The sequence below is a fragment of the Lytechinus variegatus genome, chromosome 10 (assembly GCF_018143015.1).
Source record: "Lytechinus variegatus isolate NC3 chromosome 10, Lvar_3.0, whole genome shotgun sequence".
Classification (NCBI taxonomy): domain Eukaryota; kingdom Metazoa; phylum Echinodermata; class Echinoidea; order Temnopleuroida; family Toxopneustidae; genus Lytechinus; species Lytechinus variegatus.
This window is the reverse complement of record NC_054749.1, coordinates 25,043,625-25,187,803: the sequence shown is the minus strand read 5'-3', so window position 1 is coordinate 25,187,803 and position 144,179 is coordinate 25,043,625. Positions and strand designations below refer to the sequence as shown.

Here is a 144,179-nt window from a genome sequence, read left to right as displayed (position 1 = left end):
TAAATCAAAATGTCATAAAATATTGATATATCATAATATATATGATTTAATGGGTGTGTTCAAGAGTCTTCAATAAAATATACAATTTACAATGAAATTGACCAATCGCTAGTCTCAAAAAGGCACGCACAACATTCTTGATTTTGATTTATTGTTTTATTTTTTGTAATTTTTTTCATCAGCATACTCTCCGTCCTATAGTAAAACAATGTATATGGTATAAGGGCACCTTTCCAGAACATTGTGGCAGACTTCTCTCTCTTTTTATTCTTCTCGCATGCCACTCGGATGCAATAAACAACGTTATGCTCCAGCGTATTAGCAAGATGCCATTAGAGGTTCTGGATAACTAGTCTCCGCATTTTAGCCACTGTTCCCTGTTTACTTATGTCGTTAATGTATATTTTCATACTGACTTCGGTGGACCCATGATTAATCGTGAACTGGTGTTAATTGGTTATAAAACAGAAAAGAAGAAAGAGAAACAATTATCAATGAAAATCATTGAAAAGATATAAAATGTATTTTTTTAAATGTTTTAAGTTTAATTTTTAACATCACTTGCAAGTGCTCTTTCAAAAGAATGGTTTGGGATCTCTGTGAAAAAAGAGTGTGCACTAACGATTTATTAAAAATATAGGTCTCCGCACACATGAAATATATATTGTCAGATATAGCTGTATATTGCAGTTAATGTATTTTCATGCTTTACCTAAAACGCATTGAATGCAAGGATGGACTACTCTTGAAAATATTGATTGAATAAACTCTGTATTCAGTGACGCTATTATTTTTGCATCATTATCCGAAGTACAAATTAGTAGATATAAGTAAATAAGAGACTTTGTGCATAAGAAGTTATCTATTGCAAACCCTTTATTGAATTATTTAACTCTCTCTGTTTTTTCGAAATCTCCCTGGCCCACATTCATCATTATTTTTTGAGGTCCACAACACAGAATCTTCGAGGAAACATTTAATCATAAAAATATGACACAACTTCAAAACACCATCGTCATCATCATCTTCACCATCTCCACCACCATCACCAGCACCACCATACCACCATCATTATCATCATCATTATCATCATCATCATCGTCGTACATCATCATCACCATCATCATCATCATCATCATCATCAACCACCACCACCACCATCATCACTACCACCACCACCACCACCACCATCACCACCACCAGTATCATCATCATCCCCGCCAACATCTCATGATCGTGTGAGTCTCCTCTCTTAGACTGTGTTTGCAGTGAAGCAATCACCATAACTGCGCCTTCTTCGAGTCCAGAAGGAACTATTAGCCAGACTTTACAGTAACTGCATGACGATGAACTTCAGTAAATGGGCAGTCATGTGGGTAGAGGCGTACCTAGGAATCGGAATCACCCGGGGGCATGCCGGTCATATTCCCTTACACATGAAAAAAAATGGTGATCTCAACTTTCTAATGCAGTAGCATGCGCCTAGACAAAATACAAACAATCGGTATACCAATCACCGGGACCGATCATCGGATAGCAAATCCTCATCAGGGAGTTGGGGTCACAAACTGGAAGGGGGAATGACCCCAGTCAACAGTTTTATTCTCACTCTTTTCCTTTTTAAGTTCCGATCGTCACTCAAAGCTAGAATACATGCCACCATCTCTCCTCAAATGAAGAACTATGCATTCTCCGGCTAGAATCAAGTGCAAGCAGTTGCTGTATTAATGTCACCGTTTATTTGTATCATTTTACCGCCGTCAATAAAACGTATTTTGGAGATGAGTCATGGCTAGACCCTACTGCAATCAAGATATCAGGAGTTAATTGGATTGACAAATCAAGCGAAGTGGTAATGTTTCATTGCTCAATTTTGATACATCTAATTGTATTTCAAGTCATTAAGAGTCATGACTTACTTCTCCACGTTCATGATCAATTGAAACAAGAGGTATTATGAGAAGTGAAAGTTTCTTTTTAGTATCACGCATATTGAAATCATGCATTTAAATTGCCCTTATGATTACATATTTCGATAAAATTTGTTTTTAATTAATCTTACTATAAAGGAGTTAATGCGAATATGCTTCCACATTATCTGTCTATATATGCTTTCAGAGATGGAAGAAGTATGGGTACAATGCAAGGTAAACATGAATTTAAGCTAATATGTTTATCGATTAATGATATTCGATTAATTAGAACTTAAATCTGCCCTCCAAATCTCTCAAATTTGTCTGTCAATATAGTATGAGCAAGGTAAAGCATCGGGTCGACAGCTGTCCCATTTACACTCATCGGGTTTTGAAGCTGGACAAACATGTATTTTCATCAGAGCATACCATGGACTAAGGCGGTCACACAGCTGTTCATCTTTAATATTCTTTTCATCATATCAGTTGATATGTGGCAAGGTAAATTTATATTTTGTTCTATCATCGGATACACTATATATGCACACCTCGACAGGGTCGTTCACTCTAAAAATTCGAATGTTAAACCAACAGTTGAAAGGTTGGAGGAGTGACAACCTTTTGTAAATGTTACATCCAACCTTGTATAAAGCTGAATCCAACATTTTAAGTGTTGGGTAGAACCATTTAAAGTGGTAAATGCAACATTTAGAAAATGTTATCACTCCTCCAACCTTTCAAATGTTAAGTTAATATTTCTTGTTTTTAGAGTGTTGTACCTCCCCCTTTCCCTCTGTTTATAATGTTCATACTACTACTACTACTACTACTACTACTACTACTACTACTACTACTACTACTACTACTACTACTACTACTACTACTACTACTACTACTACTACTACTACTACTACTACTACTACTACTACTACTAGTACTACTACTACTACTACTACTACTACTACTACTACTACTACTACTACTACTACTACTACTACTACTGCTACTGCTACTACTAGTACTACTACTTCTACTACTACTACTACTACTACTACTACTACTACTACTACTACTACTACTACTACTACTACTACTACTACTACTACTAATAGTAATATTAATAGTAATGATAATGATAATAATAATAATCATAATGATAACAATGATGATGATGAAATAATAATAATAATAGTGAAAATAGTTACAATAACAATAATAATAACTATAATAACAAAAATAATGATAATAATAACAATGAAAAAAATGATAATCGGACGCTCGAGCATTCAGTGAATTTCTGCATACCGGTACCCATTAACTGCCATTTGGTGGAGAGTGACAAACTAGAGATAAACGCCTCAAAGGACGCTAGTGCTGAGATGGGGCTCGAACCCCATCTGACCTGTGGTTCAATTTCATAGCAGTCCCGTTTCCCATGATGTAAGGAGTTCATTAAAAACTCCCTTTGATATATACATGTATTTTGATACCTCAAGGGCACTGGTCCCTGTTCATGCACCCTTTTTCATATTTTTTTTAATCAGGTTTATTCAAATTCGGCGCCCCTTGCTTTAGCACCTCATTATGACAAATGAGGTTCAGCAATATACGGTGTAAAACAGTGGTATCTATAAATTACAGCACCGGTGTATACAGAGGATGACACCAAACATTTTGCACCGGTGCCAAAATCCATTGGTGCTATATTACATATTTTATTTATTGTTTGTCACCGAATTGCTCTGAGGTTCGGATTCCATTGTGTATACATGTATTTTAACACCTAACGGCGTCGCTCTATCAGAACGCGGAATATTGTTGAACTGAACACCATAGCTCTTAAGGTATATACACTGAAAGCATCCCTTAAGTTATACTGTCCTTAATATAATTTATTATTGGATAGAGCTTGTGAATGAAGATGATTAATGCATCAATGTACTTTTATATTTGTACATGCAGCTCAACATTATCATGACGATAGGCAGATTTTTAACCTAGACAACTGAACCACATACAACCCGGCAGCGAACCCTCATTGTCATTACAGTCATTATTATTCTAAAAAAGTGATATATTATCGAAGGACTAACATAACATATCGGAAGTGTAGTTAAGTGGTTAATGCACAATTGTTGTCTGAATCGTTTTCCGTTCATTTATTTTTAGGACCTTTCAAATAATATTATTTTCGTTCGCAGCAGTGTTTCAAAAGTCAATTATGTCAATGTCGCATTTTTTTTGCGGTTTTTTTATTATGCGGTATTGAAATATCTTATCGCGTGCTTTGAAAACTGTATCGCGGATTAACATACATATGCATGCATTCATGAAGTATCATGTTTCTTCTGCATGTTAAGAATCGTATAGATAAACAAATTGCTGATACAATATGTAATTAGAAAGGTTGCGTATTTGGTAGATATTACATCAAATAATGAAAAAGAAAAACGGTTCACACGAAATAAGTTATCTTTATTTCATCCTTTATTTTGCGGTTCTTCTGACATGTTTATCAGTATCGTGTCTCCAACAGAATCTGAATGTTTACTTTCAAATTTAAACTGAGAACCATATTCATGACGAGACTGGTGCAGTTACGAACCGACTCATCCGAATACGTTCCCATCCACACACCCACAGCATATATACACAAGCACATGTCTAATAACACATCATCGCATAACGGAAATGTCATTCATACAAATTTCAAAGAAGACAAACCAAATTTTAGAAAGTGACAGCGTATGCAGGACCTGAGTTTTATAGGCCTACAAGCTATCAAAATTGAACGTAAAAGAGAGCCTTTAAACGATAAAAGCATGCCTCTATCATGTAGAGTTTAGCTCCAAAAGACGCCAAACTCCATTATGTAAAAATGGACTGATAACATATATTTTAGCCAGGCATCCTTTGGAAATTGATACCAGCTGATACGTTTTATGCTATTCATATTTTTCTTTCAAAATTGAGTTAAATATGATTTTAAAAGACAGGCATTGGTGACGATGATGCACTAGCTGATATCAATAACACATTTTCATTAAAAAGATGGATTTAACGCCTTTTGGAATTAGGGTCTTCATATGTCATCAGTTTGGAACAGATGATGTTGGTATGTTCTCTGGTCTTAATACCTCCCATTAGGAGTTCATCAAGTTCATGGCTTCTTGACTTTGAACATTCTAAGTCCTTTAACGAACTGAGACTGCTTCTTATGTTAGCCTCAGGTGTATCCGGTATCAACTCCCTCTCTCCCTATCTCTTCCTTTCCATCTCTCCATCTTTACCCCATATCCCTCTCCCTCCCCTTCTCCCTCCCTCCATCTATCCATCTATCTATCTATCTATCTATCCAGCTATCTATCTATTCATCTATCTATATTTCTTTCTATCTATCTATCTATCTATCTATCTATCCATCCATCCATCCATCCATCCATCTATCTATCTATCTATCCAGCTATCTATCTATTCAGCTATCTATCTATTCATCTATCTATATTTCTATATATCTATCTATCTATCCATCTATCTGTCTATCTATCTATCCAGCTATCTATCTATTCATCTATCTATATTTCTATCTATCTATCTATCTATCTATTTATCTTTCTGTATTTCTATCTATCTATCTATCTATCTATTTATCCATCTATCTATCTATCCAGCTATCTATCTATTCATCTATCTATATTTCTATCTATCTATCTCTCTATCTATCTATTCATCTTTCTGTATTTCTATCTATCTATCTATCTATCTATCTATCTATCTATCTATCTATCTATCCAGCTATCTATCTATTAATCTATCTATATTTCTATCTATCTATCTATCTATCTAATATATATATCTCTCTCTATCACACTCTCTCAATACATATCCGCTTAGCTCCGTCTGAACATGCTAAACGTTCATCTCTGTCTCCCTCTTCCTGTTGTCTTTCTCAGTATATGACTTTCATAATTTTCATTGTCAAAGATAGGCTTGGATTATTATTCATCCATGGTCATATGCAGCATTGGGAGAGGGGGCAGTTTTCCTTGAAATTTACTTCTTTTAGCACAATCAACATTTCCTTCCCTTAATTTTCCTGTGCAATTTCATCCAATCCCCTTCCCCAGTTCCCGTCTATATATACTAAGATTCGAAACATCTTATTAGAGATTCATTTATCATAGATAGAAAACACTAAATGGTTTATTTGTATCAAGAAATGATTTATGATATCAAGAGTCGATTTCTTGATATTAAGAAATAGGATTAAACGACAAAACGGCGCTGGCTGAACAAAACGTCCATCAACATCACTATACAGTACATTCAAAGTTACGAGACATTTATTCAGAACAACCAGCGAGCAAGATAATGGCCCCATTATCTACCTTGTCCATTTATATTGAAAACTGCCTGACGTTATGATTCATATAGACTTAACTTAGGTTAAGCGGAATTTAATGGGATATAAAACTTGCAGATAAATGTTTATCACTGGGTGTGTTATACCCAGTTCACATCACAGTGTGCTATTATACTACGATTAACATCAGGGAAATCATGTGTGTCGAAAACGTAAAATATCAATCATAAAAAAATCCACTAATTTGATTCCTACTCCTTAAAATTGGTTAATATTCCCTTTATGTTACCGTTAATTTAACAGTCAACGAATCGATTTATCTGTTTATCAATATATTGTACTTTTTTTTTATAGATCACACAAGTTGTGGGTACCAACGAGCCCCTCTCAAACCGGAACCTTTGATTGTAGGAGGACAGCTTGCCCAACATGGCGAATGGCCATGGATAGCGTCGTTACTAGAAAATGATAACCCGCTTTGTGGAGCGACATTGATCACACCCGATTGGCTTCTCACTGCCGCACATTGCATGTAAGTTATTGGCGTTGTCCCAGAGGTGCTTCCGTTACCAGGGTAATTATTGCTTGACTGAAGAATGGCGTGGTGATTCTTATGGTCCGTGGGATGATCAAGGATGTCAGGATACAGATATAGGGTGGTTTAAATGACGGTAATACTGCAGTATGTTATTATGAGGAGACCATCGACGGGCATGATGATTACGATGTTGATGATGATGATGGTCCTTATCTTTATTTCATTATCTATTTTGTATAGATATATAGTTGTTTGTGTTATACTTTTTTTCGTCTTGAGTGGTCCACACTTTACAAGCCTTGCTTTTCAGTGGACCACTCCGTTTTTTCCAACATTTTTGATATATTATCTTCTGTATCAGGTGCATATTCTTTAGATTTGGTTTATTTGAATGTTTATCATTTGTATTTGCTGATTTTATATTTTATTTATTGTAATTATTGCTTCTTAATTTTCTTGGAAAAATTGAATAAATGAATGAATGAATGAATGGTGGTGGTGGTGGGGATGATGATGGTGATAATGGTGAATCGATGATGCTTATGATGATGGAGGAGGTGGTTATGGAGATGATGATGATGATGCCGGGGATGATAATGATGATGATGACGATTTTCTTTTATAAAGATGAAATGATGATAGTGATGTGAGGGACTATTGATGGTTATGATAATGGTGGTGGTGGTGATAATGATGGAGGTGGTGGTGGTGGTGATGATGATGATGATGATAATGATCATGATGAAGGTGGTGATCGTCACGATGGTTATGATTTATGATGAAGACGATGATGGTGATAATGATGATGAACTCATAATGCGTATGATGATGGTGGAGATGATGATGATGATGATTTTTTTTGTAATGATGAAGATGATGATATTGATGATGATGATAGTGATGATGATTGACTATTGATGGTGATGATAATGGTGGTGGTGGTGGCGGTGATGATGATGACGATAGTGATGATGGTTTGTTGATCATGATGATTGTCAAGATGAAGTTGATGGTGGTGTTGACAATATCGATGATAATTTACGTTGTATAAAACCGCCCTTTCACACGGTACAAAATCGTAATTTGAATGATGATTCCAGTGAAAAATAAGGCTATAATGACGTATATTTAGCAAGTGTGAAACCAAACAAGAACATAATTCGAATCACAAATGCTAATCACAGTCACGATTGCAATAGCAATCATCATTACGATGATGATTCAAGATTCACATGTGAAAAGGCCCTTAGTTATGGATGGCTGTCCCAGGGGTGCTTTCATGACCAGGGTAACTATTGCTTGACTGAAGAATGGCGTGGTGATTCTTATGGTCCGTGGGATGATCAAGGATGTCAGGATACAGATAAAAGATGGTTTAAATGACGGTGACACTCACTGCAGTGTGTAATTATGAGGTGACTATATCGATGGGCATGATAATGACGATGGTGATAATGACAGTGCCCCGATTGTGGTGATGATGATAATGATAGTCACTTCAATGATGATGACCACAATAAAGGTGATGATATAGTATTGATGATGAAGTCAATTTTTGTGATAAAGGTGATGGTCACGTGCTAAGTTAATAAGACATTGACGTTTTAATCGACATTTTATTCATACGATCCAATTAAGATAAACTTTTTGATCCACGTTATGATAATTAAAAAAAGATTCACGACTTTCTTAAAGAGCACAGGCTGGACACAAGCTATACGGAGATTTTGATTTCAGTGACTTAATGTGCCTTACCCTTTTACCATTTCGGTCTTTATCCTAGCCCCTCTCATTCTATCTCACCGAGGTCTCGTTTTATTATTTCTGATAATCTTACTCAAAACTTTTGTAGTATTCATTTACCAATCTTTCTTTCTCTGTCCACTTCCTTAGCAAAACCACTCTATTTGGATTTCCGTTCTGGAAGTATTTTTGCGATCTTAGCCAGTTAATTGCGATGGACTAGCTTATCACAACTTTAATTTTAATATCTCTCTCCGTCATTACCAAATGTTAGACTCTAACAGCGGGTTACACTTAAGCAGTTTAACTGCGATGCATTATTCGGCGTCCATGATTTCGTTACATTACCGCGAATTTAGGCCTTAACGAAAACTCGATCCCTGTATACACAACCGTCTCCAACCATGCTCAACGCACACACGCGCATCACCCACACACCCACACACACAAACACACGAATACAAATATGGATAAGAATTATTTCCATTATCATTCAGATTGCCGACCACGATGTTTATGATGTAGATTTGTCGTTCGATTTGGCAGTTTGTGTAGAGTAATTATAACGTTTTGAGCTCTATTGGTCAGTTCTTAAGGATACGTTGGATTGGAAATTCGATATATCCTTGTGACTGTCAAATAGTTAATTAGAGCATAAAAATGATCGCTTCTCACTTCATACTCCTTGCTAAAATTATCAATCACTTCTCTTTTTATGACACCACTGAGGGAGGGTAGTAAGCGAGTGGGCTCAATATAAAATGCAAATCTAATTTTGAAATAGATTTTGACATATTTACTGAAATGAAAATTAATAAAATAGCGTACACTTGTACCTTTAATTTTCTCCTTTTTCGGGGGATGGAGGCGGTTGTAGTCACTTGATCCCAGTAATGTATACACAAGTGGATATATCAAGCTGTCCTAACACGATTACTGATTTAGTTTATCATATAATCTTTGCACAGTCAGATTCTGAATGACGGATCCGTGTACTCTATATTGATGGGTACAACTGACATCATTGACGTCGATGTCGACACCTATCAACAGGAGTACGCCGATGAGGTCTACATCCATCCCAACTATCATCAAGACCACACGGACTGGGACATCGCTCTCATTCATCTTCGTCGTCCTATAAATCTCACCGACTTTGTCACGACCGCGTGTTTGCCTACCAGGGATATGAGAGGCGAATTCTTTCCAGGGCAAGCTGTCACCATGTCGGGATGGGGGACTCTTTTTCAAGGAGGTTCGTATTTGGACATAGATTTCCTAAACTTTTTCGAAAGCTGGACAGGAAATGATCAAAGTCCATCGCAAATTTATTATATTCAATATCTTGTCAGCATTATTTTGTTTCATCTTCCGTCTTTCAACATCTTGTTAACGTTATTCTATATTTCTCCCTCTTTGACCTTGTTGAACAGTCACCCCTGAAAAGAAAGCGAATCAGTAGAACACTTTGAGTTGGACGAGTTTAAACATTGATACATCTGTTGCCATGTAAATATCACCTTCGTTTTCATCTCCCCTCGCTTTTTCACATACTCCTCTGTTCCGTCTTTTCTTTCTCCTTTATCACACCTACACACACACCCTAACACACACACGCACACACACACACACACACACACACAAACTGATTAAAGACGAAAACAAATGCAAATTGAGTTACTTTATATAGTAACACTCACCTGACACATTCCACTTTTTTCTTTTAAATACAGGACGATTAACTCAAAAACTTCGAGAAGTGACTGTACCTCTTGTAAATCATACATTGTGTCAAGAGGAATACTACCCCTTTAACATCACTGATAATATGATTTGTACTGGCCCAAAAGAAGGGGGCAAGGATTCGTGCCAGGTAAAGTAGGATCTTTTAAAACTTTCATTATTGAGATGTCGAGCTGTGAAAGGTAATTTTCATATTCATGTTTTTTAAATATTAGGAATATTCATCATGATTTAGTTGTGTATCGTTGTGTTCTTTGGACGGCATGGTATGCCACTTAGATTCTACGTAAGTTGAGTCACTTATAAACTGGACTCCAAGGCATGATCCAAATCATTAGTCACATTATTTCTAGTATTTAAACATGACGAGCATTATTTTTTTCAGAAACTATGACCTCATTTTATGCAGAAAAAAAAATACACGAAAACGCAAAAGTCATAGATCCTTGAAGGTTTGGCCTCTGTTTCTGTACATTTTCCAATCTAAATTCATAATAATTGTTCACAGACACTCCCAGGTGTTAAAATGTATTTCGAGCTTCTGTCGCTTTATGGTGTTTAATCAGCTGGGTCTTTGTATATTTCCATGAATCTATATTGCTCATAATGATTGTAAACAATATCATACTTCACGTAGTATTTGTTTCCTTATATAACTTTGTACCCTCAGGGGGACAGTGGAGGACCGACGGTAACCAAAGTAGGTGATCAATGGTGGCTGATAGGGGTAATAATCGGTGGTGTAGGGTGTGCGGTACCAGGCTTTAGGGGTGTGTCCTCAGATACCATCGCCTATCAAGACTGGATTAACCCTATCTTCGAAGGAGGGGTCCCATCCAGAAGTAAGCTATGACTTAATGGACAGATCATTCCAACCCAAAAAAAATCGATTTAAAGAAAAATCTAAGAAGCATAACACCGGAAATTTTCATCCTAATCGGATGCAAAATAAGTTATGACATTATAACATTTCTCTTTATTTCACAAAATAGTTAGATGCACATCCTGATCGGTATGCAAATGAAGAGACTGATGGCGTCATCCACTCATTATTTATTTTGTATTTTGTTATATGAAATATGAAGTATTTTAATTTCACCCCATTTTCAAGTGAAACGACAAATTCCTAATTTCTGAACTTGTAGATTTCATTGTTTAATACTGTATATGGTTCCGTCAAGTTGGTAATTATTGTCAAATCTGTAAAAAATATGAAACAATGTATAATTCAAACAATAAAAAAACAAAAGAAATAGTAAGGGACATCATCGACTGCCTCATTTGCATGTCACTCAATTGTGCATATCACTGTTTGAAAATAAAACTTGACTTAAAATGTCATATCTTCCATATTTTACATCCGATTTTGATGAAATTTCCAGCGTTATGCTAGTAGGATTTTTCTCTATTTTTTCAAATCAACATTTTCTGGGGTGGACTTGACTTTTAACATAAACTGATAAAAAAAGAAAAAAATGAACTCCCCCATTTTAGAAATACTATGATTTTTTGGCAAAACATATTTTAATAAATAATAGGGAATGTTGCTACATTCATTGAATAAATCATTTATGAAGATACGATTGATCACCAACGCTCTGCTGCTACCACATAATTTATGAAACGCAGAAGAGGATTTTTTAGGGGGAATTAACTTCTTGGTTATATCTGTATTCACCAACACATTAGTTTTCTTTTTAAAATCCTTGTTAATTGTTCATGGGCACATCGTTTTACAACATCATTTCATGATAATACTAATACTACTAATAGTAATGCCATATTTTACTCAGGATAGCCACTTCAGTTAAAAAATTGTTATCCCAGCGGGCTCTTTAGCGCACGGTACATGCTTCGTCTAAGAAAGTGATGCGTAAAGCTATTGTAGAAGTGCATTCTTGATGGTTCATGTCACCATAAAAAAGCGGAAGAAACGCGATTAATGTTCCGTACACAGATCGAGAGTAGAGGTGTTAATGATGAATATATACAAAGAGTCTGTTTGAGATTACACTTTATCCTACTCGCATCAAAAGTCAATACAGTGGTATCCGAAACGCTGATTATACCCCTTTTCCGATTTATAATTTCATAAACTTCCACAAGATACCTAATTTTTGATCCAGATTTTTTTAAATATAAATTTCATGTGATTTTTAAATGAAAGAAAATGTATTCAAATTTTGATAGGCTAAGATCGTTCATTGAAGACCGAAGCCTATCAATACAATATTTTATTACTATACTATTCCTTATCTACATAAGATAATTACAGGAGATACATTTACATTATGCATCTTGGTGACTTACGATGTATCTACAAGAATTTAATAGCATTAAATGAACTTTGAAAATTAAAATGTTATACGAGTTCAACTAGAAAATTTCTTATCCATTCAATATAGCCATTCATGGGGGCAAAACGACATAATGGGGGCGTGATTTTCTTGTTAATTGAATGATATATATGCGTAGTAAAAATTTACCCGATCCAGACACCCCACTCTTTCTAAATATTCTTCTTTCTGCACCTTCCTTCCTCTTTTCCCTTTTTTCTGTATTCGATGTTCCACTATATACATGATATATTTACAAACTTACACTCGGGACGGTCGTCCTTGCCCTTATCCCCTGTAGTGCAAAATATTCAGTAATAACCCTTCATTAAACGCACAACATATCACGTGCAATATGAATCTATTAAACATTTCCACTTTCTTTTCTCCCACCCGATTTGCCAAGAGACGATGACGTGTGAGTCATATGACTTCACTTGCCAGGGAGGATGGTGTATTCCATACTTTGCCAAGTGTGACGGGTTTCCCGACTGCAGACTGGAAACAGATGAAGTTTTCTGTGGCAAGTTTTGATCACTTGATCAAGTTATAGGCAGGCCTAAAAATTTGATTTATATTTTGAAAGAATAAATGCAATTATTTAACTGTCGATATCTGCCCATTTTTTAAAATGTATTTCATAATACAAAATTATATTAATTCATATTCTATGTATCAAGTATGAAGAAAAAAAGATTGGCAACTGATTCAATGTAAAAGATAACGATAGCTGAACTTATTTTGTCACAATACTATCGTATCATACACTTAAAAAAAGTTGTAATCGGACTTTGATGAAATTTTCAGTGTTTCGCAGAGTGAATTTATAATGATTTATTTATTTCGATATAATTATTTTCACCGTGGAGTACCACTTTAATGTATTTATGTATTTTTGATAACTTTTCATATTTTCATAAAGCACACCAAGAACAAATCTTTATTTAGCAGAGATATTAGTTATTTATTGATTATATAATTACATACTTATTTCCTTATATTATTTCTAAATCAAATAGATGGTGTCTTGAAACTTTTCGACCCCTTCTTCTACCGTCGTGTGGCTGATAAGAGGTCAGCGATGATCATCACAAACGTCCAGGATATTCACGAGTGTGCTAGGATGTGCCTGGATGCCGCCTTCCTATGCGGCATCTTCGAATATTACAAAGCAGGAACGATCACAGATGTAAAGAATGAAACCAAACCGATCTATGATTGCCTGATCACTGGACCAAGTATGCAGATGGTTCCCCTGCAGAGCTCCGAGTCAAAGCGGATCAATTTCCACCAATTTGTCCGAAGAATTGATATCGCAGGTATCTCCTTTTTATTTTTATTTGAGAAAGGTTGAAAAACATTTATGTCTATCTTTGTGAATTTTTCCGGACCATATTATATACCATGAATAGCAACTCACAACGCAAAGATTCACGTTCTCAACACTTGAGAAAGGAGACCAACGAGCAAGGCACTATTGGGAGTTTAATGACTCGTGAACGTACTTATTCTATGAATATGTTCCAGATTCTAGCTCGTATAAGGCGTACTCATTTATCAGTGTTCGTGAGAGTACTTGGGTTTTTGGATTCGTCTTTGAAAAGTCGGCTTGATGGCTTTGTAGCTCATGGGCCATGTTCACTCTAATAATTTGCTCGTGTGCTCATTGAGTTGTATCTCATGGGTTGTATCGCATGACTCGTAGGATTAATTCTACAACTCGTGGTCTGTATGACACAATCGTATTTATGCATTGCCATAATTATGAAGTCAGCTCAAACGTGAATTGCATGTCTAATTTGTCCGAAACAAGAAGTGATGAAAGCAAATGTTCAGTTCTCTTATTAAGTAAAAGAGAACGATTTCTCTTGATTGCTGGGGTAACTGCCTTGTCACGTAGCAAATCGTAAGATAGCGACATATTAGTTCAGGGTCTATAAGCATGCATATGATATACGAAGAAAGTGCTGAAGGCAAACGGACAAATCTTTCATAAAATTACAGTTTATTGTCTGGAAATGTATATAATTCAGAAACACATGTGAAGACACACGCGTTGACTTTACATTTACTTTCTGGTTTCTCTTCGTCACAGGTGGACAAAATGCCGTTTTCACGTCGGCCACGGAAGTCATCTTGTCCCCTTCGTACCTGCCTATCACCCCCTTCAACCTCTCCTTCTTCTCCTCCTCACCCCTCTCCTGGACAATATATCTCTCTGAACTAAACTACAACACCCTAATCTTCAAGATGCTAGCAGTGAAGGGCCACATCGACTGCGGTGGGTGCTCCTCCTTCTCCCTCCTCTCCGTCAATGGTGGAGGAAACGTCACAGCAACTGCTGGCAAGGTTGGTATCGCTAAATGTCTTGATGAGTTCGTCGTCGGAGAGATCTTCTACGTCGATTCATCCGAAGCATTCATCACCTACTTCGCAACGGATCTGGTATACACTGGATTCATGTTGGAATATAAAGCGAGTAAGCATATCTTGTACATGTATACGTAAGTTTAGAGAGTCGATAATTCCAATAAAGTTTTGGTAAGAGTCAACGATAGTAAGTAATTTGGAAGCTATGACCAACAACGTGAACATCATTCTCCGATGAATCACGATTCGGTTTAAAAAAAAACAAAAACAACAGCAACACGGGCATGACGGGTAATAATGATTTCTGCGAAGACAGGTAGCAAACAAAAAACTGAAAACATGAAAAACCATTTTCTTCATCATGAAATTTAAGTGGATGATACAACTTTTGAAGGAAAGAAAACGAATATAACTGAGGAAGTATTATCAACCCCAAAAATGTATTTTTAAGGGATTGAATGATCAAGATATAGATTAAAGGGTAAAGGAATTTTTTTACAAAGTTTTTCGAATCTATGACCATAAGTAGATAATCTACCCGGACCTAGAGTCACGAAGGCTGTTATGGTATTTTATTCAATGGAACCTGTATTCGACCAACATTAACTTATAAGATGTTTAATTGACGGCGAGCACCGCTTCTGTGATAAATATTCTTTAACAGACGACTTTTCAGAAACTCACACATTTGTAACGAGTCCCTGAACTGTTACGCTTGTTGTTTCAGAATGGTTGTGTAATCAGAGCTTCATCACGTCTCCTGGATCTATCAGCTCACCACGATTCTACTCAATCAGACAAGCATACCCGCCCAATGTCCGATGTCATTACACCATCACTGCACCCCCGGACCACGTCATCTCTCTTCACATCAACTCCTACCAAATCGAACCAGACCGTGAAGAGGGGGCGTGTGACTTTGACAGTCTCAGTATCTTCGATGGGAACTCCACTCTGGCGCCAAGGGTTGAATATCTCTGCGGGTTTAGCCAAGCTCCTGTGATGGTTCTATCAAACTCCAGCTCGCTCTATCTACTCTTCAGTTCTGACCAGTCCGGCGAATATACGGGTTTCGCAGCTTCCTTTTTATTCATAGATCAAAATCTAGAAGATTTACAACATGAAGACCTGAACAAACCTGCCGACGTAACAGGTAAGAGTTTAATCTATCTTATAAGTAGAAACGCATCCAATAAATCCCAGGACCTCCATCGGGGTTGAAAACGATGGATTTCATGGAATATGTATAATCTGCCTGGAGTTAGCCTTACAAATATATTGCAGTTGTGTCAAGTAGGCAAGGCGATGAACCTTAATCATTTACACTTAATTGATTCCATCAATGAGTTTCGGGAGCTGGAGACATGCTGTAAATGTATAGAACTATAAAATAACTTATATTTTGTTTTCATTTAACAGGTTTTGAAAGCTTCCAGGAATTTATAAATGACATGTATGAAACATCTCCAAATTCCAAACCGACAACGACTTCCCGGTCAACACATTCTGAAGCGATTATGCCTTCCAGACAAGTGACTGCCTATGGTAACGAAGTGATATCCTCAACCAAGATGACAACGTATTCCAAAGGAACTACAACCCTTTCTAATGGACAGGAAACCCCACATAATGGAATTCCAACGTCTTCTCAAGGAATGATAACCTATACTACAAAACCTATTACATCTTATGAAGATATGAAAACAGTTTTACCGGGTCTGTCACATCTTCAGTCTACGGCAGTGGACCTCGAATATATTTTTAAAGTAACCCTGGTCGTCATTTTACTGGTCTTCATTTTGCTCGCTATAGCTCTTGCAGTGTTGTACTGCCGAATCAAACGTGAGAATGAGGAATTGAAAAAGCACTTACATATTCACCGAAATGGACATATTGTGAGTCTTTAAACATTTTATTTGATCAAAGAACATGGATTTTATATTCATTTTGCATGAACATGCATTTAAAAAAATGATCACAGATTTGAAAGGATTTTGAAAGGATTGGATGAGGCATGTGGTCAGATTAACCAAGAGAAGACAGTGATTCCTTGATGCAACTGGAAATGAGATGTAATTTTCGTGTATAGAGCATTCAAAATACTATATGTTCATCAGAATTGGAAGCGCATTGTTTGAAATTGAAACGATTATTTCTTTGCCAGACAAATTCATGCCATAAAAGATAAAATGGCTATAGAGAAGATACGACGATAATGACGACGATAATGATTAATTTGATGATGATGGAGGTGGTGGCAATGATTGATAATGGGCGAATGATTATGTCATGGAATATAAGACTCTGAGGGCAAAATTCAGGTTCGTGTTTATTTTCTATTCACTTCAGGAACCAAAAGAGAAGAGTGTAAAGAATGAAATACAAGAGTGATTGTACATAATTATAATGATACAATTAGCAGCTATCATGCATCAATATTTCATCTACCTTTTGGGGGCAAACGTTACTAACAAACATTTGAAATCCTTTTGAACACAATTTGTTGCTTGAAAATAAATGATCAATTATCAAAATCATTCCAATATTCATACATGTATATGGCGTGTATTCATGACCCATGTATTATACTGTACAAATTTCATATTTATCATATCTGGAATATGGTATCCATGGAGGTCCTGACTATAATGTGTTATAGTTACACTGAAGTGCTTTAAAACAAAAGAAAACGGAAGAAAGAAAGGAGACTGTGTGTACTCGGATTTGCCTCGGACATTCATACATTGGATTATAAAAAGTGTTTTAATAGGAAGAACGTATGAACAGTATTGTAAATATGATAACTATTGACATTTAACAGAACTATATAATTATGTAAGACATTGTAAAGGTAGTATTTATTGCCAATACTTTTTGTATAGACTTTTCGTATGAGAATTCAAATAAAGTTGATGAATATAATCATAATTGCCTACTTGGTTTGTCTGATTAAGAATGCAAAAAGAAGCCGAATTTTTTTTCGCAACTGAAGTTCAGACCGTTCATACTGGCAGCAGTGTAATAAAATATAATCTCTTCCATCCGTCGACACAGAATAAAACAATGAGATAGGTCAGCTGTTAAATCATTGGATGTTCCGTCAAGGAATTTTGATTTTTTTTATCAAACTTGTACCTGTTATAATAACTGGCAAATAAGATCAATCAATTATTCAATCAATCAATTTAACGTTGATTTTCACTTTAATAATATCTATTCAATGAATATTTTTTTAACAACTGAATCAACATCTAATACGCCGAGAAGTGCAACTACCCCAGACTGAATTGAATTGAACATTGCAATGCATAAATGATAAACTGTATTATTATTATTGCTACAACATTTACGATATTAGATTCCGTTACGCTGATTTATAATTGTTAATCAATCTTAAACCATTGTAATGCAAAATCTAATGTGACTGACAATAATTTAAACATAGTGTTTAATAATAGACCTATATTGAAAAGTAATACAGTTACAAAACAAATGTTTACCTTTTTAAAAACTACCTTTCGAGTTCGACCTATGTGAATTCATTCTTTCCTACAATCATATGAGGTAGAACTACATTTTATCATGTTTATTGTTATGTACAGAATATAGAATAACATGAATAATATCAGTGCTTATATAATATCCAGGACCCCGTCTTACAAAGAGTCACTAATTATCAATTATGCAAATTACATTTACTATTCGTAATTATCAAAGACAATGATTACAACATTATAAAAGTTTTGCTTTTTTTAGTGGACCTCCTATATTCCATACACATTCTGCAATTCTTTTTATAGAAACTTTGCTCTGATTTTCTATTATGTATTTACTATATGTACAATTTTAAAAACAAAATTACAACTATGGAAAACAAGCGACGCCAACATTAATAGAATAAATATATCAGTTTTTTTTAATGAATACGATATATACTCGCATCATTACCTTGGCAAATCAGTTTTACCATTTGTATTTTAACAAGTGGAATGCCTCTGGCCGTCTCACCTGCATCACGCGGTTCAATATAGCAGCAGTGCTGACTTTGAAAACTACTCTAACTCGCACAAGATGTTCAGTGATACATGGTTACTCTTATGTCCACTTTTTATGAACTAGACCAATAAACATACAGAGATATGATGGTTATTCAACAAAAAACCCAACATGGCCAAAGTTCATTGACCTTACATGACCTTTGACCTTGATCATGTGACCTGGAACTCGCGCAGGATGTTCAGTGATACTTGATTACTCTTATGTCTAAGTTTCATGAATCAGATCCATAAACTTTCAAAGTTATGATGGTAATTTAACAGATACCCCCAATTCGGCCAAAGTTCATTGACCCTAAATGACCTTTGACCTTGGTCATGTGACATAAAAATCATGCAGGATGTTCAGTGATACTTGATTAACCTTATGTCCAAGTTTCATGAACTAGGTCCATACATTTTCTAAGTTATGATGACATTTCAAAAACTTAACCTCATGTTAAGATTTGATGTTGATTCCTCCAACATGGTCTAAGTTCATTGACCCTAAATGACCTTTGATCTTGGTCATGTGACATGAAACTCTAATAGGATATTTAGCAATACTTGATTAACCTTATGGCCAAGTTTTATGAACTAGGTCCATATACTTTCTAAGTTATGATGTCATTTCAAATACTTAACCTCAGGTTAAGATTTGATGTTGACGCCGCCGCCGCCGTCGGAAAAGCGGCGCCTATAGTCTCACTCTGCTATGCAGGTGAGACAAAAAGGGACATCGTTTACATTTCCGAAAATAGTTATATTCAGGATCGTGTTGATGAATTTCCATAGTTGGGATTTATCAGATCATTCAGAGCTCTTCGTAAGACAGGTCCTAGACTCCACCAAGAATAAAATGCAATAGATAGCATCTGGTCTCCGTAACACAAAGGTTTGCGATAAATTGCAAATATGAAAGAAGCGCACTGATTGGTTCCTGGTCAGAATTTTAAACCAAATGCGCGTGTAACGTTTATATCGATTGGTCAGTTCATTTAGCGATTGATCGCTAATCTTTGTGTGACGGAGCCCTGGGTTCCACATTAGTCCCGACCGAATAGGATCTTTTCCAGACCAGCAGCCGGTACTTCCATCAAGAGAGAAAGGATTAGAGCAGCGAGGTAAGAAAACACCACACTTCCAACAAAGTAGAAGCTCTGGAAAGAAAAGATTGATACAATCATTATCTGACTTAATGAGTTCCCATCTGCCCACTGAATAGATAAAATATTGTTCCGTAATAGTAAGTTGTCGTTCAATCATTCCACATGGAAATATTTGAATTTGATCAAGTTTTTTTTTAATAAAACCTTCTAATAATAATAATAATGATAATAATAATAGGCATTTATATAGCGCCATCTTTCTAGAAATATTCTATTCCGAGGCGCGTTGTTATTATTACTTTATTCAATATTATTTTATTCAAAAACATTTCAAACACAGATTTTCAAGATGGTCCTTATTTAGTAGCAGCTTCTATACTCAATTGTTTTTTTTTTCTCAAATGCACAAGATTCGATAAAAGTGGCATCATTTTTGTGTGATATATGCAGTATCAAATGTTTATTATGTTGAAATCTCGGTTGAATAGAAATGCATGATAGTTTTCATAGTAATTTGCACACTGTAAATCATTCGCACCATTTAATTATCAGGTCATAAACATGTTAACACAATGAAGTCACAGTATAAATCATGAACCTACTGTCGGTCCATGGTATAAATCCAATGTCACACTTTGAGTATTGACTGTTCACGGCTCACCAACACTTAGCCTAAATAACGGTTTACATTTTTATCGCCAGAAATCCACCTCCACTCTTCCATGTGGCGCTATAAAAGAACACACACACTCCAAACCCTCACACATCTTACGCCACGGTGCACTGCCCATACACCCATATACACACCCTCACTCACACATCTTACACCGTGATGCGCCGCCCATACACCCACATACACACCCTCACTTACACATCTTACACCACGGTGCGCCGACCATACACCCACAAACACAACCTCACCACTCACAAATCTTACGCCACGGTGCGCCGCCCATACACCCACAAACACACCCTCATTTATCTTACGCTGCGGTGCGCCACCCATACACCCACAAACACACCCCGCTGCGGTGCGCCGCCCATACACCCACATACACACCCTCACTCACACATCTTACACCACGGTGCGCCGCCCATACACCCACATACACACCCTCACTCACAAATCTTACGCCACGGTGCGCCGCCCATACACCCACAAACACACCCTCAATTATCTTACGCTGCGGTGCGCCACCCATACACCCACAAACACACCCTCAATTATCTTACGCTGCGGTGCGCCACCCATACACCCACAAACACACCCTCATACATCTTACGCTGCGGTGCGCCGCCCATACACCCACATACACACCCTCACACATCGTAGGCCGCGGTGCGCCGCCCATACACCCACACATACACCGCGGTGTGGCGCTCATACACCCACACATCTTAGGTCGCGTCGTGAAGCCCAACGCATCCACCTCCATGTCCTTGGTTGCACACACCCTCACAAGTTCATCTCTCTCCCTCTTTCCTTCCCCTCATTTCTCTCCCCCTCTCTCTATCTATAATGACTACTCACGAAGGAAATAATTCCGAAGTGGAAAAGAGCCTTGCCGCTCATGAGAGCGTTGTAGATGACCAGAGGGTGTATGAGATAGGTACAGTAGGTCAGCCGTCCCATTGGAATCCAGAAGTTCCAGCTGAGGAAAGAGTTGATTATACCTAGAAAAGAGAGTAATATACAGGCCCTTGAAATATGGGAGATATTTTTCACCATAACTGAATAATGAAACACACCAAGCAAACATATATTAAACATAAAACGAAATTTATGACTACCGAATATGTTTTGCGTCCTATGACTGTAAGCACAACTTGCGTCACGGCTTCAGTTATGTCTTACGCAAAATAGCGAATAATTATTATACAGCAATAACCAAATATCTGCAGTATACACATGAATCGTTGATTATCTGATAACTGATTTTACATAATTCAAAAGTGAACAAAAGAAGCATCGATTTCTTGGACCTTATAATGGAAGAGGACATGAGAATATCTTATTACTTGGACCTCTAGATCATAAAGAAAAAATATACATGATACTGGAATCATTGATTTCTAAAATGTCTTAGTCTTTAAAGAAAGTTTTATTGTGTCATCAGCCAATTGGGTCAGATTCCTTTATTATGCATGTGTATTAACAAAAACATACATCATAACGATCATTTGGGAACCTTTAATACGATCATTCTAATGTAATTATCTATTTTCCATAAATACTTATTTTTCTCTCTCTTGTGGACAGTGCAAATTTGATTGGATTTGGAATACCGTCCGATTTATATCTTGTTATGAATTGATTTCACGTACAGTGCTTGTTTGAAAATGTTAATTCGTTAGATTTGTATCATCATTTCCGTACTGGGGTGCAAGAAATGATTTTCTAATGAACAACTTCAACCGCGTATCAATGACCTTTAACCTCTCAGATATGACAAGTATACTTTTTTAATGATCCTGAACACTTCAAAGCTGTGAGCACCGGGATTAGAACACTAGCTGACCCGGGGGTGATAATTATATGAGCGCCTTGAGCATCAAGTAAGTGGCTATGTGCGCTATACATACAGGTTGTATACCTTAATTTATTTTTATATATATAATCATTGTAATTAATATTACTATTATTGTCATATTATTATTATTAACATTATCATCATCATCATCATCATCATTATTATTGTTATTAATAATTACCTCCATATCCCTTGATACATGAGAAGCATACCCAAGCGATGGCGATGGACCAAGCAAACCTAGAAAGTCCCTCCCACAGAACCGCTTCGAACTGTTCCATTTTATCCGGCTTCATGCGGGCACCGTACAGGGAGTAGACGCACGTCATACCAAGGATAAATGCAGCCGACCATCCAATCAAAACAAACCACTTTAGTAAAAATAAATTGGGTAAAAACGATTGTATGTATGATCTATCATGGGTATCACATTATCAATAATATTAACGATGTTCACTTTAATACTTGCAGATATTTCTCTTGATCAAGTCAAACGAATGATGAAACAACTACGTACATTTCATTTGTATTTTGTTACTCGGATCTATTTTATATCATATAATTATGTAATATGTTACTCGGACAAAAAATATTATATTGGATTCATGTGTTGAATGAATTCAATAAATATCAACTTTAAAAAATATATCTTGAGGATTTTTTTTTCAATTATGTTGTTTAAGAATGACAAGTTAACTGGCCCAAATTCCAGTCATTTTTATCGAACATTATAGGGAATAGCATTAGGGGAACGAGTGATTTTCACAAAGTAATGAAAACATTTAAAGAAAAAATACCCTGTACGAAGAATAAACGTAAATTCTGATCATGTCGATAGAAATCATCATCTGTTTCAAATTCTGTCTGTCCCAAGCTATACAACACTCATATCAATAATTTATAATATTTCACCAAAGAATGACTAAATAATTTAACTAGTCGACTAAAACCACTCTTGAAATTGTTAATATGATATGTACATGGATATATATATATATATATATATATATAAATAAATCCGCAATAATTCTGCATATTATATCTTAACGTAACAATGCGATTAAAAGTTGTTAAAGAAGCACCCTTCACACATTCCGTCGTTCTTGAAATTGTGTATAACTTCACAAATACATTTACCACCATCCCCAAGAGGCGGACCCCTCCCACCTTAACTCCTTCCTCAAGACCCTGTACATGCTGTATGGAGGAATCCGTGTAGCATAGATTAACATAGGCTTACCCAAGGAATCTTGATCTTTCTATCGACCGTTCTGAAGAGGAGATATCCCACAAACATACCCACTAGGTAAGAGTGGATCCTTGTGTATGGTTTGGTGTATGTGATATCAAGATTTTCACCACCAAGACGATCATTAAATTCACTGAAAATAAACAAAATCAAGTCTGTCAGACAAAGCCATGAATTTTCTTTTGCTAAATACATCACATGAAGTTTCTAGTTATTTTAATGTATTATGGAACATGAACGAATGTCGCTTCTAATGCCTCAAATAGCATCCTGAATATAGTGAGCGACTTTTCAAGATCTTAATTTTTTGTTTGGTCCTTATACTTGTGTAAAAATTGACCTAACACCGCAACACCAAAAGGTCAACACTGAACTTGAACTCAGTTGTTGCACGGGCGCAATTTCAGCGTAATGCGCGCCGATTTTCCTAGATAGCAATACGCCAATGTTAGAATTGGAATCTATGAGCGTATACAAAATAAAGGATATTCTATTAAGGGAACTGAAATTTTGATCGTCGTTGAAAATAGCTCCAACCACTGGAATGATTTTTTTTTCGATTCTTCGGCTCCCCGTAATGGTAATAAGTTTTGAAGTTTACAACAAACGTCAGTGCAACTAGACTGCCAAGTGAATTGGGCTAGCGAAAGTGCTTACACTCAGTGAATCAGGATTTTGAACAGAGAATTTTAATAACGGAATCCTACTGCTCTAGTAAAGCGAAAGTTGATTGAGAGATGTTTTACGATAATTTGGGGAAATCCAAGTAAATTGTGTGTTAAATTGTGAGAAGAATACTTACGGTCCGACAGGGTTAACTCCATAATACCAGCTGATCCCGATAGCTGAGGCAATCGATATTGTTGTCAAGCCAAAGACGAGTCCGATACCAAACTGTTTCTTCCTAAAATTAAGAGTCAAGAGTAATCAGATAAAAATTAATAGTGTTTCATATCCTATATATTTCCCATTTTATTGATATGTTTATCATATATCTATTTACATTTATTCCTTCGCATTTAAATGCGAAAGTTAACTGTTTAATATATAAGCAGAGTCGGGAAGGGGGTTGGCGTATATGATGTGCCAATCTCTTCTCCGTTTATAAAGAATGTCCTTTGTTTTTATGATTCCATAATGATCAAGATATTTGTTAAGACTACAAATACAATTCCATGTTTTTCTGATCCCGTTTTCCTAATTCTAATTCGACTTTTAACAATGTCGTTAAATATGGCAAACAGCCTAATTCTTAGTTTTCACCAAAACTATTGAGAGCTCTGTAATCTATCAAAGTGTGTGTTCAAAATGATGTAACAAGAAACATCAAATTAATATGAAAGAAATTTGTCAATTTTGGCTACTTATTGTTTTAGAAATATATAAGAAGTTGAAATTCATCAAATAATCTCTGTAAAAAAATAGCACATTCCACATGGAAATGTTTCATAAAATTAACCCCAAGTAATTTTTTAGCCATTGCACTCGATACCTACCTCTATATTTTGGCGATCTTAATCAATCATATAGTCCACAAAAGCAGAAATATATACACACGTTTGAGATATTAACACAATCATTTGCCCACCATTATTAAACAAGTGGAATGCCTCTGGCCGTCTCACCTGCATCACGCGGTTCAATATAGCAGCAGTGCTGACTTTGAATACTACTCTAACTCGCACAAGATGTTCAGTGATACATGGTTACTCTTATGTCCACTTTTTATGAACTAGACCAATAAACTTACAGAGATATGATGGTTATTCACCAAAAAACCCCAACATGGCCAAAGTTCATTGACCTTACATGACCTTTGACCATGATCATGTGACGTGAAACTCAAACAGGATATTCAGTGATACTTGATTACTCTTATGTACAAGTTTCATGAATCAGATCCATAAACTTTCAAAGTTATGATGGTAATTCAACAGATACACCCAATTCGGCCAAAGTTCATTGACCTTTGACCTTGGTCATGTGACCTGAAATGTGCACAGGATGTTCAGTGATACTTGATTACTCTAATGTCCAAGTTTAATGAACTAGCCCAATAAACTTCCAAAGTTATGATGGTAATTCAACAGATACCCCCGATTCGGCCAAAGTTCATTGACCCTAATGACCTTTGACCTTAATCATGAGACCTGAAACTTGCACAAAATTTTCAGTGATGCTTGATTACTATTATGTCCAAGTTTCATGAATCAGATCCATAAATTTTCAAAGTTATGATGGGAATTCAACAGATATCTCCAATTCGGCCAAAGTTCATTGACCCTAAATGACCTTTGACCTTGGTCATGTGACGTGAAACTCATGCAGGATGTTCAGTGATACTTGATTAACCTTATGTCCAAGTTTCATGAACTAGGTCCATATATTTTCTAAGTTATGATGACATTTCAAAAACTTAACCACAGGTTAAGATTTCGATGTTGATTCCTCCAACATGGTCTAAGTTCATTGACCCTAAATGACCTTTGACCTTGGTCATGTGACATGAAACTCTAATAGGATGTTCAGTAATACTTGATTAACCTTATGGCCAAGTTTCATGAACTAGGTCCATATACTTTCTAAGTTATGATGTCATTTCAAAAACTTAACCTCAGGTTAAGATTTGATGTTGACGCCGCCGCCGCCGCCGCCGTCGCCGCCGCCGCCGCCGCCGTCGGAAAAGCGGCGCCTATAGTCTCACTTTGCTTCGCAGGTGAGACAATGATGGGCAGGTCATTTTACACGAATATAATTCGAATCTTTGAAAAAATATTAGATTTTCAGCGTGTTTTCTTTTTTAGGGCTTTGAATTGAATGCTTCAGAGTGTATTTACATATTTACCTGTAAAGTAATGTGATGATGAGAGGACTTATTAAATAGAACTGCATATCACAAGCCAAATACCAGGCCCAACCCATACACTGGACAAAATAGAATGGAATAAGAGAAAGCACAAAGTAAACATTATTAGATCCCTTATGACAGTTATCATCATCGTCTTAAAAACAAATATGATCATAATTCTTATTTTCATTGCCATTACTTTTCATCATCATAATCATCATCATCATCATCATCATCATCACACCATCTTCGTTGAGATCAAATATTTAGCATTTTAATATCATTGTCTTCATAAGTGTCACCATCCTCATCATCATCATCATTATCATCACCAACACCATCATCAAGAGTCATGACTTAACCATTGCTAAGAATTAAAGAGATGAAAAAAGGGAATAATTACATTGCAACGATTCAAACTTCAAAGTTTCTCTTACCGATGCGTTATTATTACCGGGGAATGGGTAGAGATTATTGATGTAAAGCGGATATGTCCACCACTCCCGCTTGCACCAATGCCTGACATATCCATAGAAGATCTCGAACATAGCACCCTGGCCGGCTAGATGTTTTCCCAGTGAGATCCAGAGGGCCATCGCCCCGAGCAGGGCAGGGGTGAGGCGCCAGTATCGATGGAAATAAAACATGAGCCAGTTCATCTGCCCATTCGATTTCCTGAGCTTCAATAGGGTAGTGTATGTAACCAGCAGTCCTCTAAATAAAATCCGAAAATGATAAATTGACAGAGTTCATAAATATTGAAACATATATCCCATTCATCGAGGAAGCAGTTATTGCTACTGAATTTTATTAATAATAAAAATAGAAAACATGTCGGTCTATCAAAAACAGGATATGATTTAAACATTCACATGATTCAGATGCATTATTGGAGTAATATAGTACTAACCATAAACAGTAGTTGACGTTTGAATACAACTAACTAGAAACCGTGTTTACACACGACTCGGTTCGAATGTTAAATCCTCAAGAAAGGTCGAACCATGGATCTAGTAGGATCCATGGTCGAACCACTACATAACACTTCCCTGGTCGAACGCTGCGAAGAGGGCAACTACTGTGATCGCGTTTATACTGAAACAAAAAATGCGAGTTTGACACCGCCCGCGGATCACGAAAGGAAATAGAATAGACGTATACGGATATGCACAGTACAAAAAATAGTACGTTGTGTAAGCCTGTCACTCTAACAACAAGTTGTTTAAACTTTTTTTTGATTGTTTAAAGTTTTAAACAACTGCAACTTTTAAGCAACTTGTTTAAAATGTTTAAACAGTTGTTTAAAAAGTTTAAACAGTAGTTGTTAGAGTGACGGGCTTAAACAACGTGCTTAAAATTTTAAGCAGCGTTTTTACAATGTACCGTGTTTGACCTAGGTCATGGCTTTCTGTTACGGTCTGCAGGCACAGACCCCGATTGAAACTTGATCAACTGTGTGTCTCCACGCAAAGACTAGCACATACAAAATTTGCTGAGGGCCTTCAGTACACAAGGAATAAATAGGCTTCACATTCAGACTCTTAACTCGGAGTGAAGGATTTGCACAGCAGACTAGCTTTCTGATTACACTCGAAAAAATAGGCGAGTCTGACTCGGCTCGCGGGTTGAACCCTTCTGACTCGGCTCGCGGGTTGAACCCTTCTAATTTGGTGGATCCATATAAAGCCGTGTTCGACTCACGGCTCGCAGATCGCACTGATCGCGTTTACACAGCATAAAATTGCCGTGTTGAACCCCCGAGCCGAGTCACTGTGTAAACACGGTAGTGTATAGAATGAACAAAAAATCAAGTGTGGCCATTTCGCAAAAGAATTCATGTTTCCAACGTCGTTGTAGCTGAAATATCAATGCATATCTAGGAATCTCGTCATATATATGTCATATATCTCTTAATAGTGTTTCTGAAATAGCAATCGAATTATATAGGTCATGTATTTGATGATTATATTCTATGATCCTAAATTAAAAAATATCCAGAATTCAAGTTTCTCGTGCATTTCTGACTCACCCAAGAACAAAGAAGGTATCTACTGCAAACGTTCCGTAATGTATGGCCATTCTAGGAAACTTGGTCGATGTGCTAAGTATGGTATAATAGTTATCTGCAATTGAAATAAAAAGTATCATGAAAATAATCAAAACCCTTTGATATTTGCCATATAAAGAAAAAATACGTTTGTATAAAATCGCGAGTGAATATATTATAGAAATGTCAGCTGCACACGGGACATAGGCTTTTTTTTCTAAAAATCCTCGCTATATCAACATGATCAAGCCCGTATATTCTATAAGAGAATACTACATGTATGATCCATATTTTGTGGCATTGTGATCCATGCAGGGGCGGCGCAAGGGGGGGCGGCATTTGGTAGGGGGTCATGGCGACCACAGTTCTGACTTTTCCAGTTGTAAGAAAGAGATGGAAAATGGAAAAAAAGGTTAATCGTGTAATTCTATATTCTACCACTGCTATTCAACTGTATGACACCTTGCACTTCCTATCAAAACATAATTGGTCTCCCCTTTGACGGTAGCCATTCTTACCCGATTGCTAAGTAGCCAAACAATCAGAGGACCAAAAGGCTTAAGGTCAATCCCTTCCGAGGGACCTGGTTAGTTATGGTTATAAAAACATCAAATATGAATGGGTGATTCAAAGGTTTACCTAATTTCTTTGAGCCATAGAGGAAGAGGTTACAATGTAGTAGGATGATCCAGAACATGCTGATGACACGCAATCCATTAAGAACGCCTAGATTAGATCGAGACGGTTTGGCGCTCAGTATGAGTCGGAGATTGGTAGCAGCTGAATAAGACATCAATACTCCATCTAATAGGCCTATACCTGCAGGATCAGGATGTGAAATTTAAAAAGAGGTGAAGATATATTATAAAGGGAGCTGCGAAAACCGTACGTATATAGCAAGATTCTGAAGAACACTGATTTGCCGATTCTGAGGGTGGTCTGTCATAAAGCTGTTCACAAGTTACTCTTGACTGCTTGACTTTACGGACACCTTGTAACGATGGGATGGTTGAAAAGGCATACGAACCAGCAATCGTATATAGCCCCACCTCTAGTCCTCAACTACTCATATCTGGCCAGGTTGAATATCCATAATGCAACACCCTGAGCGGTGTAGTCCTGTAATATAGGCCTACTTGAATAACAACGCTCTGCTTCACAACTCAATACATTAGTATCACAATGATTATCACCAAGTGGCGAAACATGTACTCCCGGCATGTAACCTACCTCGCACAAACATTTTGCTTATTTCTCCACACAAATACAATTACAGGCTATTTTTAATTTTCTGTATAACAATTCTTGTATCATAAGGTGTGTTTTAAGACTATTTTATAAGATAAGTCAATAACAGATCACACAAGTGTTGATCGTTACGCTCCCCGTTTTAAAGGAAAGGAAACGTCAGCACTGACAAGTCAGGGGCCGCGGAACAGGGGTTGGGGGCTAGTGGGCTTCTACATCAAGAAGAGTAGAAAGTGACTTACCGGCTTTCTTTTCTGTCTCCTGCTCAGTCGATTCTCCACGTGGTTCATGTGATTGCTGAAGTGATGTCATCGCCATACTTTGGATAACAGTGCCTTCTGAAGCTGCAGGTATACTTGGATAAGCTTCTTTGGGAGGAATCTCACTTTCCAAGTCCTGAAAACATCGGTAATCATATAATGTATATAAAACTCATTAGCACGGCGCGGCGCCAAAACATTAAGGATTTTTCGCTTCAATGATGCAACACTGTAAAAACTGTGGTATTAAAACTGACACCAATTGGTGTTAATAGGGGACCACATCCTGAGGTGTTAAAATTACACCCTAAAAATTGAACATAACGCCAAAGAGTGTAAATGTAACAGGTGTTGTAATAACACCTATTTGTGTAAAACTAACACCACCAATTTAACACCGGTGTAAAATAAGTGGTGTGGTCCTCTATGTACACCGGTCAACACCACAGTTTTTGCTGTGAAGGTGGATTCAAGAACATAGAAAATGTATTGTCAAATGCCCTTCATGACAAACAACAACCAAGAAGTCTTTGTGGAAAATTTGTGAATCACAACAACAGTTTTGTCCTGGACTCTGGAAAAACGACATTATTTGTAATTTTCGGCAGCTCCGAAACTTAGGACGAAACTGGTGTCCCTGTTCACAAATTTCCGACAAAGACCTCACAAAAAAATTAATGCCATACTTCTTTTGTTATTGGTTGCAATTTAAACAATGCTATCTATTTATTCGAAGTTTAATGATGGTGCGATCTTGTTTTTGCATTAACTTTATTCATTTGAATAAAATGTATTTTAGTGATTTATATTTCGCCCAAAATGACTTAAATGGAAAGAAAAAACAAATGGAACGCCTTAAGCAGTCTTGTCTGCATTACGCGTTTCGATATAGCATCAGTGCTGACTTTGAAAACAGCTATTAAATAATTATTCACAAAAGAAAACACTCATATGATAATAAAATACCATGTTCATTGACCAACATGACCTTTGACCATGTGACCAAAGACATGTGTAAAACAATCAGTATTATTTTATTGCCCTTGTGTCTATGTTTCATGAACTGCATGTTTAGATCCATAAACTTTCTAAGTAATGAAGCTAATTCAACAAATACCCCACTGAAAACGGTCATGTGATCAGAAACAAGCACAAGATACATGGTTACTTTTATGTCCCAAGTTTCATGAACTAGATCTATAAACTTTAAAGTTATGATGACAATTCCACCGATACCCCCAACATTATCAAAGTCCGTTGACCCTAAATGACCTTTGATCTACATAATGTGACCTGAAACTCGCATAGGATGTTTAAGGATACACTATCCCCTTATGTCTAAGTTTAATGAACTAGGTTCATAAAAGTTATGACTTTTCAAAAGCTTAACCTTGGTTAAGATTTCGATATTGATTCCCCCAACATGGTCTAAGTTCATTGGCCCTAAATGACTTTTGACCTTGGTCATGTGACCTGAAGTTTACATGATTATTAAACATTATGTCTAAGTTTAACTTTCTAAGTTATAATGACATTTCAAAAACTTAACCTTGGTTAAGCTTTCAATGTTGACGACGCCGCCGTTGCCGTCGGAAAAGCGGCGCCTATAGTCTCGCTCTGCTATGCAGGCGACACACACACAAAACAAATGAAATGAGCACAAACCGAACTCTGACTCTAACCATTGCCTATCACACGGTCCGAACATCGATCACCTTCAGATTATAATATATGTATGTCCATTTATTTTTTGTTGAAGGAGAAATATATTCATGTGATAGGTTCCATAATATGAAAAAGGAGGGCGAAACATCGATTCATCAGTGAAAAGATCTAACATCAAAAGTTTGCCGATATGCGAAAGTGCAAGTCTAGTATATGACTCAATGACATATCTAGCCTTTACTAATGCATATTCGTGCCCTGCAAGATACATATAGTAACAAATCCAGAGGGCGCTAGGACTACTTCCCCCGATCCAAATTGTGAAAAAGGGCAAAGACAATAAAAAAATAAAAATATATAACTCCTTCGCTCACCAATACTCACATTCTTTGATGAGGAATTCTCTTCATCCGTGGGTGTGTATTTTTCATTCACAAAACCATTGACCCCAGTTTTCGTGGTCATTGACTTCGTTTGGTCTTTCGAACGCCCCGAAGCCGAGATGCAATGTTTTCGTATGTAGAGGTCGTATATAGTTCCTATCAAAACCAGAGAAGCAACGACGCAAAAGAACGTGCTGTGACGGAATATATTGAGAAAAATGTGACCGATGAATATCATATTTCTGGATAAATAAGATTACAAATGTCCAATTCGGATGTTTCCAACAAATATGTTCATATTTTCATTACCAAAATCCTAAATCATATTTTCCAGTGTCATTCATATGAGTTTAGCGTATACTTGCACAACGTTACCCACCCGAGATATCAGAAATATGATTGAAATACTTTTATTACCTGTAAGCCATGGAAGTTACCAATCTTTTGGATATGATGCATTAGAATCTAAAATGTTATAAACAATCCCCCCAAAAAATCTCTCATTTAATGGTATTTTGATGCTATTACTCAAACCTGGCTGACTGAAAATGATGAAGAAAGCTGGGACTCAACTTACAGGACTGCGATAGCATCTGGGTCCCATGCTGGTCGGGCAAGGCATACGAAGTTTAGTCCAGGATCAGTACTGTTTAAAAGGAGCAATGACACTATACAGGGAAAACAAACAGAAAGATGCGAAGAGAGAGAGAGATAGACAGAGAGGGAGAGAGAGATGGAGAGAGAAAGGGGGAAGGAGCAACAAATAATTAGAATAGATATAATATTCAAATTGATTACTCTTCCACATTTTTTTATTGTTATCGTGATGGAGTGAGCCACATACAAACCTATAAACGTCTGACTGACAAAAATTGTTTACAGTTTCATTTATTGTCAGCTTGTGTAGCTGGAAATGAAAATTGAAATAAAACAACAGAGATCCATATCACTATAATTTATTTTTATCTCTCTTATCTCTCTTTTTTCTTCATTCAAAATATAAATCTTTATCGAGATAAGGCATCATTATAAGATGCGCTTCCTGCACTAAGCACACCTCGTGATTGGGGTATTAAAATTATTTTTGTTTAAAGTTATACTCAATCCGATGGACCGGATAAGATACCAGCCTGCCGGATATCCGGTATGAAAATGATAATCCAGATATGTATTAGCGAGTAGGGTAATGATCAGGATGATGGTCAGCAATGCATTTTCATTTCACCAGGGACGCGGGGTATTATTGTTATCATAGGTACACTTTTGAAAATGTTGGGCAACATACTGTCCACACACACACACAATTGTGTGGACAGTATGTTGGGCAACATACTGTCCACACAATTGGTTAAAACTTTATCCAATTCTGGGTAGTTTTAAACCAATAATGTGTGTTTTGGGTAACTACACAGTATTGGTTGAAAACTACCCAGAGTTCGATAAATGCTTTATCAGTTGTTGTGTGGACAGTACGTTGTCCAACATTTTGAGAGTGTAGAAGCAATATAAAGTATCAGCAGTAACAGCAACAACAAAGCAGTAGCTGTACAAATCATCTTGTGGTAAAGTCTTCAGTGTTTGTAGTAGTAATGGTAGTAGAAGTAGTAGTAGAAGTAGAAGTAATAGTAGTAGTAGTAATAGTAGTAGTATCAGTACTATTACAATTATTATTACCATTATTATTATTATGTTCATTATTATTATTATTATTATTATTATTATTATTGTCATTAGTAGAAGTATAGTAGTAGTAATAGTAGCAGTAGTAGTAGCAGCAGCAGCAGTATTAGTAGTAGTAATAGGATTATTATCATTATCATTATTTTTTTTATTATCATTATTACTATCATTAATAGTAGTATTAGTAAAAGTAGTAGTAGTAGTTGTAGTAGTAGTAGCAGTAGAAATAGTAGTAGCAGTAGTAGTAATTGTAGTAGTAGTAGTTGTTGTTGTTGTAGAAGTAGTAGTAGCAGTAGAAGTAGTAGTAGCAGTAGAAGTAGTAGTCGTAGTAGTAGTTGTTGTTATAGTAGTTGTAGTAGTAGTAGTAGTAGTTGTAGTAGTAGTAGTAGTAGTAGTAGTAGTAGTAGTAGTAGTATAGTAGTCGTAGTTTAGTAGTAGAAGACAACTATCCAGTCAGCCGTAGTTGTTACAGCCAAACTGCGGTGTGTGTGTTTGGGTGGGTGTGTTTGGAAGAAGAAGAAGAAGAAAAAAGAAGAAGAAGAAGAAGAAGAAAAAGAAGGAGCAGGAGGATGAGGAGGAGGAGATCGATGGAGACGGAGAATAACTTACATTGTGTTGATATGACTTGTGCATCTTGATTTTCGCATGAAGAAGGCCAGCACGTCCCGATATGTACCTCCAACTAAAGAATCAATCAGTGTAACAGAAATCAAATGAAAGATGAAAAATATCACCATCATTGCCACAACTACCTTGCCCGCACCAATATGTTGGCAACAAGCACGTTGATTTACGTATTTTATTAAATCGGGATTATTTGTGAACTCGTAATAAAAAGTCGTTCGCAATTATTCTGGGTATGGACTAAATGAAAAGAACTTATATGACGACCACCGTAGTGATAGCCATACACTTACTTAGTAAATTAATAATTGTGTTAGTGATAACATTACTATGGTCAACTGCTAGTGATACATGTCTTTGTAATTATCATAAAATATGAGCATTTTATTAATAAACCAACTCGTACCGTGAATATAATCGTTCTTCTGACCACGTAACTGTCATGATGTCGAGTCATTCTTGACTATGCCCATAGTCACTGTCATGCAGAAATTAGTCGTTAAGAGAATGGTAAGTCATTTTAACAGTAGATGTCATAGTCATTGCCAGATGGAAAGTCATTTTGGCTAAGTTCATATATATACTCAATCAGAAACAGCCATAATGGTATTAGTCATGTTAGTCTATGGAGAAAATAATTCTTGCGGGTTTTTTTTAACCATGGAAATGGTAGTCATTGCCAGAATGGCAAATCATAATAATAATTGTTCTTCGTCTTCACCATGATTGATATTATTTTCTTATACTCTTGTACATCATGGACACATACGTATCTTCTGGCGAGGCATTCATATTCTCACCGTTAACATTTATTGTTAAAAATCATGGCGAGTCATTTCATATTATGTTCATACTATACAAAGACTATTAGTCGTATAGCGGCGAGTCATTCTTACCGTAGAGATCATAGTCATAGCCATACAGTAATGGGCATCGAAAGGCGAGTCATCTTCATCGTCCTTGTTCACGTCTAAACATTGCTCCATGACTCCATAGTCATATCCAGTCCAGGTAAATTCAACACTCTCGTCTGGAAATTCACCAAACGAAGATGCCACTGAAGAAATGAAAAAATGAAATGAAAATCCATAATTTATTGTTCGAAATAGACATGAAATGATATACTTCGAAAATTTGCTTTGCCCAATTGATCGTGGGCCCGGCAGCCACTGTGCAGCGCCAGATCGACGAGGCTCTACCCCTTTAATTGTTGAACACCAAACAGGGTAGCAGCAATTCCTATCTTTAACGTCTTTTGGTCTGACGCGGCCGGGGTTTGAACCCCCGACCTCCCGGTTGTGAGACGGACGCTCTACCGACTGAGCCAACACACAGGGGGGCGTTGCATCAATATTTTCGTCCGACAAGTTGTCAGACCTGACAACTTTCCTGGATTCTGATTGGTTGAGAAGCACTGTTACTATAGTAACTGTCGGATAAAACAGGTCTTGTCGGATAAAACGTCTGACAAGTCCTTTCATGAAACGCTCCCCAGGTTGATATAAACAAAATGATATGAGAAGTTAATGTGGATTTCAGTGACGAATGCTGTCTTCAAATGATTAAAAACATGCATATGAAGCAATAAGGGAAAATAAGTATTAAAATAGAACATTATTCGAAAGAGCGTGTTCACTGTAAAAAATGAAGTGCTAACTTAGCACTTTCAGTGCTTGTATAGTGACTGCACTACGAGTGCTGATTTTCTAGTTTAAATTTGAACTAGAAAATCAGCACTCATATAGTGCAGTCACTAGCACTGTAAGTGCTAAATTAGCACTTCATTTTTTACAGTGTTTTCTGTACATAACATGGTACTTCACTCTTTTACACTGTATCATCGAAACCAAATAAAAAATAATCTTTATTCTAAAATTCTAGTTTTTACGATTTAATGATCAACCATATATAAAAAAAAGTTTCCACAGCTTACATTTTCTCGCATATCTTGATCCGATGGACAGATCCGATAGATAAGTTTGTAGATCATTCAAACACTGACTAGATACCTGAAAAATAAATATAAATAGATTATGGTATTTTATTTTACGTCTAATCATAATTATTAGCCTATGTGATAAAATATATCGTATCAAGTATCTTTTAATGAATAATTAGGAAGCTAAGCCCATGACCATCCCACCCCCAGTTCTGAGCATGCGTAGCATGAAAACCAAAGACTAAAATGTTATGACTTTTTATTATTATAGCAGGGACCGATATTATGCGTCGAGGCTGAGAGTGAGACCCAACCTTTTCAGTAAACGTATTACAAAAAAGTGAAAATTACCGTCTGATTGTGATTTTTGCACGATCACCCCCCCCCCGCACACACTTTAGGCTGCAGCCTCATTAAAAAAAAACCAAATCATTATTTTCCCTTATGTCCCTACATAATTAGTCTCGATCTGGACGTATTTCTAGAAGGAGAAGGTGAAAAGGGAGAGGAGTGAACAAATAACTACCAACGTCCAGATCTAGACTACTCCATAATCAATGAAACCTACCTCATTGGGTGAATTCTCAATCAGATATTCAATAGCAGGTAATCCACTAGCCTTCGTCAATACTTCCAACACACCTAGAAAGGATTTAAACAATAATTTAAACAAAGGATTTAAACAATAATGATTGTAAATAATTGAAAAAAATACAGTGTGAGACATTAATTGCAATATGCGATTCCAGGGAGGGGCAGCCAGGGGTTCTGGGATGTCTGCCAATGAGTTTTAAACTTGATACACCAGCCAGTAGAACTGTAGAAATAGGATCTCCCCCATCGATCCACCTGGCATAATCCTTAATGATTTCATTTTATTTATTTTTTTCAATTTTATGATATATAATTATTTATGTAATAATTGTTATTTTCACCAATACGATGATGATGATGAAAATCATCATCATTAAAATGATCTCCTAATAAAAATTGTCATCAGTCAGGCGCATATTGGTGATTAAAATTGATAATAGTTATAATAATCATGATCAATAGCTTTCAAATTTGTATAAATAACAATAACAGTTAACGACAATGACAACGACGACGCTGTTGATGACGATGACGGTGATATGGCAGTACCTTTGAAGAATGTAATGCAGCGACATGATCCAATAACCAAACCAATAACGTAACATATGAATCTAACTGTTATGACAATACTTACTCGCAAATTCCAATTGTGCATTGCAACAGGTTAAAAAGAATCCCAATAAAATCGCTGTTTTAATCATTTTGAAATCAACTGTACGTACGACGACGTAGTCCACGGCGGCAAAAGAATAATTTGACCTCAAATCATAATATTCGGAGAGATATCGAGCTGTATACCAGTGCAATGATGTTGCTCTGAAGTGATATGAGTTTATATGACAGTGACCTTTTGCGGAAAAAGGGACAGATAACCGCTAAGAATATTATATAGTCCAAGACCAAACGGGCACCAAAATAAAAATGATTCCGCTGGGAGAAGATTTCACGGACTGAATAATTAACTCTGCCTCGAAGATTATTATTTCAACCTTAGGGTGGTATTACACAAAACTGTTCGTAAAGTTACGCTCGACTTTACGAATGCGTTACTTAATGTGCGTCAGCAGCCTAGGATAGCAAGACAGAGAGGTAAATCAGACAGGCACAAATACAAGTCATGAGTACATTATGAAATGTTTTATGAAAACAGTCCCTGCCTTTATTTACATTCTGAATAAGGACATAGCACGTGAGGTATTTCAAGAAACGTGCGTTTAGACACCACAACCTACTGAACCACCCAAATGGTGTTTTTCTAGCTGAAGAAGAAGAAAAAAAACAGTGGGTCGAAGGTCTTGAAAAAATGAGGTTTTCATAAATAAAGAAAAAATAGTGGGTTCGGATGATATTTTTGGAATACCTTACTAAATAATGGAGACCGCTCTTCGCAATATTTATTCTGGAAGTACTTTGGACAATAGATCTGCACTCGTGACTCTTGATATATTTATGAAGCAAATAAAACCATATTTGAGAATAAGGCTATAGAGACTGCGGAATAATTGGATAAAATGGAACGTGCATTGTAGCATAGCAACTCAATATTGATCAGAATAATAGGCCTATTAATAATAATGAAAAAAAATAATCGAGAATTATTAAGGTTTAAGCACTATGCGTAGTTACAATTGTTATCATGATTGAAATATTGCATATGCAGAGCTTATATCATCTTCTTTTATTTGAGGGGACTCATATCTTTTATTTTTGTATTCATTTTTGATTTCTTCTATTATTGAGCATATGTATTTTTATTTATTATTGAGCATTGTATGTATACTTCAGTTTAAGCGTATGTAGGCCTTCATTCGACAAGGCTCCCTTGCAAAGCTGGCCAATTGGCTTGAACGGAACGACCCTGTCTTTTTAGTTAAGAAAACGAAACAGCCTTTTATTATAAGTGATTTTGTATGGATTATATTGAAAATTTATATCTTGTGAAAATTGAAGAATATAAATGTTTATTTGAAATTAAAAAAAATTGAATTGAAAACTCCATTTCATTGACGAAATAAACGTGCGTCTCCGTCGTTGTTCTCTTTATGAAGACTCTTGAAAAAGGCGGAAAATGAAATGTATTTTTTTTAAATTCATGTTCACAAACTTTTCCTCGAATGAGTTACTGGTTTACCACTTAGGCCTTCTTCGATTTGTTTTTTACCCATTGGGGCCGGTGCAAAGAGTTTGAGAAATTAGGCCACTGCTAATTAGTGTCTATTAGTGATTTTGATTGGATTCAATTTACGACAAAATGATCGATAATTGTCGGTTAGAGAATTTATGATTACCGATTAAAGTTGCAAAAAAATATCCTGTCAGATATTGACACTAAATTAGTAGGCCTACATAATGACATGCAGCCTGATCGGGAGCAAACATGCATTAAAAAAGGATGACCGCCAAATGGGGGGGGGGGTGGCCTGGGTGGTGGCGAGAGGCGGAAGACCTCCCCCCAAAAAAAAGAGAGGTGGAAGGAATGTTAAAAAGAAGCAAGTGAAGAAAGAGAGATCAATGTACAAGGGGAACTAGTGAGAAGAGAGCGTGTCGGAGAGGGAGAGAAGAAATTGAGAAGGGTATGAAGACTGGGAGAGAGGATTGAGGGGAACGGGGGAGAGGGAAAGGGGGGGGGGAGAGGGAAAGGGGGGGGGTGGGAGGGGAGGATAGTGGTCTTGCATTATTTTCAACTGTTAAAAGGTGCGTACGCCAACGAATTTGCGATAAAAAGAATCCAGAATAGAAATCTAATATAAAATAACTACTACTATAAAAATACTAAAAACATTTCCGATACTTGTATATATAAAGAAGTCATGCAGGGGTGGTGCCATCGATAGGCCTGAACTACCCTGTGTCGCTCCGAGAGAAAATATACGAATTTGAAATACTTTACACTGAAATTGATATCTGAATAAGAATTATAAAGGAAGTATAAATGTGTCTCTGGGTTTGTTATATTATATTATATGGATCTGGATGTCTATACCGCTGGACCCATTTTATTGGTATAAATACAGCGGGTACGTGATTATCCGAAAAAAGTTACTCAGGTTTGAGCGTGCATTAACCATTTTAGTCGAAACTTTCTGTACTCAAATTGATGAAAAGATTCGGGGAAATAGATTAATTGTCACGTCTTGGTCTACATCAATTTTCTGGAATTTCCACTTTGTTATCCGACATGTCCCACTAGTTCGAAACCATTTGGTATTTGCCACTTAACAAATTGATTCAATGAGAGTTACCCATGATTCCCTAAGGGGGGGGGGTACATGTTTCCAAGGAAACTTTGTCGAGCTCCGCCTCCCCCCAAAAAGGGTCCTAACTTGTGTATGAACGACATGTTCTCATTTAAAAAGTTACTGTGACTCTCAAAGGTGGGGGGCACACTTGTGTATGAACGGCATGTTTATATTAAAAAATGAGGTCACACGGGCCTACAACTACAACTCAGGCCAAAGATATTCAACTCATAGCTCAATTTTTTAATTTGATATTGCTGATTGACAAAAATGAATGAATATGATTGACAATCTAACACTGATTCTAGAGAGGTTACGTACTCCTTTTGTCCAAAGTGGAAAGATATATCACTACTTTGGAACTATTTTTTTTTACTGGCGGAAGAATTAGGGCCATTTTACTCTTTCAAGTGATGAATTTAACCCCGCCAGGGGGGCATTTCATCAACATTTTTGTCCGACAAGTTGTCAGATCTGACAGGCTTTTCTAGATTTTGATTGGCTGAGAAGCACTGTTACTATGGTAACTGTCGGATAAAATGGGACTTGTCGGATAAAATGTCCGACAAGTCCTTTCATAAAACGCTCCTCAGAAGTAGTCTTTATAAATGCTGATTTGTTTTTTAAATGAGCCCGTCGAGGTACCCTTTTCTTATCTGACATGGAATGCCGGATATTTATTATATCCACTGGCAGTAAACAAGGCTCGAATTTCCTCCTTATTTTTTATGAATTCTTTTTAAGTGCCACTTTAACACACGAGTCTATATGGGAAATGAATTAGGCCTGTGATGCCTTGACAATATGACTTTCAAAAGGGGGCGCAAGGACGGAAATGCCCCCCCCCCTCCATTTGTGTTACCCAACACCAGCCTGGTATCTATATCCATCAACACCATGTGTTGATACACCGGTTTTGCGTTAGGCTAATTTTGCACTTAACCAACACCTTGTTAAACCACTATCAGTGTTGTTTTAATACCTCTCCGGTGTGGACCGACAGACACCGGGCTGGTGTTAAATTAACACCGGCGTTTTTGCAGTGTCAATTCTCTGTACACTCAGAAACAGTTTGTAAGAAATGTGCATTCATCTGGAAAGAACGATCTATTTTTTTTTGCATCTTAATATGCGCAATGCAAGTAAAAATGCAAACATTAAATGATGCAGATTATTGCCGTTTAATACCGAGACGAAGTGCTTTAAAGGATGGAATGGGCAGAACCTAAAAAGAATAGACCAGTTCGTAGTTACTTCATGGGCAATTTTGGTCAAATGACCTTTCATTTCTTTTATTATGATAGGCAGTTTTCAAAGCAAGATATTACGTAAGCTTGCCTTACATAGCAGGATGAAGAAATTGAATAGACCAGGTGACTAGAATAGGACACCAATGAACACTTAATGAAGGTATTTGTTGCAATCCTACTTTGAATGCATATCTTAACATGTTGCACAATCTACTTGACAAACTGTGAAATACCAGTCGTTCGTGGTTCAAGCATTGTTGTTTTTTGTGGATGTAAATGAAAACGACAATTCAAAAGAATAAATGAATAATCAAGACATCAAAGTTGGTGCTTATCTCATTAGATTTTAAAGCACCATGTCACTTCAGTACAAATGACCTTCTTCTGATCATGCGTAGAATCTTTTGATCATGCGCAGAAAGGAACTACGAACTGGCTTATTGAATAGATTATCTAAAGCTTTGAAGAACAGGATGAATATAGAGCTTTAAAGAATGGAATGGACAGAATTTTCATTAAACATGTTAAAGAACTTAATGGATATTATAGACCATCGAACAATGGAACGGAAACAGCTTTAAATAATGAAATATAGGTAGAGCTTTAAAGAATGATATGGATAGAGCTTTAAAGAATAGAAAGGTATAGCTTTAAATAATGGAATGGATTGACCTTTAAAGAAACTTTAAAGGACAAGTCTACCCCAACAAAAAATTGATTTGAATAAAAATAGAAAAATCCAACAAGCATATAACACTGAAAATTTCATCAAAATCGGATGTAAAATAAGTAAAATATGACAATTCGGATTAACGAACCCTTTTTCGTTTTCGGATTAACGAACATCGAAGTATAGGCAATTTACGTGTTTCAGAATTACAAACCTTCGGAATAAAGAACCTTCGAAATTACGAACCTTCGGAATTTGAAGTGTAACCCTTCCACTGTCTCTATTTCCACTCTTTTTTAAAAGTGGTTCAATGTTGATAACATACATGTAATTTAAATCTTTTTGGAGACAAAGTAATATTCAGAAATTACGTTTATACTCCTTGCTAAACTGCTTGTAATGAATGAAATATTGATTACAAACATCTACGTTTGATTCTTTTTGATTGGTAAACAGTATATTTTTATAAGGATTTAATATGGAAATACTTCATGCTCTTATTATTGAAATGAAATTTTAAAACTGTAATGAAATTCTACACTGTAAAAAATGAAGGGCTAATTTAGCTAATTTAGCACTTACGGTGCTTGTATAGTGACTGCACTACGAGTGCTGATTTTCTATTTCAAATTTAAACTAGAAAATCAGCACTCGTAGTGCAGTCACTATACAATAAGCACTGTAAAACACTTCATTTTTTATAGTGTAATAACACACGTGCACAAGTCATGTGTGTTAAACCTTTTTTTTTAGGCAATGCGGTGATTTTTTTAAATTGATATGTAATTATACAACATGCAGATTGAAATTTTAAATTGATAGTGATGAAATATTGATTATACACATCTATAAAAACCTTTTTGGTGGTAATACAGTAATATCTCTTTTTTTAAGTATGCATCTATTATTGGAGTGAAGATTTTGAATTGTTTGAAAGATAATATTGACTAACATGTGATTTAGATCTTTTTGGACACAAAATATTAATTTTTAGGAAAGTATGTTAATACTTCATGCTTGAATCTGTAATGAATTTTTGAAATGCTAAACTGCTTGTAATGACATATTGATTACAGGATTACACACATCTGATTCAATTATTTTGACAACAAAATAGTATAGCTTTTAGGATTTAACATGCTCATATGCTATTATCATGAAGGAAATTTTAGAACTGTAATGGAATGCCGATAACACATGTGAACCTGTTTGGTAAAGTTTGGAGGCATACTGTAACGTTTTGGAATTAATGTTAACACTTCTGACTTTATGGCTTTAGTCATTATACAAACGGGTATTTACTTTCACTGTATACAATTCTTATTTTTGATACTTATTGACTTGAAGTGGTGAACAAAACAAATGTCCAATATGGATTCATAAAGACAAACTTTGAACTTGTTCATAATTCCGCCAGGGAAAGGTGGGGATCGAGGGGCGTCGCCCGCTTTAAATTTGCCCCGCCCCGCCAGCTGGCTCCACCCATGGACGGGAAAGGTGTGGCTGCTCGCGCTATCGCTAGCGAAGCAGACGCGGCCCGCGCGCCAGCTAGCGGGCGCCGTCGGCCAGCGAGCTGTGAGCCTGTGATAGCAATGCCAAAACGCCAAAACAAAACAAGCTCGAGATGAACTCCTGCTAATTTGCTACAGAAATCAGAAAGATAAGTTTCAGATTAAACGATGGGATTATAGTGATGGCTGAAGGATGATGTGTTAGTTTACTGGACACTATAAACAAGAATTTGCAGTCACTCATCCCAATTGCTGGTGCCAGTGGTGGAACGATCAGACTCGGAAGAGATACGGTACCGTATACGATTTCTGTTATTTGTCAAGATACTATAAAGTATCACACAAGACTAAGTAAGTTTAGTTTAGTTTAGTTTACTCCAACGATGTTGTAGGACGAAGCCTGTTCATCGATCAAAGTAGAAATGTCTATTGTTGCTCTCCTTCAGACAAAATTAGATGCGCTACTTATGTTGGCATGGAGGGGTGGCAGGGGTATCGTAGACAGTGAAAAATCCCATGGAAACACACAAGAAACGAAAATTACCCAAAGTCATCTTCTTCTTCTTCTTCGGGTTAAATCTGCCTCCTTCAGGATTGAAGATTCTTGCAGATGGTTTATCTGACATGTGTGTATGGCCGGGTTTAGGTGTGCAGTGCAAAATATATACAGGTGCAAGTAAAAAGTCCCATCAGATTTAGCTCTGGCCTTCCGCCAGTCTCAGGCGGAAGGCTTTTGGAGAAGAGGCATTGATTATGTTGGGAGGAAGAGTATTCCATGCCTTGATCGTCCTTGGAAAGAAGGATTGACGATGGTGCTCTGTCCTGCAGTGTGGTAGCTGGTAGCCATTCCCTTGTTGCTGTGATCGAGTTCTTGTTGATCCAGTGAGTGGGGTGATGTATTCTTCCACTGGGAAGCTGACAAGATTGTGGTGCAGCTTGTACATAAGGACCAGTCTAGAATCCTCCCTTCGTTTCTGCAGTGTGGGCCATTTCAGTTCTTCGAGCATAGATGTAACGCTAGAGGTGTTGTGGTATCTGTTAAGCACGAATCTAGCTGCCCGCCTTTGGATCATCTCAATCTGGTGGATAAGATGATTGGTTGATGGATCCCATATCGAAGAACAGTATTCAACGAGGGGCCGTACTAGTACTTTGTAGGCAGTGGCTTTAAGTTCAGGCAGGTTGATGCGGAGGTTTCTGCGTAGGAAGGCAAGGGTGGAATTTGCTTTGCGGCAGATATTATTAACATGCTGGTTCCATTTCAGGTCCGATGTGACTGTAACACCTAGATACTTGGAGGCAGCAGTTACTCTCAGTACTGAGTTGTTCAAGGTGTAGATTTGATTGGCCGCATTCCTCTTCCTCGTGACTCTGATGACCTCACATTTCTGGGTGTTTAGTTCCATCATCCAAGTCGCTGCCCATTCACTGATTTTGTCAAGGTCATCTTGTAGCTGTTGTGAGTCTTGCTGGTTCTTGATAGCAAGATAAGTGATAGCGTCATCAGCGAAGAGTCTTACTGGGGATGAGAGTCTATCAGGCAGATCATTGATATAGTGGATGAACAGGCAGGGTCCGAGGACTGAGCCCTGGGGGACGCCTGATATCACGTCAATGGTTGATGAATGGTACCCGTCAAGGACTACTTGTTGTTTCCTATGATGTAGGAAGCTTGAAATCCATCCATTGTTCTTATCTCGGATGCCATAGTATTCCAGCTTATGAAGCAGTCTTTGATGCCCGACCTTGTCGAATGCCTTGCTAAAATCCATGACAAGGACATCAGTCTGGAGGCTTTGATCAAGGTTCTTGTAAAGGTCAGAGATAAATCCCAGCAGTTGTAGCTCGCAGGACTTGTTTTGTTGGAAGCCGTGTTGCAGAGGATGAAGGATGTTGTTTGCACTGCTATGTTTCATTATGTTGCTGGCTACAATATGTTCAAGCAGCTTACAACAGATACATGTGAGTGAGATTGGTCTGTAGTTCGATGGGTCTGTTTTGTCGCCTTTCTTGTAGATAGGCACTACATTGGCCTCTCGCCAATCGTCTGGTATCTGACCAGTGTTGTAAGAGATCCTGAAGATAGTGGTCAGAATTGGGGCGATGACATTGGAAAGCTTCTTCAGAACTTGAGGTGATATGCCATCAGGTCCTGGTGCCTTGTGAATCTTGAGGCTCTTCAGAAGTTTCTCCACACCATTGGTTGTTATGATGATCTCTGGCATGTCTGGGTATGGTGATGCATCAGGCAAGAGATGTGGTGGGACTGGCAATTCATTGGTGAAAACCTTCTGGAATTGCTGATTGATAATATCAGCTTTGGCAGTGGAGTCTGTCACTCTCCGTCCCTCATATTTCAGCTCTGCTATCCCAGTGTTGTCCGTCCGGTTGTGCTTGATAAAACGCCAGAAGCGTTTCATAGAATTGAACTCAGCTGTTTCATCATCCTTTTCATCCACAGTGAAGATTGACTCAAGGTAATTCCAGTATGCTTTTCTGAGTTCAGCTTGGAGTGTACGCTTGGTGTTCTGCAGCTCCACCTCCATGTTGTGTGGGATGGGACCCTGGTTGTTATTTCTGTGGTGCCTGTATTTCTTCCATACTCTGTCTTTCTTTTTGATGAGTCGTCTGACATGGTTGGTGACCCAGGGTAGACTGCCTTTAGGGTGTGTCATTTTGTGGGGAATGAAGTTTTCTACTCCCTTCGTGATTGCGTTTTTGAAGGTCATCCACAGGTCATTCAGTGTTGAAGTGTCGATTTTGCTTTCAATCTCCTCCCATGCAGATATCATGACTTTTTCGAACTCCTTCCAGTCTGCCTTTCCGTAGAGCAGGACTTTTCTCTGCTTCGAATTGCGTCTCGTTGCTTTCATGTCGACGATGATGAGAGGACAGTCATGATCAGACACTCCAGGCACCACTTGGCTATCAAGGACTAACGTAGGGTTGTTCGTGAGAACGAGGTCCAGCACATTTCGTCCTCTGGTTGGCTCTCTGACAATTTGCGTGAGGCCGCGATCCTCGATGATTGTGCCAAACTTCTGATGTAGGGCTGGGTTCCTACAGTTGCCGATCACATTGTCCTCCCAGTTCCAACCAGGTAGATTGAAGTCTCCAGCAACAATCACCGAATGAGTCGGAGGAAGTCTGTTTAGTGACCGCTCTAGTTCAGTAAGGCTGTCTGCATCTCTTTCATGTGGTCTGTAAAATGCTGCAACATGCAGAGTCTTTGCTCCAGCCAGATCAATTCTACACCACAGAATCTCACAGTCTGTCTCAAGTTCAACTTCCCTTACAGCCATGAATTCTTTCTTGGTTGCAATGAAAACTCCTCCATGTGCATCGCCGGGTCTGTCTCGACGTTCGATGTTATACGTATGAGTAGGGAACACCTCACTGCTGCAAATATCTGGCTTCAACCAGGATTCAGTCCCGACAATGATATCTGGCTCATGATCCTTGATAAGGAGTAGAAATGTCTGTTTCTTCGCTCTGATACTCTGGCAGTTTACATTAAGTATCTTGAGTGCCCTCGGTCGAGGCTTCTTTGCAGTAGTGGGTTTCTCCTTCCGTCTAATGGGAGTAGAGGTTGATGCTGGAGGACCAATACTCAGAATTGATGTCTCTGAAGCTCTATCCTGTTCATTTTCATCCTTATCAGTAGGCAAGGATATATCTTCATCTCCAATGGTTAAGTGGTTGAAGGGGTTGTAGCTATCAGTGTCAGCTTTGAGTTCAAGGTTAGACATGCTGATATTGTGCATGCCGCACATGTTGCAGATCCACACAACAGAGCTGTTCCCGACTGCGTTGTACTCCGCTGTGTTGAAGTGTACGCAGTGTGCGTGAAACCACTGATTGCATACCCCTTCGCACTGGATTGCCTTTGTTTTCCATGTTACTGCTCTTTTGCATGCCCCACATGGGAATTTCGGCTTTCTAGGCATGTTACATCTAAGCTTCTAGGTTTGCAGAAGGCTGTGAACTGCGAGTTTACTAGAGCTCCGGACAGTTTACATGATGATAAAGCCACAAGTCCACCTAAGTCAGAGTCTATATCTAGAAATCTACATTTACTTTAAATAGCAGAGTAGGGAAGTGAGGGTGACATTCCCATTAAAATCCTTCATAGGCAGGCAAGTGTTACACGAGGATTTCATTTATGCTAGCTATGTTGCGATTTAGATGCAGGCAGGGTCTAATTCACAGGTCCTCTTGACTACTAACAATACATCCACTCAGGTAGTGTGCTGCAGACTCTGTATACATGTATGCAGACACCAGTGCCAGTAAATAATGAAACTCAGGTAGTGGGACTGTGCTTAGACTATGCAGATATGCTGAGGAGACATCCCATGTTTCACCTGAAAATACACCTTCTGAAATTTCACATTTCCCAACAAAATTGGCTAAATCAATGGTTTAAATATCTGATTATCCAATCTGATGAGCAGAAACCAGCAAATTCTCCAGAATAAAACGATGAAGGGTGATTTCTATGGAGAGATTGCAGCACACATCCTAGCCCAGCCACACACACACACACACACATTGTCATAGGCAATCTTCTCCCAATGCTTATCCAGTCTATTCTTAAAAGCAATCACTGAACAAGCAGTAACTACATCTTCTGGGAGACTGTTCCACACATCTATCACTCGGTTAGCAAAGAAAAACTTACGCACATCAAGACGCGAATATCTTTTCTCTAGCTTTAAGGAATGACCTCGCGTTTTACCACCTTGTCTCAGATAGAAAAGTTCAGAACTTGAATCATAGTAACCATGCAGATATTTGTACACATCAATCATGTCACCTCTTTTACGTCGATGACTGAGTGATGGCAATTTCAGGAGGCGAAGACGTTCAGAGTATGATAGGTGCTTAATACCTGGGATCAATTTAGTAGCTCTACGTTGGACACTTTCTAACCGCCTCTGCTCACCCAGCTTATACGGTGACCACGCAGCCTGGCCATACTCTAAGATAGGGCGAATAATACCCTTAAACAAAAGCTTAATACTAATAGAGGTCTTATCCAAATGTACAAAAGTTCTTCTAATAATACCAAACAGTCTATTAGACTTTGACACCACTTTAGAAATGTGCTCCTTGAAAGAAAGACGTGAGTCTACCTGAACTCCTAAATCTCTCTCACTCTCACATTCACGTAGAACAACCGATTGTGAACCTTTGGTCATATGATACTCAGAGTCAGAACTACTTCTTCCAATCTTCAACACAGTACATTTATCTGGGTGAAAACGTAGCTGCCACTTCTCAGCCCAGGCCTCAAGCTCAGTCAAATCATCCTGCAATTTACCGGTGGCCCCTGGAACATCAGAACGAACATACAACTTAGTATCGTCAGCAAACAGTTTGGCTGAAGTCTGCACTATATCTGGGAGATCATTAACATACATTAAAAACAAAATGGGGCCGAGAACACTGCCCTGGGGTATTCCACTGCAAACTTCTGACCAGTGGGAATGTTGACCACTGACAATGACCCTTTGACGTCTACCAAGCAGGAAATCACTAATCCATGCATGCATTTTCCCTTTGACTCCAAGAGCTTGTAGTTTACTAAGAAGTCGGTGATGGGGGACAGTGTCAAAGGCTTTCATAAAATCCATGAACACTACATCTATACTACCGCCATCATCCAAAATGCGGGTCCACTCATCCAAAACTTCTAAAAACTGTGTAGTACAAGAACGTCCAGCAATAAAACCATGCTGATGAACAGAGAGCAGCTCATTCTCCTGGAGATGACGAATAAGTTGTGTCCTTATCAAGCTTTCAAGTAACTTACAAATAACACATGTCAGACTTACAGGCCTGTAGTTCCTACCTTCTGATTTGCTACCCTTTTTGAATACAGGGGTCACATTAGCACTCTTCCAATCTTCAGGCAAAACTCCTTGTCCTACACTTTTCTGAAACAGAATGGAAATAGGAAAGCAAAGTACATCAGCTAATTCCTTGAGTACACGTGGATGGATTTGGTCAGGCCCAGGAGCTTTACTTGGTTGCAGTTTACACAGAAGATTGAATACATCATTGGAAGATATCTCTATGTCATCAAACGGAGCAATAAAAACACCCACAGGGGGAGCTGGCATGTCATTCATATTCTCCTGAGTAAAAACTGATGTGAAAACATCCTGCAAAACTTCAGCCTTTTCCTTGTTTGAAGTAGTGGTACTCCCATCAGGTTTGACAATGTTGGCAACTGACTCCCGGACAGTGGTCTTGGATTTTACATAGGACCAAAAAGCTTTAGGGCATTGTTTAGATCCAGATGCAATACGTCCCTCAAAATTATGAACAGCTTTTCTACATGCCCATCTGGCCTGATTACTTGAACGGGCGTAACATTGGCGTTGTTCATCAATATCCCTTCCACTGTATCTTGTACGATTAACATCCTTTAGCATATCACGCAGTTTCCTATACTGTCTGTGCTTCTCCTGCACAAGGCCAAGGGTCTTTGCATCCATCCAAGGTTTCTTTTGTTGATGCCTCTTTGAGTCAATCTTTGGGGTATATCTATCGACAGCATCATGTAACTTCTGCTTGAAAAAGAGCCAAGATTCCTCAACAGACTTATCTGCAAACTCAGCTTCCCAATGTACATCATGTAGCTTATCACTCATAGTTGCAAAGTCTGCCTTGTTAAACAGGTACTTGCTGTCTCTAATGGAAGAGATAAATCCCTTAATCTTCATATAAAAAATGAGAGTGCAATGATCACTTTTCCCTATGCCTGCAGTCGTATTAATTTCAGAAATGTCATCCTCACTGCAAGTAAAAACCAAGTCTAAGATGTTAGAGCGCTGGCCTTGTCTGTGTCTAGTTGGTTCTTGTTGATGCTGTACAAGGAAAGCATCCCTCGTGCTTTCAAGAAATTTAAAGGCTGAGTGTTCTACACCAGGAATACATGTTTCAGACTTCCAATCAATCTCGGGATAATTAAAATCACCAAAGAGTATGACACAAGGTATTACTGAATACTATTATACTGGCGTGAACGATTTTTTTTCTTGCAAGTGACAGTGTACCGTAAGGGCACTAGTATTCAACCCGTTTGGAGAATTTCAGACCCTTCTTAATTATTTCCAAGAGCAAATGCTGCATGCTGGTTATTCTTTTTCCGTTATTTTTTTTCTTCAACCAGTCGACTGTGTGCACGGGCGAATGGGCGATCGAATTATACGGCGACGGTTTTTGGCACTAGTCAATCTGTGGGCACTAGTATTCAACCTAGCGATGAAAGCTTGTCCTGTCTCTCAATCTGCCCTTGTCCCATATCCGACTATCCACTTGACCATTTGAGACGAGACAAAACGGAATTAATCAGAGCCAGAGACTTACATAGATCTAATTAAGCAATATAAACCCTTTTGAGATTTGCTATCTATCCTCACTAGGTTGAATACTAGTGCCATTCAGTGCAAAAGGCCATCCACCGCATAATTCGATCCTCCTCACACACACACACAGTCGACAGATTGATAAAGAAAATACCGACAACAGATTACCCTGGAAATAACAAAGGTATGAAATTAAGATAGATTCCATATTTCTACATATTTTTGGGAATATGTCCAAATCTTTGAATTATGCCAGGTTGAATACTAGTGCCCTTATGGTACTGTGGAAGTCACGTTTCCGTGTCGATGCACATATTGTATGTGTGGTTGTGAATCAAGCGTGACCAATTTTGGGCAAGGTCTTTTAACCCCAAAAAGTAATGAAAGGGGAAATTGCTTCTAGGCCTATATAATACAGGGCTAGACAAGTTTTGGTCTGTGTGTTTACGTGTGGCATATGTTCATTCACGCATGATAAATTAATAACTCGATAGCAAACTGCATTGCCATGCCCCTGTACAGCAAAGGCAAAGCACAATACTTTATTAGCATAGATGCATTACCAGTACAGTAGAGCAATTTATCCAACTCCAAGCTAGGAAGAGGATGTACAGTACCACTTGATTGCAGAAACAACTTCCAGTAGATGCTAGATGCGGTATAAGGTATGAAGGGAAGTTCACCCTGATATTGATAAAAAATATTTTTGTAGTGTAAATGGAAAATTTAATTAAAATATTGGTAAAGGTTTGAGGAAATCCATCAAAGTCTACAATGTCTATTGATTAAAAAGTTATTCAGAATTTTTTTTTTATTTAATGATAACTTGTTACTTCTGAACCATTTGGAGGCTGTAGGTAATAATTAGATAAAGAAGGTTATGGTGACTTAGAAAAAAGTACATTTGTGTCATCTGCAAATAAAATAAATTGAAGTAGTGAAGATGAATTTAAAAAATCGGTCATATACAAAAGAAACAAAGGACCAAGAATTGAACCTTTGGGAATTTCACACTTGATAGAGTTGATATTATAAGATATGTATTGCTCTCGGTCAGAAAGATAGAGAACCACAAAAGGGGTTCCACGTATACCATAATATTTCAATTTTTCGAGTAATATAGAATGATTAAGTGTTTCAAACGCCTTACTTACAGTATATCCATAAATACACCAAGTATATGTTCTTTCCTAGAGAGATGCCGACATTTTATCACAAAGGTGATGAATTTTTTTTTCTTCTAAAACCGTATTGAGAAGAGGCTAGTAAACTATTTGACGTTAAGAAACTAAACAATCTATTTTTAACAAATTTCAATGATTTTGGAAAATCTTGAAAGAATAGATATGGGTCTATGATTGCTCATCAAAGAAGAATCATCTTTTTTATAATAACCTTCGCAAGTTCCATTTTGCTGAGAAAAACTCCTGTGCTTAATGACAAATGAGCAATGCGCGTAAGTGCCCACCCATGCGATGTTCAAAATTATTTTCTTTGAAAGATTATTACTGACTTCATCATGACTCATGACTAGTACCGGTACTAGGATTGAGTTAATTGTCAGAACCCTGTACTGCAATATATATATATATATATGCTTTATAACTGTAAAATTACAGAAATCTGTTTCCACAGAGGGACTTAAGAATCATACATGTTCAAGTGGCTTCAAAATTTATTAACCATTTAACTGACTTTCAGTTATTTTTTAAATTTATTTTCTCTGATTCAAAATGTAATTTCAGAACTCAGTTTTCATTGCTTTTGTTTGCAAACTGATTTTGGATGTACATTCTCTATTCTTATTACAGGTTTTGTTTCCAATAGAGTTACCCCTCTCCTCCTGCTATCATTGAATTAATGAAAATGCCTGAGAGTGAATCTGAAGAAAACGACGACGCAATTACAAATGATAGAGACCTTCGAAACAGGAAATGGATTGCAAGAAGAAATTTGTCTTCATTTTGGTGAGTCGACTGATGGCCCTTAATGATATTTGGTGTGTGTGTGAGTGATTTAAATGCCATATACATGTAAGATTGCAGTTATTGATGGTGTAGACTAAGGTTTTCGAAATTGAAAATAAGAGTTAGTTTATAAATATAATATCCATGATCAAATCAATTATATTACAAACAGTACACTTGTGAAGGCACAATTTATGTATTACATTTTGTTCTTATGTTTAAAGTTTTATATTATTTGATGCAAATTTCAAAATGTTGACCGTGATTTCCAATCCAGCATGAATATACATTTTAAGGTCATATTTGATGTAAAAAAAAAAAAATTCTATACGAAGCATAAGTGTTAAATAGTTAATCCGAACCAAGATGTGTATGACTCAACAAACAATCGCATCTTATTTTGTTGGTTGCATATTTATTTTTTAAAAATCTGATGAAATTGATAAATGAAATACTACATGAACTGCTTCTACATCACTCCTTCCTATTCCTGCTATTACTACACATACTAATATTTTCACTAGTAATTTATTTAGCACACATATCTTACAAATATGACACACGCATATTACCATGTCATACATTTAGGGAATACTGGATGGCTATGAGTGGGATGCAAAGAAATATTGTTCTTCAGCGAGTAACAATATTTTTACACATCCCATGAAAATTGGTCATCCAATATTATTATTTAGATACCCCCACAAAGCTAAACATAAAGTAATGAAGCAAAAAAAAAAAAAAATTAGTTACCATCATCTATGGTATTTCATTGTAACGTAACAATAGCTTCATGTGCACAATAAGTTTTTAACCAATGATAATCTTGTGGGTGGGGCAAAAAATATTCATTTCGTCCAATATTTTCAAACTTGGATGGTTGTCAGACATGCACGTTAAAAATGAGTTTTAATATTTTGTCTCTTTGAAACAACCTCGTCGGACGTCAAAAAATATCTGCGCCTCTAGAACCCTACATCTAAATAATAATTGTTTTTTATTTTATTTTCTAGGTTGCTGGGGTTATGTAACAACTACGCATATGTCATCATGCTCAGTGCAGCTTTTGATATTTTGGGAGAAGAAAGAGCCCCATCGACAACACCCAGTCCAGTAGGTATATTTCACCTGGATTTTAAAAGAGATACCAATCAACAGGCTTAATAATGCAACCTTGAATCCTTAAAGGGGAAGTTCACCTGAAGAAAAGTTTGCTCTAAAAATAGCAGAAAAAATAAAGAATATTGGTGAAGGTCTGAGGAAAATCTGTTAAAGATTAAGAAAGTTATTAGAATTTATAGTTTTGGATTTGTGACATCATAAACGAGCAGCTGCCCCATATGTTATGTAATATAAAATTGAAAGAATTTCATATTTTAATGGTTCTTGATGACTTTTTTCTGTCTTATATTCATGATCGGATGTGAAATGATTTGTCTAATATACAAGAGGTACAGTAAAAACCATTGTAAATTTTCTGAGAAATTGACTTTTCATTAATTTTTTTACCATTTGCTATGTAGGAATGCTGCTTGCACATGACATCACAAATCATATACCGGGATTTAAAGTTCCTGTAACTTGTTCATTCTTTGATGAATTTTTCTCAAACCTTCGGCAATATCATTTATTTTCTCAGCTTTGTTTACAATTAACCTTTTGTCTGGGTGAACTTCCTGTTTTAACAACTTGCACCTGGCCAGCATAATTCAACATTCTGAGCTAGTCTAGTAATATAGGCCCACCTCAACGATCAAGCACCACTCAATACCACTCTTCATACCACACATTACCAAGTAGCAAACAAGAACTTTCCTCTTAAAACATTTTAGTTTTTCTGTATAGAATTAAAGTATAGGCTAATTTATTCTTTGTATTTTTAATGGTTATCTTAAAATGTTTTAGGACTAGTTGGTTATAGCACACAGTCAATGAGAGACCACATGACGTGTTGTTCAGGTCGCTCACCCTTTAGGTTCAAATTCAAACTGAAAATACCACTCTTCATACCACACATTACCAAGTAGCAGGTCGCTCACCCTTTAGGTTCAAATTCAAACTGAAAATACCACTCTTCATACTACACATTACCAAGTAGCAAACAAGAACTTTCCTCTTAAAAACATTTTAGTTTTTCTGTATAGAATTAAAGTATAGGCTAATTTATTCTTTGTATTTTTAATGGTTATCTTAAAATGTTTTAGGACTAGTTGGTTATAGCACACAGTCAATGAGAGACCACATGACGTGTTGTTCAGGTCGCTCACCCTTTAGGTTCAAATTCAAACTGAAAATACCACTCTTCATACCACACATTACCAAGTAGCAGGTCGCTCACCCTTTAGGTTCAAATTCAAACTGAAAATACCACTCTTCATACTACACATTACCAAGTAGCAAACAAGAACTTTCCTCTTAAAAACATTTTAGTTTTTCTGTATAGAATTAAAGTATAGGCTAATTTATTCTTTGTATTTTTAATGGTTATCTTAAAATGTTTTAGGACTAGTTGGTTATAGCACACAGTCAATGAGAGACCACATGACGTGTTGTTCAGGTCGCTCACCCTTTAGGTTCAAATTCAAACTGAAAAAACCTTTGAACCGATAAGATGAGGACAATTGCTTCCCTTAAAGGTCAATTCCACACAAAAAATTGTTATGTATTAAAAGTAGTTCAAACAAGGATAATGCTGAAAACGCCATCAAAATTGGTTACAAAATATGAAAGATACATTATTTAATGACGTAAACTTTCTTTAAATTTCACCATTGAAAAGTTTGCCCATCTCCGTTGGTATGTACAAGAAGGAACTGATAACATAAACCACCCAGTATTTCTTTTGCATTTTGTTATGACATTATTTCTTTTATAATGTGGAATAGGGTTTTTATATATTTCATACTATTTAAAAAGAAACCTCATTAGATGATATGATGACGACATGATTTTCCTGACTTTCTCATGAAAGATATTAATAGATTAATCAACAGAGAGGGAGAGAGAGAAAAAAGAATTATTGTGCTTGGACAATTTTAATGTGCATATATGACTCATGTTACATGCCATAACAGTTTAAATTAATAGTGATTGATCACCCATAATAGTTTTATATTGTTTCACTTTCGATCAGATAACCATGCTTACCGTTAACTGGAGTGTCATCAATGGTACCACATCACCTACCATCAATCCATATGACTGTAATCCTTCAAGTACTGCTGTAAGTTCACAGGGATTGGGATGAGTTAGTCTGCAATCACAGACCTTTGGTTTTTGCACAGTGTTTACTGCGGAGTCTAAAGGAGTGAGACTAGATTTCCTCATGTGCTGTGGCTGTTTCTTCGTGGTATGGTGGTGTGACCTTAATTCGGCATTACCTTTTTTTGCGCAAGGTGGAATATCTGAACATCTTAATCAATATCTTGAAAAACTGATATCACCAACCAAAAAAGCGATCCAAAATCACTAATGGGGCGTTGCAAGAAACTCGCAATCAATTGCAAGTCTATTTTCGTTCCTGAAATCAAGCACATGCCGTGCAATTAATTGCATATTTGCGATCGATTGCTACTCTGCTCCATGCAACAAGGAGTGTAATCTGATTTGCTAAAGTTAAAAGTGATCAATCAATTGTAAAATTGCAACACAATATTTGCGATTGATTGCAAATAGTTTCTTGCAACACCCCCTATGTATGGCAATTTTCTTGAAGGTAACGTCTCAATTGTGAAAATTTTGGCAAACATTGGCAAATTTTATTTCCTTTTGCGTCCGCTCAGAGAAAACTCGAACTTTTCGACAAGCATCATGAAATAGCCTGATTGTAAGAAGATGTCTCCAAATATTAATTGAAATGTGATACCAAACAAATTTATGGCATTTAAACTTCCATCTGATACAATGATGTTACATTTTTCTGCTTGATTTCTGTTCTAAAATGTTGCGAAACTATTGTGCACAAATCAAGGTAATACTTCTTCATGACACTTTTTCAGCTGAGCGCACACTAGTCAATCTCCATGGAATTTTTAGATCGCATTACCAGTGGAACCCTTGACCTTTTTCACAATTCCATCTCGCGAATTTGACTCTAGGATCTTGCCTTCTGTTTGATATTTCTAATTCAATTTGATTTTGTTTGAACTGTAAGAAATTTTTGATTGAATATCAGTTTTGTGCCAATTTTTAAAATGTGTGCAAATTTTGGCCACCCCATCATACTGTGGCTGCTTATACAAAGACAGAGTTTGGATTCTCATCTTTACTCTATAAATGGTATCATTTGTTAAAGTGTCAAACTTTTTAGTCTGTGTTTGCAGACTAGGGATGAGTCAAGGCTGGCCTTGAGGTATTTTTTTGTCAACCTCCCCCCACCCCCTCCTACTGCTTAAAAACTTTCTCAGACTTTTTTCAAGGAGACATTACAGTAATGTATTTATGTTTGTTGTTATCGAATAAAGAAGTGAAAAAAATTCACTGTTGCTAACATCAGGCAGGGAAAATTAGTGATTTGGACCTGGAAGAATTAATTATTTTTTTAAATTTTTTGTTTAATGATTCAGGTCATTTTGTTAGCTGATATTCTTCCATGTCTTCTTATAAAGCTAGCATCACCTTGGTTTGCAGATCTCATTCCTTATGAGTAAGTTTGTTTGTTTCATAATTTGTAATTATTTAGTATTATTGATCTGGGGTTGAATGCTCTTTGAAATAAGATTTGCAAATTGTCATTTTATGAAATACATGTATTGTCACTGTTGTTAAGATGTTGGGTGGGTTACCTTAGCCCTGTCTTACAAAGAGTTACAATTGATCCAAACAATAGTAAGTCTGTGGAAATCCATCAGTGTCATAATTTTTTTCTACTAGAAATGTGTAAAATGTCCTTTGTAAACAAAGTAGAACACACCAAACTCTCAAGAAATAAATTAAATTATGGATATACATTCATAACTAGAAAAAAATTTGAGCAAACATTCATTTTATATGTTGACTTTGCTAGCTTTTCATAGTTGCGATTGATCAGATCGATCATAACTCTTTGTAAGACAGGCTCCTGCGATTGATCTGATCAATCGCAACTATGGACGGCCAGCAATGTCAACATCTATTATGCATGTTTAATCAAAATACTTTCTAGCTATGATGTATATTCATGCAGTCATTGTTTTCTTGAAAATTCCCTGTGCTTCTCTTTGTTTACAAAGGAAACTGCAAATTTCCTCTGGAAAAAAATTGTGACATTGATGGAATTCTATAGAGTTACGATTGATTGGATCAATCGTTGCTCTTTGTTAGACAGGGCCAAGATCTCTTTATAATGACATCGTTTAGTGAAATTATGGAATTCGATTATGATCAACTGATCTCTAAATGTCATAGCTTATCAAAAGTTTTATGAAATGGATCCCTGGCAGTCGTTATTGATCAAAACATTGTGAAATCTGTTCGAGATTTAAACCCTGGGCCTTGTATCATAAAGCTTGTCAACTGATCGTAGGGCTGATATCAATAGGTGATCAATGCAAACAAGAAATAAGCCTTACGATTAATTGCTGAGCTTTAGGGGCCCTGCTCTCTTTAAATCCATATTATTAAGTGAAATTCAGATTCAGGTCTACATATGTATGTCCATGAAATGTGTGATCTTTGTTTTATTTCTCCCACTACAGTGTTCGAATAGGTTTTTGTGTCATCCTCATCGCTGCGGGCCTTATCATGGTTTCTTTTGCCAAGACACTTGCTTTGACTATTATCGGTAGGAAAGTGCATCTTATTTTTGAGAATAGTTGAACAGTGTCACCTCAGGGATGTAGTCGTGGGCGGCCTTGATGCCACGTTTTGGTGGCCTTGGCCTTGACTTTAGGCAGAGTCATGTGTACAAAGTCTATGGGAGAATGTTTCCTCCAGCAGCCTCATGACTTGGAACAACCGACCTAGACTACATCCCTGCATCTCGAGACCTGAACAACCTCATGACATCCCTGCATCCTTATTTGTTACTTACACATGTTCAGTTAAAAATTAATTGTTGTTTCATTTGACAATGATTAGAAAATTGCAATATTTTATATTTAAAATTTTAATATAATGAAACACAAAAGAAATAGTGAGTGGATGATGTCATCAGTCCCCTCATTTACATAATGTCCGAGATGTGCATATAACTGTTTAGTGAAATTAAGTGAAACTTTAAAATGTCACAACTTCCTTATTTTACATCCGATTTTGAGGAAATTTTTCCACTGTTATGCATGTTGGATTTTTCTCTTTCTATTCAAATAAACTTCTTGTTGGGGTGGACTTGTCCTTTCTATGTTGCAAGAATCAGAGTATCAATCAAGTGCAGATTTGCAATTAATTGCAAGACATGATTGATTTTGGGACAAAAATTGACTTGCAATTTATTGAAAATTTTCTTGCAATGCCCCTTTAGTTGCACCTTTTCACAGAAATCTCATTGAGCATCTTTCAGCACTTTTTCCTGCATTCCCTCATTGGTCTGTCTACAGTGAAATGGGAAGGTTGGTGAAGGAAAGATGCTGAGTAGGATGTTTTTTTAAGAAAGGTGCAGCTTGGACCTGTTTTAATGGACCCTTGAAAATAAATAAATGTACTGGAACTAGACATTGATATTAGGAGGGTTCTTTAAAACCAAGATTAATCATCACTATTTCACTGTAGATCGATATCTGGTGCAGTTACAGAGACTGAACTTTGCGAAATCATGAAAAAAATTTAGCTGACAACGATCACACTGAAGATCTCCAACACAGATAAGCACATGTGGGACAGTGTATAATTGCTTGGTATAAGACTAAACATCTGAATGTAATGCCATGCTTATGTTTCTAATTTTGAAGCAATTACACAATATTTTCTTCTTTACGTATAGATACTTGGTGGTTATTTTATTCGATTCTGTGTGAATTCATTATGAAGCCATGACTACAAGTGGCATTTATCTTTAAATCTATCTCTGTGTACATTTTCATTTATACAATCTAATACAAAAATATTTACTCAAGTTTCTCAATTTTTTTTTTAGGTGTAAGCCTCGCATCACTTGCCTCTGGACTTGGAGAATTTAGTTTTTTAAGCATGGCAACTTTCTTTGATGAGTAAGTCACCAATTCTTTATCATCAATTTAGACATGGTAATATTGCAAAACAATTGCAAAACTGGTATTGCACGGTATATTGATGCTACTGTTCGTCCAATTTTTTTTTACATTTAAAGGTATAATTAATTCAAGATATTATCATGAATCTGTATCTGAAAAATTTGCATAAATTTTTTACTTTTCTAGGGCTGTTATCGTTAAGAAAATTCTCTGTAGATATGTCACTAAAAATATCTTAGGTTATTATGACTGAAATAATTTCCTTGATCAAAAAAAAAGAGGAAAAATAAGAAAAACATAAGAAATTTAGAAAACAATAAAATAAATAAATTGATTTGGTGCAGAATTTTTTTTCGTTACAGTTGTTAGGAATGCCATAAAGAATATTTTCATCACAAATTAGCTTTCTAGGAGCTTTATTTAGTGAATGATTACTTTATATTTGAAAAATGTCTATGAATTTTATGCAATTTACCTGTGCAACGGCATGGATTGTGTCATTCTCTACTTGGAGCAAATTTTTGTCACAATCGCGTGATCCGCTGAGAGATCTTCAAGCTCACACAATAGCCCAACTAAGCTCAGGTTAAGTTCATTTAGATGAATTAATTACAGAGCAATTCCATAAAATATGTACATCCAACCCCCTATTTGTGGGACCGTAATGAAATTTCTGATTTCTGGTTCTTTTGACAGTCTGTAATGTTCTCAAATGACCATGACTTGGTCAGTTTATGAGGTTAGATAAGAATTGAGCAAAAATGGGGGTCGGACGTCCAAAAAGGTTGATCATGATATGGCATTGCCCTACAGTAATCTTGATGAATAATTGGGTGACACGACATTTGCTCCAGTCTTGATATCTCAGAGGTCATAGGGTTAGAGTCAGGATTTCAATAGAGTTTTTGGTTCAGAATAATGTAAAGATAAGTATTAGGGTTTATTTAGTTACGGAGGTTAGGTTTAATGCTTGGCTTAACGTGCAGGAGCAATTTTCGCCGGAGGAAATGTCATTTAACCAGTAATTGAGAGATTTTTTTTACTCTTTTTGTTTCAGAAATGTTGTATCAACATGGTCATCAGGCACTGGGGGTGCAGGGTTGTTTGGTGCACTAAGCTATGCGGGGCTTACATCTGCTGGTTTATCACCACGCAACACGATACTCGTTATGCTGATTATACCAGTTCTCATGGCATCAAGGTTAGTTTTATTATCCCATTGCCTACTGGAGCCAGGTGATTCCTGTACAAAATCTTATTGGAAATAAAGAATTCAGTAGCCAGCGGGTTAACATTCTTGTGAAAACTATCTAGGAGTGTTAGTGAATTTCATGATTGGTAAAAGAATGTGTGTGAAAAAAGAATGTGTGTAGGGGTGGGTTCATAAAATGAAGATAAAAAATGTGGCACTGCATGAAGTACTCTAGCCAGTGGTCTCTACTTCAGAAGGAGAATGAGGAGGGAGAAGATGATGAGAAAGAAAAGGGGGAATGAGGAAGGCAACAAATTTGGTCTTCAATTTTTTCAAAATCAGCACTGCTGTTATGATGAATCACTTGATGCAGGCGAGACTGCCAGAGGCATTCCTCTTGTTGCTTGTTTTTGTTCAATCAAAAAAAAGTTCCTGCCCTTATTTCATTTTAGATTGCAGATTGTGCTTGATTGGAATGGTTTCTTAGCATAATGTTGCAAACACATTATGTGAAGCTTGAACCATGTGCTGACCAAAGCGATGTTAACCCTATCTAGACTGGGGGGAGGGGGGGCCTCTGAGGCCCCCCTCAACAAATCGCGCGATATTTCCGCCGTACGAAATTTTTTGACCGCGCCGCTCACTGACTTTTAACTTTTAAGTCTTGCGCAACTTTTGAGACCAATTTTGCGTCACCCGGGTACGTGGTTCCGAAATTATGCAACATTATGTAAGTGCATGTCAGACCGAAAATTGCTCAAAAACGTGATTTCGTGTACAAAGTCAATGCAAATTGTGTTTTCAACCAAAATTCATAAATGTATGATTATTTTTAGTTTTTCTAGTCTAAATGTATTCATTTTATGCTTTTTATGATCACAGAAGAGTCCCCAACAAATTTCATTGAAAAAACAATGAAAAACAAAAGGTCAAAAAACAAAGAAATACATAAATTGCAAAAAACAATATAATACATAAGAAAATGATTTGATATCACAATTTTTTTCATGTACACTTGCTAAGGACACCACAAAGAGTTTCTTTACCAAAAATTAGTACATTTAAAGCTTTATTTAGGGAGTTAGAGGAAAAAGTATGATTTCGCTTACTAATTACGCATAAATTAGCATAATCACTTAATAGCGATTCGCATGAAATAAATTACTGTACAATCTTGTAGATTATGCCCCAGGCAACCCGCATGCCAATTTTCGGCGCGGTCGACGGCCGAGATCTTAGGGGGGGCCTGGGAGGCCCCCCCCGGCCATAGGAACTCCCAAAATACCCCGGCCTAGATAGGGTTAAACCAAGTGAATATACAAATTGGGAGCAGTCCATTTTGAGAATTAGACTACATGGAAAAATAGATCAAATGACAATTTAATGGTTGTAGACAAACTAGGATTTTACCATTTGGAATAAGATCAAATGGAAAGTAGATAAAGTGAGAGTATACCAAGCTATTCACTCTTTAAAATTGTATTCTGTCCTCAACAGTTACTGGTTGGTTTTAGTTAGAGTTCCAGCAATACAGAGCTGTACCTGGGGAAGAAGACAGGCCCATATACAGTATCCCCCATTGTTAGAAGAAACAGAAAAAGAGGAAGAAGATATTACTTCTATTCAAGATGCTGAGGCTTCACATCTGCCATGGCAAGAGAAGGTAGCTGTCTTAAAGGTACATTTATGTTCATGTCTTCACCCACACCGTTTGTGGTCGCCAGGGGGCATTATGTTTGTGGGGATTTCATCCTCGTGAGAACTGTGTAGTGATCAACTTCAAATATGGTTGAAGAGTATGGGTATGACAATAATTTGACCAGGTTTTGGGGGTCACGAGATCAGAGGTCATAGGTCGCATATGTCATTGTGAAGATTAAATGCATTGTTCTCATATCTAAAAAACTTCCCACAGTCATGGAAAATCCTGGACAAATTTGTGGTGATGGAAAGTCAGGGAATTTAGAAAATTTGTGAATTGTGAATAGTAGTGGAAAAGTCACGGAATTGCATTTACCTCTTGGCTATGGCAGCTTTCCAGTTTGTCGTGTCTCGCGACTCTCGTACTCTGTGATAATATAATGCTATTATAATTGGTGTTCATGATTGCCATTTTTCCCAGTTTTGTCACATTCCAAATTCTACACAACTTCCGGGATGTCACAGGAAGTCTTGGAAAAGCAGCAATTTAGTCATGGGAAAGTCATGGAATTCTGTTTTCAAATTTCTGCGGGAACCCTGATCATGGTTTATGCATGCATAGTGGATAGACAATTATCTTATTAAATGTTGGATGAAAGCAGTCAAGTATCCATCTAGTTTTGATGTTAAGTGTGCAGTATATTTCAGGTCTGGCTATAATGGAGGCATGAATTTTTATTATGCAGTTAACAATCCATCTTGTCTTACTTGATATACATTTGATATCTCAAATCTGCTAATACGTTCAATAAGACCATCAAGTTCTTGAGTGAATCTATCTATACAAAAGACTTCAATTCTATGTTATTTATTTGAATTCTTTTTGCAGTCAGTGCTCTATCTGATGATACCATTGATGGTTGTCTATATAGCAGAGTACTTCATCAATCAAGGACTTGTAAGTTGTGAAAGGCAACATGTATTTTACCAAGGGCAGGTTCAGGGGTAGAGTTTCATAGCAGATATTGGAAAGTAGTTCATGGTACTCTATGTGGCGAGTCCTAGAAGGACCGAAGAAAAGAGGGTGTAGAAGTGAAATGGAGAGGCGATTAAGTGGAAGGTAGAGAATTCTTTTCTGGAATGATCGTCGTCCTTAAAAGGACTGCAAATCAAATAAGTTGAGAGGCCTGTCAATTAGTTGTGCAGGAGAGAAGACTCGACGTCTCAGTCAGGTTGACTACCCATCTTTTGAAGATATGATGTACCAAGTGGGTCTTTGTTATCCTTCCAATTGTTTTTACTTACTCATGCTTGAATAAAGAATAGTTCCCGATGGGCGTTTCATAAAGCTGTTCATAAGTTAAGAGCGACTTTAAGAACGACTGGTGAACCTTTCTTACGTACTAAAGCATTGCCAGTGAATATAATGGTGAACCGTCATTTACCACAAGAAAGGATCACCAGTCATTCTTAAAGTCGCTCTTAACTTACGAGCAGCTTTGTGAAACACCCACCAGTTATGTCAGATGAAAGAGGAGACTAAGCTTTAAAATGATAAATCATTTGTCTATTGTATTGATGATGATGTGATGAATCATTGATAATTCTTGGTTTCATTTTTCTGGGATGAACCTTATAATTAAAAAGAAGAAAATACTATAGCTGCAAAAAGTGTTAAGAATGGAATTTTATAACAAATTCTATTAATCTTTTCGTACAGTACGAGCTGTTGTTTTTCCCTCATGCTTGGTTGCCACACCAGGAACAGTACAGATGGTAAGATTTAAAGTATATTTCATGAATAATCATAGTAACAAGAATCATTTAGTGTTGAGATTAATCTTGGAAAAATTGCTTTGTTTAAAATATGTAGCCAAATGTACTGAGACACGCAACATGGCTTTGAATTTTTCTTTTGTAAAATTTGATGATATGAGATGGTTACACCAAATAAAAATGATTAAAAAAGTTGAATTCACCTGTAGTTGTAGTTTTAGTTGTAGTAGTAGAAGCAGTAGTAGTAGTAGTACTACTACTACTACTACTACAACAAGTAGTAGTAATAGAAGTACTAGGAGTAGTAGAAGGAGAAGTAGTAGGAGGAGGAGAAGTAGTAGTAGTAGTAGTAGTAGTAGTAGTAGCTGTTAGTGTTGTAGTCATACTAGTACCAGTATTAGTATTCAGTCCTTTGGTAACATGAGATCATGGCTCAACTCGCATTCCAGACAAACAGCAGTTTTCTCCTGAAATCAATGACTTAAAGTGTCAATATGGCATGAATTGTATACAAAGACTGAAGAAGTTGAGGAAACTCTAATAAAAAAAACACCACCATAATCTTTAATAAAAGGGGATGCTCTACTTATAACTGATAAGCTACACGTGTAAACTACCTAAGCTAAATAAATTTTTATTTTCATATAAATCTTGATAAAAGAATCGGTATATTTACCCGTCTTTTTTTATAAATACTTTCTTAACGATGTAGGTATCAAGTTCTATACCAAACCGGAGTGTTTATCTCAAGGTCTTCAGTTAATATTGTTCACATACGAAGAACATGGATCTTTGCCCTTATGCAGGTGAGCGATTCTCACTGTCAGCCAATAAGATTCAAGAATTTCAGAAGCTTATAACAGTTACTAGTGGAAATGGATGAAAGTCACTTAACGAAATGGTGATGAATTGATGAAAGAGATCAAATGTCTTCTGTGTACAATCAAGGGCTTTGGGTAAAGAACCATGTTTGGCCTTGAAAGAGCTCTCAGCAGTGACATGACTGGCCCTGTGACATTGTGCAATTCTGAAGTGGAGGAAATAAGATTCGCCAACAGACTAAACAAGATGGCCCACGCAAGCAATATGATTATAATGTTATGCGTTGATAAACTCCTGCAAGTAAACTGAGATATCCTGCTTGGTATTCTTCTTTCCAGAGCTATATACTTGGTGGATTTGAGGCTTGAAAGGTTTATTTTTTATTGGTATACTGCCAATTCGTCCAATTACCAACTCGTCTACTATCATTTGGTCTACCATCAGTTTGTCCATTATCCACATGATCTAAATGCCAAATCGTCCTCTCGCCCTTTCGTCTAATAACCCCTCGGTCCATATGAATAGCCATTTAGTCCGTATACCATTTTGTCTAATTGGACTAAGTGTTAATTGGGCAAAATTAATGAAAATAAAATGGATATTAGGCCAACTGGTTATGAGACGAAATAGTCGTAGACAAACTGGGGATTAAACAAAGTGCAGATTAGACCAAATGGTTATTGGACTAAATGGTTGTTAGATGAAATGTTGATGGGGGGAATGGCATTAGACTAAATGAAGGTAGACCATGTGGTGAATGGATGAGTTGGCAGTAGACGATTGGCAATTTACCACTTGAAAGAAAATTTCATTAAAAATTTTGTAGTCTTTGGTGACCCCGTACTTCTGTTATTTTTGGGGGGTCCACCGGTCTTTGCCAAAATATGGCTGATGGTCACTGATAAATGACTTAACCCTAGATTAGATTGTCCAGAATGGAAGTCCAGTGGTAGTGTGGCTGCCTCATGAACGGGAGGCCATGGGTTCGATCCATGTCGGAGTCATACCACTAACAATGACTTTGGAAATCAGACCTTGTCCGGTGCTCTGTGTATCAAAATGGAAAACGGTAACAATATATGTATTGCAGGCCCTATTTGGGGAACAGTTCATTGGAACTAAGGTGGTTAATAAGACGTAATATTGTTAACATTGAAGTGTGGGTATTAGCTGAGGAACTGGGCATTGGCTATTCATATGTATTCTTAGATCAGAATATGGTACCTTTATTTTGCATGGAACACGGTAGACTTATGAATTACTTAGTACCTCAGTTTCAACGGCATGGACAGACATTGTTTTTTTATTCCTCCCTTAGATTGCAAACATGATCATCTTCCTGACGCAACTGTTCTACTTCTACATTCCGTCTATCTTCATTGTGTTTGTTCTTGTCTTGTTCGAGGGGTTGCTTGGTGGGGCTGCCTACGTCAATACCTTCTACATCATTAGGAGAGAGGTGAGTCAACAAATCATATCAATAGAACCTCTTTATGCTCTCCGAAGGCAGTAATCTTTAAAGCATTTAATATAATGCATTGTGGGGCAAATTTGGAGAAAGTATCAGCTGTAGTGCCCTTTAGCATTTTTAGGCTAGACCTTTAGCAAAGATTGTTTTCTAGTGAATATGTCAAAAATTATGTGTTGCAGTTTGATGAACGTAGCTCTTCCAGATGGAACCAAAAAATGTAGAGGAATGTATAATGGTGTAGTTTGGTAATTGGTGTTGGTAATGGATATTTGGTAATTATTAGTTTATTTTATTTGATATGGGGTTTTCGATTTTGGTAATTGGATTGTTTTTTTGATAATTATTAGTTATGGATAATTTGGTGTAGGATAATTAGTTTTTGTTATTGTTAATTTCATTGGGTATTATTTGATAATTATTAGTTATGGTTATTTGGCATAGGATAATTGGTGTTAGATATTGGTGAGTACATTGGGTATTTGATGATTATTAGTCTGGATATTTAGCATGAGACAATTTGTTTGGATATTAATGACTGGATTGCGTATTTGATAGGTATTACTAATGGATAATTTGGTGTAGGATAATTGGTTTTGGTTATTGTTAATTTCATTGGGTATTATTTGATAATTATAAGTTGTGGATATTTGGCATAGGATAATTGGTTTCGGATATTTGGTATGGGGTAATTTGATTTGGTAATTTAGTTTGTTAGAATTGGGTATCGGATTCAAGATAAAAAGTATTAGGCATGGGGTATTATATGCTAGGTAATAGTTCATGTGTATTTGATATATTTTTATATGATGTTGGGCTTTACAGACCTGCCAACCAGTACATTTTTGGCGTATTTAGTACGTTTTTTGCAACCAAAATATGGCAGTTTTCTTTAAAAAATATGTTTTTGTAAAAAAAATTAAATCAAAATTTATTGAGGAAAATAATCATCTCTATATGTCTCTATTTCATAAAACTTACAAAAATATGGTTATTAGATCTATGTAATTTCAGGTAACTTCTTTTTTTCAATCATTTTGTTAAATCAGAGCAGTGCGCATTTTAGCTTGCATGCAGCTTGAGCGCCGCGATGAGCGAGTGTGCCACGCATATTATGAAATACACTTTTTTGGGGAAAATACATTTTTTTTATCACAGAATGTAGTTTTTCATTCCCAGAGGTGGGCAGGTTTGGCTTTAGATAATAGGTATTTGCTACCTTCATTTATTTTTATTATTGTTCCTTGCTTATACAGGTATCTGTGGATAAAAGGGAATTTGCCTTAGGGGCACCTACAGTATCTGACTCAATTGGCATATCCATAGCAGCACTTATTGCAGTTCCAACCCATACGGCATTTTGTAACAGAGTGGTGGTGAAATAACGGTTTCATACTTTTTTGTTCCTCACATTTGTTAGACCTCAAAATTGTGCAGTAATTCTTATGTGGGGGCTCAATACAGCCCAACAACTTCTTTGTAATGTTATCACTATGCATGAAGCTAAATCCAAATCATGTTTTGGGGCAGTTTGTAAGTGTGTGAAGAAGTGATGAGTTCAGAATATTGTAATGCCTGAAACATTTGTCATATATACAGTTGGACAGTTTACAAATATGACAAATCATTGAGAGTACAAGGTGTAAGTAAGGATTGTGGGGTCGTTGGGGTCTAGTGGTTACGACTCTTGTCTTTCAATCAGAGGGACGTGGGTTCGAATCCCGGCCATGCAGTGCTTTCCTTCAGCAAGAAATTTACCCACATTTTGCTGCACTCAACCCAGGTGAGGTGAATGGGTACCCAGCAGAATTGTTTCCTTGAAATGCTGGAAGGATGCTCGAGCTAAAGCTAAGGTAATAATAATAATAACAATGCGCTTCATAATAGACTATTTCTAGATAGATGGTGCAATATAAATGTCTTTTTCTAGTATTGTTATTATTATTTATTACATGCACATGTCACTTTTGGGACAGTTCTGACACTGTTAGCTATTACCAATGATTATTCATGTGACATATTTCAGAAAATCATTTATTTCACTGTTATCTTGTATACCACCCAAAGTCTGGTAGTAAATCATGAATACTGCTTTTTGTCTCACCTGCGAAGCAGAGTGAGACTATAGGCGCCGCTTTTCCGACGGCGACGGCGGCGTCAACATCAAATCTTAACCTGAGGTTAAGTTTTTGCAATGACATCATAACTTAGAAAGTATATGGACCTAGTTCATGAAACTTGGCCATAAGGTTAATCAAGTATTACTGAACATCCTATTAAAGTTTCATGTCACATGACAAAGGTCAAAGGTCATTTAGGGTCAATGAACTTAGACCATGTTGGAGGAATCAACATTGAAATCTTAACCTGAGGTTAAGTTTTTGAAATGTCATCATAACTTAGAAAATATATGGACCTAGTTCATGAAACTTGGACATAAGGTTAATCAAGTATCACTGAACATCCTGCATGAGTTTCACGTCACATGACCAAGGTCAAAGGTCATTTAGGGTCAATGAACTTTGGCCGAATTGGGGATATCTGTTGAATTCCCATCATAACTTTGAAATTTTATGGATCTGATTCATGAAACTTGGACATAATAGTAATCAAGCATCACTGAATATTTTGTGCAATTTTCAGGTCTCATGATTAAGGTCAAAGGTCATTTAGGGTCAATGAACTTTGGCCGAATCGGGGGTATCTGTTGAATTACCATCATAACTTTGAAAGTTTATTAGTCTAGTTCATTAAACTTGGACATATGAGTAATCAAATATCACTGAACATCCTGTGCACGTTTCAGGTCACATGACCAAGGTCAAAGGTCAATGAACTTTGGCCGAATTGGGTGTATCAGTTGAATTACCATCAAAACTTTGAAAGTTTATGGATCTGATTCATGAAACTTGTACATAAGAGTAATCAAGTATCACTGAACATCCTGTGCGAGTTTCAGGTCACATGATCAAGGTCAAAGGTCATGTAAGGTCAATGAACTTTGGCCATGTTGGGGTTTTTTGTTGAATAACCATCATATCTCTGTAAGTTTATTGGTCTAGTTCATAAAAAGTGGACATAAGAGTAACCATGTATCACTGAACATCTTGTGCGAGTTAGAGTAGTATTCAAAGTCAGCACTGCTGCTATATTGAACCGCGTGATGCAGGTGAGACGGCCAGAGGCATTCCACTTGTTATTCTTTAAATCTCATAGGATTTGTAAATAATACAGGGACTACCCAATTCCAGTAGGCAATGCTTAGAAAGTCTTCCAATGCCTTTTTTTAGTCTCACTCTTTAAAGAGAAATGCCAGTAGTTGCAGTAAACACTGATTTCATGAGAAAGTCTGTAAAACCAGGCTTAATTGTTAGTATATCATCGAGGATCTAGATCTGGTAGTCACATAAACTGAACTTTGTGAAATCTTGAAATCTATGCTGAAAAATATTCACACTGAAGATCACCAACACAGATAAGCGCACATGGGACAGTGTATTATTATTACTTTGAATGTCGTGCCCGATGCTTGACCCAAATCCTGTGCTTATTTGGTAATTTCTCAGCAATTTGACATAATATTACATGGTTATGGAAACAGATTTTTGCACACATAACGTCTTCACGCAATTGTAAGGAACTAAAAGGTCTAAATTTTATATATTCTGTCAGTTTTGTAGATTGGTAATAAAGAGTATTTTTTACATAAGTCTTTCAGTGTGTTTCTATTTATATATCTTTTAAATAATTTTGATCATTTGGAATTTGCTATTCATGCATCATACATGTCGTATTTGTGACTTGCTATATAGAGTATTACTTATTTAGGAACTTGGCTTATCAAACAAGTTAATTATATAAATACCCAGGGTAGGCACTTTAGCTATGATATTGTAACAACCCTTAAAAAAGATATTATTACTCCTCCATTATATTATGCTGATTGACCTGAAAGGAAGAAAAAGGTTGAATTTTTGAAAAGTTTTTGTAAGACTTGGCCAGGAATCTGTTACAATTCATTTACTCCTTGTAAATTTCTTTGGTACATGATGTTTGTTTTTTTGCATTCATGGTAGAATGAATATCCAGGGGGGGGGGGCACTTCCATTGACGAGTGGATACCAGGCGCGACCAAAATAACGCATGAAAAGGATCTATTTTTCAAGATTTGGCATTTTATGTAATGTTATAAGGGTGTCAAAAACACTAAAATAATGAAAAAAGGGTATATATTTTGCTAGGAAAGCCATGTGTTTACGGTCAAATTTGTGAGGTATAAAAAAGATTAAAATGCTTTATAAAGGATGTACTTTTGGCCCACCACTACGTATAATAGAGTCCGATTTGAGCGAGATGTGGGAGGTGGGGCGGTACTAAACCCAATAAGTAAAGCCAACATCCATGATCACGTCCTTGACATAATTGAAATATCGCTGTACTGGTACTTGTTTAGGGGATCAATTTAGGGAATACTTGTCAAGGGTAGGCCTACTGATTTGTTTCAAATACCGGGTCCTTATTGAAGGGTAGGATTTCACATGCCAATACTTGTTAAAGGGGTGCATTTTCAGATTATGGAAAATACTTGTTTAGGGTGCTGGTCCGCCTGGTATCTCCTCATCAATGGAAGTGCCATCCCCCCCCCCTCCCCCCAGGAATATTTATGCCATCTATGTTTCACATTTCATTTGGTGCTTTAAGTTTGTGCAGAGAATTATAAATTCTTTAGTACAAAGATTCTACTTGCCTTTTGTAGTGTATGGAGATCAAAGATTGGTAAATACCACCTTTTAGGAATGGGATAAGAGTTCCTCACGGGAAAAATTAATTAACCTTGGTAACAGAAATGATTGTGTAAAATGGAGGAAAACCAGGATGGAATAAGACTCTGCAAATCTCTGTATGGACAACTCTTCCCCTCCCATTTGGTCATTTGCTTAATTATTTGTATTTTGTGAGTTTTTCTCAGGGCTGTATTGACTTGCCTTGACTTGAAGGAAAAAAAGCTTATGAAACGTTGCAGTGCAATTTTATCACGTTACAGATTTATCACAAAAAATGTTGGGGGGTCCCCGGGGCTAGATAGGGTAAATGCCTGAAACATCTGTCATATATACAGTTCAACAGTATACAAATATTTATCTTTGAGGGCATTGGTAAGAATTACACACATAAGCCACTTTGGCAACAGATCTAAAACTTTTAGCTAAACAAATAACTGACTGGGAACAAGATAAATTTCAGCAAATCGTTTTGATTATGTTACCCTACACAGTTAACTTGTATACCAACCATGCTCAGACATTAATAATAAATACCATTTTTTTTTGCATAAATCTTTCTTCTCATGGGCGTTGTACAATAATACAGGAACCACCTAGTTCCAGAAGGCAATGTAAAGTTATTGATGCATTTGAAGTCTTATTCTTTCATTTCATGTGCATAAAAGAATGAAATGAAAAAAACTTGCCATCAAACTATAAATATTTTATTACGGAAACAGATTTTTGAGTATATCATGTCTTCCAGCAATTGTAAGAAACTATATGTTTTGAATTTGTATTTATATATTCTGTCAGTTATGTAGATTGGCAGTGAGGAGTATTTTTGTTACATAAGTCTTTCAGTATATTTATATTGATGTCTTTTTAATGTTTTATCATTTTGATCATTTCAAATTTTGTATATTTGCATGTAGTCTTTGTGACTTACTATGTTCTGTGGTAGTTATTGGGGAACTTGGTTTATCAAACGGTTTATGAAATAAATAGAAATAGTACTGATATGAATGAAAATGATTTAAGTAACTCTAATTAGCCAAATTATTATAATGCAAAAGAAAAAGATTGAAAAGTAAAATGTTTATTCATAGTGGATAACTCAATAACAATGCACTTTGCAGCATTCCAAGTACACTTTCATTTTCAACTGGGGAATATTCTTGTTTTATTTTACATGAGTGAACTTGAAAATGATTATTTCAGTAGATTTTTTTGAAGAGTACTTTCTGACAATGGGCTGTAAATTTTGTCACACATTCAATATGTATCATTTACTGATAATTGTCAATGCATTGAAGCCACCCGGACCTTATGACCTGACTGGTCTACGACTGGCTTGCTACTGAGTGAAGGGAGATGTGGCGTCACAGCTCGTCAGCTTGAGATTCACAGACCGGTCAGAGACAAGTCGCAAGGAAAATCGGAAGGATTTGACATGTTGAATATTTAGAACTGGATCGCAAACTCAATCCACCTTCCAGCCAATCAGACAGCAGAATACCGATGGGTGCCTGATATGCAATGCGCATACACAATAGTAAGCATCATTTTCTCAGTTGCTATGGCAAAAAAAAAAGGCGGATGCGTGAGTTGCAGACAGCATGGTAGTTGCATCGCAAGGTGTGTGGTGTCGAGGCTTGTGACTTCCTTGCGATTCATCTCCCCTCACTCAGTCGCAGACTAGTTGTAGACCAGTGGGGTCGTAAGGGGTGCGATGGCCTTTAATGAGATTCAGTACATGGAGAATATGCGAGATTTACAAAGCAAGAATAAATGTTGCTTCGAGTAGACAATGCTGATGACTTTATGTCTATGTTAAAATGTTTCCATCATTACAGGTTTTGGATCTGATGATAATAAGAAGTTGGGCTTTTTTTTAAATGATTATTGGGTTGAGTTTATTCGCATTTCACAAAGTTCACCTCATTTTTCAACATCCAAGGCTTGTGTAAAAATGTGATAGTTAGGATGTACATATATTCCTTGTCCGATTCAAAATGGGTCTATCGACCGTTTGTGAGCATTGCTATTCCGTGAAATATGGCCGCACAACCAAGTGTGAATGTCCCTCCAGTGTGGGATCATATCTTCTTTGCTAATGCGCAAAGATTATCCACAGAGATGGGGGGGGGGTAGTAGAGCAAGAGAGAGAGAGGAGGGGCTAGTAGAAATTCTATTCTTTTTAATAAATGTTTTTTTTTAGATATTCCACACTTACACCATACTGCACCCAATAATTAGGTTTATAATAATAATGTTTTATTTACCCAGGGTAGCCATTTCAGTTAGGAAACTGCTCTTCCAGCGGGCCCTGCATAACATAATATGTCATTATTACCCTTCTCCATTCTAAATGCTGAGCGTCAAGCAAGAAGGCAGAAGGTCCCATTTTTATAAGTCTTTGGTATGACTCGGCCGAGGATCGAACCCACGACCTCCCGTTCACGAGGCGGACGCTCTACCACTGAGCTTTTTTTCAAATGCATTTAATAATTTGTCACTCTTGTGTTGATATTTTTATCTCGGCAGAATGTTTCTGTCAGGGAAGCACACCCTAGATAGACAGCTGAGGGAAGGTCTTGCCTGTACTTCCTTGTGACGCTTGTGATTGGTTTGCCTCTTGATGGCATTACAAGGGTGTTGTTGCTGAGCACATTGGCCCGTATTCTGAAGTCAGGTTTAACTTAAACTCGGGTTTAAAGTTGTGGTTTAAGTATGGATAGCCAATTGTTGCATAAATCACTAATGGTAGAGATATCATATTTCAGCTCATTTGGCTCTGAAATCATTCATAATTGTCTAGTAAGTTTAAATAGATGATTGTCTTCACCATCGATGGATCAGGAAAGAGCACGGTAAACATAAAAAAACACACAACTTAATAAAATCTTTGATACTTTTTGCTTCCCATACTTAATCCACAACTTTAAACCTGAGTTTAAGTTAAACCTGACTTCAGAATACGGGCCATTGAGTAGCCATCATTTAACAATGATTGATTTCTAATGGCAGATCTAACAGACAAGAACATTCAGTAATTTTGTGAGTTGCTCCATTTATTCTTTTGAATCACACTTTGGGATGTTAAGGATGTTAATTATATAGACCTTATACATGTTATAGACCAATGGTACTCTCATAATTATGGAGGCCTATGTGGTTAAAGATGGATTGAGAAATTGGGAGCTATGTGCGTGTGTAATATGCTTCATATAGTCAATTGGTCTATCACAGAATATGATGGACATATCATGGACAGGCATTAATCAGTAGATGAATAACAAATTAAGAGTGAACACGTTGATGTAGCAGAATTTTTAAGCATTTCCCCTGCATGTTGATCCAGAAGAATGGGCAGCTTTCAATTCCATTTATCTCATGTTTTGTGGCTCTTCAGTCAGTCCATTCGTCAAAGGGTCTGTAGTGATGAATGTCAAAGTTTAATATCATAAGATCAGATTCGTTATAGATCTACAATATTAAAAACATAAAAAAGCCTCTGGGAGGACACAAACAAATAGGTACTTAATTTATATATACCTCATACTAAGATTGTAATCACTGAATGGTCAAAACTACATCATGTGACACGGAGTGATCCTGTCTATCATCGTCTCAGGGGTTTGACTTGCTTTCAATTTCTTCTATCAAACCCTGTGATGGAATGCCTATCAGGGGCTGCAGAACGGTTTTGAATTGGGGAGGGGGGGGGTGTCCATGCAAAAAATCACTCTGGGTTTGTCATATAATAATAATACATAATTTTTATATAGCGCACTTTCCATCTTGATAAGATGCTCAAGGCGCTTCAGAGCAGAACAACAAAAACTATTTACATATAGGCCTACATGTAATACATGTCTGAACACTCTTATCCAGGTATGTTTTCAGGTTTCCCTTGAAGGTGGTCACTGAAGTTTGAGTTTTCAAACTGTGTGGGAGAGAATTCCACAGGCTAGGTCCTGCAAGAGCAAAGGCCCGCTCCCCGCATGATTTCTTAGCAACTGGAATTTGTAAGAGATTAGATGATGAGGATTGTAAATTTGGGTTGGTAATGATGCATCAAAGACCTATTGTAACTGGGGGAAGTTCCACTGACTTATGAAAAATCAAAAGAAGTAGTCTAGGAGCCAGGGGGCTTTATTCAGAATTTTTGGTGGGGAAGGTTTGACAAGCTTATCCGGGGTAAAATTGTGCGCTGATTCCAAAAATGCCACTCTTATTGACCGTACTCACGCCATTTTGGTCATTTTGGCCAAATTTTGGCCAAAAATGACCATTTTGACCACTCTTTGGAAAATGGTCCCTTAACAGACTGCTTTTGTAGCCACATGCAATTAAAAGGGTCTATCTTAAGTAGAAATGCACACAGATTCCAGATAAAGTGCTTTCATTTGCCAAAATCACAATAGCAGTGGTCATTTTGGCCATAATTTGGCCAAAAATGACAATTTTCATGATTTTTTGGCCGAAATGTGTTACAAATATTGATCAGAGCTTCGACTGGATGTTTTTAGAAATCCACATTTATTTTCAAAATGTGCGCTGGATCATAACCATCAACCTCATGTAATTTATTCCATTAGTTTTTACCCATGAGGGTCATTTTGGGTACTTTAGACATAACTGACCATTCGCGCAATTTGCATTATTAACCCTTCAAATAGGCAGGAAATTGAGGTCTTCAGCATGTTTTTTCTTATTCCCTTATAAAATGAGAATGCATTTAAATGTCCTTCATGTGTAAAATTTTATGCTGATTCCAAATATATCAGTCTAAATGACCCTATTTAACAGTTTAAGGTCATTTTGACCACTTATGACCCTTAAAATGACCAGTGACATCAGTTCAATTTATCCAAAAATACTTTGAATGTTACCAGAATCGTTACAAGGGCATAGTGTGACACCTAACATTGGTGTATTAATCCTTGAAATTGAACATCTCAAAAGTATTTTGACCTAATGCAGTTTATTCCATCAGTTTTGACCTATGAGGGTTACTTGGCGTACTTTAGCCACAACTGACCATTTACGCAGTTTTGCAAATAATAAACTGCACATAAAATGGCCAATAACATCAGTTCAATTTATCCAGAAATACTTCGAATGTTACCAGAATCTTAACAAGGCTGTGCTGTAATACCCAACACTGGTGAATGAATCCTTAAAATTGAGCATCCCCAAAGTTGACTACCTTGGTCATTTTTGCCACCTTGACCCCCCGGCCAGCCCTGCTCATTGTGTATGTTAATTCAGGTGATATCGAACATGGTGAGGAGAAATTTTGGATTGCGTTAATATTAGCATCAATTATTGTTAAATGGGGAAGTTTGAAAGCTTCTTGGTGGAAATCATTGAAATTATTCCACACAGACCATAACTATTGGACCCTGTGGTCATTTTGACCACGTTTCCCTCAATATTGACCAATGACCATGGACCCTAGGAATCTCCAATTAGTGGAGACATCAGCTAAGAGAGAGACCTTGCATGCTTTGATGAGTCAAAAAGGGCTCAAATGCTGGTCAGTATTATCAGCATGAGCTACCAATAATCGGTGAAGAGTGTCATAATTGTGATAAAATCCTTTACATCGTGCATACATAAGGTTCTTTGACCATGGCACTGTGGTCATTTACATGATTTTAGCCACCTTGACCACACAGTAAATGTTTATGGAAACCTCACATATATGGGGCAGTAAATTCAGGAATGAGACACTTTAGCATCATTTACATGTTATTTTAAGACACTTTTCTAGATTAATGTAGCTTAATGATTCCAAATATATGAGTCTTAATGACCATTTATGAGCTAGTGGTCATTTTGGTCGCTTTTGGTCCCGACAATGACCAATCACATTTGCATGTATCAAAGAGGATTCAAATGTTGTTGTCGCTCCGTATTGTTAATAAGATGTATTTTATCAATTATTGATTTCAATATGATATGACTAATAGCACATTATCAAAATTTTGAAACCAATTTGGCCATTTTGACTATCTATCGCATGTATGACTTTTGTAAATAAACATGACAGGAGCAATTGTGGAAATGCGTTCAATCCCTTTCGATTGGAAATATTAAAAGCTCACCTTGAGTAAAAAAATTTGTGCCAAATACCTCACCATTTGGTCATTGTGTGGTCATTGAGTAGCCATAACATCATTCCCTCATTTTTTATTTAAATTATACAGATAACTATATTCTAGAGGAAGGTACTAATCCTGAACTCAAAGGTGCGTCATTACAAAGCTATTGGTCAAAGTGGATTTCACGAATAGATTTAACCATGGTGCATTTTTATTACCTTTGCCATTTTGTGTAATGTTTCACAAACCTCACATTGGCATGATTGGTAAAGTTGAAAGTGGAAAACTTGCCCTAAATTGTTAAAGAGTGACCAAAATTCGGCACAGAGAATAATTTCATATAGAGAATGTATTTTATTACCCAGTACGTCTTCAAAAGAATTAAGGGTAAGTTTGCTGCTCACCAATCATGCCAATGTGAGCTTTGTGAATCACTGTACAAGAAAAAACAAAGATTGTAAAATGAATGATAGTTAAAACTCTTTGTGAACTTCACTGTGACCTATTTTGCTTTGTAATGATTCTCAGTACAATTTGACTTTAAAGAAGGAAAATAATTCTGGCTATTTAGGAACATTCAGTGATCAAAGGGGCCACAGTAGACAGTCACATGATATTTGGCACAATTTTTACTCAAGGTGAGCCTTTAATATTTCCCATGAAAAGGGATTACGCATTTCATCATGTTCATAGACCTACAATTGCTGCTAAGTCAATTTTATTTCAAAATTCACACATTGGATAAACGGTCAAAGTGGCCAAAGTGGTCACATTTTGATTATGTACTATTAGTAATATCATATTGAATTAAATAATTTGTCACTGATTATGATTGATACAACAAATCTTACAAAAATATAGAGCAAGAACATTGGAATACTTTTGATACTGTAATTGTCATTGCTAATTGTAGGGACCAAAATGACCACTAAGTAGTCATTAAGACTGATATATTCTAAATCATTGTATTAATCTGGTGCAGAAAGTTTTTGTAATATGTCTTATCTAACATCATTCTTGAATTCGTTTCCATGAATTACAAAGTGGTTAATGTGCATAAAATCATGAAAATGACCAATGAAAGTGCATGGTCAAACAACCTTATGTGTACTTGATGTAAAGGTTTTTATCACATTCATTAAACTCTTGATTATTGGTGTAGTAGCTCAAGCTGAAAATAATATTAAGCAACATTTGAGCTCTTTTTAAATCAAATAATGTGTGGTGACGAGAAATTATTGAGGAAAGGTGATCAAAATTACCACAAAGTCCAATAGTTCGGCCAATAACACTGATTTATATGAAATCCTTTCATTGATTTTCACCCCAAATCTTTCAAACTTTTCCAATTTAACAATAATTGATGCTAATATTAACACAATCCTGAATTGTCTCCTCACTATGTTCACTATAGGCTAATTTAGTATACACATTGGGCAGGGGACAATCTGGCCAAAATGACCAAGGTTGTCAAAAATATTTTTGGGACACTCAATTTAAATGATTAATACACCAGTGTTAGGTGTCACAGCACACCCTTGTAACGATTATAGTAACATTCAAAGTACTTTTGGATAAATTGAAGTATTGAACAGATGGTATTGGTCATTTGGGGCCAAAAAGTGGCCGAAATGACCATAATCTGTTGAATGGGGTCATTAAGACTGACATATTGGGAATCAGCTTGAAATTCTACACAAGAACGACATATGCATCATTCCCATTTTATAAAGGAGGAAGATAAAGCACACTGAAGACCTCAAATTCCTGCCGATTTGCACAGTTATTATGCAAAATTGCACGAATGGTCAGTTACCCAAAATGGTCAAAAGTCAAAACTAATGATATAAATTACATGAGGTCAAAATACTTTTGAAATGTTCATTTTAAAGGATTAATACACCAATGTTTGATGTCACAGCACATCCTGGTAACGATTCTGGTAACACTGAGGTATTTTGGATAAATTGAACTAATGTTATTGGTCATTTTTATGGCCATAAGTGGCCAAAATGACCATTAGATGTTCAATAGGGTCATTAAGACTGATATATTTAGAATCAGCATAATATTCTATACAAGATGGACATTTAAATGTATTCCCATTTTATAAGGGAAGAAGATAAAACACACTGAAGACCTCAAATTTCTGCCTATGTGCGAATGGTCAGTATGTCTAAAGTACCCAAAATGACCCTCATAGGTCAAAACTGATGGAATGAGGTCAAAACAATTTTGAGATGTTCAATTTAAAGGATTAACACACCCAATGTTAGGTGTCGCAACACACCCTTGTAACGATTCTGGTAACGTTCGAAGTATTTGGGGGTAAAATGATCTAATGTCATTGGTCATTTTTAGGGCCATAAGTGGCCAAAATAACCATAAGCTATTGAATAGGGTCGATAAGACTGATATATTTGAAATCTGCATAAAATTCTACACAAGATGGATTTTTGAACGCATTTGCATTTTATATTGGGAAGATAAAACACGCTATCAGACCTCAAATTCCTGCCTACATGTATATGTGCACTTTATTATGCAAAACTTCGTAAAGGGTCAGTTATGTATAAAGTACCCCAAATGACCCTCATAGGTCAAAACTGATGGAATAAATTACACAAGGTCAAAATACTTTGTGAGATGTTCAATTTAAAGGATTAACACACCGATGTTAGGTGTCGCAGCACACCTTGTAATGGTTCTGGTAACGTTCGAAGTATTTGGGGGTAAAATGAACTGATGTCATTGGCCATTTTAAGGGCCATAAGTGGTCAAAATTACCACAAGGTATTAAATAGGGTTATTATGAATGATATATTTGGAATCAGCGTAGAATTTTACACTTGAAGGACATTTAAATGCAATCTCATTTTATCAGGGAAGAAGAAAAAACATGCTGAAGACCTCAATTTCCTGCCTATTTGAACAGTTAATAATGCAAATTGCGCGAATTTACTGCCCCATATATATGTGAGGTTTCCAAAAACATTTACTGTGTGGTCATGGTGGCTAAAATCATGTAAATGACCACAGTGCCATGGTCAAAGAACCTTATGTATGCACGATGTAAAGGATTTTATCACAATTATGACACTCTTCACCGATTATTGGTAGATCATGCTGATAATGATACTGACCAGCATTTGAGCCCTTTTTGACTCATCAAAGCATGCAAGGTCTCTCTCTCAGCTGATGTCTCCACTAATTGGAGATTCCTAGGGTCCATGGTCACTGGTCAATATTGAGGGAAACGTGGTCAAAATGACCACAGGGTCCAATAGTTATGGTCTGTGTGGAATAATTTCAATGATTTCCACCAAGAAGCTTTCAAACTTCCCCATTTAACAATAATTGATGCTAATATTAACGCAATCCAAAATTTCTCCTCACCATGTTCGATATCACCTGAATTAACATACACCATGAGCAGGGCTGGCCGGGGGGTCAAGGTGGCCAAAATGACCAAGGTAGTCAACTTTGGGGATGCTCAATTTTAAGGATTCATTCACCAGTGTTGGGTATTACAGCACAGCCTTGTTAAGATTCTGGTAACATTCGAAGTATTTCTGGATAAATTGAACTGATGTTATTGGCCATTTTATGTGCAGTTTATTATATGCAAAACTGCGTGAATGGTCAGTTGTGGCTAAAGTACGCCAAGTAACCCTCATAGGTCAAACTGATGGAATAAACTGCATTAGGTCAAAATACTTTTGAGATGTTCAATTTCAAGGATTAATACACCAATGTTAGGTGTCACAGTATGCCCTTGTAACGATTCTGGTAACATTCAGAGTATTTTTGGATAAATTGAACTGATGTCATTGGTCATTTTAAGGGTCATAAGTGGCCAAAATGACCTTAAACTGTTAAATAGGGTCATTTAGACTGATATATTTGGAATCAGCATAAAATTTTACACATGAAGGACATTTAAATGCATTCTCATTTTATAAGGGAATAAGAAAAAACATGCTGAAGACCTCAATTTCCTGCCTATTTGAAGGGTTAATAATGCAAATTGCGCGAATGGTCAGTTATGTCTAAAGTACCCAAAATGACCCTCATACGTAAAAACTGATGGAATAAATTACATGAGGTTGATGGTTATGATCCAGCGCACATTTTGAAAATAAATGTGGATTTCTAAAAACATCCAGTCGAAGCTCTGATCAATATTTGTAACACATTTCGGCCAAAAAATCATGAAAATTGTCATTTTTGGCCAAATTATGGCCAAAATGACCACTGCTATTGTGATTTTGGCAAATGAAAGCACTTTATCTGGAATCTGTGTGCATTTCTACTTAAGATAGACCCTTTTAATTGCATGTGGCTACAAAAGCAGTCTGTTAAGGGACCATTTTCCAAAGAGTGGTCAAAATGGTCATTTTTGGCCAAAATTTGGCCAAAATGACCAAAATGGCGTGAGTACGGTCAATAAGAGTGGCATTTTTGGAATCAGCACACAATTTTACCCCGGATAAGCTTGTCAAACCTTCCCCACCAAAAATTCTGAATAAAGCCCCCTGGCTCCTAGACTAAAGGATTTTAAAGACTATGCGTTCCTTCATGGGCAACCAGTGAAGAGTTTTCAATATAGGGGTGATGTGGCTGCGCTTGCTAGATAGAGTTTCAATACGCGCAGCTGCATTTTGCAATCTTTACAATTTTCCAAGTTGAGTATCTGGTAAGTTGTACAGGAGGCTATTACCAAAATCGAATCGTGAAGAAATGAGTGAATGTACCAGTTTCTCTGTTGCTGAGCGAGTGAGATATTTTCTTATGAAGCCAATATTGCGCAATTGATAACGAACTGATCTGCAAATGTTTGTAATTTGGTTGGACATGGACATGTGAGCATCAAAAATAGCTCCAAGATTAGTCTCGCCTGCATAGCACAGCGAGACTATAATAGTCTGGTCTGTTAGCGTCAAAAATGCCCTACTTGTGGACACGGTGGACAAAAGCATGATTTTTTCTCCAGACCTTTGTTTATGTATAAGAATTAAGAATGGGGTATGCTCCAAAAAATCTGGCTGCAGGAACAGTGAAAAAATGGGTGAAAATGTCAGAATTTAGGAGTTCAGATTTGTCTGATATATAGACTAGCGCTAGTGCAAAACTCAATAGCAGTGCATTATTTTGCATTGGATTAGTTCTTGAATTCAGACCCTTTTTGAACAGATCTTCTGTTTGTCCTCGCATCTCAATCTGAATGAAGATGCTAACCAAGCCGAAGGGTGACGGTGGAGGGGGTTGAATGTTGGTGTGTGTGTACATGTTTTGGTCTTGGGGTAAAGGTGTGCAAGACACATTTTTTGCATGTGTTGGAAATTGTGTTGCCATGGTAACAGTGTATTATTGCAAAAATAAGGTAAAAATCTTGCAGTTAGAACCACTTCCTCTGTTTTTAACCGATTCTCATGAAATTTGGCACACACATTGGTCTTGAGGTGAAGATGTCTAAGACATACTTTTGTGTGTCTTTCAGAAATCTTGTTGCCATGGTAACGTCATATTATCTGGTGAAAATTGGGGAAAAAACCTTACAATTCAAACTGTTTCATCAGTTTTCAATCAATTTTCATGAAATTTGGCACACACATTGGTATTGAAGTAAAGATGTACAAGGCACTTTTTGTGTGTGTTTCCAAAATTGTGTTGCCATGGGAACAACATATTGTATGGCAAAATTTAGGTAAAAACCTTGCAATTTGAACTACTTCATCATTTTTTTGTTGTTGTTTTGAACCAATTCTCATGAAGACTTGGTCATGAAATAATTATGACTCACACATTGGCCTTGAGGTAAAGATGTGCAAGAACCTTTTGTCAGAGAGTGCATTGCCTTGGTAACCACATTTAGCCAGAAATATGGGGAAAACTCATTGTGGATCAGTCTACTTCTCAGTTTTGAGCCTGTGCTCATAAAAGTTGACACAAATATTCATTTTGGGTAAAGATTCATATTCAGTATTAAAAGGGAATCAAGACTTGGTCATAATAATGTTTTGTGCATGGAAAAGGAGAAAAATAAGAATGGTGAAAGTTTTAAAGAAATCGGACAAGCAAAATAAAGTTATGGCTGCTTTAAAATTAAGATCCCTAAGGCTACTAGTATGTAGAATTCAAATTGGCAACTGGGTAAGTAAATTATGACAAGGACAACTTTCCCATAAGACTAGTAGTTATCAGGATTTTTGGTTTTCTCCTAAATCCATATTCCATTGGGGCCGTAATATAAACCTGGTAGTATGTTTTATGTCCTCATGAAAGAAAGATATAATTTGAAGTAAAAATTTTGAAAAAAGAAATTTTAGCTAATTAATTATTCCAGTACATGGAAGAGTGGTCCTTGCCTTCTTAAATCACTGTGACATCACATATGCGGTCAATTTGAAGTCTTCATGGGTATAGTGATTACCAATCTTTATAACTTTAATATGTTCACAACTTTGTTATGGTTTGTCCGATATTGTTCAAACTTTGACCTATAAACTTGTCTGATTTTTCATTTTCCTCTAAAAACATGTGTTATTTGGGTTTGATTCCCCTTTATATCATGTATATTGTCATATAATAGCGCAGGGTATTAATCACCTTCAATAATATTTATAGGCTTTTTTGGGGGGGGCGGAGAAGGTCCTTAAAAACTGACAACATAAAAATATAGAAGGTTAAAGGCCATGACCATGAGGAACTTAAACACTCTTAAAATAACACCCCTTACATTTTTTTTATTTGGGGGGGGGGCTTTAGAAAATTGCCACATAAAGATTAAAATGAAATTATAACGACTAGGAACTTAACCCCCCCCTCAAAAAAAAGAGAAATCCTTTACACTTCAGCATATTAATTTAAAGACTCAAACATTCTGCTTTGAAAAAAAAAAGTTTCCGGTGTCCAATTAATCAATGTTTTATTTGAAGCATGAAGCAGGGGCTGTCACAGAAATATACTGAAAAAATGAAAGAAAATATAAGGCTAAAATCTATTGTGCACATAGGTATATTATTGATATGGTATGATACTGAGTCATGGATTTGCAAGTGAATTTCTAAAACAAGTGCAGATATTTTTTTATATATTTATATTTCTATAATTAGTTGCATGATTAAAGGTACACTTTAGAATATGTCAGAAAAAATATACTTAGAGAGAGACAAGAAACAGGAGATGGCATGGTGAAGCTCAAAATCAAGAGTGATGTGAAAGTTAAAAAGAAAGAGTAGGAACGGAATATGAATATAAGACTGAGTAGGAGAATATAAATAAACAATGGTTAATTGGGTACTGTAAACAATTTTTTTATCAAATCAGAATGCATTAAGCTTCAAATGAATGGTCTGAACTGCAAAGGACTCTTCTTACCTTTGAAGGGGGGGGGGATTTTCTGCTAAAAAGTATTATCAGCCCCCTATTTTTTCGGGGGGGAGTGTTAAGTTCCTAGTCATAATCCTTTAACTGTAATTTTAATGAGGTCATTTTCTAAAGACCCCACACCCCCCCCAAAAAAGAGTAATGTCTAGCTTTAAAAATGCATTGACCCCTGAGGCACAAAGGTGTAGACTGGTTTGAGCATGGGGTAGTAGAACTAAAAGTGGTATGGGGAGGGGTGCACATCTTGGGGAGATGGAACTAAGGTTTGGAAAATCAGCTGCTGAAAGTAGAAGGGGTACACATTTTGTTTTGCTTGCCAGTGTTGGAACTCCTCTGCTTCAGCGGAAGATTTCATATTCACCCAGTGTACCTCCAGCCTATATGCCCTTAAGGGGGTGTTTATCATTTTTATGTTTCTAATGGCCACTGCCTTTAACCTTCTTTGATGTCAGATTTAAAGGACTAATCCTGCCCCTTCCCCCAAACCCAGAAATATTAATGAAGGTGATTAATACCCCCACATTTTAATGCAGAGAAGACATTTAGAATTTATGAATCTTTACCCTAAGATGAATATTTTTTCCAATTTTTATGAGCACTGACTAAAAACAGGGGAAGGAGTTTGATCCACAATAAGTTTTCCTACATTTCTGGCTATCATATGTGGCTACCCTGGTAATGCACTCTCTGACAAATGCAAAAAAAAGGTTCTTGCACATCTTTACCCCAAGGCCAATGTGTGAGCCAAATTTCACGAGAATTGGTTCAAAACTGATGAAATAGTTCAAATCGTAAGTTTTTTACCTAAATTTTGCCATATGCTAATTTGTTACCATGACAACACAGTTTCTGAAACACACACAAAAAGTGCCTAGTACATCTTTACTTCAATACCAATGTGTGTGCCAAATTTCATGAAAATTGATTGAAAACTGATGAAGCAATTTGAATTGTAAGATTTTTTCCCAATTTTCACCATATAATATGTTGTTACCATGGCAACAAGATTTCTGAAAGACACACAAAAGTGTGTCTTAGACATCTTCACCTCAAGACCAATGTGTGTGCCAAATTTCACGAGAATCGGTTAAAAACAGAGGAAGTGGTTCTAACTGCAAGATTTTTACCTTATTTTTGCAATAATACACTGTTACCATGGCAACACAATGTCCAACACATGCAAAAAATGTGTCTTGCACACCTTTACCCCAAGACCAAAATATGTACACACACACCAACATTCAACCCCCTCCACCGTCACCCTTCAGCTTGGTTAGCATCTTCATTCAGATTGAGATGCGAGGACAAACAGAAGATCTGTTCAAAAAGGGTCTGAATTCAAGAACTAATCCAATGCAAAATAATGCACTGCTATTGAGTTTTGCACTAGCGCTAGTCTATATACCAGACAAATCTGAACTCCTAAATTCTGACATTTTCACCCATTTTTTCACTGTTCCTGCAGCCAGATTTTTTGGAGCATACCCCATTCTTAATTCTCATACATAAACAAAGGTCTGGAGAAAAAATCACGCTTTTGTCCACCGTGTCCACATAATTCCGCTAACTGACCAGACTATAAGCGCCGCTTTTTCGGAGGAGGCGAAAGTTTATGGATCTATATATAGTTCATAAAAGCAATCAAGTATCAATGAACTTCCTGTGTGCGAGTTTCAGGTCACATGACAAAGGTCATATCATATCAATTTGTTGTGTACAAAAAACGCTCCTCTTATAAGGCATAGAAATGGGACGTTTAACGCACAGTCACTAATACGCGCCACTGTCTTCGCATCGTGCAGGCAGTCTACGTGTATAGTGGCGGGCTGCTACATTGCGGTGCAGGGGTGTTCAACTTACATATCGTGAGCGCACTCAGCTGCGTGTTTTCACTTCTTCTCCTTTTCTTGTCATTTTTCCTCGCATTACTTGTTTTCATAAATTTCCCTCTCACTTTCCTTGTTTTCTCACTCCCTTCAGTTTTGTAACTCTTCTTGATCACTTGCATTCATTGGCACACCCCCCGGTCAAAAATGGTACGGTCCTATCCAACATACACTCAAGTCGTCGCTGTACGAATAATGAAAACGTGCAAAATTCTTCACGCGCTGCGTTGCATAGCTATGCGTGTGTACTGTGTACACACAATGCCATCGGCTGAATCCGCCAAACTATAGTGACCAATTATTGCAAAAGCTTTTGCAAATGTGAAAAGTGACAGAGGTTTTTTTTATCCAATCAAAGTAATTCTTAGGTATTCGCAATCTACAGCATTTTCTGCAAAATGTCTTTTTTTGATAGGGTCTATTGTGACGTATATATTTTTTTACAACAATGTGAAGTCGCACCAAACGTTTCGTTTCCCGCACTTGCCCATTGGCTCATGTACAAATGGATTTCCAAAATCATCAAGAAAGGTTCCAAAAACCTCAAAAGTGACAGAACTTAATTTGACTAAAATTAAATGAAAATCATATCATGTTCAAGGTGAGAATCTGCTCTATTCTATTCTGTTTTGATAGATCACCTTGTTGACGCGTTTGGGAGATATCTTAGCAAATCCGTCAAAAACGGCGTATTTTGTATTATTCTCCATATAGTCCAGTCATTTTAAATTTTCACTTGGAACAAATTGCAACAGAATTTATTCCAATGCAGAACGTTTCTTTGAGGTCCATAGAAGACCATACTAAAAGTCCCAGAAAATCCGAATAGGGGAAAGTGTTCTAATTTGCATAAACATAATGGTTAATTTTGGTCATATTCGCTCATTAAGTTTACGTAGCAGACGACGCCAGTGTATACTATGTACTCAGACCCTATTACAAATAATATCAATTCCGGCCTCGATATACTATAAACATTGACTTCCTCAAACTATCGCTGTATCATACATATCAGTAAGCAAAGATTTGTACTACAAGAACATTGTTACTATTAACATTAAATACATAAATTCGATTCTGTTTGGACTGTATTAATTGTTTAACATGAAAGGGTCTAGGCACGGAAACTATCATATGCTAGTCACGTGACATTGTACACCAAAATAATGACAGTTTCTGCTTGCTCGATCTCAAAGTTCAAGAGAAAAATAAGATGTAGCTATTAGACCTGCCACATCCTATTATACTACTATTTAACTGTATACCAAAGTAGCACTTTTTCCGTATTTTGCCAATTTATGGGAAAAATCTGTCAATTTGGAGCCCCTGAAGAGGGAAGGGGTCGATGCGCCGTATTTTGCCAAATTATGGGAAAATCTGTCAATTTGGAGTCCCTGAAGAGGGAAGGGTCGATGCGCTGATAGACTAAACCTACTCATCTTTAAGTTTCAAATAATAAAAGTGACTTAACCATATAGCAGAAATGCCTTTTGCCCAATTGGGGGGGGGGGTCAAAAACTGCAATTTTGAGACTTCGGGAACCCCTAAGGGAGGTAGGCTTTGCTGAGCCAGCACTTCTTTATTGTAGTTGATAGAGGAAAATCTACTTTTTTTTATCTCCAAGTGGTTACGAAATAATGAAAGAAGTTTGCTATAGAGCCTTAATAGGGGCTCCAAATTGGCAGATTTTCCCCATAAATTATAAATAAAATAAGGAGGGGAAAATAGGCAAAAAAAGGTGGGGAGACTTAGGGAACCCCTGAGGAGGTAGGCTTTGCTGAGCCAGAACTTCTTTATATGTAGCTGATATAAAGGCTTTTTCTTAATCTCCAAGTGGTTACGAAACAATGAAAGTGGTTTGCTATATATAAATATAAAAAACATTTTTGCATCAATGAGGGCTCCGAATTGATAGATTTTTCCATAAATATGCAAAATATGGAAAAGGGATGGTTGACTTTGGCAAACCCCTGAGAGGTAGGGTTTGCTGTGCCAGCACTTCTTCGTATGTAGCTGATGGAGGAAAATCTAATTTTGTTATCTCCAAGTGGATCCAAAGAATAAAAGTGGTCTACTGCAAAGGGGGAAACGCCTTTTACCTCATTGGGGCTCCAAAATTTTACAAGAAATGGGTAAAATACGCTTAAGGGGTGGGGTGATTTCAGCAGCTCCTTAAAGGATGTAGGCTTTGATGTGACAGCACTTCTTTATACGTAGCACATAGACGAAAGTCTACTCTTTTGTTTCCAAGTGGTTTTAAAACAATAAAAGTGGCTTACACTGTAGCAGAAACATCTTTTGGCCTCAATGAGGGCTCCGGATTTATAGATTTTTCCATAAATTGGCAAAATATGGAAAAGGGGTGATTGACTTTAGCGAACCCCGTAGGGGATAGACTTTGCTGTGCCAGCACTTCTTTAAATTTAGCTGATAGAAGAAAATCTATTTTTTCATCCCCAAGTGCTTACAAAACAATTAAATCGGTTTACTGCAAAGGGGAAACGCCTATTGCCTCAATGGAGCTAAAAATTGTGCGAATTTTCCAAGAAATGAGCAAAATACAAAAAGGGGTTGGTGACTTCAGAAGACCCCTGAAAGGGTAGGCTTTGATGTGCCATCACTTCTTTATATGTAACTCAAAGAGAAAAGCCTACTCTTTTGCCTCCAAGTGATTTCTAGACAATAAAAGTTTTTTTTTCTTTGTAGCAGAACACCGCGTTGTCACATTGGGGGCTCCAAAAAGCACGATATTTTTAATAGTTGAGCTACGGATAAGGGGGTAACTTTGACAAGCTATTGCGGGACTATGCTGTGATGTTCTTGAACGTAATTGCATACAGCATGCAGATCAATTATGCATCCTCTAACTTTTTCTAAGAAATTTCATTAACATAAAAGTTACTTTCAAATGAAGAAAAAGCCCTTTGCCCACATATCAATTTAAGTAATATACACCTTTGTATCGCTAGACGTCATTGTATTTACGCGTGTTAGTCACACCAACAAAGGCGAGGCAAGACCGATTTAGTATATTGTACTATCTTCAAAGGCATCCAAGCGATCGCGTTGTAGTCGATATAAAAGAGTGACTGGACACGGAGGTTGGTTTTTCGTGTCACTTTATCGCAATATCGCATAATACATTCGAATGTATTTGCCCCTAATCTAAGCAAGTTAAGACATTAATACTGTTATGAAGCATATCAATTTTTTTCGTTGATATATCCCCTTTCTTGTCGAATGCTGATATTTTACATTAGTTGTTGATGCTATTGTTAAAACAGAAAGATTTCAATGCACATGCAAATTTTTGACCGAAAACACGAAAATTTTGGCATAATTTCTCACATTTTTCGAAAAATATGAACCGGACAGTCCCGGAAACGATTGCAACCGATTTATGATATCTTAATCATAGTGAATTGCGTATTAATTTCAAGATTTTTCCATTATCTGTACAAAAAATATTAAGGATAAGGCATATCAATTAATTTTGGCAGCCATCTTGGATTTATGCAAATTAGATGCCTTTCCCCTTTTCGGAAAGTTTGGGACTTTTAGTATGTTGTACTAGGGACCTTACAGAAATGCATTGTGATAAAAAAAATTCTGTTGCAATTTGTTCCAAGTTTGGTCAAAATTTGGGCTAAAATGACTGGGCTAATAGGGAAATAATTTAACACGCTACGCACTGCAAAAAAGGAGCGCAAACAAATTGATATGAAGGTCAAACGGGAACTCTGGCCAAATATGTTGGGAGTGTTGGGAGTATTTGTTGAATTGCCATCATAGCATTGAAAGTTTGTGTAAATCTAGTTCATGAAATGTGAACGTAAGTATAATCCCCGGGGGGGGGGGGCACTCAGTATATAATGCATAGTGGGTAATGTGCCGCGGAGGGGACCCCATTTTTACACCCAAATTTCAGTTCCAAGGCATAGCATTTTTGTCATATTGAGAAAAAAAAACAAAGATAGCCGCTCCAAGGCATAGCATTTTGTTTTTATCGAGAAAAAAAAGAAAGAAATCCGCTCCAAAGCTTCGCATATTTTTCGTTACGCCGTTCCGGTCGCATTGATCTGCTGCAATTTTGGTGGAAAGCGGCCGCCGAGCGCTGTCCGACCATCGTCTCTGCCGCGCTAGCTGCACCATAGCATGCACGCATGCCCGTTCCATAGGGGTGCATATGCACGCTGGCGATCCGTTCCAAGGACCCCCGTTTTCACAAAATTGTAGTTCCGAAGCCCGTTCCGAGGACCCTCCTTTTTACAATAAGCCCGCTCCAAGGCCCCCGTTTTTTGTCTCCGCCCGCGGCACACCCCTATCGCTTTTTTGGTCGAGTGCCCCCCCCCCCGGGGATAATCAAGTAACACTGATCGTTTATCAAGTCTCGAGTCACATGATCAAGATAAAAGCCCCCCCCCCCCGGTTTTGCGACCCCAACCTAACCCCTGTGGATGGGGCCGCAAGTTACATAGTAATTATATACTGGCATATTTCTGCATGAATTAGATTTGATTTTAAATTCAATGCTCGGTGACGAAATTGAAGGCATTGTTCTGTACAAACATTTTTATCCCTTTATCTGCAGTTTTATGTTTTTTGAAATCCTGTATTAGGAATACTGATTTATGCGCAATTTTAGCATAGATTTGGATAGATTTTCAGTATTATGTCCTGTGGAATAATTAAATCAGTTTGGAGAGATTTTGATATGTATTTCACTTGGACCCATTTTATAAAACAATGCACATGTTTAAATTCATAATGTTTCATGGCAATGTGAATACCAATACACAAAAACGTCTGGGGCAAGAGCCTTTGAGTATGCAATACATATCCATATGCATTAACCACTACACATTGTTTGTACAGCTGTATACACTGTTAGAAAAAAATAAAAGAAGTTCCTGCAGCAGAGTCTCGAGAACACCTGTAATCTTACCGAACTGCGTAATAATCATTCTGTAAATTCATAAAACAAGAATTTTTCTGCAATTTAACAGAACAGGTCTGTTTAAAAAGGGGAAAAGGGTGTTTTATTCAAGGAAATTTGTAAGATTCCATACATCAAATACCAATTTCCCGCCTGTAAGATTACGCAATTCGGTAAGATTACAGGTGTTCTCGAGACTCTGCTGCAGGAACTTCTTTTATTTTTTCTAACAGTGTATCTTTTGGTAAATGGTACTTACTTAAGTTGTCTGCAAAATGATTCACTCCCCATATTAGACCTGCACTTCTGGTACGCTGTATAAGACAACATGAAAAAAGGTTAGCCTACCTAGAGCATTATTTGTATGTGCGTGTGGGATGTTGGGGATATACTGTGATCTAAAAAGGTGAATGCCCCCCCCGTCATTCCCTCCCCTCTTTGTCTTTCTTTCGCATGCCACCTAATTAATTAGAATTGATATACAAACATACCATTCTTTTACAAAAATCTATCAATATTTATACTACAGAATCAACGTTTCCCTTTTCTAAAATGTTTAGAGGGAGCGACGCAAACAATCCTATCAAATCATTCAACAGTGAAATTTAGCTATGTAAGTTGGTAAAAAATTACATCATGATGATGGTAACATGTTAAATCACTTTTGGTAATTTTCTTCTTTTTTCAGTTGGGAATTTGAAGAAGCAAAGCATCATTAGAACTGTGCAGGTTGTGTGTATATGGCCCTTAATTGCATGAAAAGGCTCAGAATGATAGCTGATATGTAATCATCAAAATCTTAAGTGCTCTCCCCCAAAAAAAATAAACTTTTGAAATGGCTGCCAAATCAGAAATATATCACTTTGGGGGGAAAGACTTATATATATGGAAAGCCAATAAAGTCAACTTTCAAATGACACCAATACGTTGGAAAACTATTCATACTTGAGCGAGCACTGCCCACTGAAACAAAGGGTATGTAAATTAGGGTGGGCCGGAATTAGCCTTTCAATTTCTTTCATTTTTTTGTTTGGAACTTGCAAAGTTGAGGGTTTTGTGATAAATCAATGATCCATTGTGATCAGTTTGTTGTTTGAAAAAATTTCATGAGTTATTGAATTAAGATTTAATGTATGAGTGATCATGAATTGCATTTTTTTAGTGCAGCATTTTGACTTTATCATGCATGTGGATCTCAGCAATGTGTTCATGAGAGTCAGAAGAATAAGGGGTAAGATAGGACTTAGTAGGTGAAGTACGTTTATGGGATAAAGGTCAACAGAACATTTAGCAACCCCTACCTCTATCAGAGATTACGCTTGGCTAGGTTGAGAGCTTAGTCCTTTGGAACTCGCAAAGCTAAGGGTGTTAAATTAACGAGTGAGATAAGTTTTGGTTTCTTAGGCAAATTTCATGAGTTATTAAACTGAAATATAATGCATGAATGAACAGGAAATGTAATTTTAGTGTAGCATATTCCTCATGTGGACCTCAGCAGTGTGTTTTTGAGAGTAATGCCCGGTTGACACTTGCACGTATTATATGGTGCCCGCATTGCCCCCGCATTGATGCGTGCCAATGCGGGACGTACTTTATGGCACGACTTGGCTATATCAGTTCACGCAATGTCCCGGCGCGGCACGTACGTTCACGACATGTTTGCACATTGTTTGCGCATAGTTCGGGCATAGTTCACCCAGTGTTCGCGCATAGTTCACGCATTGTCCCGACGTGCTTTTAGCAAGTATTCTCGACACCCTATTCTGTGACTTATCTAGCGCAAATTTAAATATTCAACGTTCTTGTGTTGACACCCTCTACGTTCGTTGATTAGGATGACTCATACTTATCACGTGGTCGGCACTCACAATTTTGCGCATATCATTCGTGAACTATGCGTGAAGTATGCTTGACCTATGCGCAAAGTATGCGTGACCCTGTCGTGAACTAGTCGTGAACTGCATGCCACTACCGGGGTGTGCCTACTATTCTTTGCGCCACGAAATTTATATTTCGATGCCACGAAGTGGGACGCAGTGACACGTCTAGGTTGCGCATAGTTCGCGAACAGTTCACGAATTTGTAATGCGTGCCAAAATTTTCAACATGTTGAAAATTATGGCACGCATTTCACGCACTGCCACGCACATATCCGCAAGCTGGCACGCAAAGCTCGCGCATTGGCCCGCATGAGTGCGTGCCCATGCGCAAACTATGCGGGAACCAGAATGCGTGCAAGTGTCAACCGGGCATAAGAGTAATGTGATGGTACCTGTTACAAGCAAGAGGGCGAGATATGGTAAGACTTGGTAAAAAGGGCATTCCTCTTCTTTGTGTCCTTTTACTAATAAAAATTCATATGTACCCCCCTCCATTTCCCTGTCTCCTGCTCTCTGTGTCTCTTCCTGGATTGTAGCCTATTCAAAACTAAACTGCCAAGTGACCGGTGCACTTGATGGTCAGTTTTTTCTCATTGAATGATTATCAAGGAATTGACTGATATGATTTATGAAATAATTTATTGAAAAGAATGATTGCTTGATATTTGATCACATTGCTCATTGAATGAGTTGATTTATTGATACATTGTTGATTAAATTATTGATAGGAATAAGTTGATACCCAAATTCAAAATTTATCATTAAATCAACATTCTGCTCTGGACTTCACGAGTACATGACAATAGCAATCAGTCTCTCAACAGGAGGGGAGGGAGGGGGTGCTATATTCTGTTGACCCTTATTCCATCAACTTACTTCTCCCACTTAAGTCCTACCTGACCCCCTATTATCCCGACTCCCATGAACACATTGCTGAGATCCTCATGATAAAGTTGAAATAATGCTGCCCCAAAAAGTGTAATTTATTCACTCATGCATTAAAATTCAGTTTGATAGTTTATGAAATTTGCTTAAACAACCAAAACTGGTCACAGTTGATCATTAATTTATCAGAACACCCTAACTTTGCAAGTTCCAAAGGAATTGCCTCTCAAAAACTGACAAAAATTGGGAGGTTAATTCCGACCCAGCCTAATTTTCATACCCTTTTTTTCAGAGGGCAGTGCTCGCTCAAGCATGAATAGTTTTCAAATGTTTTGGTGTCATTTGAAAGTTGACTTTATTGGCTTCCATAATGTGCTTTCCCCAAAAGTGATATATTTTTCATTTGGCAGCCATTTCAAAATGTGTTTTTTTCGGGACTCACTGTATACCGTTGAAGTAAAAAAAAAAACAACTTTAAACCTCACAAATCCCCATGTAAGGAAAAACAATATGTCATGAACACTTAATTATCATTTACAGTTGAGGCCAGAAGTTTACATACACCCAGGAAATTCAAAGAAAAGTTGACGCCAAATATCATGAAATTTACTGTATCTTTTGCTTATGACAAATTTGATATCAAATGAGTATATCATGCCCCTTCATCACATTGCTTTGTCATCAGGAGCTGAAAATATTAAGTTGTTATTTTTACCCCCCAAAAAATCACATTTTAGACAAATTAATAATAAACTGAATTACAAATTAAAATAAATTACAAATTAATAATAAAAATTTGACAAAACAATTTCATATTTGTGCTAGTTACTACTCAACACAAACATTTCAGGTTACATTTTGTTTTGTTCAATGGTGACATATCTTGATAAAAATGTAATATAAGTCATAGATTTGACATTTATATATTTCTATGAAACAATGTTTGAAAATATAATAAACAATAGAATACATTTGGCGCGAATATTCCTTTGTTTCCTCGAAGAAAATTCCACCTGAAATATACTTTAATCCCAACGGCATCCCAGTCATGTGAAAGAGCTTAATGTACTCTTTCATTTTGATACCATATTCGTCATGGCAGTATTTACATTTCTGAACTTGGGTTTTACGATATTTGGCAAGCGAACAGTATTCACTGAATTCCATTGGTGACTGAAACTTGGCCTCAACTGTATACGAAGATTTTTGGGAAAAAACTACCCTAAATATTTTTTCGGCTCCTGATGGCAAAGCAATGCCATGAAAGGGCATGACCAATGGCGTACCTGGGATTTTCCACCGGGGGAAGGGGGGGGGGGCAAAACCGGTCGAAAAATTTGACAAGCAAAAAAAAAGGTACGCTAGTGGGCTTGACATACTCATATGTTTGATGTCGAATTCGTCATGATCACACAAATATTTTATAAAGATACAGTAAATTGTATGATGTTTGGCAAGTGTCAACTTCTGGCTCCAACTGTATTATCCTAAACAGAAAATCTTAACAGGAATGGGGTTTTATAAAGACTCGGGATACGTTATTTTCTATCCTACTATAAATTATTATCATTCTCATATGAATTAGCAATATATGAATGGTGTGAAGATTTTTTTGCACAATTTTGTTTTGCAATAACGGTAAATATATGATGGACCCTAGACAGGTGAATAGGCAGTGGAATAAGGTTCAATGCAACTTAGCTAATGTGGATCGTAACTCGCAAGGTTGAGCAAATTAGGGAACTCATTACAATGAGAAATGAAGGATGTATCTTATTTAACTGAAAGTGAATTGAAGGAACTGATTGGCTTCCTGTGCATACAGGTCCCACCTCGTTTTGTTTTGTTGAATGGATGTTTTAAAGTGTATTTTTTATATTGAATATGTTTGTTTTGTAAATTGGAAAACACGTTTTATGTATATATGTGCATTTTTATGCGAATAAAGAAGACTTTGAATTTGAATAACTGCATCAAAAACCCATATTAAAGGAAATGATAACAATAAACAAATACATGCCGAGTACCTACCACTAGGTTCTGGAAATCCCTCCATGTCCTCTTCGCTCAGAGATTTATCTTCGCTGGAAACATTAGTTGCAATCAAAAGAGCAACCAGAAGAACACCGACAATTGCGACTTTTAATGCCATATTGTTTTCTCTGAAACTAAGATAAATGCAAAAATATTTATTTAACAAACATCATGTCTTCTTCCTTTTCATCTTTCAAATAGTACAGTCCACCTTTGGTGTATAATCGTATTTTTGGCAGGTGTAGATGAGAATATGTAAAGTGCAGTTCAAACAATCCATTGGCTATTTAAAGTCCTTATTGTAAGGATAGTGTAGTTGCAAAGGTTTACTGAAAAAAATGTCAAGAAAGTGGTATTATTTGACAAAACAAATTAGTCATGCACGTAATTGCTATTTCTAAATAAAAAAATAACGACTTTGTTTTGTTCAATGAACTTTCCTTCATAATTCAGTGCAATGTTTATGATCACGAATATTTTCAGGATTGTCTGCATACCTTGTCAATCGATCGGATGGGAAAGTCAACTCACCTCGTCAGGTGCTGTCAGCTATGTCGAAGAAAATGGTCTGTAGTTATCTTCTCACCCCCTGATATGGCTGTCGAAAATATAGCCTTATATCCAGTTTTAGGACCACCCGTATACTTTTCCCCATTATTATTCCTCTAACCACACTCATTTGATTGTCGCAAAAAATAACCTTCATGATTGTATTTTGCCAATTACGTAGAAAACGCATTACCACAACAAGCTAATACCGGTGAAACATATGTCCTTTTAGTTTCAACACAAGTAACACAACACAAGTTGAGCGTTGTGGCCCAGTGGATTAGTCTCCGGACTCTGAAACAGAGGGTCGTGGGTTCGAATCCCAGCCATGGCGTAATTTCCTTCAGCAAGAAATTGATCCACAATGTGCTGCACTCATCCCAGGTGAGGTAAATGGGTACCTGGCAGGAATTCATTCCTTGAAACGCAGCGCGCGTAACAGTTGTACTGCTAAAGCCAGGGTAATTATGCTGCATATACTGTAGAGCTCTTAGAGATTTCTGACAGAGTAAGTATTAAGTGAAAACAGCAGAGACTCCAACTCCAACTCATTCCCTCGGCTACAATGACTATTCAGGTTTATTCATCCCCCATTCACTGTGACGCCTACCCAGTTTGTATGCATTTGACATATATCTGCTTTTAAAATTTATATATCTGCTACGTCTGGTTTAATATTATAAACTCCACTATATGCGTAGCATGTGTCACGACGGGGGAGGGGGTGGGGTGGCAAGAAGTGAAAAAATGTGAGTCACCTTTTGAGCGCAAGGAGCGCTCTTCTAAACACATTTTTAAGATCGCACATTATTTCTTAAACTCCGAATAGGCCTAGATTACAAGAGATAATGCAGTGAAGTAACGCTGTGATATTTTATGAAAGTTAACAGAGAAAAGCCAAATACTGTTCTAAAAGGATGACATTGTCGAATAGGAAAATCACTTACCTCGAAAGTCAGGTATTGTCAGGTAAAGAAAATGATCTGCAGTGATCTTCTCATCCGCTGATATCAATGGTAAAAGAGTGTCGAAATCACATCCTTTATCCAGTTTCAGAACCACCCGTATACTTGTCTTCGTTGTAATTTCTTTGACCACACTCATTTGATTCTTAGTCGTAAGCAATAAACATTGCTGCTATATTTATGTTTATTGTGATTTGATTTTGAAGCAATGAAATCTTTAATTAAAAAAGAACAGTTGAACATATTCTACCAATATCGGTGAAAATGTATTAGCATAGTACTTTTGTTTTTAACCGCTGAAACATATGTTCTTTAAGTTTAAGACAAGTGAAATTAACTTTCAGAATATTTCGATATATCTCTTAGAAGTCTCAGACAGCTTTACTGATTTTCAGAAAGATTTTATTTGTCTATTGATAGGAGGAAAGTTATTGTATAGCTCTTTCATTCTCTCAGACACAAGTTCGGAATTCATTGGATGTCAGCGAGTACTGTAGCTATGACTCACTACGTCAGAATTCATCAAAATAAATTTTGAAGGCAAATTTAAAACTTGGTCGTATCACGCTATAGTCCTAATTACATAATTCTTGAATACATTGAGTTCTATTTATGTAGAGTATCAGAGCTGGCAAGTAAATGTGACGACATTAATGTACTCGCTGATCGCCGCAATTATCCAGAGCACTGGGAACGATTTTCTAATTATTTTTTTTACAGGGGGTGCTGATTTAAATTTTGGGAGAAAAAAAAGGTTTTTACGACAAATGGAGATAATTTGGTTATATTTTTTCTTTTTGCCACAACTTACAGAATTCCAGGGCATGCAATTCGTTCTCTAGTTCTGTACCGTTTAGATTACTGCAGTGGTATTCTCTCTATAACATTCCCATTCCTTAAGTAGATCGCATTCAGAGGCTTCAAAATTGGGCAGCTCGAATAATTTATCAAGTAACAAGATGTCACTTCTCTAAACCACTCCTTACACTGGCTTCCCATACGACATCGTATAGTTTTTTTTAAGTCTCAATAAGCAGGCACCTCTATATCTGCGTGATTGTCCGACCATATACATGATATACACCCCTCGCAGGAATGTACATGTACGAGCCTCCAGTATAGTGACCCATTCCGCTTCACATATAAAATCACTAAGAAACTGGCTGGAGATAGGACTTTTTTTACCATAACCGCTTCAAAATATTGGAATCGCTTACCTTTTACTCTTAGACAATCACCATCTGTTGCTTCATTTAAAAAGGGACTTAAAACCTTTTAGATTTTAGATTTATTTATTTCCGTTCAACAATTTTTTCAAAATACAATCAAAGTAACAATACATATTCAATATAATAGATATTACAGACAAATCAATGACATTTCGTAACAAATGTTGAATATAAATTAATCAAAACTACAATTTGTTGCAGTAATTTTATCGGTGAAAAGAAACAAGAAATGAACGGAGGGACTTGCCAAGAAAAGCAAAAGCTTGTAAAGAAGGCAAGCCCCTAAACTTATAGTTTCAATGCTAATCATAAACAAACTATATATACAACTATATACAAAATCGAGACGGACGCAGAAGACAATTTTTTTTCCAATACAGATTGTTAGGATTGTAAGGTTTCATTTTTATAGTTGTAACAATTTATTTTTCTTCTTGTAAGCGCTTTGGCCCATTCTGGGAAAAGAGCAGTATATAAATAATAAAAATAATAGCTCCCCCCACAAAAATATAAGTTTTGGGTGCATGCTTCGACACCCCAGCACCCCCTATTCCAGCCCACCCCACTATAGTAGATCACATTTTGATAAAATATTTGGTCTGAAATTATCACAACATTTACCATTCAGCGGGAGACAATTGAGGGGAAGGGTGTGGAATACATCAAGACGGTCCTAAGGGGCAAACCACATCATCATCATGATCACGGAGATACACTTCCTCCAGAAGAGCTAATAACTATAAGTGAAAAGGTATATCACAAGATATGAGTTATGTATTATTCAGAATTGTTTGTGTGTAAAATGAATCATGATCCATGACACTAACGTACATCAAAAGCGATCAAGATAATCCCCTGGTCTCATCCCATCCACTCTTTATCAGTTCTTTAACCCCTCTCAGTAATTCTGAACTGAATCATTTTCGATCCTTTGATGTCTTTTTTAATATGCTTTTCTGGATCGACCCTTCTCCTTTTCCGTCTCTACCCGACCCTTATAGACCCCCTCACGTAATCATCTTCCCCTATCATTTTCTGCGATCCCCTTTCCTCCCTCTCTCAATTTCTTCTTTATATGTCTTCCTTTTTTCTCAATACACCCTTAAATTCTCCCATTTTGCCGAACTGCGCACTATACAGGTTTAGGCCAAGGAAAATCCAGCCTTATATATTAAGTTATTATATGTTATGTGAGTGAGGAAAGTTTCTCCATCCCTAAATTGTACATGGAAATTGTCAGTTAGGGCCATTACCCCCCCTCTCCCAGCTGCCCCTACAAACTCCTAATAATAAAGACTGTTTGCCACACCTAGAAAGGAGGTAGAGGATCGAGGAGGGGGGGGGGGGTGAGGATGCGATGCGAATTCTCACGATTTTAATGTTTTTAGTTTAAAACAAAAGGTTACGACCTGCAATGGCAGAACACTTTGTCAGATTTTTACAATAATATACACCTGATTATTATTCTGTTCTCTGTCGATGGATCTTTTTCATTTCGTATTGTTTCTAGAATATAATACAATAAAGGATAAAGATCTAGTTCAAAGTCAATATTGTTTTATCAGGTCAGACAGCTAGCCTAAGCATGGAGCCACTTTTTTTCGAAATTCGATATTTCAGTATCTTTTCAACGTTTTCTTGCTCCCCCCTCTATTTTAATTCCTCCCCGTTGTTTTCGGATTCTTTATTAATATAAAAAAATCATGGGGTTATCGCCCTTTCTCTCCTGTAATACAGCCTCCGTTTGTTATTATAGAAAAAATGACATACACATTTTATGAGACACTGCGGTGAGACCAAAATGAAACATGAAAGGTGGAAGAAATGAAATGCGTATCTTATGCAATTTCTGTGGTTTAAACTATAATTCGTCGTACCTTTCACGGACAAATTTTCTGAATTTCTTCTGCAGAATCTCCCAATGCAGTATACCTCGTCTATTAATGACAGTCTTACAGACTAGCATATTTCTTGTGTGTGTGTGTCTTGTAATATTAAGACTAGGCATACGTGTCAAATTCATTAAATTGTTCTTGTATTTGAATTGAATATTATTTTCATATTCCATGATGGAAATTATTTCTATATCGATTACAAAATAATGCACATAAACAAAATAAACTATGATACAAGTAAATTTCTAAAAATCACTCTTAAAAGGTCGATTTCGAAAGTAAACAATATTATGTGAGAAAATTGGGGCTAAATTGGTTAGGTAAAATATTTAGAGAAAACATGTTCCGTGGGTAATAATTAAAAAAAAAACGTTGTGAATATGATTAACAAACATGTTCTCTCTTTACTAAATAATACATCGAATAAATTCTTGAAAAATTCAGCATCAAAATTTAGCAAAATCGTTCGAGGATTATTCATAATTCACATAATCATATAGTTTGTTACAAAGCAGTTTGTCGGACGATTAATGCTGAAGAATCGTCCCCCTTGTATATACTGCCGATAGGGTTAGCTACATGCACCTCTATCAGTGAGAGGACGCTCGCAGCTGGACCGGAGGACCCCCCCCCCCACCAAAAAAAAGGATAAAAGAACGTACCATGCAGGAGTGCGTTATTACGAAATTTTCACATATTGCGCGCATGCATTATAGAGTATTATTACGTCAGACTGATGCGCGCAGTACCTGTGTCGTTGTTATCAACACAAATATTCATTCTTAAAGTTTGGTTTGATGCTAGCAGACTTTGTATTCAGAGTTCTCTGGCGATATCCTTCTTTACGAATTTTCATTTTCAAAACAATTCCCTTCCACTTGGAAGAACTATCGTGTTTGATTCTTGTTGACAGCACTTACTATTGGAGTTGCTATTAACAATGACTTCGTTTACAATCAACTGGAATGACACACCAAAGAATAATTTTTTGGATGAATTTGAGAGACTCAAATCGCGACCCCTGCCAGCTTTTCTGCGACAAAAGCCAGGTATCACTGAAAGAAACGCCTCTTCCCTTCTCACTCCGATTGGACATGAAATGAAAGGAGAAATAGGAAGGAAAGTGAGTGAGTGTGGTGACAAGAAAAAGGGGAAAGACAGGTCAAAGAAGACTTCAAACAGTAAAAAAGGGTCAGCGTTAAAAGGAAGGGTTTCCAGTCTAATTGGTAATTAAACCATTTTCTTTCATTCACTATGAACAAATCCACAAAAGTGAAATATCATAATCATCAACAAGTCTGAAAAACTTTCTGTTAAATAATAAAAAATACACTAATTACTGAAACAGAAAAAAGGGTTTATAATTGTGAGACAATGACAGAACAAGAGTAGCCATTTTGTCACTACAATTTACTTTAAAATCGTCTCGGACTTGTTTTCTCCATTTCTATATCAGATGGAAATACAACTGCTGCTTCTAACTTTATTTATTTATTTATTTATTTATTAAACAATATTTCAATAGGGTGCCCTTTCAGCAAAAGCTGGTATCAAAAGGGGCCCTAAAAGCATAAAAACAGTACATGTATATACAAGTGGTAAAACATACAATGTAAAACAAGGTAAAAACATATAAATCGTACATAATTATTAGAAGACAGAAAGGCATGAAAAATTAAATCACTAAAATATTTGTGGTACAAGAATCATTGACATTTTAACATTTGCTGGACATTATATATGATTTCAGTTCTTTTTTAAAACTAGAGAGTGTGGTTAGGGTTTTTAAATGAAGGGGCAAGGAATTGAACATTGATATTGAGGAAATTATGAATGAGCATTTATAGTATTCAGTATTGCATTTTGGGACATCGAGTAGTAGATTGGAGGCGGATCTTGTATTTACGTTATGTTTTTCGGATACTAATTTAAAATTTTCATTAAAAAAGTCGGAAGATAAATTATTTAAGCTCTTAAATATAAATATACATCGAAAATACATTACTCTTTGGGGATAGGAGAACCATTCAAGTGTTTTAAATAACTGATCAGAAGGGGTGAGGACGTTTGCTTTGAGTATTATTCTGGCAGCACGTTTCTGAAGTTTTATTATTTGATTTGTTTGTGTGATAAATCTTAAACCCCATACCTCACAACAATAGTCAATTTGACTTTGGATTAAACAGTTATAGATTAGTTTAGCAGTGGTAACATCAATGAATGGATTAGCCCTTTTCAATATGGCGAGAGCAGCACATACTTTTTTACTAACGTGTTCTACATGATCATGCCAAAGAAGTTTATCGTCTATTATGACACCTAAACACTTAGTGGAGTGAACCTTATTTATTACTTTACCATCAAACGTGATAGAGATATCTGAATCTGAATTATTATATTTGTTCATTCTTTGTCTTGATCCCAGAATCATCATATTTGTCTTTTCAACATTGAGAATCAATTTATTTAATTTTAACCATTGGTTTAAAGCATTTACATCTTCTTGTAAAGCCAATTTCATACTATCTATATCACATCCTGATAAAAATAATGTTGTGTCGTCGTCATACATAATGACAGTGCATTGATCAAGCAAGCGAAGCTGTCCCAGAAAGTCTCGAACGCTCCTGTTCTTGGAAACATAAAGGTAAGACGCCATCTGATTAAGCACAACTTAGTCTTTACATGCTGTTTTTTTTCTTTCTCATTTTTAAAGTACTTATTCAATTCGTATTTATTGTGACTGCCGAAGAACTGTAAGCACAGATATAAATTGTTTTGACCTTAGACATTCCTCGGTTATCATTGCCTTTTTTTTTCTTCAGAAATGCCGTGAACCCTTAGTAACCAATCCAATGGGCGTCACCAGAGAGACAAGAGGGACCACTCCCTCATCGACAACCAAAAATATCAGGAACCTCTCCACGACAACCAACGGCGTCACGAATCTCTGATTGATCGTGTCAAGATAATGATCTCTTCGAGGGTTAATGAGAGACCAGATATTGCACGCGGGAGAGCCTACTCCTCCCCAAGTGAAGATTACATCACTCGTGATACATCAAAGGACTCGAGAAATGAGCAATCAACTGATGGTAGGCGTGGTCATGATGCTGGTACTTCACCAATCAGTGACGCGAATGGACAGCTGATGCCACGCCCACCTGCAACTCTTCAAGTTGTGTTGGCCAATAGGGTGTACGAGTACAGAAATAGAAGTTTCAAATTTGCTGCGCTTCGAAAGAAAAGAACATGCTAAATAGGGTTATCGTGGATAGGATGGGTTTGGAATCGATGCTTTGATTAGTTTGAAAGATTAAACTTCTTTTTTTTTATGTGTTTTCTTTTCATTTGAATTGCATTGTCATTGTGAATCACAGAATCAGTAATGCATTGAAATCTATTTTGAAGGCTATCTTGATTAAAAAGATGAGATAATGTGTGATGAATATGCTAGAAATATAGAGAGTGTGTATTTATGTGTGTGTGGGTGTGCATGTGTGCAGTTATGTACTGATCCAATTAATGTTTTGAGGGGTGCAAAACATGAAACATGGACAATATGGAGCGAGTATATCTCTCAAAACCTGTTACTGGAAAATTCGTCTCAACGGAAAAAAAATGCGGGTAGCTCGTTCCGCACATTACAGTCGTTCATAAAATCATTCTCTTTGATTTAGTTTTATTTTTTACATTTATTACAGCTTCAAACAGCTTATTTTAGAGGAAGAGCCTCCATGCGGCCGTACAGAGTCTACAGACTATATTTGTCAATAGGTTCGCACACAAATGCCGACCTTTTTTTCTCGTTGAAAACTTTTTTTAAGTTGCTTGTCAGATAGTCGTGGGGGAAATGTCTACCGTTTGATTTTTCGAAGTTAATGACGTTTCAACGTCGAAGATAACGAAACTGTTGACAAAATGAAGACGACCTCGTCCTCAAAACCCTTATACGGACTTGATCCTGTACTATATATCGCTAACCCGTCCCTTTCTCTTTCACTTTTTTTCTCTTATTCATATCTCATAACCTCCCACTTTCAGCCCCCCCCCCAACACACACTATTTCCCCTCCCCCTCTTTCTCTATGCATCGTTTCAATCACTTCTAGTCATCTCATTATAACACCGCCATCCCCTCAGTGGCGGCATCAGGATTTTTATACCAGGGGGGGGGGGGCATTGGCGGACCCGAAGCTTTTTGCCCGTGCACGAAATAGACCGCGTAGCGCGAGCTAAAAATTTTGATATAGGTCCCACTGACTCAAAAAGGGGCCTGTTAGCAATGACTCGTGAAGATGATATCTCACCAAATAAATAATGCAAGCTGAACATTAAATATTCTGAGAGTGTAACTTGATGTTCTAACTACTTTTTGTAACAACGATCAGGATGGGTATTTAACTAAAGAATTAATGCAAGCGCGTAGTGCGAGCTGAAAATTGTTGATATTAAGCACTATTTTTTTGTAATTATGAATATGTATATATCTCGCTTTTAAAATATTGAGAACTCGAATTATGAGAAGAATAACTTGTGCATATCGACTTGAACGCTGGATCTTTAAGCCCCATGTTATCCTATTCAACAGATCATTTATTAATCCAAATTAAGAGATTCATGTTGCTGACTAAATATTGCTGGGAGCTTCCAGTGACTGGATGGGAAATTTAAAAAATATAAAGATCGAAAACTGCTGGTTTGGAATACTTTACAGCTTGTTTAGATATATTTTTTAAAACAGTTTTCAAAATTGGGGGGGGGGGCTGCAAGTGTGGGGCAACGATCCTGACTTGGGGGCAAATGCCTTACTTGTATCCCCTCCCCATTCTTGATGCTGCCCCTGCAACCCCTCAAACACTCACATCCCCCAAACACGCCCACACACTCTCTCTCTCTCTCTTAATATCTTCTCTTCTAGAAAACTAAAAATTAAAAAAAAAGTCTCGTAGGTATTAAGATTCCGCTCGCCAGGAGATTTTTTAAACTGATTTTCTTCATACTTTCGCGGAGTTTTCATATCATAAATTGATGAAAAAAAGAATAAAAAGGAGATGTTTTGTATGCACCATTTATTAATTATAATCGAGATCGGTTACGATAGATGCTCTGCATTTTTCACACACATAGCCAAATAAGAATCCAAGGGTAAAAATTAGTACAATGTAAAGCGCTCAGAAACATAATGTAATAAGCGCTGTATAATTGTAACTTTAACTATTTATTAAAAGAATATAAGCTAATCAGGAGGAAAAGGCGTACTAGAATGGGAGAGTCTTATACAAAACGATGGGAAAGAGAATGAAGTTGCGAAAAACGATTATGAGCTCTGCATTTATCTGTCAGGTTAATTCTAGGCTTAGCATGCTTAGTGGGAGTCAGACAATGCAAGATGAAGAATTGTTAAAAATGGTAGATATCATTTTAGGAGCACTCAGTAATATGAGATAATCTGTTTACTCGTTTAGAATTTACACTATTTACACTTTACAATCTCATATTAATTTGTTTTCTTGCTTTTTGCGGCCAATGGTTGAAATCAAATGAGTTTCTTGTTTGGAGTGGGGTAGGACTTGTCTATGTCTTTTTTTTTCTCGAAAAGAAAGCATAAGACCCCCCGGCCTTCCCTCCCCGACTACTGAAATACAAACAAGGTCCACAGATGAATAATGGAATGATTCAGAATTACATGATTAAGAACATGGTCATCCGACGTGGGTACATCAATACTTTATATCACAAAGATCATATACGGCAATTTATTGATATAATTTATACGTCTTTAAATCAGTGAATAATCAAAACTGAATACGTTGAAAGGAGTGTAGCTGAGATTTCGATGCACACAAGAGTGGGTAGTAGATTTTCACCCTGCTTTTCTGCTACTCACTTTGCGAGTCCCAGCGTTGATAGAGTTGTCTGTAATGATTAATACAACCATGATTATTCAAATCACAGAAAACATGCCTCCTCCTGATAATGCTCAAATGCAAAAATTTGAACTAGTGTCCCAGAAAACAAAACGAATCGAAAAAATAAATGGCTTTTTTTAATAACTGAATCTTTACTATGATTGACAAAATGACATATCACTATGAAGCTTATCTGCTCTATAACTTAATGCTAGTGATCATGATACATATTTCACGCGTGAGTGAGCAAACAATTAACGAGAACGAAAAATACCATAAGAAGACATTCTCATTTTTTGCTATCGGATTTTGAAGTTTATCGACCTGCTCGACGGTTTGGTAAAATCACACAATAGATAGATATGGTGATCTGGGTCTCGTAACACAAAGGTTAGCGATTGATCGTACGCTCGATTTCTACGATTGATTGTACATTGTAGTCTAAGGAATCAATCGTAGAAAAATGTTCTACGATCATTGCTAAGTTTGTGTGACGGGCCCCTGGTGACCTTTGAATCAATTATCATGAGGCATGACTGGGGCGAGGCGGGGGGGGGCTAGATGTTTCAGTCCCTAACTTTTCCAAAACCGTGTAAAGAAATGTAAAAATAAGTATCTGATTGGTGATTTTTTTTTCTCATGGACTGGTCAGCCCCCATTCCTCCGGTGATGAAATATCCGATATGATATGTCATAATAGAATTAAAAGGTATGAATTATACTTACAAAAACCGTCTGCAATAATATTCGTCTTTCGTATCCCGCACGCACTTCTTTAACTCTATAGATGGAAGAAAAGGAAACTGAAAATTGGTATCTTTAAGGTAACATTTTTTCCCATTTTGTGCAGATTATGTACAAGAAAAATCATTATTGTTAACAATAATATGAAATGAACATTCCAAAAATCTGAAAAAACAGAAAACTTCATATAAAAAGAGTAAATGAAGACGTATCCAAAGTAATAACGAAACTTGGATCGATAGGTTTTCTGACGAGTGCTAAAAGAAGGCTCATATCTCTGTGTCCAATGGACCGTATATCGCATAAGATATAAGCCAGTTGTATAAGATATATGCTTGTTAACGATTGTAAAGGTACATACAATATGATTTTTACATTACACTTGTTTAGAGTGTCATATACCATTTTTGTGGAACACGATATACTGTATACACAAGGAGAAATGGGATACCCACCATTAGCATTGACTTCCTCACTAATTTGTGTATCTTCGCTGGAAACATTCGTTGCAATCGCGAGGGCAACCAGAAGAACACCTACAATTGCGAGTTTTAACGCCATATTTTTTTCTCTGATACAAAAGATATAAGCAAAGGTATTTTATTCAATAACCATCAAGTAATTAATGATAGTAATAATCGAAGATGATTTAGTTTAAGCCTGCTGTACTCAACTAATGATTATCAGTGTTAAGGTTCCAAAATGTGTGATGAACGGTCAAATAGATGACAAATAGAACTGGGCCCTACACACACCCTTGAGGTACAACTTTTGATGAATCGAGTGATTTACCGATTGCATTAATATTTTCATCGTAATCTCAAATGCACTACAGTATTGACAAAACAAATGTAACTGATCATTGCATTTCACCCTTCGAACAATGTATGACAATGGTTTTATCTGCTAACAGGCGGTTGTGTCAATATCAAAGATTTGAAAAATAACCATCTCATATTCATAAATCATCCTTCGCATTTGATTTCCTACAATCTATGGCTTTGGGAAGTCAAGGTTATAAGATAAAAAAATAATAATAAATAAGAAGCCGATCATGAATGATAAGTGATAAATTCACCATAATTTTCGTTATTTTATTTTCATTTAGAAAGAAGAGGTATGATGCAATTATTGCCTTAAATACTTCGGCTACTACACTACACTATAAATCGGACGAATCCGAGAATGAATCAAAATTTGTAAGCCAGGCTTCGCGACCTGACATGAGTGTTGGTAAATCATGTAACAAATTATTATTATCCCTACATGATATAATAAACAAAATTTGTTTCATCCCGTTTTATGACAGAGGCGCAACAAAATACTATGAACTAAATCACTATACATTTAGTTTAAAATTACCCCAGCTAGCAGTTTAACTGATATAAAAAGTTTTGAATCGCCAGTGTTTAGAATAACATATTAGACTTTAATGGGCAAATACAAAAAGAATAGTTTAAATATAATGCAACTAATCTAATTGTGATCTAACGTATTGAAAACCAAAAGAAGTTTACAGCTTCAACAGTAGTCCGGCAGCAATGCCTAGCGGGTAAATAAACCGGATAAATATATTTTTAAGATCGCATATTATTTCTTAAACTCCGAATAGGCCTAGATTACAAGAGATAATGCAGTGAAGTAACGCTGTGATATTTTATGAAAGTTAACAGAGAAAACTCAAATACTGTTGTCAAAGGATGACATTGTCGAATAGGAAAATCACTTACCTCGAAAGTCAGGTGTTGTCAGGTAAAGAAAATGATCTGCAGTGATCTTCTCATCCGCTGATATCAATGGTAAAAGAGTGTCAAAATCACATCTTTTATCCAGTTTCAGAACCACCCGTATACTTGTCTTCGTTGTGATTTCTTTGACCACACTCATTTGATTCTTGGTCATGTTGGTCGTAAGAAATAAACATTGCTGCTATATTTATGTTAATTGTGATTTGATTTTGAGGCAACGAAATCTTTGATTAAAAAAGAACAGTTGAACATATTCTACCAATATCGGTGAAAATGTATTAGCATAGTACTTTTGTTTTAACCGCTGAAACATATGTTCTTTAAGTTTAAGACAAGTGAAATTAACTTTCAGACAGAATATTTCAATATATATCTTAGATGTCTCAGACAGCTTCACTGATTTTCAGTAAGATTTTATTTATCTATTGATAAGTTGAAAGTTATTTTATCTCTTTCATTGTCTCAGTCACAAGTTAGGAATTCATTGGATGTCAGCGAGTACTGTAGCTATGACTCACTACGTCAGAATTCATAAAAATAAATTTTGAAGGCAAATTTAAAACTTGGTCGTATCACGCTATAGTCCTAATTACATAATTCTTGAATACATTGTGATATGAGTTATTTTATGTAGAGGGAGTATTAGAGTTGGCACGTAAATGTGACAACATTAATGTACTCGCTGATCGCCGCAATTATCCAGAGCACTGGGAACGATTTTCTAATTATTTTTTTTAACATGGGGTGCTGATTTAAATTTTGCGAGAAAAAAAGGTTTTTACGACAAATGGAGATAATTTGGTTATATTTTTCCTTTTTGCCACAACTTACAGAATTCCAGGGCATGCAATTCGTTCTCTAGTTCTGTACCGTTTAGATTACTGCAATGGTCTTCTCTCTATAACATTCTCATTCCTCAAGTAGATCGCATTCAAAGGCTTCAAAATTGGGCAGCTCGAATAATTTATCAAGTAACAAGATTTCACTTCTCTAAACCACTCCTTGAATTGTTACACTGGCTTCTCATACGACATCGTATAGTTTTTTAAGTTACATTTTTGTTAGTTTTTAAGTCTATCAATAAGCAGGCACCTCTATATCTGCGTGATTGTGTGACCATATACACCCCTCGCAGGAATGTACGAGCCTCCAGTAGTGACCCATTACGCTTCACATATAAAATCACTAAGAAACTGGCTGGAGATAGGACATTTACCATAACCGCTTAAAAATACTGGAATCGCTTACCTTTTACTCTAAGACAATCACCATCTGTTGCTTCATTTACAAAGGGACTTAAAACATTTTTTCCAATCCATATTTTTAGGATTGTAAGGTTTCATTTGTATAGTTGTAACAATTTATTTTTCTTCTTGTAAGCGCTTTGGGCCATTCTGGGAAAAGCGCAGTATATAAATAATAAAAATAATAGCTCCCCCACGAAAATATAAGTTTGGGGTGCATGCTTCGACACCCCAGCACCCCCTATTCCAGCCCACCCCACTATAGTAGATCACATTTTGATAACATATTTGGTCTGAAATTATCACAACATTTACCATTCAGCGGGAGACAATTGAGGGGAAGGGTGTGGAATACATCAAGACGGTCCTAAGGGGCAAACCACATCATCATCGTGATCACGGGGATACGCTTCCTCCAGAAGAGCTAATAGCTATAAATGAAAAGGTATATCACAAGATATGAGTTATGTATTATTCAGAAAATTTGTTTGTGTGTAAAATGAATCATGATCCATGACAGTAACGTACATCAAAGGCGATCAAGATAATCCCCTTGTCTCATCCCATCCACTCTTTATCAGTTCTTTAACCCCTCTCAGTAATTCTGAACTGAATCATTTTCGATCCTTTGATGTATTTTTTAATATGCTTTTCTGGATCGACCCTTCTCCTTTTCCGTCTCTACCCGACCCTTATAGATCCCCTCTACGTAATCATCATCCCCTATCGTTTTCTGCGATCCCCTTTCCTCCCTCTCTCAATTTCTTCTTTATATGTCTTCTTTTTTTCTCACTAGTATACACCCTTAAATTCTTCGATTCTGCCGAACTGCGCACTATCTATACAGGTTTAGGCCAAAGAGAATCCAGCCTTATATATTAAGTCATTGTTATGTGAGTGAGGAAAGCTTCTCCATCCCTAAATTATATACATGGAAATTGTCAGGGCCATTGCCCCCGCCCCCCCCCCCCGCAGCTGCCCCTACAAACTCCTAATTATAAAGACTGTTTGCCACACCTAGAAAGGAGGTAGAGGAAGAGGAGGGGGGGGGGTGAGGATGCGATGCGAATTAATCTCACGATATTAATGTTTTTAGTTTAAAACAAAAGGTTACGACCTGCAATGGCAGAACACTTTGTCAGAATTTTTACAATAATATACACCTGATTATTATTCTGTTCTCTGTCAATGGATCGTTTTCGTTTCGTATTGTTTCGAGAATGTAATACAATAAAGGATAAAGATCTAGTTCAAAGTCAATATTGTTTTATCAGGTCAGACAGCTAGCTTAAGCATGGATCCACTTTTTTTCCGAAATTCGATAATATTTCAGTCTCTTTTCAACGTTTTCTTGCTTTCCCCTATTTTCATTCCTCCCCGTTGTTTTTGTATTCTTTATTAATATAAAACAAAATCATGGGGTTATCGCCCTTTCCCTCCTGTAATACAGCCTTCGTTTGTTATTATAGAAAAAAAAATGACATACACATTTTATGAGACACTGCGGTGAGACCAAAATGAAACATGAAAGGTGGAAAAATGAAATGCGTATCTTATGCATAATATGCAATTTATGTGGTGTTAACTATAATTCGTCGATTGGCAAGCTACCCGTAACTTTCACGGACCAATTTTCTGAATTTCTTCTGCAGATTCTCCCAATGCAGTATACCTCGTCTATTAATGACAGTCTTACAGACTAGCATATTTCTTGTGTGTGTGTGTCTTGTAATATTAAGACTAGGCATACGTGTCAAATTCATTAAATTGTTCTTGTATTTGAATTGAATATTATTTTCATATTCCATGATGGAAATTATTTCTATATCGATTACAAAATAATGCACATAAACAAAATAAACTATGATACAAGTAAATTTCTAAAAATCACTCTTAAAAGGTCGATTTCGAAAGTAAACAATATTATGTGAGAAAATTGGGGCTAAATTGGTTAGGTAAAATATTTAGAGAAAACATGTTCCGTGGGTAATAATTAAAAAAAAAACGTTGTGAATATGATTAACAAACATGTTCTCTCTTTACTAAATAATGTATCGAATAAATTCTTGAAAAATTCAGCATCAAAATTTAGCAAAATCGTTCGAGGATTATTCATAATTCACATAATCATATAGTTTGTTACAAAGCAGTTTGTCGGACGATAAATGCTGAAGAATCGTCCCCCTTGTATATACTGCCGATAGGGTTAGCTACATGCACCTCTATTAGTCTAGGAGCCAGGGGGCTTTATTCAGATTTTTTGGTGGGGAAGGTTTGACAAGCTTATCCGGGGTAAAATTGTGCGCTGATTCCGAAAATTCCACTCTTATTGACCTTACTCACGCCCTTTTGGTCATTTTTGCCAAATTTTGGCAAAAATGACCAATTTGACCACTCTTTGGAGAATGGTCCCTTAACAGACTGCTTTTGTAGCCACATGCAATTGAAAGGATCTATCTTAAGTAAAAATGCACACAGATTCCAGATAAAGTGCTTTCATTTGCCAAATCACAATAGCAGTGGTCATTTTGGCCATCATTTGGCCAAAAATGACAATTTTCATGATTTTTTGGCCGAAATGTGTTACAAATATTGATCAGAGCTACGACTGGATGTTTTTAGAAATCCACATTTATTTTCAAAATGTGCGCTGGATCATAACCATCAACCTCATGTAATTTATTCCGTCAGTTTTGACCTATGAGGGTCATTTTGGGTACTCTAGACATTTCATTTTCATTTCATTTCGTTTATTTCCACAATAACAGCAAAGATAATTATTTTACAACAGAAATGTGAGTATAGAATAAATTAACAATTAGAAATATTGAAATAGTTCACAAAGGTCCAGTACAGATATAATGTATAATTGAATTTTAGAAAGTTCAGTTTTAACTTAAATGCTAGCTGTATATTGTGGGGGAAACCTTGGAAAGCGGAGCTTGTAATTCAGGTTCCCCAAAATAATATTACAGTATCATTAATTAATGAAAATGGTATAAAAAGATACAAACTAGACGGGACGATACAAGACTACACTAAACGGGACAAGTACATCAGAACAACTCAAGCACAAACATGGGACAATGAACAGCCTCCTGCAGGAAAATCATAGTGTAACATTATAGTTATTTATCAGTGTAGTCTTAAGCTTATGTTTGAACGAAAATAAGCTTGGTGTCAGTTTTAAAGATTCATCTAGAGAATTCCAAAAATGGGGACCAGTATAAACAATAGTCTTCTGTTTGTAAAAAGTTCTGAGCTTCGGAAGATGGAAAGATGACGATAATCTGGTGGGGTAGCTGTGCAAAATCTCGTTTCTTAAAAACAGTAAACTTAAGGAAGTTGGCAGCTCTCCTTGGTTTAACTGAAACATAAAGCAGCCCAGGCGAAGAGAGTACAAATCCTGTATTTTTAAAACTTTATTGGAGAAGAACAATTGATCTGAGTGAGCTAATCTGTGTTTATGACAAATGATTCTCATTATTCTTTTCTGTGTAAGTAGTAGTCTATCCAACTGATTTCTAGAGGAACTGCCCCAAGCTAATATCCCATAATTTAAGTAAGAAAGAATAAGGGTATTATACAAATTTGATAAAACGTTTGGAGGCAAAAAAGTTTTTAGTTTGTTTATGACGCCAACATTTCTAGATAAAAGTTTTGATAAATACGTAATGTGCGGCTTCCATGAAAATTTGTTATCTATATATAGACCAAGAAATTTCGTTGAATCGACAATATCGATTAAAATATTATTAAGAAAGACGTTCCTGGGTAGAGCTGTGATTGAATTACTAAAAAGCATGCACTGGGTCTTTGCAACATTTAAAGAAAGTTTGTTACAACAGATCCATTCATGAATACATCTGAGTTCAGTATTTACTATGTTTACAAGAGTATCAGGATTTTTATGTGAAAAGAAAACACTGGTGTCATCTGCATATAATATGAAAGACAAGGCCTTTGATGAATCCTGAAAATCGTTGATATATAGAATGAATAATAATGGCCCCAAAAGCGAACCCTGGGGTACTCCGCAAATCATGTCATTATAATCGGAATTAGAATTGTTTATGGAGACAAACTGTTTTCTTCCAGTAAGATAACTTCTGTACCACTCCAAGGCCTTCCCCCTAATTCCATAATGTGATAGTTTAGACAATAAGATTTCATGGTCAATGGTGTCAAAGGCCTTGGAGAGGTCCAGAAAGATACCAAGAGTGTGAAGGTGGTCGTCAACAGCAGTCGCTATATGATTAATGAAATATAAGATTGCATGTGTTGTTGAATGCTTTTGCCTAAAGCCAAATTGTGATTCTGATAAAAGACCAAAACTCCTCACAAATTTTATTGTACGATTGTATATAATTTTTTCTAAGACTTTGGAAATAGAAGATAAGAGAGATATAGGTCTATAATTACTTATATCGGACGGATCTCCCTTTTTGTAGATAGGAACTACCTTCGCAATTTTCATTCGGTCGGGAACTATACCATTAACAAGAGATAAATTCATGACGTGTTCTAAAGGAATAACAATTTCGTTAATGATATCTTTTAACAAGTCATTACTTATTTCATCATAGCCTGGACTTTTTTTACTTTTAAGTTCTTTTACTATCTTTATGATTTCATTAGCATCGGTTGGAATAAAAAATAGTGAATGTGGGTTTTGGTTCTTTAGAAAGCATTCAAAGGTTTTATCTGTGTGTGGTATTTCGTTGGCAAGATTTGGACCAATGCCTGAGAAATAATTATTAAAGTTCATAGCTATATCAAAATTATCATCAATAACTGAATTGTTGATCTTCACATGTTTTATAGTATTGCGATCTTTTTTCTTATTTAAGACATCATTGATTACTTTCCATGTATCTTTTATATTATTTGAACTCGCTGCAAATTTAGAACAATAAAATTTCTTTTTTTCAGATCTCAAAAGAGTTGTCAAGGTGTTTTTATATTTGACGTATTTTTCACGAGCAGCATCTGACGGGTTTGCACGATACTTGTAATAAAGGTTATTTTTTCTATTGATAGATCTTAAAAGTGATTTACTAACCCAGGGGTTTCGTGGTGTCCGTTTGTTGTTTGGTTTATATTTTACAAGAGGGATACATTCATTAAAAGAATCGAGAAGGATAGTCATGAAATTATCATATGATTCGTTAACATCGTTTGTAACTAATACTTCGTTCCATTTGAGTGAACTTAGCTTATCCTTGAGTTTGGCAATCTTTTCAGGGGTAATTTTCCTAACCATTTTTACATGAGAAGAGTACGAGTTGTTATCAAAGAGAGATGGTATCCTAGCGAAAATAAGAAAATGGTCAGAGATGTCAGACAGAATGACACCAGAATCAATTTCTCTCTCAACGTTTGAAAAAATATTGTCAATTAAAGTTCCTGAATGAGAAGAAAATCTAGTGGGTCTGGTAATCAACGGAATAAATGAAAATGATAATAAAGTGTTTAGAAAATCTTGAGAGAAATTATCCTCTCTGCATTTTAAGAGGTCAACATTAAAATCGCCCATCAAAAAGCAATGTTTATTTTGAAGCAAAGGATTAGAAAGCAGTTGTTGTAATTCATTTAGAAACGTATTATGATCGGAAGAAGGTGGACGATAAACTGTACCTATAACTACGTTTTTTCTTTTGGATAATGTTATTTCGATAAAAACCGTCTCCATCGTTTCATTCATCAGATTTAAGTCATGAAGTACAATGTAATGCAGGTGTATTGGAACGTACAGTGCTACTCCACCACCTCGCCTATTTACTCTATTATTAAATATAAGGTTATGCTGAGACAAGGAATGTATAGTGTGAGGAGCATCCGTAAACCAGGTTTCGGTCAGGCCAATAACAAAAGAATCTACTTTAGTATTATCTAATAATAAGCTCAGTTGTTCGAAATTTTTATTTGCACTGCGGATGTTAAGATGCAAAAGGTTCAAGTCATTCTTTCCAGCTGACTTTAAATTGTTGACAAATTGGTTCTGGGTGTAGTATTGAGATTTAACAAAGGATTTGTCATTGACATCAAAAGTATATTCAAATTCTTCTACGTTGTTGTTCATAGTGTCAGAAATATTTTGTTCATATTGTTCGTCAGAAATCGAAAAACTGCCAGCATTTTGCTGTAATTGAAAACGAAGGTTCAAATCAAAGTCACTGACATCACTAAATGGAAAACTACTCATGCCAAGTAAAACAAGACTGAAAAATGAATATTTCCAGGTGAAGCAAGACTACATAATCAATTGAGGTTAAACAAATAAGGAGCACCAAAGAAACTTCAGGCAACAGCTGCAGAAGGCCACATAGAACGAATAAACAGAACATGAATTTGAACGGAAAATTTAAGCACATATAACTACAACGATAAGCATACGTGTAGATTTTCCTCTGTAGATGGCAGCTAAATCAGCTGTGGCTTTCAGCCTATGCCCTATACATGTATACAAAGATCAATATCATTTGCAATTAAATCTTGTAATAATCTTGACTGAATGAACTTAACAATTATGTTATACAGTACCATCACAGTGAGCATGATGAGAGAAAAAAAAAAAAAAAAAAATAGTGAGCACATTGTAGGTAAGCATTCCAATAAAAAATTCATACTTTTCATGGTGGAAAGGAAAAGAAGAAAGAAGTAAATTGAAAGAGAGAGAGAGAGAGAGAACGAGAGAGAAAACCACGCATACGATCTGTTAAATAATTATATACAGCATTAAAGCTATAATCTTTCGGTGTTGATGGAAATTCAAACGAGTGTTGTTAGCGGTATCATTCCCACCATGATACTAAAATTATTTTTCTTTTCTTACTCTTCTTCCTTTTCAAAGACAGCAACTAGAAAAAAAAGCTCATTCCCAATACGGAAACACTCATTCTATATACTTAACATTAGCGTTTGACTAACCAAAACAGATCTGGCTGTGTGCATCAAAGTTCACATGTTTACGAATTTACTTTTTCACTCCCCGAGCAACCAACCAAGAAGCCACCGAGTCGGCCAAGGGACGAATCCGTCACAATTTAGTACACTGTTCTACTCAATTCTTCATGCTTTAGTTTCAATTCTTCATGCTTTAGATTTAGTTTAGACATAAATGACCATTCGCGCAATTTGCATTATTAACTGTTCAAATAGGCAGGAAATTGAGGTCTTCAGCATGTTTTTTCTTCTTCCCTCATAAAATGAGAAGGCATTTAAATGTCCTTCAAGGTAAAATTTTATGCTGATTCCAAATATATCATTCATAATAACCCTATTTAATAGCTTGTGGTAATTTTGACCACTTATGATCCTCAAAATGGCCAATGACATAGGTTCATTTTACCCCCAAATACTTCGAACGTTACCAGAACCATTACAAGGTGTGCTGCGACACCTAACATTGGTGTGTTAATCCTTTAAATTGAACATCTCACAAAGTATTTTGACCTTATGTAATTTATTCCATCAGTTTTGACCTATGAGGGTCATTTGGGGTACTTTATACATAACTGACCCTTTACGAAGTTTTGCATAATAAAGTGCACATATACATGTAGGCAGGAATTTGAGGTCTCATAGCGTGTTTTATCTTCTTCCCAATATAAAATGCAAATGCGTTCAAAAATCCATCCTGTGTAGAATTTTATGCAGATTCCAAATATATCAGTCTCATTGGCCCTATTCAATAGCTTATGGTTATTTTGGCCACTTATGGCCCTTAAAATGACCAATGACATCAGATCATTTTACCCCCAAATACTTCGAACGTTACCAGAATCGTTACAAGGGTGTGTTGCGACACCTAACATTGGGGTGTGTTAATCCTTTAAATTGAACATCTCAAAATTATTTTGACCTCATTCCATCAGTTTTGACCTATGAGAGTCATTTTGGATACTTTAGACATAACTGACCATTCGCACATAGGCAGGAATTTGAGGTCTTCAGTGTGTTTTATCTTCTTCCCTTATAAAATGGGAATACATTTAAATGTCCCTTTTGTATAGAATATTATGCTGATTCTAAATATATCAGTCTTAATGACCCTATTGAACACCTAATGGTCATTTTGGCCACTTATGGCCATAAAAATGACCAATAACATCAGTTCAATTTATCCAAAATACCTCAATGTTACCAGAATCGTTACCAGGATGTGCTGTGACATCGAACATTGGTGTATTAATCCTTTAAAATGAACATTTCAAAAGTATTTTGACCTCATGTAATCTATATCATTAGTTTTGACTTTTGACCATTTTGGGTAACTGACCATTCGTGCAATTTTGCATAATAACTGTGCAAATCGGCAGGAATTTGAGGTCTTCAGTGTGCTTTATCTTCCTCCTTTATAAAATGGGAATGATGCATATGTCGTTCTTGTGTAGAATTTCAAGCTGATTCCCAATATGTCAGTCTTAATGACCCCATTTAACAGATTATGGTCATTTTGGCCACTTTTTGGCCCCAAATGACCAATACCATCTGTTCAATACTTCAGTTTATCCAAAAATACTTTGAATGTTACTATAATCGTTACAAGAGTGTGCTCTGACACCTAACACTGGTGTATTAATCATTTAAATTGAGTGTCCCAAAAATATTTTTGACAACCTTGGTCGAGCGTTTCATGAAAGGACTTGTCGGACGTTTTATCCGACAAGTCCCATTTTATCCGACAGTTACCATAGTAACAGTGCCTCACAGCCAATCAGAGTCAGAGAAAGATGTCAGATCTGACAACTTGTCGGACAAAAATGTTGATGAAACACTCCCCAGGGGTGTCTTCTTTTTCCTCTCGATTGGTTCTGGGTTGGAAACCATGATGGCGTGTCACTGTTTTCCTTGGATCTTGGAATCTATTAAAATTTTTTTCGATCCCTTCACTTTTTTTTCCTGTTTTCTCTTATTTTCTTTTTTATTTTCGTTGTCTTTTTTCTTTTCTGTTAATCTTTCTTTTCTTCATTGCCTTTTTTCTTTTCTTGTTTTTTCCCCTTAATATATATTTTTTACTCACTCCTCATCTTCCCTTTTAATTTGCTTTTGTAATGATAGAAATTGAGATTTCATTCAGTAGATTTCTTTTCTGTTACATTGTACTATACCCTGATGGCGGCAGGGAATTTTGATAGGGGTGAGGGAGCAAGACCATGTGGATAAATCATTTCAATCAAGTAATGACCGGCCTATAGAATATCTCTCCTCTTTATAAACGCTGTCCACAAGTGGGAAAGAATAATTAGGGCCTAAAAAATAGAATTAGAATTTTGAAAATATCATTTGTAAAAAAAAAGAGAGAAATAATTCATGATTGGAAGCAGCTATAATAGTGTACAAATGGGTTCAGAGGGGGCTTTTGACGTTGCAGACAGACCAAATCAGGGTTTGCGGATGGGAATTTGATAGAGGTTGGGGGACCAAGACAACCAACAGTGAATTCATTTTGAGCAAAATATGGGGCATTGCAAGAAACTTGCAATCGAAGGCAAATTAATTTCAGACTCCAAAATCATGAGAGTCATACTTTTCATTGCAAACTTGCAACTGATCCATAAAAAAATCCAAATTGTTATGTTCTAGATAAACTTAATGTTTATCATCACCTGTAAATTTGCATCTGATCGAATTTTGGGATTGATTGCAAATATCTTCTTGGAACACTCAATATATAGTTTTTTTTTATAAAAAGCGGCCATAAACAAGCAAAATGATTATAAAAATAGAATAAAACTTATTAATTAAAAATCAAAACCCTTATTATCAAAAAAGATTTCATTGACCGATTGATTTTATTTTTGCACCCATTGCATCAGATTTAAATTTAGAAAGTAACATGTACAATTGTAAAATATAACAAATTTATAATGTTGTATTATAACCACTGGATCAATAATATTTAAACACATATAGACCTTTTACTTAATAAGGAAAAAGACAATTTAAAAGAATGCAAGATACCATGTTTACAATCATGAGCGATTACACTTGATTTGGGGAAGCTGCTCGCATAAAAGTCACAGCTCAAATATTTAATTAACTCTAAATACCTTTTAATCTTTGATATATTTTCTTTAAATCTTCGGAATTATGATAATGGGTAATGCAACTGGGCATACCATTCACCATTAACACTAATGGCATTCATTAAGCAAACACCACTAAGCCACTATGGCTTTACAATTATCCAACATGATTATATATACCACTAGGCACATACTACTAAGACACCATATTGGGTATATGGTATACCATTGATACCAATCATACCATTATAGAGGCACATACTACTGAGACACCATTGGGTATATGGTATACCATGCAGTCATACCATTAGAGGCACATACTACTCGGACACCATTTGACACCACTGAGACACCATTGGGTAATGGTATACCATTCACCATACTAATCATACCATTATACATGTTATAGAGGCACATACTACTGAGACACCATTGAATACCACTGAGACACAATTTGGTATATGGTATACCATTCATCATACCAGTCATACCATTATAGAGACACATACTACTGAGACACCATTGAATACCACTGAGACACCATTGTATACCACTGAGACACCATTGGTGTATGGTATACCATTCATTATACCAGTCATACCATTAGAGGCATATACTACTGAGACACTATTGAATACCACTGATACTCCATTGTATACCAGTGAGACACCATTGGTGTACGGTATACCATTGATCATACCAATCATACCATTACAGGCACATACTACTGAGACACCATTGAATACCACTGAGACACCATTGTATACCACTGAGACACCATTGGTGTATGGTATACCATTCATTATACCAGTCATACCATTAGAGGCATATACTACTGAGACACTATTGAATACCACTGAGACACCATTGTATACCACTGAGACACCATTGGTGTATGGTATACCATTGATCATACCAATCATACCATTACAAGCACATACTACTGAGACACCATTGAATACCACTGAGACACCATTGTATACCACTGAGACACCATTGGTGTATGGTATACCATTGATCATACCAGTCATACCATTACAAGCACATACCACTGAGACACCATTGAATACCACTGAGACACCATTGGGTAATGGTATACCATTCGTGATACCAATCATATCATTAGTCACATACCGCTGTGACACCATTGGGTATATGGTATACCATTTACCATTAAATAAACTACCAATTACCATTAAGAACTTACCATTGAAACACCACTTAAATACCATTGCGTACCATTTACCATTCAGATCACTATTCAACTACCATTCGGCACCATTCAAATACCATTGGCGATTTTTATAAGGGCAATTTGGCCAGATTGTCCCCTGCCCAATGTGTATACTAAATTAGCCTATAGTGAACATAGTGAGGAGACAATTCAGGATTGTGTTAATATTAGCATCAATTATTGTTAAATTGGAAAAGTTTGAAAGCTTTGGGGTGATAATCAATGCAATGATTCCATATAAATCAGTGTTATTGGCCGAACTATTGGACTTTGTGGTAATTTTGATCACCTTTCCTCAATAATTTCTCGTGACCACACACTATGTGATTTAACAAGTGGAATGCCTCTGGCCGTCTCACCTGCATCACGCGGTTCAATATAGCAGCAGTGCTCACTTTGAATACTACTCTAACTCGCACAAGATGTTCAGTGATACATGGTTACTCTTATTTCCCTTTTTTATGAACTAGACCAATAAACTTACAGAGATATGATGGTTATTCAACAAAAACCCCAACATGGCCAAAGTTCATTGACCTTACATGACCTTTGACCTTGATCATGTGACCTGAACCTCGAACAGGATGTTCAGTGATACTTGATTACTCTTATGTACAAGTTTCATGAATCAGATCCATAAACTTTCAAAGTTATGATGGTAATTCAACAGATACACCCAATTCGGCCAAAGTTCATTGACCTTTGACCTTGGTCATGTGACCTGAAACGCGCACAGGATGTTCAGTGATACTTGATTACTCTAATGTCCAAGTTTAATGAACTAGACCAATAAACTTTCAAAGTTATGATGGTAATTCAACAGATAACCCCAATTCGGCCAAAGTTCATTGACCCTAAATGACCTTTGACCTAAATCATGAGACCTGAAACTTGCACAAAATTTTCAGTGATGCTTGATTACTATTATGTCCAAGTTTCATGAATCAGATCCATAAACTTTCAAAGTTATGATGGGAATTCAACAGATATCCCCATTTCGGCCAAAGTTCATTGACCCTAAATGACCTTTGACCTTGGTCATGTGACGTGAAACTCATGCAGGATGTTCAGTGATACTTGATTAACCTTATGTCCAAGTTTCATGAACTAGGTCCATATATTTTCTAAGTTATGATGACATTTCAAAAACTTAACCTCAGGTTAAGATTTCGATGTTGATTCCTCCAACATGGTCTAAGTTCATTGACCCTAAATGACCTTTGACCTTGGTCATGTGACATGAAACTCTGAAAGGATGTTCAGTAATACTTGATTAACCTTATGGCCAAGTTTTATTAACTAGGTCCATATACTTTCTAAGTTATGACATCATTTCAAAAACTTAACCTCAGGTTAAGATTTGATGTTGACGCCGCCGCCGTCGCCGCCGCCGTCGCCGTCGCCGTCGGAAAAGCGGCGCCTATAGTCTCACTTTGCTTCGCAGGTGAGACAAAAAGGGCTCAAATGTTGCTTAATATTATTTTCAGCTTGAGCTACTACACCAATAAACCTTTACATCAAGTACACATAAGGTTGTTTGACCATGCACTTTGGTCATTTTCATGATTTTAGGCACATTAACCATTTTGTAATTCATGGAAACAAATTCAAGAATGATGTTAGATAAGACATATTACAAAAACTTTCTGCACCAGATTAATACAATGATTTAGAATATATCAGTCTTAATGACTACTTAGTGGTCATTTTGGTCCCTACAATTAGCAATGACAATTACATGTATCAAAATTATTCCAATGTTCTTGCTCTACATTTTTGTAAGATTTGTTGTATCAATCATAATCAATGACAAATTATTTAATTCAATATGATATTACTAATAGTACATAATCAAAATGTGACCACTTTGGCCACTTTGACCGTTTATCCAATGTGTGAATTTTGAAATAAACATGACTTAGCAGCAATTGTAGGTCTATGAACATGATGAAATGCGTAATCCCTTTTCATGGGAAATATTAAAGGCTCACCTTGAGTAAAAATTGTGCCAAATATCATGTGACTGTCTACTGTGGCCCCTTTGATCACTGTATGTTCCTAAATAGCCAGAATTATTTTCCTTCTTTAAAGTCAAATTGTACTGAGAATCATTACAAAGCAAAATAGGTCACAGTGAAGTTCACAAAGAGCTTTGACTATCATTCATTTTTACAATCTTTGTTTTTTCTTGTACAGTGATTCACAAAGCTCACATTGGCATGATTGGTGAGCAGCAAACTTACCCTTAATTCTTTTGAAGACGTACTGGGTAATAAAATACATTCTCCATATGAAATTATTCTCTGTGCCGAATTTTGGTCACTTTTTAACAATTTAGGGCAAGTTTTCCACTTTCAACTTTACCAATCATGCCAATGTGAGGTTTGTGAAACATTACACAAAATGGCAAAGGTAATAAAAATGCACCATGGTTAAATCTATTCGTGAAATCCACTTTGACCAATAGCTTTGTAATGACGCACCTTTGAGTTCAGGATTAGTGCCTTCCTCTAGAATATAGTTATCTGTATAATTTAAATAAAAAAGGAGGGAATGATGTTATGGCTACTCAATGACCACACAATGACCAAATGGTGAGGTATTTGGCACAATTTTTTTTACTCAAGGTGAGCTTTTAATATTTCCAATCGAAAGGGATTGAACGCATTTCCACAATTGCTCCTGTCATGTTTATTTACAAAAGTCATACATGCGATAGATAGTCAAAATGGCCAAATTGGTTTCAAAATTTTGATAATGTGCTATTAGTCATATCATATTGAAATCAATAATTGATATAATACATCTTATTAACAATACGGAGCGACAACAACATTTGAATCCTCTTTGATACATGCAAATGTGATTGGTCATTGTCGGGACCAAAAGCGACCAAAATGACCACTAGCTCATAAATGGTCATTAAGACTAATATATTTGGAATCATTAATCTACATTAATCTAGAAAAGTGTCTTAAAATAACATGTAAATGATGCTAAAGTGTCTCATTCCTGAATTTACTGCCCCATATATGTGAGGTTTCCATAAACATTTACTGTGTGGTCAAGGTGGCTAAAATCATGTAAATGACCACAGTGCCATGGTCAAACAACCTTATGTATGCACGATGTAAAGGATTTTATCACAATTATCGACACTCTTCACCGATTATTGGTAGCTCATGCTGATAATGATACTGACCAGCATTTGAGCCCTTTTTGACTCATCAAAGCATGCAAGGTCTCTCTCTTAGCTGATCTCTCCACTAATTGGAGATTCCTAGGGTCCATGGTCACTGGTCAATATTGAGGGAAACGTGGTCAAAATGACCACAGGGTCCAATAGTTATGGTCTGTGTGGAATAATTTCATTGATTTCCACCAAGAAGCTTTCAAACTTCCCCATTTAACAATAATTGATGCTAATATTAACGCAATCCAAAATTTCTCCTCACCATGTTCGATATCACCTGAATTAACATACACAATGAGCAGGGCTGGCCGGGGGGTCAAGGTGGCCAAAATGACCAAGGTAGTCAACTTTGGGGATGCTCAATTTTAAGGATTCATTCACCAGTGTTGGGTATTACAGCACACCCTTGTTAAGATTCTGGTAACATTCGAAGAATTTCTGGATAAATTGAACTGATGTTATTGGCCATTTTAAGGGCCATAAGTGGCCAAAATAATCTAAAGCTGTTAGATAGGGTGATATATTTGGAATCAGCATCACATTTTACATAAGATGAACTTTTGAATGCATTTCCATTTTATATGGGAAGAAGATAAAACACGCTGAAGACCTGAAATTCCTGTCTATGTGCAGTTTATTATATGCAAAACTGCGTGAATGGTCAGTTGTGGCTAAAGTACGCCAAGTAACCCTCATAGGTCAAAACTGATGGAATAAATTGCATGAGGTCAAAATACTTTTGAGATGTTCAATTTCAAGGATTAATACACCAATGTTAGTTGTCACAGTATGCCCTTGTAACGATTCTGGTAACGTTCGAAGTATTTGGGGGTAAAATGATCTGCCATTGGTCAGGGCCATATAAGTGGCCAAAATAACCATAAGCTATTGAATAGGGCCAATAAGACTGATATCTTTGGAATCTGCATAAAATTCTACACAGGATGGATTTTTGAACGCATTTGCATTTTATATTGGGAAGAAGATAAAACACGCTGAGACCTCAAATTCCTGCCTACATGACTTGTATATGTGCACTTTATTATGCAAAACTTCGTAAAGGGTCAGTTATGTATAAAGTACCCCAAATGACCCTCATAGGTCAAAACTGATGGAATAAATTACATAAGGTCAAAATACTTTGTGAGATGTTCAATTTAAAGGATTAACACACCAATGTTAGGTGTCGCAGCACACCTTGTAATGGTTCTGGTAACGTTCGAAGTATTTGGGGGTAAAATGAACCTATGTCATTGGCCATTTTGAGGGTCATAAGTGGTCAAAATTACCACAAGCTATTAAATAGGGTTATTATGAATGATATATTTGGAATCAGCATAAAATTTTACACTTGAAGGACATTTAAATGCCTTCTCATTTTATGAGGGAAGAAGAAAAAACATGCTGAAGACCTCAATTTCCTGCCTATTTTAACAGTTAATAATGCAAATTGCGCGAATGGTCAGTTATGTCTTAAGTACCCAAAATGACCCTCATAGGTCAAAACTGACGGAATAAATTACATGAGGTTGATGGTTATGATCCAGCGCACATTTTGAAAATAAATGTGGATTTCTAAAAACATCCAGTCGAAGCTCTGATCAATATTTGTAACACATTTCGGCCAAAAATCATGAAAATTGTCATTTTTGGCCAAATTATGGCCAAAATGACCACTGCTTTGTGATTTGGCAAATCAAAGCACTTTATCTGGAATCTGTGTGAATTTTTACTTAAGATAGACCCTTTTAATTGCATGTGGCTACAAAAGCAGTCTGTTAAGGGACCATTTTCCAAAGAGTGGTCAACTAAATGGTCATTTTTGGCCAAATTTGGCCAAATAACCAAAATGGCGTGAGAACGGTCAACAAGAGTGGCATTTTTGGAATCAGCGCACAATTTTACCCCGGATAAGCTTGTCAAACCTTCCCCACCAAAAATTCTGAATAAAGCCCCCTGGCTCCTAGACTATATCAGTGAGAGGACGCTCGCAGCTGGACCGGAGGTTAATGAGAGACCAGAAATTGCAGGCGGGAGAGCCTACTCCTCCCCAAGTGAAGATTACATCACTCGTGATACATTAAAGGACTCGACATATGAGCAATCAACTGATGGTAGGCGTGGTCACGGTGCTGGTATTTCACCAATCAGTGACGCGAATGGACAGCTGATGCCACGCCCACCTGCAACTCTTCACGTTGTGTTGGCCAACAGGGTGTACGAGTACAGAAATAGAAGTTTCAAATTTGCTGCGCTTCGAAAAAAAGAACATGCTAAATAGGGTTATCGTTAATAGGATGGGTTTGGAATCAATGATTTGATCAGTTTGAAAGATTAAACTTCATTTTTTAACGTTTTTTTCTTTTCATTTGAATTGCATTGTACATTGTGAATCACAGAATCAGTAATGAATTGAAATCTATTTTGAAGGCTATCTTGATTAAAAAGATAAGATAATGTGTGATGAATATGCTAGAAATAAAGAAGTGTGTATTTATGTGTGTGGGGGGAGGGGGTAGGGTATGCATGTGTACAGTTATGTAATGATCCAATTCATGTTTTTAGGGGTGCAAAACATGGAACATAACAATATTTAGCGAGTATATCTCTCAAAACCTGTTACTGGAAATTCGTCTCAACGGAAAAAATTGCGGGTAGTTCGTTCCGCACATTACAGTCGTTCATAAAATCATTCATATCTTCGATTTTATTTGGTTTTATTTTTACATTCATTACAGCTTCAAACAGTTTATTTTAGCGGAAGAGCCTCCATGCGGCCGTACAGCGTCTACAGACTATAAGTCAATAGGTTCGCACACAAATGCCGACCTTTTTCGTTAAAAACTTTTTAAAAGTTGTTTGTCACACAGTCATGGGGAAAATGTCTACCGTTTGATTTTCGAAATTAATGACGTTTTAATGTCGAAGATAACGAAATAGGGACTTGATCCTATAAGATATATCGCTACCCCGTCTCTATCTCTTTCACTTTCTTTCTCTTATTCACATCTTATTACCTCCCACTCTCACCCTACTCGCTCCAATTCCATCGTTTTCTTCATTAACTTCTCCAACACACCCTCTCTCTATCCCACTCTCTCCAATTCGATATTCCTGTCATCTTATCTTGCATTGATTCTCGTCATCTCATTTTGTAATTTTTCGCCACACACACGCACACCCACACACATGCCCTCACACGCGCACACACACACACATACGACTCTCCATCCCTCTCCATCTTCATGTGAGCATCACTTCAATTAATTCCATTCATCTCATTTTAAAATCTCCATCTATTCAGTGGCGGTACTATGATTGTCATACTAGGGGGGAGGGGGCAAAATAATGTTTTATTTAAGCTTAAGTTTTTAATATATAGGTCCTACTGACTCGAAAAAGGGGCATTGTAAGGACTGTTAACAGTCACTCATGAAGATAATATCACATCAAATAAATAATGCGAACGCGTAGCGCGAGCTAAATTTTTTTATACTAAGCACATTTTTAAAAATCATGGACATGCAGAATAATATGTATATCGCTAAAATCAATAATGAAAACTCGAATCATGAGAAGAATAATGTGTGCAAATCGACTTGAACATTGGATTTTTAATCCCCATGCTATCTTATTAAACAGATCATGTATTCATCCCAATCAAGAGATTTATTTTGGTGTCTAAATATTTTGGGAGCTAATAGGATGGGAAATTACTATAAAAAAAGAGTTAGAGCTGCTGGTTTGGAACACTTTACAGCTTGCTTATTTTTGTTTTCCATTTTTAAGTGTGCGCAACGATCCTGACTGGGGTAAAATGCCCCCCGTATACCCCCCGGCCCCTGATGCCGCCACTACATCCTCTAACAAACTCTCACCCAATGAACACACACACACACACCCACACACTCTCTCTTAATATCTTCTCTTCTAGATAACTAACTTAACATCAGAAATCTGATAGTCTCTTTGGTATTCAGATTCCGCTCCCCAGGTGATTTTTTTGTGTTGCTAATTCTCTTCACACTTTCGCGGAGTTTCCATATTATAAATTGATAAAAAGATATAAAGGAGATGTTCTGTATGCATCATTTATTAATTATATTCCATCAGGTTACGATAAAATATCGATGTATACTTTGCATTTTTTTTGCATTTTTAACACACATAGCCAAAGAAAAGGCCAATGGTAATAATAATCATAATGTAAAGCGCTTAGAAATATAATATAGTAATCGCAAATTTGATTGTACCTATTTCTATTTATTCTAAAAAGTATAAACTAATCAGGGGAAAAGGCGTATATTAGAATGTTAGAGTCTTACAAAAGAATGGAAAGAGAAAAGAAGCTGCAAAAAAAAACGAATCTGAGCTCTGCATTTGTATGTATAGAATTAACATGCTTGGTGGGAGTCAGCTAATGCAAGTAGAAAAAAATGTTGAAAATGGTAGATATTATATTGAGAGCACTGATTAATGTTAGATTATCTGTTTATTCGTTTTGAATTTACACTGTTGATTTTTGCAGCCAATGATTGAACTCGATTAAATTCAATCAAATAATTTCATCATTTTCTTTCGAAAAAAAAACATGAGACCCCCCTCCCGACTACTGAAATAGAGGGTTCACAGCTGAATAATGGACTGAATTACACGGTTAAAAACATGCGAAATGTGTAGTTTATCATGTTTATATTACGAAGATTCTATACGGAAATTGACATAGATTATATTTCTTTCAATCAGTGAATGGTTAATGTTCAATACATCGAAAGAGTATAGCTGAGTTTTTGATACACACAAGAGTGGGTAGTCTTTGATCCTGCTTGCCTGCTGTACTCACTGTCCTAGTCCCAGCGTTGATAGAGCTGTCTGTAATCATTAAATAAAACATGAACAAGAAGATCAGGATCTTTATGATCCACGAATACAATTCAAAACATAGAAAACGTTCATCCTCTCAATAATACACAAATACAAAATAGGCAGAACTATAGTGAATTCTCCGGAAAAGGCGTTTATGCTTTCAAGTTCCAGAGGAAAAAGGGATCCGAAAACTCATAATGTTTTTTTTTATTACTTAATCACTTCTATAATTAACAAAATGACATGCTGTAGATTTGTCTCCTCTTTATCTTTATGTTAAGACCATCGCACAACATACGATTGGTCCACGACCAGATTTTGGATGTAGAAGAAATTGATCACCATGCTTACAGTGAAATATTCTAAATCATCGCATGAATACCTATGTCCATAGCAGTGACTATGCTATCATCCTTATTAGAATAAAGGGCATTTTAATACATGTATCTAACTTGACGACATAACAATCGTACGAGTGGCTCCGATTTAAAACTAATATGGCCCTCACACCATATCGGATTGCATTCATCCAAAATTATTATATTAGTATTCTAACAGACTTTTTTTGATAACGGATTTATTTCATTAAAAGAATTCAACAAAATTACAAAGTAAAGCGAATTTAAATATAGCCTAATGAAATGAAATGGAAACGATCTGGAAGCAAAGCTTCTTATAAAGAAGGTTTTCTTCAATTAATAAGACATATTAATACAAAATGCATCATTCAAAATATATAACATACAAATCATCATGTCTTTATGTGGTCTTAAATATAAATCCTTTAAAAATAAGCTTTTTATTATATTCTTCCAAGTATAAGATAAACATTAAACAATGATGAGTAATATTACGAGATATGATAAATAAGTGAAAGTGGCACACGAAACAAAACATTACAAGGCGTGAAAAACTCTACAAGACATAACAAAATTAGTACCAGAACGGACAAAATATAACAAAAAAAATCAAACGAATAAAAGAAAATGAGTGAAAAAAAACAGACAAGGACAAATAAAAGAACACAATTAAAGCTATACATTTCTTAGTTCATCTTTTTTCAGGTTATACATAAATGATCCAGAATTATAATAGTAATAAAAATCAGATACCTTTAGAATAACGTGGGTTGCCAGACTGTGAAGTTGTGCTTATAGTGACAACACTAGCGTACCTACGGGGGGGGGGGGCAGTCTCCCCCCCTGACGAGTCACAACCCATGCAAAGGACGTATCCCTTCGCCCCCCCCCCGAAATTATTCATGGCAATTTCGTATTTAATTTTCGTAGTTAACTTGAACAACAAATAAAAAGATACTTACATTTTCGGAAAATGATCAAAACGATTTGTCCCAGACAAAAGGTGTGCGCCATAGTTGGATATGCGTGATACTTCACGCATGAGTTAGCAAACAATGATAAGAGAAATACGATAACTAATCATTCAGTGCACTTTTTATTTCTATTGGATTTTGAAGTACATCAAACTGCTCGACGGTTTGCAAGATTGCTAATAAAGATTATGCGGATCCGTGTATGCCTTTGAATCAATCAAGAGACAGGATGGGGTTGGGGGCTTTAATTCAGCCCCCTTCAACCTTTCAAAAACCGTGTACATAGGCATAAAAATGATAATCTGAGTGTGATTAGTTTGGATGGTCAGCCCCCCCCCTCAGCGGTTCCTGGTGATATATCATTGTCCCTATCCGATTTCGCCATATTTCGCAATTAAATTTTCATGACAACATCGATATCCTTCGAAAAACAAGCCGCATCTCGAGAAAATATTTACACGTATTCCACTATACTGAAATTCATACGATCGACACATCTTTATAAAACAAATATTGCACAAATACATTCATATATTGGCGATGTTATTGCACATAGCCTACTCCTACTCGAAACTGTGTTGAAACGATGTAAATGATACTTACTAATAAAACACACATTTCTCTCGGTCACCCGTATCCTGTGTGCACTTGTCCAGTTCTAAAACAGGAATAAAATGGAAGAAAATGATTTTTTTAATAATCATTTTTTCATTTCGTGCAAATATGAGTATTTTTTTTTTTTTTAAATCGTTATTGTTAACAATAATGCAATAAACATTGGTCCTCAGTCATCATCATCATCATCGTAATCATCATGGTAATCCTTATCTTCCTCGTCATCTTAATCATCATCATCATGACAGTCACATGCACTCATAGTATGATACCACTATAAACCATACTTCATGATCTGGTGAGAACAGGGTGACCAGATTTCACAAAATGAAATACGGGACAATCAACACAAAAGATAAACAAAGAAGGCTACACAGTAGCCTACAGTGTTACACCTGTGAAAAATTATAAAGAATTGGAAGGGAGGGTGAACGGAAGAATGAAGGAGAGAAAGAAGAGACGAAAGAAAAGAGATGAATTGAGAAGAAATAAAGAAAAAAATAAGGGGAAAATGAAGGAAAAACATAATAAAAAAAAGAAAAAAGAATAAAGTATAGAGAAAAAAGTTTCCGTCATTCTTTGAATTGATTACAGAAAGAAAGAAAAAGAAAGGATTGGAAGAAAATTACATGTGTGAAAGACAAAATAAGGAGAGAAAGAAAAAAAAAGAAAGTAAGAAAAAGGAAGAGGAAAGAAAGAATGAAGGAAAGAAAAATATTTCCTCCATTCTTTGAAAGAAAGAAAGAAACAAAGAAAGAAAGAAAACAGTAAGGGATGAGGGAAGGAAGGAATTAAGGGAGGGAGGGAGAGAACGAATAAGGGAAATAATTAGAAGGGAAAATAAAATAAAGAATGAAAGAAATGAGGAAAGAGAGGGAGGAAGAGTGAAATGAGGAGGGAATGAAAACATAATGGAAGAAGAGAAAGAATTAAAAGGAAAGGAAGTGAGGGCGAGAAAAAAGTTTTTTTTAAAGAATGAATGAAATAAAACAAAGGGAAATTTGATAAAGACGGGTAAGGAAAAGGAGGAAAGAAAAATGAACGCAGAGAGAGAAAGGATCAGGGATCGTCAGGGGGCAATAAAGGTCTTCAAGCTCGTCAGGGGGCAAAAAGGGTCTTTCAAGCTCGTCAGGGGGGGGGGCAGGGATACGTCCTTTGCATGGGTTGTGGCTCGTCAGGGGGGGGGCAGACTGCCCCCCCCCCGTAGCTACGCTATAGTGGCAAGCAGGAAGGATAGAAAAGAAAGAAAGAGAAAAAGTTTAAACTTCAAGCAAAAAAAAATCCAATCATCTAACAAAACTCATGATGATATTTGGTGTTTTTCAAATATATCAAAAAAAACATATTTTAGAAACGAATAAAAATTTCAAAGTGATTTTTTTTTACTTGAAAATTAGATGAAACATCGCGGCATCATACACAAAAAGACTCAAAACGAAAGCTGAAACAACTAGATCTAGTTATGAAATCTCAATAACTTGTTCCTCCGATTACCAATCTCCGATCTCCAAATTAGTAATCTGAGAACCTATAATATAATTATACATAGTCCCGCCGATTTTGTGATTATTTTGGTATGTTTGGTGGAGAGAATCTGCTCCGATCCTACATGCCTAGCTATAGTAGCATGTCACACGATGGCAGGAGGCCAGTTCTTTTGCGAAGTATTGCATGGGTTAGCAAGAAAATCACCGCAAAACTTGCAAAAGTTTATCGATTTTATTGTTGTCTCAGCTTCGTCATCTGTTGGCTATTTTGATGAAAATTCGTCACTTTTAAATACATTTTGTTCAATATTCTGAAATACGGGACAAATAGGCGTCCCGGGAAGGGTTTGTCGGGACGCCGGGACAAAGAAGCAAAATACGGGACAATCCCGGGAAATACGGGACGTCTGGTCACCCTGGGTGAGAAAGTTGTATTGTAATATTAGTTTTTATAAATTTTGTTGTGCAAAGTATTTCTATTTCTATTTCCTTTATACTTCTTTTTCCTTTCTCTTAACCGCTTAGAGGCAATTTTGCGATTTTGCGGTATATAAAATTGTTGTTATTATTATTATACTAGTGAAATGCCAGTTTGATTTTATATTCTCAATCTCATCTACTACCGAAAAGTATGCATATTCATGTACGCTCTCTACAGGCCAAGTATTCAGGGCCATTTGAGTATACTACCGACAGGATATAGGTTAGTTTTTATAACCATGCCTAAAAACCCACACACCCTCACACACTCAAGGGGGGGGGGGGCAAAGCTGTTTGCTGTTTAATATAGGTCCTGTTTACTTTAAAAAGGTACCTGGACTGTTTGCAGTTGGTCATGAATATGATATCTCACCAAGTAAATACTTGGAAATGCGAGCTGAAAATGTATAATATCCTAATGATAACTGGACGTTCTAAGCACTTTCTGTAATCGTGAACAGGATGGGTAGGCCTCTCTAATACAACTGGTGCGAGTGCGTAGCGCGAGCTGAAAACTGTTTATTTAGGAAAATATGAACCCACAGGAAAAGAAAATGAAAAATTTAATCACATTTACTAAGCATATTGACTTTAAAACTTGATTTTTATGCCATGTTATCTTATTTAACAGATAATGTATTCAGCTCAGTCAAGAGCCACTGCGAGCGCAAAGCGACAGCGAAAATTTTGAATTTTTCATTATAAGGTGAAAGATTTATTTTAGTGACTAATTGTTGGGAGCTATGTTCGGTTGAAGGATGAGAGAATCTTCAAAATCTTAGGAGTGAAAATGCTGTTTTGGAGCACTTTATAGCTTTAGTAGGATGCTTATAACAGCATTTTCTATACATATCTTTTCAGTTTAAAAAATATGTATATGTGTCTTCGTATATACAAGGAGAAATGGGATACCCACCAGAAGCAACTTGCTCATCTTCGCTGGAAACACTCGTTGCAATCGCAAGAGCAACCAGAAGAACACCTACAGTTGCGAGTTTTAACGCCATATTTTTTCTCTGATATAAAGATATAAACAAGAGTACTTTATTTCAGCAAAAATTTCAGAAAAATTCAACAAGCATAACACTGAATATTTCATCAAAATCGGATGTAAAATAAGAAAGTTATGGCATTTTAAGATTTTCGCTTCATTTCACAAAACAGTTATATGCAAACCTCGGTCGGTATGCAAATGAGGGAACTGATGACATCACTCACTCACTATTTCTTTTGTGTTTTGTTATATGAAATATTTTGATTTTCTCGTCATTGTCATTTAAAATGAAGTTTCATTCCTCCCTGAACACGTGGAATTCCATTATTTTAACATTTTGTGCTTCAGGCAATGAGGTTCTTATCGTCAAATTCGTAAAAATTAATTGAAATATTGTATAAACAAAACAATAAAAAACAAAAGAAATAGTGAGTGATTGACATCATCGACTCTCTCATTTGGATGTAACTGGCTCCTTCATATAACTATTTTGTTAAAAATAAGCGAAACTTTGAATGTCATATTTTTCTCATTTTACATCCGATTTTTAATGAAATTTTCAGCATTGTGCTTGTCTGATTTTTCTCTATTGATTCATATCAACATTTTTCTTAGGTGGACTTGACCTTTAATCCGGGCCTTTATATATAACATAGATGAACAACCCGACACACACCCTTGAGCTTGTTGAGGTAGTTTTCATGAATTCAGTGATTTAACGAATGCATTTACATTTTCATCGTTATTATAAATGCACTACAGTGAAGATAAATCAAATGTAATGGTCTTTTCAATTTTAGCCTTCGAAGAGTGTATGGCCATGTTTTTGTCTGCTAACAGGCGGCAGTGTCAAAATAAAGGTTTGGAAAATAACCACCTCATATTCATAAATCGTCCTTTATTGATTCTTAGAATTTTCTTACAATCTTAAATAAAATGAAAAGAAAAAAAAGACTAAATACAATGCCGATCATAATAATAATAATAAAAATAATAATAATAAAAGGCATTTATATAGCGCCATCTATCTAGAAATATTCTATTCCGAGGCGCACAAGAAAAGAAAGAATGAGAAAGTTTGGATGAGTGTCAAAGTGCCAATAACTAATACTGTTAGAAAAGATAAGATTTGAGTTTAGATTTGAAGGTCTCCAGTAATTGTAAAATCTATAAATTTAACAGCAAATTATTCCAGAGAGAAGGTGCTGAGGATGAGAAAGCTCGTGCACCATATGCTACACGTGTCTTGTATGGAAGCAGGAGACCGTCAAAAACACGGATATACGTCGTGTCGTAATTCAATTTACTACACGACGTAAATAATTACGTAGTGTAGCAATTCGAATTACTACACGACGTAAATAATTACGTAGTGTAGTAATTCGAATTACTACACTACGTAATTATTTACGTCGTGTAGTAAATTGAATTACGACACGACGTATATCCGTGTTTTTGACGGTCTCCTGCTTCCATAGTCTTGGGAGTCTTAAGAAGTTGCTGGTGTGAAGATCTCAGGCTTCGAACTGATGCATATAAGGCGTGACAAAGCGTGACAAGGTGTTGTAGATTATGAATGATAATTCAATACAAATTTTACATTTAGAAAGAGTGTGTATAATAATCATTGTAAATTTGTTATATAATGAACTTGAATGTTGACTGAATGTTTGAATCACCAGTAAAACTACATGTATTTAGAATGGCATTAGACCCCGCGGGAAAGTGGGTTAAAAAAATGAAGTCACAATGTTATGCAAGTAACTAATATTAAAAAAAAGATGTTTTCCTGCTTTACCTATAGTCCGACAGCAATACACCAGCCTAGCGAGTAAAAAAAAACGTTATAAGATCGTATGTTTATATATTAATAGGCTCAAATCACAAGAGATCGTATAGTGAGATAGAACTCTGATGGAAAAAGAGAAAAGCCAAGTCAGTAGACATACACAGATAGATAATGTATATATATATACAGTATACATATATCCACAAGAAATTGTTGGTGGTAGACGACATAATCGAATAGGAAAATCATTTACCTTGAACGTCGAGTAGTTGTCAGGTCGAAGAAAATTATCTGCAGTGATCTTGTCATCCGTCGGGCCAATGTTAGAAGACTGTCGAAATCATAGCCTTTATCCAGTTTTAGGACCACCAGTATACTTTTCTTAATTATCATTATCATAACCTCAGTCATTTGATTCTACTTCGTAAGAAATAAAGTTCAAGTTGACTGTTCGACATGCATACCTTCATATATTTTGCCAATATCGGTGATAAAGTAATTCCCAATGCAAATTGTTGACCGCGGAAACATACGTTCTTTAACTTTTATGACAAGTGAAATTAACTTTCAGAATGTTTTGATATACTAGTAATGCTTAGAAGTCTAAGGGCCTTTTCACACGTGAATCTTGAATCATCATTGTAATGATTGTAATATATATCGTCTTTAGAATCATCGGACCTTTTACACGCTGGCTCGAAAACTATGACTTGAGCGAAACTTAACTGGAATTCACCTCTGTAGTAGAATTTGAATTCGTAATTGTGAATGCGAGCACAATGTATGAGCGAAATTTTCCTTTTCATGTAATGACCCGATATTTTTTTCCAATCATCCCCTTCCCTTATTTTATTCATATTTCTTTTTCTTCTTATCTTGCTCTCTTCTCCTTCTTTTTTTTAAACATAATTATTTTCTTCTTAGTTGTAGCGCGAAGCCCGCGGCGGGTGGGGACTAGGAAGCAAAGCCTCTGGCATCTTCAGAATTGGGATATCTCCAGATGGCATTTTGTTAAAAAAAATATGAATTAATCAATATCCTAAAATTGCCAAGTTAATCCCATGTTTTGTTTAAATATACAGGACCAGGCAACAAGCAATAAGATTTAAAGAAAAAAAACTTCATTGACGATGTACAGCGAATAAACCTGAATTGAAATATTTAATCGTACTCTTCATATTTTGATATTTCTCATTTTTTTATTTCATATATTTTTCTATAAATGTGAACTTTGTTTGTGCCAGTCTCTGGACTGTTTAAAAAAGTCTTTATTGCAATAACCGATTTGAATTAAAATTATAAATTTGGGAGATTAGGGGTTTTTAAAAGGAAAATAGGGGAAAAGCGAGCTGGCGTAGAGAGTGAGCTTAGAAATAATTGATGCGAGCGCGTATATAGCGCGAGTTGAATTTTTTTTATTTATGAAAATTATTAATACGCAGGATGTGTATCTAGCTAAAACCAATAATAAAAACTTTAATCGCGAGAAGCATATTCACTTGAACATTGGATTTTTTAAGCCCTATGTGAACAGATAATTTACTTAATATCTTAGTCAACAGTTACTGCGAGCGCGAACGACATTTTGAATTTTATGTAATGACCTGAAATGTTCGTGACAAAAATTGTTGGGAGCCGACAGTGAATGGATGAGAAAATTTCAAAATTTTAAGAACGAAAAAAATATTTTGGAGCACTTTGCAACATTAGTAGGATGCTAATGACAACATTTGGTATACATTTTTTTTCCCTTCAAAATGGGGCCACCCACCAGGGGCAAATGCCCCCGTGCCTCCCCCCTTGGTGACGCCACTGGTCTGGGGTAGTGCCCCGGAACCTCGTGATATTTTTGAATATTACAGATGGCAACTGTTTTATCAAATCGCGGGTTACTTTAACGCAGTTGGGAAAATTAAAAATTTGAGGCAGCTCAACGTAGCAAATGCGAGCGAGAGCCAGAAAAATTGGGCCTTTTAAAATGATTTTGAAATTGAATTACACATAATGTGATAGTAGCTTTGGAAATTTAGCCAAAGTAAACACTAAGAGGCATTTAACGGTAAATCTATATTCAGCGTAAAGCTTTAATTAGGTTAGGACATAACACAGGGGATATAACTTGCCCTTGGCTAATGATTTTTGTCCTGATTGTCACCATTATTGCATAAAATTTAGCAAGCTTATGATAGACGCCATCCACCTTTCTTCTTTATATTTTCAATCCTCGGCAGCCCGTTCGTGTTATTAAGTTCTTCCTTTTTTTTCTTCATACTCTGATTTTTCAATTTAGCTTTTGGCTCTGCTTTCATTTCCCGTTTCTTTTTTTTTGTTTTTACAGGGGGTGTTGATTTAAATTTGGCAAGGGGAAAAAAAAGGTTTCACTACAAATGGAGATAATTTTGGCGATATTTTCTCCGATCCTTAGTTTTGTGTGAAAAAAGGGATACCAATGTCAAGCAATTGTCTTGGTCTTTCCAACCATGTATTCTTCTAGTAATGGATATGTCGTAAGGCTGGGAAACTAAGTGTGAAAATTATAGTAAACTTTGAAGTCAATTTTTTTTCCATGAAATGGGTTTGCACCGTCGTATGTGTGGGACGACGGTTCGATGACAAATATTTTTCCTTTTTTTCGAGGGCGTGCTGCTTATGATAACGCAGGCAGCTCCCCTGCGAAAATATCGGGGGGGGGGTGCTGCTTCAGCATCCCCGATTCACAGGGCCATTATCTCCTCTTCCACCCCACCCCAATAGTAGATACATTTTGATAACATATTTGGTTTGAAATTATCACAACCATTCAGCGGGAGACAGGGGGGCCGACAAACCACATCATCATGGAGATAGTCTCCAGAAGAGCTAATAGTGGAGAGATATATATATCACAAGATATGCGTTTTATGTCATTCAGAATTTTGTGTGTGAAATGAATCATGATCCATGGAATATACATTCACGTACATCAAAGGTGATCAAGATAATACCCTGGTCTCATTCCCATCCACTCTTTATCAGTTCTTTAACCCCTCTCAGTAATTCTGAGATCCCCTCTCCTCCCTCTCTCAATTTCTTCTTTATATGTCTTCCTTTTTTTCTCAATACACCCTTCAATTCTCCCATTCTGACGATTTGTGCACTATAACTATACAGGGTCAGACCAAGGAGAATCCACATTAGTCATATGATATGTTGTATGAGAGAGAGGAAAGCTTCTCCATCCCTAGCTCTAATTATACATGGAAACTATCAGTAAATGCCATTGCCCCCGCCCCCCCCCCCCAGCTGCCCCTACAAACTCCTAATAATAAGGACTGTTTGCCACACCTATAAAGGACGTAGAGGAGGAGGGGGGTGGGGGTGTGAGGATTTGATGTGAGTTCTCACGATTTTAATGTTTTTAGTTTAAAACAAAAAGGTTACGACCTGCAATGGCAGAACACTTTGTCAGATTTTTCTAATAATATATACCTGATTATATTCAGCCTCTTTTAAACGTTTTTGGCTTACCCTTTCCTACTTTCATTTCTCCCCGTTTTCTTTGTTCGTATTTTTTATTAATAAAACAATAATGGGGTGATCGCCCTTGCCCTCCTGTAATACAGCCTCCATTTGTTATTATAGAAAAAAAATCACATACACATTCATTAAGATGCAGTACCCTAGATATTGCGCTTCGAAAGAAAAGAACATGCTAGATAGGGTTATCGTGGATAGGATGGGTTTGGAATCAATGCTTCGATCAGTTTACAGAATAAACTTAATTTTTGGAATGTATTATCTTTTCATTTGAATTTTGTTGTAATTGTGAATCAGTAATTAATCTCAATCAATTTTCACGTGTTATCTTCAACAAAAAGATTAGGCTGGAAAGATAGAGAGTGTGTATTTATATGTGAGAATGAAGGTACATGTGCATGCATGTGTGCCCTCCCTTGCCCTCCTGTAATACAGCCTCCATTTGTTATTATAGAAAAAAAAATCACATACACATTCATTAAGATGCAGTACCCTAGATATTGCGGTGAGACCAAAATGAAACATGGAAGGTGGAAAAATTATGCAATGTATGTATCTTATGCAATTTATGTGGTGTTAACTCTAATTGGTCGATTGGCAAGCTACCCGTACCTTTCACGCACACTTTCTGAATTTCCTTCTTCCATATTATGTACCCCGTCTGTTAATGACAAACTTACAACATCTTATCATTTCTTGTGATATCTATATTGATCTAGGCATACACTGTTAGAAAATCTATCCTTAAAATAAAAGAAGTTCCTGCAGCAGTCTCGAGAACACCTGTAATCTTACAAGATTGCGTATAATCTTACAGGAAATTGGTATTTGGTGTATGGAATCTAACAAATTTTCTTGAATAAAACACCCTTTTCCCCCTATCAAACAGATCTAGGCTCCGTAACGCAAAATGTTCTCGATGAATTGCAAGCATGAAAGAACCGCTTTGATTGGTTCCCAGTCAGTATTTTAAACAGAGTGCGCGTGTAACGACGATCTTGATTGGTCATTGGTTTTTAGCGATTGATTGCCAACCTTCGTGTTACGGAACCCTGTTCTGTTAAATTGCAGAAAAATCCTGTTTTATGAATTTACAGAATGATTCTGTTATTGCTATTTGCAAAAATCTTTTTTTTTTCTGTAAAATCTCGGATTTTTAAACAGTGTATGTGTCAAATTCATTGAATTGTTCATGTATTTGAATTTGTATTTGAATTGAATATTTTCTTTTTCTATGATAGAAATTATTTTTATATATATTACAAAATAATATAAACAAAAGAAAACAAAATACAAATAAAATATAGGCCTATCTATTTGTAAACATCACTCTTAAAAGGTTGATTTCGAAAGTAAACAATATTGTGTAAAAAATATGGCTAAATGGGTTGGCTAAAATATTTGGAGAAAACATTTTTCGTGTGTAATGATTAAAAAAAACGTTGCGAAGATAATAACAAACATGTTCTCTCTTTATTGAATAAATTCTTGATAAGTGCAATATCAAAGTTTAGCAAAATCGTATGAAGATTATTTGAGAATTTACTTAATCACATAGTTTTTTGCACAGCAGTTTGTCGGACGTTAAAATGCTGGTGCTAAAGTGCTAACGATGCTGGTGAAGCGTCCACCTTGCATACTACATATGGGGTTAGCTACATGCACCTCTATCCGTGAGGGTACGTTTGCAGGTGGACCGGAGTACCCCTCCCCCCCAAAAAAAAGGATAAAAGAACGTACCATGCAGGAGTGCATTATTACGACATTTTTACATATTGCGCGCATGTCACTTATTGTATTAGGGTATTATTACGTCAGACTGAATGCGCGCATTACCTGTGTCGTTCATCATCAACACAAACTATTCATTCTTAAAGTTTGGTTTGATGCTAGCAGACTTTGTATCCAGAGTTCTCTGGCGATATCCTTCTTTACGAATTTTCATTTTCAAAACAATTCCCTTCCACTTGGAAGAACTATCGTGTTTGATTCTTGTTGACAGCACTTACTATTGGAGTTGCTATTAACAATGACTTCGTTTACAATCAACTGGAATGACACACCAAAGAATAATTCTTTGGATGACTTTGAGAGACTCAAGTCGCGACCCCTACCAGCTTTTCTGAGACAAAAGCCAGGTATCACTGAAAGAAGTGCCTCTTCACTTCTCACTCCGATTGGACATGAAATGAAAGGAGAAATAGGAAGGAAAGTGAGTGAGTGTGGTGACAAGAAAAAGGGAAAAGACAGGTCAAAGAAGACTTCAAACAGTAAGAAACGGTCAGCGTTAAGGGTTTCCAACCTAACTGGTAATTAAACCATTTTCTTTCATTCACTATGAACGAATCCACAAAAGTGAAATATCATAATTATCAACAAGTCTGAAAAACTTTATGTAAGTGAAATAAAAAAAAATACACTAATTACTGAAACGGAAAAAGTTTATAATTGAAAATCAATGACAGAACAAGAGTAGCCATTTTGTCACTACAATTTACTTTCAAATCGTCTCGGACTTGTTTTCTCCATTTCTATATCAGATGGAACTACAACTGCCGCTTCTAATGACAGTGCATTGATCAAGCAAGCGAAGCTGTCCCAGAAATTCTCGAACGCTCCTGTTCTTGGAAACATAAAGGTAAGACGCCATCTGATTAAGCACAACTTAGAGTGAAACGTCTTTACATGCTGTTTTTTTTTCTTTCTCATTTTTAATGTACTTATTCAATTCGTATTTATTGTGACTGCCGAAGGACTGTAAGCACAGATTGTTTTGACCTTAGACATTCCTTGGTTATCATTGGGTTTTTTTTCTTCAGAAATGTCGAGAACCCGTAGTAACCAATCCAATGGGCGTCACCAGAGAGACAAGGGACCACTCCCTCATCGACAACCAAAAATATTATGAACCTATCCACGACAACCAACGGCGTCACGAATCTCTGATTGATCGTGTCAAGATAATGATCTCTTCGAGGGTTAATGAGAGACCAGAAATTGCAGGCGGGAGAGCCTACTCCTCCCCAAGTGAAGATTACATCACTCATGATACATCAAAGGACTCGAGAAATGAGCAATCAACTGATGGTAGGCGTGGTCATGATGCTGGTACTTCACCAATCGGTGACGCGAATGGACAGCTGATGCCGCGCCCACCTGCAACTCTTCACGTTGTGTTGGCCAATAGGGTGTACGAGTACAGAAATAGAAGGTT

General features: G+C 36.4%; 4 protein-coding genes and 3 long non-coding RNA genes across 10 annotated transcripts; 3 read left to right on the top strand and 4 right to left on the bottom strand.

Annotated features, from left to right (window-relative positions):
• The first annotated feature begins 1,504 nt into the window (after window positions 1–1,504).
• Window positions 1,505–13,170, top strand: LOC121422684 (enteropeptidase-like). The gene is made up of 7 exons (XM_041617848.1): window positions 1,505–1,852; window positions 2,250–2,414; window positions 6,631–6,808; window positions 9,526–9,812; window positions 10,291–10,430; window positions 10,971–11,142; window positions 13,043–13,170. The coding sequence occupies exons 2-7, from the start codon at window positions 2,321–2,323 to the stop codon at window positions 13,168–13,170; spliced, it is 999 nt and encodes a 332-aa protein (XP_041473782.1). The 5' UTR covers window positions 1,505–1,852; window positions 2,250–2,320.
• Window positions 13,171–13,660: 490 nt separating this feature from the next.
• LOC121422231 lies at window positions 13,661–16,970 on the top strand. Its single transcript, XM_041617140.1, has 4 exons — window positions 13,661–13,955; window positions 14,732–15,115; window positions 15,734–16,159; window positions 16,426–16,970. The coding sequence occupies exons 1-4, from the start codon at window positions 13,718–13,720 to the stop codon at window positions 16,911–16,913; spliced, it is 1,536 nt and encodes a 511-aa protein (XP_041473074.1). The 5' UTR covers window positions 13,661–13,717; the 3' UTR covers window positions 16,914–16,970.
• Window positions 16,971–19,991: 3,021 nt separating this feature from the next.
• Window positions 19,992–38,096, bottom strand: LOC121422916 (nose resistant to fluoxetine protein 6-like). Its single transcript, XM_041618158.1, has 17 exons — window positions 37,852–38,096; window positions 37,192–37,265; window positions 36,618–36,693; window positions 35,581–35,741; window positions 34,670–34,742; window positions 32,958–33,048; window positions 32,382–32,574; window positions 30,312–30,468; window positions 29,464–29,634; window positions 28,807–28,900; window positions 27,215–27,491; window positions 26,775–26,854; window positions 24,732–24,833; window positions 23,921–24,062; window positions 22,862–23,051; window positions 21,681–21,823; window positions 19,992–20,200 (listed from the first exon to the last, which is right to left on the bottom strand). Exons 1-17 carry the CDS (start codon window positions 37,916–37,918, stop codon window positions 20,087–20,089), a joined length of 2,205 nt encoding a protein of 734 aa, XP_041474092.1. The 5' UTR covers window positions 37,919–38,096; the 3' UTR covers window positions 19,992–20,086.
• Window positions 38,097–43,963: 5,867 nt separating this feature from the next.
• Window positions 43,964–69,353, top strand: LOC121422372 (battenin-like). 4 transcript variants are annotated; one of them, XM_041617371.1, is made up of 14 exons: window positions 43,964–44,175; window positions 53,068–53,230; window positions 54,244–54,343; window positions 56,364–56,453; window positions 57,796–57,875; window positions 58,906–58,991; window positions 60,282–60,354; window positions 61,415–61,558; window positions 63,047–63,227; window positions 64,080–64,148; window positions 64,911–64,966; window positions 65,679–65,772; window positions 67,107–67,247; window positions 68,513–69,353. In XM_041617371.1, exons 2-14 carry the CDS (start codon window positions 53,124–53,126, stop codon window positions 68,639–68,641), a joined length of 1,350 nt encoding a protein of 449 aa, XP_041473305.1. In that variant the 5' UTR covers window positions 43,964–44,175; window positions 53,068–53,123; the 3' UTR covers window positions 68,642–69,353. The 4 variants fall into 4 exon arrangements, with proteins under 4 accessions (XP_041473305.1, XP_041473302.1, XP_041473303.1 ...); XM_041617368.1 differs by having other exon boundaries at window positions 43,964–44,180; window positions 53,075–53,230; XM_041617369.1 differs by lacking the exon at window positions 43,964–44,175 and adding an exon at window positions 51,814–51,928 and having other exon boundaries at window positions 53,075–53,230.
• Window positions 69,354–74,847: 5,494 nt separating this feature from the next.
• On the bottom strand, window positions 74,848–98,840 carry LOC121423288. Its single transcript, XR_005971259.1, has 4 exons — window positions 98,639–98,840; window positions 97,140–97,276; window positions 92,603–92,657; window positions 74,848–75,455 (listed from the first exon to the last, which is right to left on the bottom strand). It is a non-coding gene; the product is annotated as an uncharacterized LOC121423288 (long non-coding RNA).
• Window positions 98,841–106,346: 7,506 nt separating this feature from the next.
• Window positions 106,347–110,351, bottom strand: LOC121423070. The gene is made up of 4 exons (XR_005971230.1): window positions 110,166–110,351; window positions 108,891–109,006; window positions 108,418–108,472; window positions 106,347–107,698 (listed from the first exon to the last, which is right to left on the bottom strand). It is a non-coding gene; the product is annotated as an uncharacterized LOC121423070 (long non-coding RNA).
• A 22,326-nt stretch (window positions 110,352–132,677) lies between these two features.
• LOC121422552 lies at window positions 132,678–137,755 on the bottom strand. Its single transcript, XR_005971174.1, has 3 exons — window positions 137,703–137,755; window positions 135,583–135,682; window positions 132,678–132,742 (listed from the first exon to the last, which is right to left on the bottom strand). It is a non-coding gene; the product is annotated as an uncharacterized LOC121422552 (long non-coding RNA).
• Window positions 137,756–144,179: the final 6,424 nt, after the last annotated feature.

Bases quoted from the DNA above. Each gene is read 5' to 3' on its own strand.
- LOC121422684 (XM_041617848.1), top strand. From the start codon at position 2,321: ATGTATTTTCATCAGAGCATACCATGGACTAAGGCGGTCACACAGCTG. The intron at 2,415-6,630 runs GTAAATTTATAT...TTTTTTTTATAG, and splicing joins ATCAGTTGATATGTGGCAAG to ATCACACAAGTTGTGGGTAC. The intron at 11,143-13,042 runs GTAAGCTATGAC...CGATTTGCCAAG, and splicing joins AGGAGGGGTCCCATCCAGAA to AGACGATGACGTGTGAGTCA.
- LOC121422231 (XM_041617140.1), top strand. From the start codon at position 13,718: ATGATCATCACAAACGTCCAGGATATTCACGAGTGTGCTAGGATGTGC. The intron at 13,956-14,731 runs GTATCTCCTTTT...TCTTCGTCACAG, and splicing joins CCGAAGAATTGATATCGCAG to GTGGACAAAATGCCGTTTTC. The intron at 15,116-15,733 runs GTAAGCATATCT...TTGTTGTTTCAG, and splicing joins CATGTTGGAATATAAAGCGA to AATGGTTGTGTAATCAGAGC.
- LOC121422916 (XM_041618158.1), bottom strand. From the start codon at position 37,918: ATGATTAAAACAGCGATTTTATTGGGATTCTTTTTAACCTGTTGCAAT. The intron at 27,492-28,806 runs GTGAGTCAGAAA...GATTTTATTTAG, and splicing joins GATACCTTCTTTGTTCTTGG to AGGACTGCTGGTTACATACA. The intron at 20,201-21,680 runs GTGAGTAGTCAT...TTTTCTTTCCAG, and splicing joins ACTTCGGAATTATTTCCTTC to AGCTTCTACTTTGTTGGAAG.
- LOC121422372 (XM_041617371.1), top strand. From the start codon at position 53,124: ATGAAAATGCCTGAGAGTGAATCTGAAGAAAACGACGACGCAATTACA. The intron at 56,454-57,795 runs GTAAGTTCACAG...TTAATGATTCAG, and splicing joins GTAATCCTTCAAGTACTGCT to GTCATTTTGTTAGCTGATAT. The intron at 67,248-68,512 runs GTGAGTCAACAA...TTGCTTATACAG, and splicing joins TCTACATCATTAGGAGAGAG to GTATCTGTGGATAAAAGGGA.